General features: G+C 39.7%; 3 protein-coding genes and 1 non-coding gene across 4 annotated transcripts; 2 read left to right on the top strand and 2 right to left on the bottom strand.

Annotated features, from left to right (window-relative positions):
* Nucleotides 1-14,850: 14,850 nt before the first annotated feature.
* Nucleotides 14,851-22,830, top strand: LOC139720605 (putative aldolase class 2 protein PA3430). The gene is made up of 6 exons (XM_071631964.1): nt 14,851-14,945; nt 15,788-15,865; nt 19,683-19,875; nt 20,859-21,033; nt 21,837-22,087; nt 22,587-22,830. The coding sequence occupies exons 1-6, from the start codon at nt 14,881-14,883 to the stop codon at nt 22,740-22,742; spliced, it is 918 nt and encodes a 305-aa protein (XP_071488065.1). The 5' UTR covers nt 14,851-14,880; the 3' UTR covers nt 22,743-22,830.
* Nucleotides 22,831-39,349: 16,519 nt separating this feature from the next.
* Nucleotides 39,350-120,876, top strand: LOC139720722 (uncharacterized). The gene is made up of 13 exons (XM_071632081.1): nt 39,350-39,893; nt 80,840-80,981; nt 90,890-91,114; nt 100,705-100,915; nt 101,941-102,130; nt 108,463-108,576; nt 109,166-109,340; nt 110,919-111,267; nt 111,935-112,113; nt 112,676-112,797; nt 114,966-115,074; nt 116,491-117,320; nt 117,943-120,876. Exons 2-13 carry the CDS (start codon nt 80,883-80,885, stop codon nt 118,112-118,114), a joined length of 2,775 nt encoding a protein of 924 aa, XP_071488182.1. The 5' UTR covers nt 39,350-39,893; nt 80,840-80,882; the 3' UTR covers nt 118,115-120,876.
* A 9,608-nt stretch (nt 120,877-130,484) lies between these two features.
* Nucleotides 130,485-138,659, bottom strand: LOC139720616 (solute carrier family 25 member 3-like). Its single transcript, XM_071631976.1, has 8 exons — nt 138,631-138,659; nt 138,326-138,507; nt 135,779-135,900; nt 135,006-135,185; nt 134,293-134,474; nt 133,647-133,819; nt 132,346-132,456; nt 130,485-130,708 (listed from the first exon to the last, which is right to left on the bottom strand). Exons 2-8 carry the CDS (start codon nt 138,498-138,500, stop codon nt 130,545-130,547), a joined length of 1,107 nt encoding a protein of 368 aa, XP_071488077.1. The 5' UTR covers nt 138,501-138,507; nt 138,631-138,659; the 3' UTR covers nt 130,485-130,544.
* On the bottom strand, nt 131,864-132,198 carry LOC139720733 (small nucleolar RNA SNORA53). Its single transcript, XR_011710175.1, has one exon. It is a non-coding gene; the product is annotated as a small nucleolar RNA SNORA53 (small nucleolar RNA).
* Nucleotides 138,660-144,179: the final 5,520 nt, after the last annotated feature.

Raw genomic sequence — 144,179 nt, forward strand, 5'->3', positions numbered from 1 at the left:
GCCATTACGAGATGAGAAAGCTACATCTTTGACGTCAACCATGGAAAATTATATAAAGAAATGTAAAGAAAATAGGCATAGTTTCACGTTTCTAGCATTACAAAAGGAGCACTTGATTTACTTCTTCCAGAAGGGGGTGGGGGTAATATTACCCTTAACATTATGGCAACGACAAATAAGTGGAGGCAATTTGTACTTTTCATTTAGAATCAGATTTTATGGAATTCCCTTGATATTTTCGTCATTATACGTTTCCATACATGAAAGTGACACTGAAACTTTAAAAAATGCATAACTTCCACTGGATCATACGATTTTCCATGTTCACTTATGTGTTCATATGATATTGCTCCAACCCACGGGTACATTTGGGTTTCATTCCCCTTTAAGTACTGTTTGAGGTATCCAAATGAAACTTTGCATATATGTATGTATGATTGGATGAAGTTACTTCTACCACCTTGTGGGTGCCAGCGTTCAAGGTCAAATATTGTAGGTCATTGTCAAATTCTACAATGTCATTTCGTGCTCTTTCTTTGTATCTCACCTTGTAAGCACTGTCGACATAGTATTGTGGTGTTCTTTTAATAACTTTCCACACTTTTGAGCTATATGACCACCAAATTCACTCCCCAGAACATCTAAAGATGGCTGTCAAGTGTTGATATTGGTGAACTCCGACTCCGTCAACAGTCAAAAAGTCAATGAGCTTACATTTGAAAATCAGTGTAATCACAAATTCGATAAGTGGGCAAGACATCACTTCGCTTTTACCTTGTTAGATGGTGAATATTTGTGAAGCTTCCGTTTCTAATTCATACAGCATCAGCATACCTTATGTCTGAGAATAGTGGTAAAGAAGATTAGATACTTTGGCAACAGCGTGTAAAATTCGCAAAATTTCATTTTGTGCCTTATTTGCTGAACAAACGTCGTAGGAGGACTACAACCTGCCAGGCAGTATGGCGGAACAATTACTCTATTATTAGCGTCATAGAATAAATGACAATGATGTATTCTGAAGCATGCTATTCATTAGATACGTTAGCAATGACTCCATGTATACTTTTAATCGAACTAGGTATATAATCATCAATGTCTTGTACTTGAATAACGACAGAATGATATCGGTGAGGAAAGTTTTCTGTCACGTCATTTAGGAATAAGGGAACGTGTCAATATTATGCTATTTGTTCCATAGTTATTTCTGAAGTGGTTAAATGTATTTTCCTTAAAAAAAATCATTTTATATATACCTACGTTGCATCCAGATGCTTATTCGTTGAAAAATATGGGCAATGTATTCACAGGACAAAGATCATACACTAATGGGCCTAGGGTATACAACATTTCACTCGTTGTTGTTGTTTTGCTTTGTTTTGTTTTGTGTTTTTTTTGGGGGGGGAGGGGGGGGGGACACGGTTCAAAGTGTCCTGAAACCTTGTATAATACATGCATTTAGTCATGTATGATGCCAAACTGTTCCCGCTTATACAAATGCAGCCGTTTCAAGGAAATAACATAAGATTATTCTTATACTCCATGATTTGGTAATGCTTAAGTGGTTCATAAGAGTCCAGTGAAACTGTGTACAGAACAAAAAGTGGATTTGACAATGGTATACGATATCCGCAATTTACTCTTTGACGGGGTCTATCATCCGACATGGGCGTCACCAGGGGGGGTGCGTTGGGTGCGAACGCACCCCCCTTCAGATCCTTAAAAAAAAAAAAAAAAAATCAGTCTGCGAGCGACCTCAACGCCGGACGCTGAATAATTATTCTTTTCTATTTTTTTTTTTAATATTTGGCACCAGGGACACACAACACACACACACACACACACACACACAAAAAAAAAATCGTCGGCAAAAACAATTCGCACCCCTGGTTCTGCCAGCACTGATTTTGTACATATCTATTAGTATTCTACAGTGTTTACTATTTATCGACCGTACTGTACATCCGTGCGATACGGAGCACTTATACACGTTTGCACGTACGTGTGCTACTTACAAGTAGGCCTATGTAGGGTCTATGTTCGTTACTTCTGACCAATCCATATTGCCAGCCCAAGAGCGAGCCTTAGCCTCATTAAAAAGAAATGAAAACAAAATGGAGGGGCAAGCATATCATTTTGCCCATCCCCCCTCCCCCTCCATAATTCCAGAGACAAGAAGATTTTTTTTTTTTTGACAGAAAAACAAAATCTTACCCCCATAAAAATATTGGAGGGGCAAGCATATTTTGATTTTGCCCCCCCCCCCCCCCCCCATAATCAATAATTCCCGTCATGAGAAGATTTTCTTGCTTTTGAAAGAAAACAAAAATGTTGCCCCCATAAAAACATTGGAAGGCAAGCGCACCATTTGCCCCACCCCACATAATCATAATTCCCGCGATGAAAAGATTTTCTTGCTTTTTTGTTAGAATTTAAGAAATCTGTCCAATTATTTCACCCAAAAGCAGTGGCGTAACTACGGGGGGGGGGGGTGCGCCCCTCCCAATCCGCTGGTAAAAAAAACAACAAACTTACCGAAATAGTAGTTCAAGTGTTAGTAAACTGCTTTTTGAATGAAAGGGTGATCAAGAAATAAGATATTTTTTCTATGATTTCTTTTAACCATAATTAAATAGGTATATAGTGTGAAACATTGTTCAAAAAACCCGAACCCGACAAAAGATTGTGATTCAGCGTGATTCCTGGTTGGCATTCTGCATATTATAAGCAGGATGTGCGCAGTGTACTCAGTACATCCGAACGAAGAGTCGCTACAATGTTGCGCAATGTGATGTAGAATGTACACCTTTGTACAATGTACCTCACGCTTCGTTATATCAAAGCTAGATCATCGATTTTGCAGTGTTGCTTTACATACTAAATGTCTTGCATTGCCAATAAAAAGACTTGACCTGGGCTAATTCCTAACTTTTCCATGTATATAATACACAAACACAAACAAACACGCACAATTAGTTTAGGAAATGCTCTAAAGTGCAGATTTTGGACATCCTTTCCACGGCGCCACCTCGCTGGTCATAGCTCCCCCAGTCATGAACACAAACCCACACCCTTGACTACAGTGGCGGATCCAGGGGGAGGGGCGCACCGGGCGTCCCCCCACCCCCTTTAACCCGTTCCATACGGGAACCTGGTGGCCTGTGTACTAAGTCTATGGGGATTACAGAATTCAGCATTGAACGGGTTAATTTCCAAAGCGAAAAAAAAAAATAATATAGCTTCAAACGACAGTTTTTGGACAGCAAAATGTCAAAAAATTTTCAAGCTCGCTCGCTCCTCTCGCTCGCATTTAGTCGTAATGCCATTCTCCTGAAGTTGCTGCCAGTAATTGCCGGCAGTTGCGCCTCGTGCCCCCCCCCCCCCACCCCCGCTTTGATTTCCAAAGCGAAAAAGTATTGCTACAAACGGCAGTTTGGGGACTGTAAAATGTCAAAGTTTTCAAGCTTGCTCGCTCCGTTCGCTCGCATTTAATGTTTATGCCATTCTTCTGATGTTGCTGCCAGTAATTGCCTGCAGTTGCGCCCGGTGCGCCCCCCCCCCCCCCCTTAATTTCCAAAGCGAAAAAATATGGCTAAGAACGGCAGTTTTTGGACTGTAAAATGTAGAATTTTCAAGCTCGCTCTCTTCGCTCGCTCGCATTTAATCGTTATGTAATTCACCTGATGTTGCTGCCAGTAATTGCCAGCAGTTCCGCCCGGTGCCCCTCCCCCCTTAATTTCCAAGACGAAAAGATATGGCTAAGAACGGCAGTTTTTGGACTGTAAAATGTAAAATTTTCAAGCTCGATCGTTCCGCTCGCTCGAATGTAATCATTATGCTCTCCTGATATTGCTGCCATTATTTGCCAGCAGTTGCGCCCGATGCGCCCCCTTAAATTCTAAAGCGAAGAAATATAGTTACTTACTGTAAAATGTCAAAATTTTCAAGCTCGCTCGCTCTCTCGCATTTAATTGTTACGCAATTCTCCTGATGTTGCTGCCAGTAATTGCCAGCAGTTGGGCCCGGTGCGCCCCCCCCCCCCCCCTCCTTTATTTCCAAAGCGAAAAAATATGGCTCCAAATGGCAGTTTGGGGACTGTAAAATGTCAAAATTTTCAAGCTCGCTCTCTTCGCTCGCTCGCATTTAATTGTTATGCCATTCATCTGATGTTGCTGCAAGTAATTGCCAGCAGTTGCGCCCGATGCGCCCTCCTTGATTTCCAAAGCAAAAAAATATTGCTACAAACGGCAGTTTTTGGACTGTAAAATGTCACAATTTTCAAGCTCGCTCGCTCGCTCGCTCGCATTTAATTGTTATGCAATTCTCCTGATGTTGCTGCCAGTAATTACCGGCAGTTGCGCCCGTTGCGCCCCCACCCCTCCTTTATTTCCAAAGCGAAAAAATATGGCTCTAAATGGCAGTTTTGGGACTGTAAAATGTCAAAATTTTCAAGCTCGCATTTAATTGTTATGCAGTAATTACCGGCAGTTGCGCCTTTTGCGCCCCCCACCCCTCCTTTATTTCCAAAGCGAACAAAATATGGCTCCAAATGGCAGTTTTTGGACTGTAAAATGTCAAAATTTCCAAGCTCGCTCTTTTTGCTCGCTCGCATTTAATTATTATGCCATTCTGATGTTGCTGCCAGTAATTGCCAGCAGTTGCGCCCGTAACGCCCCCCCCCCCCTTAATTTACAAAGCAAAAAAATATGGCTACAAACGGCAGTTTTGGGACTGTAAAATGTCAAAATTTTCAAGCTCGCTCGCTCCGCTCGCTCGCATGTAGTCGTTATGCCATTCTCCTGATATCGTTGCCAGTAATTTGTTGTTTCACACCGTCATTCCATAATCCATTTATAGGGGGTACAACCCCCTCCGGCACTTCCTCACCCTCCCCAACCCTTGCTCGCTCCCTCGCATACCACCCCCCCCCCCCCCCCCAAGATGAAATCCTAGCTACGCCGGTGCCCTTTCCCCGCTTGGTTTCCCCAAAAAACAGTAAAAGTCTGGGGATTGAGAGCTTCCTATATTCCAAATGTCTGTCCAAAAAATCTCGTAAACATTTTAGTGTCAAAACGCACCCCCCTTGAAAAAATGCTGGTGACGCCCCTGTCCGATTAATATGTATAAGCTCGGTAGTCCCCTATTCGGAAACTACAAGTTAGATAAGCTGCAATCATTTTGCACGCGACCATGGCATTATAGCCAAAGGTGATCTGCAAATCCCTGTGTGCCTACAGAGGATTAGAAAACGTAACAACTTTCTATGTATAGAACAACGAAACAGACACTGGTGCATGTATTATTCTCAGTCACTTTGTTAGTCATTATGATGATTTGCTCATTGCAGTTCCGGAATCTCAGCTCGAGGGACTCGAATTGATCACCCAAAACAAAATCTGAATACATAACCATGATAACTGCGATTCTGCCTAGTCTCCATTGGTAGCCCATAAGGGCTGGTATCAAGTTCGATTTTCATATTATAATTATACCTTGTATTTAGATGTTTTCATCGAAATGCCCGTATACCTGAATATGGTATGCGTATGTCAGTTAAGTATCTAAACCATAATAAATTGTAGTCGTAATCTAAGTGCCAAGAATCTCATGATTTGAATAAGTGTGAACACCAAGACATGTCGTGATAAGGACTTTAAGACAATTCGCATCGTCATTATAAAACAAACTCCTAATTGTAAGACATTTTTTAAATTTTAGATAAATTCATGTCTATGCTGGAAACATATCTTTTTGATGATTCATGATGACGTCACTGTTACATGAATATTGTACGCATGGAAATATGTAGGCCTATTCGTTTAAATGCATACAAACAACTTGTTAAATCCTCTTACATTTTCTTTTTTTTTAAATATGGTGCATACTTTAGAAATGTACGTAGCATGCTTTTGTTTTTTGAGGCTTTGTGTACTGGCAAAAAGCATATCTTATTCTTATAGATTATGTGAATAAGTACGTATTCAAGTACGTTTTGAATAAAACGTATCCAGACAAATGTATATCATATTTTTACCTCTTCCTTCATGCAGATGTATACTCTTGCCTAGAGGGTTTGTTTGATAGATAGTGATAGTGCTCACCTCATTGGAAAGGTAATTGGGTAAATATTTGGTTTTAGTATGTCATTCAAACACAACTATAAGTTAACTTCTACATTAACATTTCAAAACTCACAAATTCCACGCACACATTTCATGATTCACAGGATCCAAATTACACCAATCTTATTTACTTTGCAGAGTGCAACAACAGTATAAGTTTGATATACTGAGCAAACAGGCTTGCATTAGTTCGCACTATTCAAGGTTTAAAGTAGTTAAGTAACCAAATTGTACCTTGTTATGTGATGCTAAGTATATTTACCTTATAGGTATAATGTTGCAAATATGTGGTGCTTCTTTCATCCATAACTGCTGCAAAATTGCTTCTTTAAAGGAGCCAATCAGTGTCACTGCCTGTTCCTCTAGAGACGCAATATTGCCCAGTAATCTCAAGGTTCACTTGAGGTTATACTGGGCAACATTGCGCCTCTAAAGGCGTAGACAGTGACACTGACTGGCTCCTTTAAAGAAGCAATTTTGCTGCAGTCATGGATCAAATAAGCACCACATAGGTGCAACATTATACCTATATATATGGCACAAAATCGCACCCTCAAAAGAGGCTACAATCTTGGAACTTAGGGTGCTTCTTTGCACCCTCACGAAAGGTGTAAAGTTGCACCAAAAGTAGAGGCAAGAGAGGGTGCAAAGTTGCGCCGAAAATTAAAGGGAGAAAGATCGCACCCTCAAGAAAGGTGCATCTCAGCACCAATCAGTGTGGGTGGAAAGATGCACCCTCAAGAAAAGGGTGCAACTTAGCACCACTTAGTGTGGGTGGAAATATGCACCCAAGGGAACCACTTCGCACCCTCAATAAAGGGTGCAATGTTGCACCTTCTTTGGCGGTGCAAAGGTGCACCCACAGGTTGCAAGGTTATACCCTTGCGCAAGGTACCACTTTTGCACCCATTTCTCGAGGGTGCAAGATAACACCCATAGGGAGCCACCAGTGTGACATCACTTTGCACCCTTAAAAGGTGCAAGAATGAATCATTTTTTCTTAGTGTGTATGGAAACCGACTTCGGGTAAAATCGAATGCTCTATATGGGTAACCAACGCTACCAACTTATTAATGTTTCAGGCATATGATTATTATTAAGGTTTTATAGGCTCTTCCTGGGTGGTTTGATCACGTCATATTGATTTTCTTGCAGGCTCCCCGTTTCCTAACCCAACAGGGAAAAATTAATTTAATTCATTTCGATCATGTTCAATCCTCAGATAGATGACTTTAAATTGATAAAGAGAGAGATAGAAAGAGATGTGTATTTATCTTGTGGCAGAAGAGGAATCTTTTCGTAGGATGTTCAGATGTATAGCGAAGAGTTGATACTCCTTGCTAACTTACAATTAGTTCTGAGAAGCGGAACGAAGGTATGATAGTCTATCCGTAAGTTTTTTTTTTCCCTCCCTGCTATTCTTGCTGGCCATTTTCATCTAAATAATAAACTTGATTTCGATGTTAATTGTAAACTGACTCATGATGTGTGCTAATTTTGTGCTATAAAGCAACCTCAGTAAGGTACCTTGCCAAATTAAGGCCACTGCTCGGGAAGGATGTAAACATTTTGCATTTTATTTTTTTTTTATTCTAATTTTACAAATCTTTGAGAGCGCGTTAACAGAAATTGCAAAAACAACGACAATGATAACAACAACAACTACTACAACAACGGCAGATAATGTCTGATGATTATCTAAAAGAAATAAATATTTACGTCGAAAGTTTTTCATCGTTTGCTGACGTTGTAACAACGAAAACGTATTAGCTGGAATAGATAAAGCATATATAGCACAATGTATGACAATTAATATCAGCATAGCGAGTATTCCAAATTAAGATTCAATTCAATTCAATTCAATTTATTCGGCACAAAATAAGTCAAAAGTACATTATGTACACAATAAAAACAAACGCAATGTGTATAAACATACATGCACATGTTATGGAAATTAATGCCGGGACCCCTTTGAAGCATCTGGTGCTTCTTGTTGGGGCCCAAAACTAGATTATACAAAATACAGTTATTAAATGGCATAATTGTGCAAAAATGAAAAGAAAGAAAAAAAGTACACAAAAAAAAAACAAACTTATCGGCCCTACACTACACACACACACACACACACCACGTTCTTATCACACACACAGCGCACACCCAACACACTCATTCAGTAGCAATGTCAGGATCGGAGAAGTGAAGAGAAGAAGAAAGATCATTTATTTGACAAAAGATGTATCCACGTTGAATCACAGTAAAATGGATTTGTCCACTGGTATGATACCACCTTCTCTACCGGTCCTTTTCACAGTATCATAGATGAGGGTGTGGCCTTCTGGTTCGTTAGCTTGATGCCCGTTTCCAGGACACAGTAAAAAAAAAATAATAAACTGTCGATTCGAAAGACAGTCAAGAAATGCACGGTGACCTGACAAAGTGTACTTTTTGTTATATCCCCCTCCCCCCCCCCCCCCCCCCGGGTTTATTTTGCTGACATTACACGGATACAAACGACATGCGGGTATGAAATTTAGGAAGAGATAGCACTGACCTAATCATCGGGGTTGTGTTTGGAAAAGCTATTCGTGCCAAAGCCAAAACTTCCCGTGTGTGATACAATCGTTTTATTGAAAGGACTCACATTATCTGCACTTAATCAAACAGTGCACTCACCCGAAATCAGAGCAAAAATGCATACCATTGGCCTGTAAGTGAGAAAGTTTGATTAAAGGGAATAATAAAGAGCCTCAAACTTGATTTCTTCTGTGCATTAACGTTTGTATTTGTATACATGTAAATGATTACATAATTTCATTCTTTTGAAATAGAAAAAGTCGACTTTGGAAGCAGTTATTAAATTCAGTTACTTTATTTCCATCAAATAAAGGGCTATACATAATGCAAAGTACACAAGCAAAAAGTACAGAAGTCCAAGCTTTGAAGTAGGCCTACAGGATAAAATGTTATATGCGAATGAATGTATAATGGTATAAAACAAGCAATGATTACTTTGCAGAAATGAAATGACATAGGGCCTAAATGATTATTGTGGTAATAATTAATGTATTTATAAGCTCTGTTGAGACATTCATTATGAGCTCCCTCGTAGACACATTACATTAGCATAACACTATACATTTGATTATAATGTTTGATTTGTCTTCAATTCATCATGTTCTAACTTCAAGTCAGTATTGTCTGGGGCAAATTGTTTGTAATATAGGGTCCCTTTTTTAACACAACAACTTACAACAGCAGTACAAGATCGTTCAAGGCTCTAATTTCAGTTTCTTTGCCAGCAGACTCTTGTGGTATGATGCAAATTTTGATGAATATTACTGTTTTCGAAACGTTAGAAATAAATCATCCGCTGTTGATTAATTGAAATACAGTATTCAGAGATACTTTTTAATAGTCTCTCGTAGGTGATGATTTAGATTCCATAATATCGTGTCTGCCGGCTCATACTATGCATTTTCAGTATAAATGCTACTCATCAATTTGCTCACGGTGATTGTGTGATGTGAAAATTTCATATTGTTACATCTCTCATCCACCCTGACCACTTATAGTAACGGATCATTCCTTCAACTTCTCCCCCCCCCCCCCTCTCCAATGTTTATGAAGTGGTGTCATGTCTACCTATTTCCTAAGCAAAAATAAACAAAAATCAGTAAAAAAGTCCTAGTGATACGCACCAGCGAGGGCACCTAGTTCCTTCTGGGGTTTTTTTTTTCTGGAAAAGAAAAGTTAATTCCATTTGCACTTTTCACGAGAATAATCTTCCTGTCATTTATCTCTCTCTCTCTTTCTCCCTTTCTCTCTTACACAGCGATTTGTTGTTAGCACAAAACTTCCCAAACAAGACCATGTAAAGCGGGTCGCTGCTTCATCATCACGACCTTGCAGGTTACAGGCGATGAGGGCGCCTGACCACAACGTAGACCGGACTTTCATTTTTAAAAGCACGTAATATGTCATGTTCCTGATCCCATACACACGTACATACATACATACATACATACTGTGCTTGATATCAACGAATCGAATCATGTGAACACAAATAAACATTTCTTAACAAATGAAAGTTTGCTTTGCTTTTGCTTTTGCTACATTGATAAACACAAATTCGATGTTAATTGTAAACATACTCATGATGTGTGCTAATTTTGTGCTATAAAGCAACCTCAGTAAGGTACAAAGCCACGCTTATGCTGTAGCCCCTCTGTATTATTCATTGACATATCGCTGATACGTTTTACTGTACATTGTGTATTCAATTCAATTCAAAGGCAAGGCAATTAATGAAAAAATATTTTGTTTACAACTTACGTTTACGGATATGTTAATATAATGTATGGCACCAACAATACATGTGCACATCATGTATATGCATGTTTAATGATAATGCAGGAACGAATTAATCAAATCAAATTAAGGTCACTGTTCGGGAAAGATGGAAAACATTTTGCCTTTATTCTTTATTCTAATTTTACGAATCTTTCAGAGCACGTTAACAGAAATTGCAAAAACAACAACAATAACAACATCAACTTCTACTACAACAACGACAGACAATGTCTGATGATTATCTAAAAGAAATAAATATTTATGTCTAAAGTTTTTCATCGTTTGCAGACGTTGTAACAACGAAAACGTATTAGCTAGAATAGATGAAGAATAGTACAATGTGAAATAATATCAACACAACGAGTACTCCAGATTAAGATTTTTTATTACACAAAAGATCTACACAAAAGACGTTGAATAATCTGACAGCGGGTTTGTCCAAAATGATACCACCTTCTCCACTTGTTCTTTTCACAGCATCAAAGATGAGGGTGTGGTCTTCTGGTTCGTTAGCTTGATGCCCGTTTCCAGGACATAGTAAAAAAAGAAGAAGAAGAAGAAGATAAACACTGTCAATTCGAAAGACAGGCAAAAAAAAAAATGTACGGTGACCTGAAAAAGTGTACTTTTTGTTATATCTCCCCACCCGGGTTTATTTAAGGTATAAAAGTGCTAGTGACACGCACCAGCGAGGGCACCTAGTTCCTCCTGGGTTTTTTTTTTCTGGAAAAGAAAAGTTAATTCCATTTGCACTTTTCACGAGAATAATCTTCCTGTCATTTATCTCTCTCTCTCTCTCTCTCTCTTTCTCCCTTTCTCTCTTACACAGCGATTTGTTGTTAGCACAAAAACTTCCCAAACAAGTAAAGCGGTCGCTGCTTCATCATCCCGACCTTGCAGGTTACAGGCGATGAGGGCGCCTGACCACAACATAGACCGGACTTTCATTTTTAAAAGCACGTAATATATCATGTTCCTGATCCCATACACACGTACATACATACATACTGTGCTTGATATCAACGAATCATGTGAACACAAATAAATATAACAATTAATGAAAGTTTACTTTTCTTTTGCTGTTGTTCGCTTTTTTGTTTTGTTTTGTTTTGTTTTGTTTTCACGGAAACTGCCGGATACATCCCAATGCGATGTCACTTACGCGGATTCGGCTGTGGAACACAAGGTATGAAGGACAACCGTATTAATAAAGGTACTACCGTGATCCAGATATGTGATTGCCTCTATCTTAGCAGTCTTGCACAAATGTCATCTTTCATTTATCTAAACTGGGAAAATTAGATAATCTAGCGCGTATCTCACCCGTAGTTATCCAGAGGTGCGCTCGTAAGTCCTATTCACCCGTAGCCAAGTTTAGGTCCTAGCTGTCACACCTTTCCGGGCAAGTTAGGCGGGCTGAGTTGCGTGTGGGGATTTTCCAGCACGCTGGACAATTTTTGCAGGTGGACAAAGGCTTGGGCGATTATCGCATGCGTCTTACCTGCTAGACCCTTGCTACTTACTTTCTACTTACGCGCATTCCGTGTGACCTGCGTGTCAGGCGCATGAGGGGGGTATGAGTGAGGGCTGAAAACTCTGTGAAGGAATATCCGCAGGAAGGCAGTAACTCACCATTAGCATGCACGTAATTTTTTCGTAGCTCGCTCCGCGCGCGCAGAACCGATCAGTTACACTGATATTGGCAGTTTCGACATCGTTCCTTGATAGCAAAATACCAGTATTGTACTCGTAGAATGCCCGCAGATGACACGTGCTTCCGGCCAATAAGCATAGATCCACAGGCAACTTACGTACTTCAAGTGGGTAAACTGTCTGTGATTTGCGGCAGCTACGGGTCTCCTACTTGCGTTCTGCGTGGACATCTACGGGCAATCCAAGCGACTCACCCGGAAAAGTTTTGGCCATGCTCAAAACTTGGCTGCGGGTAAATCGGACTTGCGTGCGCACTTCCGGGCAACTACGGGCGAGATTCGCGCTAGGTATAATGTTAGGTGCGGACCAACTGCTGGGAGGTCAGACACGATGTGACAAGGCCATGAGCATGCTCAAAACTCGTTCCGAGTGAGTCGCGGGGTTTGCCCGCAGATGTAGCGCAGAACACCGACACCAATAGGAGGCCTGTAACGCAGCTGTAACGCAGGTACTTCGCAGTCCCCGTATGTCGCTCGTAGCTGAAAATCAGTTGAAGATCGGTTTCAAAGCTATCACGCAGGTTACACGGAATATACGCAAGTAGCAGGTAAACGCGTCTAGCAGTAAGACGCAAGTGCGGAACTCGCCAACATTCTTTTCTCCTGCATGCTGGAAATTCCCTACTCGCAACAAGCACGAGTACCTAACCCGGAAAGGTGTGACAGGGCCTTTACTCGAGACACAGTAAACAGTTAATTTCAGCACGTTTATTTTCATATTTCACTTCACATCTCTACATGTACTTAACAAACAAAAAAAGAAGAAAAAATACAAACAAGCAATTAGCAAGATACAAAATGCGCTATAAAGTTGGTCATGACAAGAAAGTGTGTCAGAATATATTACATACAAAGACAATTCTCTATAACACGTGACCGCGAGTTATTAAAAATAGAATACAATTGTGTTTTCTTTATTTGTTACTCATTTCACATGTGCTTTTCTTAATGCACGGTTGTTGGGGGTGCAATTTTTACAAATCTGTTCTGCTTATACATTGCATATAATTTCTCTGTTTATTTTGATGGACATGAAATAGATTTAAATCTTGAATCTACCCTTCACTATGAATTCAGACTAGCAGTTCCAAGGGCAATCCATTATGAATTATCAATAGAGCATTGAATTAGTGTGCCTTAGAGCAAGAGACCAGAACAGAGCTCTGAAAAGGTGGTATTCGTGGTACACATATATTGTTTACAGGTTTAAGGGCATTGTAAGCACACACTCACATGTACGTCACTGGTTCCTGTGTAATGTTCAATTTTGTACACAGGGTTCAAATTGGATCAAAATCTGTAACTTAACTTTAAAATTAATCATGGATTTAATGAAAATGATTTATGCTTTCAAATGCAAATCACCTCCAGCTAAACTGTACACTACTCAGCTATAATTCATGTCAATGACATAGTAATATAGTTTTTGAACTATGAAGGATCAAAAGTGGGATTTTTTAAACACCTCTAGCATATACAATGTGAAGATGTCACTGCAGACACCCACTGACGAGCTATGGTCTAATGTCTTAAAGGGAGCTCTGCTCAAAATCCGCTCAGATTTCCTTATATTACTAAAGGAAGACTGATTTCACTTCTCGAAAAATTGCACGTGTGTTCTTGAGCTACGTTGGAACAAAATACAATCCAGCCTCCAAATGAGGCGCATTTTGAAGAGAGATTCACCCTAATTATCACAGCTAATTAGTTTTTACAAAGCTGGTATGACTTACTTTATACCGTGCATTTTCTTCATTTGTTTCAGTTTCTTTGTAACGACAAAGTGACGGGACTTGAGCTGGCACATTTACGCGTGTGAGACCTAAATTCAACGGAATGCGAGAATGTATTTCGTGTGGAAACGGGATACAATCAGTGTAAGATATCTGTGATTGACCCTCATATCGCACTTTTTCTTTGCTCTTCATGCATGCACACATAATTTTGCAACATCAAAATGAGCGGTTTTTCGGATGCGTAATAACAGTATATAGTTTCACTTCATGTTACGTTTGGTAGAAATAAACGGAGTAAAAGCAAACTAAATATACTAGTAATGGTAGAGGTTTCAGAAACGCCGGAAGTATAGGAAATAAAGTTTTGGGTCGTCAAAATTTCACCTGTGTCTAAAAATCATAATCGGAATCACATATTCATCATGCAAAGTAAAGGAAGGGTGATGGCGCCATTAACTTCCCATTAGCTGTTCACATGACAGACATGCACACACACACACACACACACACACACACACACATACACATAACACAAACACAAACATGACAAGGGGACACACTTTTAAATCAATTCCACAGCCAGGTTTGTGACTATACACGCCCCCTTGAACTTTGGACACCATTGTGTTGAGATATTGAGACAGGGAGGAGGGAAGTTCAATCAGGCAATGCTTTGGTTTTACCCCTGCATGCTAACTTTTCAGCCCCATTTGAACAAGCTGTCTGAAGTATTTGCAGTTCCATCCACTTATTTTCTTGCATATGACGTCGTCCAAGATGATTAATCCTATCTTCGATACAGAATTTGTTTCAAAGATAGACATTCCGGAAAGACGGGCAAATGAACTATTGTAGTTTCAAGTCTCAAAATCAAAGCGCTGGAAACGAGACTATGCAAGCTATGTAGGCACTGTATGTTGTCACCACAGCCAGCCTAGCCGACGCACAGCTGATAACAAAATGGCAGCCAGCACTGTCAAAAGCATAGCCTCTCTTCTCTTCAGAGGATCAGCCTGTTCCAAGAGGTATGTCGGTAACCATATTTCAAAGATTGACCAGTCAATATGTTATGGAATATACGTTGTACTATAAGAGTGGGGTTGCAATCTTAAGAGCGTGCAAACAAAGTCATGGGTCATCGGTATTGGGGCTCTTCTTAGTGTGAAGGCCACTTTTTGGTATACATTATATTGTCAACATTGTTTCCGTGCATCCATATCACCCGATGTATACATCTCGAGGTCCTGTCGAATATAATGGTACCTGCGCGGACCTAAAGATCAGAACGTGTTACTGGAATACACGTGTATTGAAACTTATGGATATTTCTACTCTGTATGGACCTAGATTACTCAGTTGCTGATATTCCATCCTCCTGTATACATTCAATAATTTCAATATTTGGAATTCACTTTGCCTGTATTAGTTGTCATGTCGGGCAAGCCTCGGGAGAACTCCTAGCTTGGCCGGAAGATCAGTCTATATATCTTTAGGGATTATTAGGAACATGTTCCTGGGAGACTATACGGCGAGCTTTACGCAATCGTTCTCAAAGTGTTTTTTTTAATAATAAAACTCGTCCAAATTGACAGATTTTTTCTGTCTAGAGAGCTACATGCTTGTCAGGTAGAGTCTTTGTTTTAAAAGGTTCTAGGCCATGTCAGCAAACAGGTATATATTCCTGAAATACAATGTAATAATTCGGTGCTTTTTAAACTCATATCCAGTTAGATATTGGCGTCCTTATTGTTTGAGTCTTTGCTCAACACACATAAAGTATAGCATAATTCCGTGTTTTATCACTGAACGAATTGGTGTACTTTGAATTGTTTGTCTGTGACGTATGTTTCTTTAAAACCTACTAAAGCTTATATGGCCCTGGCAGAGCAGCTCCTGCTTTGATACAAAGATGGCAATCAACCGCTACATCTACAAAACAGAACAGGTAAGGTGTGCTTCATAATTATCGTCATTAGTGGTGGCCTGGTGGCCCGGTGGCCCGGTGGCCCGGTGGCCCGGTGGCCCGGGACCATAAAACTTTATGTCGGGCCAATTTCAAAGCGTTTTCTTTCGATCGGACGAATAAGATTCAAAATCATCAAAAATTCATTTCTTTTCTTTATATTGTTTCTTGACACCAAAATCTTAGATTTAAAGATATCAGTGGCAAGAGCGGGCTACCAGATAAAATGTTAGTGTCTCCTTTATATTGGGTTCCATATGAAGTTTTGTAAGAAATGTTCACTTTGCTGACAAGATCGAGGGCTGCACAAATACATCAAGGAAATGTTTGTATTTTGCTTGGGCATCATGGGTAAAAGTGATTTATTTCTAAATCAGGGAGGCTATTATTTTCTCTAGCCAGGATATGAAGATCTTATTTTTTCTTGTCAGGATATGAAGATTTTAGGGATCTTCCCTCAGAATCATTGATACTTGTCCACTCTGAATGTGGAATATGAATATCCGTATCATCGCAGCTGATATGGACACTGAACTCAGCGTCTTTGAATAAAAAGCAGAAGACGTATTTAATATTTTTATCCACGATTTCATTATCAAACATCATGCATGCTAATTCTGTCGGGTGTTCGAATTAATCGATACAATCAAGTATCTTTTCTTAAGCCCCTTTCACAGTCTGTCTGCGACCGTTTGCGACTATTGTTATTGTTTGGTCTTCCGGACATGCTGCAGCAGGCTTCAAGCGCCATCGACCTCATCAGGTCGCTTATACCCCAATCTCACTAGACGGCGATTCCGCTACGATCATCAAAAATCGACAAAGTGCGGCGAATCGTGGCTTCATCGCTTTAAATCTTCTCCATCGCATCTTGAGCAGTTCAGAAGCGCGTAGGGTCGTTACCATCGCCATTGTCGGCGACCTCGCTACGGAAGTTTTGAACATGTCCAAAACTTCCGTAGCGAGGTCGGCATGGTTTTAGAGCGTATCACAATCGCCATACGAGCGCATTAAAAGCGCCATATTCGTAACTCTGACGGGGTAGCAACGGCGCAAAGGCCCCCTCGCACCTGAGCGAATTGCCTGAAATATGACTTGCTATGGCTTGCGAAAGGCATTTTTTTTCAATCATTTTCAATGGTAATTGATAGTAAATCATATTTACCCTTCGTGTTTGGGTTCGTACACCTTCTGAACTAACAGTTGCGATTATTCAAATTCGCACGGGATTTTTGAACATGTTTAAAATTTCCCGACGAATTGAAAAATCGTCTGTCATTTGCTTGAATTTGCATCTCTTATTTAGTCTGCGGTAATCGTTCGTTTATCGTTCGTGTGCTATTGTCACGCATAGTCCCTCATCGCGCTTTTACCAAGGTGGACCGATCTCGAAAGAACCCTAAACGAAGCAACACGATGACTGAATATGACTTGCGCATAGAAACGAAGATACTATGACAAACGTATTTTCGCTTGCCATCTTCTATGCGAAGGGAAACCAAGATAGACTTTTACTAAATTTGAATAGCGATGCATAATATTATACGAAGGCAAGTCTAAGAGATACTATGACAAACTATGGATTGCGAAGTGATACGAATACGAGCGAATGACCTGACGAAAAAAATGGCGAATGCTGAGCTGCTCTCTGTGACCAGCCACTCACCACCCTACTCATATAGAAACATTCCACCTGAAAGTTTCGAAGTTTCTTCAGAAAAATAGAAGATGTAGCTCGCCTCAGAGTCCAGTATTTACTGGCAACGGCTCAGAATTAAGTTATACATCAGCATCTGAACCTACACCAGTTCATCAGAGGCCGCTTCAGATGGAGACGAGGCTTCAGACGACGTCGTATCTGGAGAAGGACGTGGCTGAACCCTGCCAGGGGGGCTTTTGGAATCTACGACCAGCTGTTGGTTGAGCTCCGAAGAGAAGACCCTTCGACTTTCAAGTAATTTCTCTGCATGCCCCCTGAACTCTACGATGAAATCCTGGAGAGGGTCAGAGGAAGAATCAGGAGGCAGTACACCTGGTACAGGGAGCTGCTGGAAGAAGGTCTCAAGTTGGCAGCTACTTTTCGTCATCTTGTGTCTGACACCAAGTACTCGGACATGCAGTATGGGTGGAAGGTGCCTGAAAACACCCTATCTGTAGTGGTCAGGGAAGTGTATCAGGCCATATTTGACGAGTATGCAGATGAAGTCATGACAGCCCCTTCAACCCCTGTTGGATGGAGACAACTTGCTGGTGGATTCTACAAACGGTGGAATTTTCCCACTGTGTGGCAGCTATTGATGGCAAGCATGTGGCCATCAGAAAGCCTCCTCTGTCTGGCTCGCTATACTACAACTACAAGGGCTTTTTTTAGTATAATCCTGTTGGCTATAGTGGACAGTAACTACAAATTGGTCTGGTGCGATGTTGCTCGTAGGTATGATACAATAGGGGAAAGGGGGTAGGTCAAGTCAATTTAGGGGTACGTCAGATTTGTTATCACCTCACCTCCATTGTTAGGCCTACTGTTTCAATATTTCTCTGTTTTGCTAAAATGATAGCAATTGGGGCAATTCATCTCCAGCTTTTGCTTGATACCATTTTTCTACTTCAAAACGTGCTGTAAGAATAATTAATATATTGGATATATTTATTTCACACAAATGAACTTTTGTGTAGAAGCAAAGATCTGAAATTGATTGATTTGTTTCATTATAATGCCTTTAGCCTCTTCCTTTCATGTTGCGTGGATGATTTCTCTGGCCGCACTGAAATCTGGACGGACCTGGTCGTTTTTATACTCCCCGAGGAGCGCACACACACGTACGAGAACGCCTGATCTATTATTTCATCTTCGTTTCCAATCGCACACCAAACCATTGCTCATTGTTCGTTCGTTTCATCGGGTCATATCAACCCTTCGCTCGCCTTCGATCGCAATTTACTCAAAGAAGTGAACCAAAAAATCGTTATCCTTCGCGTGTCATATTTATCCTTCACTTACCGTTCGTTAATCATATTTGACTTTAGTTTATAATAGGATGATTCGAAGGCAATTCTATTTGAAATCGTTGATTTCGCGCGCATTTCGTGCTTTTTTCCCATTCGTCCCCCTTCGTCCCCCTACATTCGCTCAGGTGTGAGGGGGCTTTTAGGCGTAACTCAAGCGCATCGAAAGCGGCCCCATCGCCCATGAAAATTACCACTTTTGCAGCAGGAACCAACCATGAACGAACTAAGCGATGAACAGACCAGGAAGGTGGACATGGAGAAAATTGTATAAAATTAATTTTCCACGTACACTTAGTACGAATCTGCTCTGTATATTTAATTGTTTGTTTGTCATATGCCATTGCAAGTCAATGAAAGTGAACTAATTTGTAATTTTTTTTCAAATATATCCTCATAAAATTGTCTCGTTGTAGGATACGATTTGTAGTTTGCTCGTAAGCCGGTTCTTTAATATTATATACACATACTAAGTATTACTCTTTTAACTGAATGGAGAACTTAACTAATAGTGCAATTTCACATCAGGTTCTAACTGGTGTGTTCTAAAATGCTAAGATGTAAGAGTAAAACTATATTCTGTGCTTGTAAGACACCGAGCATTCGATAGTACCACAACCCGGGAAAACAAACAAACAAACAAAAGCAAAGAAATAAAAATGTTGCATGCTGTCGCAAACTGGTCACAGACCAATTGTGAGAGGGGCATTGAAATCATAACCAATTATCAAGTACCATTGCACTCGTGACCATTTACTATTTGTATATTACCACACGTTCCCCTTCTCATCAGCTCGCCCCTGGATCAAGCTAGTCGACAGAAAGCAAACTACGAGGCACGGGTCGAGTTGGCCGCAGCCTATCGCGCAGTCGATCTGCATGGACTTGGTGAGGGCGTGTGCAACCACTTGACGATGAGGGCTCCAGCCAGGGACCGTGAGGGGGACGTGATGCTGGTAGTCCCATATGGCTTACAGTGGGGACAGGTTGGAACCGAGAAAAGACACTTCTCATGCCATATTATGTATATTGACCTATCTACATTAACTGATTGTCGGTTTGTTGCATAGTTGTTGTTGTTGTTTTTTTTTTTTTTTTTTTTTTGGGGGGGGGGGTTGCTTCTTTTTTGTTCCTCGAGTCCGATTCATTTTTTCTTTCTTTTATTCTTTTCGCGCGTATGTCTGCAAAGGTGACAACCATGCAGATGAAATGCAAGAGAGATCTATTTTGTGCTCAATTTGTTTGTTTTTAATAAAAAACATTTTCGAGATAAAAAAAGTTTTCAAGTCAAACCTTTTTCTGGCAATTTTTCTTACATTGAGACAGGTAGATACTAGTAAGGTGACAAAATCTCGATTTATGTCATTCTTATTCATTTGTTCCCTTTTGCCTTTGATGATGGTTATATATTTTCAAACTCTAGGGACTGTACGTTCTGCTTAGTTTTTTTTATGTCTCCGATTTTTAAGGAGTTTTTCCTCTTTACCTAACCACAGACTGCACTAATACCGATCATTTTATAGCAATTCAGTGGCTCCACTATGAAAACATATACCTTATTACCATCCCTCTTCTCTAACTGTATTGTTACTGAAGACACCAGTTGCACTGCATACAGTAATACAAAATTTAAAAAAAAAAACCTTTTGAATAAGCAAGATATTTACCTCAAATAGCGTCGTTATAATGTGGGCAGGGGTGTATGGCGAAATAAAACATGATAATTTACCACTTGAAAATATTTCTTTCTTCACATCGTTCTTTTGTTTTCATTTTGTGGGTGTACACGTTTGCTTGTTTGGTTGGTTCTTGTTTTTCTTTGACAAGTAACGATTTTCCTCAGTTCGCAGCAATCGAAGAGGCCCAGCGACTCACATTTCACCGCTAAATGCATAATGTACACATGTCTTACGTTGCCATGGTAAACAACGCTGAAGTTATATTTCCTTTGGGCCACTTTGTATTTCAGGTGACGGCATCGTCTCTAGTCGGTGTCGACTTTGAAACTGGCGAGAAAGTGGAGGGCGAGGGAGTGGCCCTGCAGACCGCTGTGTGTATCCACGTTCCCATACACAGGATGAGGTATGAGATGGATGGAACCACTGCTGTCATGCACACACATCAACCATACGTGCTCGCCCTAGGTGAGACGACGTTGCGTCACAATGCATAATGAAGATGATATCAAACCACATAACTGATACTACATAAGGAAACAGACAACATACAGTGACCTCCAAGTTCATAACAGAGCAGGTGACTATATAGCAATACTTAGAAAATGATACCAAATATTTTAATTTATCATCCGATTCGAGAAATGATGATAAAGTTCAGACTGTCCTGAAACTTCGATTTCGATCATTAAATTTTGCGAGGTCTTTTTTGATTTGAAAGTTGTGTTGGCTTAAAATTTGGTGAGATTTATCAATAAACATAATCACTGTGATGACAGGAATACAGGTATTTCGTAGAGAAAGTACAGTGTATACCGGAATTATTCAAGTCACTGTACATTGATATTATTGATCTCACAAACGAAACTGTTCACGATGTGAAAGGCTAATTTTGCTATGACAAATGCGACGTAGGGACCTTATCTGCCTTTTCACCGCGATGCATATGGCCCGAGTGATATTGGTTTAGAACAGCAATAGATTCAATTCAGTCAATGTGAAACAGTCTGTTATTGTCTAGTATAGGACTCCTATATGTTTTCAGAGAAGATCTATTTTCAGACGTTGACAGATGACACATAGGCATCAGGAAACACATTATGTACAACTGTATGATGATGAAATGACTCAAAGAAATGGTACTTTACTATGGAGCCGTGATGTATGTTACTACTGCTTCTTAAAAGCAGAACGTTAAATCTCAATTACTTGTCGATGGAATCCGCAGTCTCTGGCAATTTGTTCACATGGATTATCATGAATATTTACAGCTTGCCTGGACGAACCGGCTCCGTTTGACGAAACGATGTGTCAGAACAGTATGAGGTTTGCCGGAAAGATCGCCTACGACTGGGTGTATGAGACGCTTGCCTACGCCATGGACGAGGGAGAAAGACTGGGGAAGGCACTGGGGGATAAAGAGGTTCTGATCATGGGTCAGCATGGAGTGTTGACCGTAGGGCGTAGAGTCTGTGATGCGTTCGACGCGCTATACTATCTTGAAAGAGCGGCGAAAGTTCAGGTTAGTTAAGAATGTTGAGGCGATATTAAAGATAACTATATGGAAAATTTGTTTCCTGGAAATCTAGTTCACATTTTTTTTACACCCTATCGTACGTAACATATACAGAAAAGAAATCACACGCCAGAAAGTTACTGAATGTTCCATGGAGTAACCCTCATAGGCTAAGAATCGTGAGAATCTCGGATAGCATAGGAGGGCGTCTTGTTGACGTCTAACGTGAAATACATTATTCAGTTTTTGTCAAGGTTGTGCTGAGGCTGTTGTTACTCGGTGGACAAGAAGACAGTCTCTCAATTATATTTCTAATCTTCAGGTCTCCGCTTTGAGCATCTTGGAAATAGCGGTAGTGCCCTTGTGAACATCTCGATATTTGCATCGCAATCAACATCACGCTATTTTTAATTATTTTCAACAATAATTGAAAACTTACAATAACGATACATTGTGATGGGTGCTGAGGTAACGAAAGTGAAATATTTCTCTGTGTGTTATGCAGGTTCTGGCTCGTTCCATGGGAGCCAAGACTCGCTCAGCGCCCCCATCGGTCGTCAAGTATGTCTCGGAACACGACTGCTATCCTTACAACGCCATCAACCACCTGGAGAGTATCAAGAAGCTCATAGCCAGTCAGGAGCCGAATTTTCGCGAGTGAGGCGTGCATCATGGTAGCCATGACAACGTTATGGGGCTGGCAATAATTTTTTTTCTATTGTGTATACAGTGGAAGCGCGAAGCAACAGCGCGAGATATGATATATCCCAGAGTTGAGTAATAATATATTTGAGTAACACTGGCCCTAAACGAGTGAAAGCTGAGTTGTTTTCTGGTTTTCCACTCTGGCCCAATGATTTTAACCAAGAAAATGAATTGAATGTTATTGTTTTATGTTAGCTGAATATTCTCTTTAATGTTTTTGACCTCTCATTCTTCCGTTCAAGTTCAAATTGTTTTATTTCATCTCCAACAAACTGAGGATACAATGGAATGTTTGGGTCTATAAATAATGTCACGAAATCAGTACAACAATGCGTTGAACGTAAAGACAGATTAAGACAGTAGGTTCATCAAACCTACTTCTCTTTCATCACATCATCTTCCGTTCTTTTTTCATTTAATATCTGTTTGGTAAACTATGGCATACTTCGTATAATAGTAGAGGTTTTTTTTATTATTTTTAAAGATATTGTTATTGTTGCAATAGGGGACACTTAAAGGGATTGTACAGTTTTGGTTGAGACCTAATTTCAGGTTTCTAACATTTGTTGGTAAGATAATGAGAAACCTCTTATGAAATAAGAAAGAGCATGTAATTCTGTGAGGAATTCAACGTTCATTTGATGAAAATTGGTTTGGAAATGACTGAGATATCCAAAATAGAGCGATTCTAATAAAGTGTGGGACCCACACTTTATTACGATCGCTTTGTTTTACTTTGTCTTTGGATGTTTCAGTCATTCCACACCCGATTTTCATCAAATAAACTTTGAATTACTCTTATAATGGTATGCTCTGTACTATATCATAAGTGTTTTCTTGGTATCTTGCAAAAAGATAAAAGCCCAATTCTCATCTCCACCAATACTGTACCCTCCCTTTAAGTGAGCCGAACAGGTGCTTTTACAATGAAAAAAAAAAAATCCTCATGCTGCATAATTGGTTGGAGTTGATCGAGATGTTTGGTGCAATACTAATTTTTTACTGCTTCATTATTAAATGGTTCACACAAGAACTAGTAAATTGCCTGAGTGTGCTTCCTCAGTATGTCAAATTAAAGCATATTGGTCGAAAGAGGGAGCTGTGTACAAGAAATGGTTTCTGCTTCTCGTATCTGTTAGCAGTCAATATGAATACAAGAATAATATTGCTTCTTTTGTTTGTACGTTTTGTTAGTTGTACTAAATTTGTTTTAACAACAACAGTGAAGGATCTTTTATCTAAATGATATGTTTGACCTGTCATTTCAAGAATATGATTGATTACCAAATATTTAAAGCAAGTAATTACGAGACTACTATACAATTACTGGTCAAATATAGACTCAAATTACGTTGGACTGGTCCGGAAATTGAAAGATTATGTGGTTTGTCAGGCTTTCGGGAACAATACTGAGTATCAAAAGTATCAACACTGGAGTTCGGGAGCGAGAAATGCAAGCCTGAAACAAGGAAATGGCTGAACCGAAATAATACAAGGCGACACAGAAATAAGAGAAAGGACAGCACCAAGACGAAGCTACTGATCCCGACATTCTGTTGATGGTAGGATACCACTGTGCGAAATGGACTGGTGTGAATCGTCGCCACGCAGTGTATTTCTTTCTTCAAAGTAATTAAATTCTTGCGTCGGGTTGTTTTTTTTTTTTATTGTGTTTGATTGACTTTAATTTGATTTGATATTTTGGTTACTGAATTAAATTGTATGTATAGTTTATTAAACTTCCTGATACTTTGATTACGCATTTTCTAGAAAATGGAAAAAAAAAGGTGATAATTGCATAATGTATAGTTTGTATTTGTTTTTGTTTTTGTTTTTGTTTTTTTTTGTTTTTTTGTTTGTTTTTTTTGGGGGGGATAAACGAATGGAAATAAAATATCAATTGAACCGAACTGAACTAAGACATTACCCTACATAGCCTTAACCCTAAAAAGACTGGGGGGCCTAAAAGGCCCCCCCCCCCCCCTCGACATTTCGCGCGATTACTCTGCAACACGCAATGCTCTCGCCGCGATGCTCTATGACATTTTTCTTTCGAGTTTCGCGCACATTTTGACGTCAAATTTGTGACGCCCGGGGGTACGGTTCTGAAGTTACATAACTTTTTGTACATGCACGTGAGGCCGAAAATGGCTCCAAAATGTGATTTTGTGTACAAAGTCAATGCAAATTGCGTTTTTTCACATGGTTCATATAAATATGCTTATTTTTCCTCTCAATGGCTAAAATTAATTTGTTCTAGGAGTATTATGCTTCAAAAAGTGTCTGCCACAAATTTTGTTTAAAAAACAACAAAAACAAAAGGTCGAAAAAATAGAGAAATACATAAGAAATTCATAAAACAATAAAATAAATAAGGAATTAATTTTGATACCAAATTTTTTTTTCAAGTGCATTTGCCAAGAATGCCACAAAGAATAATTAGACCAAAAATGAGCACTTTTGGAGCTTTATTTACTGATTTAGATCAAAGAGTCTGATTTCTCGCATAAATTAGCATAATTAATCAAAATAAAATAAAAGTAGACTATTTTGGAAAATTTAAATATGCGATCTTGTAGATTACATCGCACACTACCATTGTGCAAATTTCCGCGGCGATCGCGCGATCCGCGGCCGAGATCTTAAGGGGGGGCCCTTTAGCCCCCCCCCCCCCCCCCCAGTCTTTTTAGGGTTAAGCACCAAATTCATTGATGGTTAGTAGTAGTCATGATTAAACAGAACAAAACAAAACAAAAAATCATGGGCATAAATTCTCCGGCTGGATTTCTTTCTGTTCAGTTAGCCCTGTCTTTGAAGAAACAATGTGTATCAAAAATGTTTTTCAAGAGTGTGAACTGCAACTTAATATGTGCACTTTCAATCAAATGCGATCATTGTGGTCACCTTGGCTGCAACCAGTCAATAACCTATTAGTGGAAAGATTTGGAGACTTCCAAATAGCATGAATGATATACAATGAGAGTTACAAGTTACAGTACTATAGTATTTCGCAGAGCGGGCTTCAGGTGTTTTCATTTGCCATTAGATTAGAGTACAACCTTCTGCTGGAATAAAAATCAAACCATTTCCATGTTTTGTTAGCAACACATGAAATTAACTCCCGTTATTCCCCGTTATCTTTTTCTCTTTTTTTTAAACGTTTTCCTGTTGGATAAGTTATTTCCTTGTAACCATACGACAATGATACATTATGATGTTTATCGAGGTGAAATGAACCAGTACAAACACGATAAGTAGACTTATGTTGTAACAGATGCGTCACCAGCCCATGCCATAACACAAGTGCTAAAAACAACAACGCGCGGAAAATTATATTATACTAAAATAGCAACCATTTCTTTTCTTGCTGTTTTCTTCGCGCGGGTATTTTGTGACAGATTCATTGTTGTATGAAATGATGGGTTGTGATATTCCCGAAAGGTAACAGGTTACAGGCGTGCTATTATAGTGTCACTTATATAGCTAAGGCAATCAAGCAATAACGAACTCTGACTTGAATTGTGCATTTGAGAGTGGAGGACTTAATGATAATGAAAATAAATCCTGTTATCAGTTTGAATATCTCTCTCAGTCTCGACGATGACATGTTACTATTTTCAATTCAATTCAAACTTTATTTCACTTATTCATCCTTTTTTTCAACAACACAACGTCAGGGGGATTTTTCGCTTGATTGTCCTGACTGGGTCAATGTGAATACTTGTGAATTTTGTTCTTGTAATGTTGTCGTGTTAATGTTTTTAGAAACAACAGGCTTCTTTCACTAATGTTATTATGTAGTAGGATCTTGAAATTTCCCCTGATTCGCCACAAACCAAGGAAGGGCGATAGCAGCAGAGAGGACAGAAGCATGGAATCGAATAGAGTGATAATCAATGACATCACTGTATAATACACACACACACACACACACACACACACACACACACACATATATATATATATATATATATATATATATATATATATATATATATATATATATATATATATATAATTATATATATGTCATAAATACATCCATGATCTCCGAGGTACAGATTCCGTAAGTTGTATGGTGCTTGATAATAGCACAATATCACACATTAATGGATATAGAGAATGAGACAATAGTGAGCGGGATGTTTGTGAGAAAAGTATAACGCATAATTATGATAGAGCTACTTATGTTGAGAAGCATGAAAACAATCATGATCATCAACAGAAAGTGTTACATCATCAAACGAATACTGAAGAGTGTCAAAAGAAGTCATTTATACAAATGAAACCTGTAGCCTTCTGCTTTCTGATTTTCTGTTTTCTGCTTTCTGTCATTCTGCTTCCGGTGTGTTTTAAAATCAATCTTTATTCCTCATGGTCAATTTCCGCACCGATCTTGGCGTGTTGGTGGCATTATAATAAATTGCATGACCCATGACAACAAGACTTAGTGTCATTTGTTGCAAAAAGTATCAGTTTCAGTTTGTATTACTATTGACAGAGGTCAGCCGAAAGAACATGCATAATTATGAACGTCTGTTGTTTCGAGACGCAATGTACAGCACTGGTCCTCAGTGATCGCAGTAATTAGAGGAAGAGCGTAATTCACAAATTTTTTTCGTTTTTAATGTAGGTCGTGAATCACATAAACAAGTTAAGCGCGTTAATCAGCGGTACATGTATGTGTGTGTGTGTGCAGTGGCGGATCCAGAGGGGGGCGCAACCGGCGCACGCCCCCCCCCCCTTATTTTTCGTTAAAAACAAAAGAAATAAAACGAAAAAAATGAAATGAAACCCGGAAGTGGCACCAGAAATAATTAGTCACGCCCCCCCCCCCTTTACAGAATTCCTGGATCCGCCCCTGGTGTGTGTGTGTGTGTGTGTGTGTATGTGTGTGTTTGTATGTGTATGCATTGTGGGATCTGTGTTTGTATGTTTATCTGCATTAATATGTATGATTTTGTTGTCATCTGAAACTGACCACAATTAATCTTCAATACACAGAGTCTGTAAGTCAACGATACATTTCACTGTCTAGGTTATACATTGTATTATACTCTTCTCCTTCAAAGTCCCATATTTTTGTCTTTTTTTTCGATCACAATTCCCTTCGTTAGCAGCTATCCAAAGAATTCATTATGCGAAATATAAATCATCATACATTTGTCTTAGTACTCCACTATTACAGAAATGATTTCTTGAGACTGCCCAGGTGCAAGATAAGATTCAGTCCCACGTCAGCTATATATTGCTAATTGTGTATAGACCAATTCGATTGCATCTATGCATGATTATGTTTTAAAGTTTGTTATGTTTTAAAGGATGCACACACACAAACACACGCAAAAAAAAATCACACGCACGCACACATACACACACACACTCATAGAAAGTCTAGTACTCACTAATATTAATGTAATGAACATGTATGTGTTTGCAAGTGTGTGGAAGTGTTTGTGAATGAGAGCTGCTGCGTTTTCCCGCTCACTTGTAGAACAAAACAGCAGACAAAAACATTTGGATTCCAACTTAGCTGTTCCAACTATTAGCGTACTACCCTCTTCCTATACATTCGCCTCATCTCTGGAAATTCATTTCATTTTAGTGGGTATGTGTGCTGTCTTCTAGATCTCAATGTTTTCCATTTTTGCAGCTGGAATGAATTTTGTATTCAGTTGTCCATCGTCATCCATGCAACAGTGGATTGTATTGCAGATGGCCGTAGGTGGCGTCATTCATATACCAATTCGGTGGATGCGCCCGACGCGTGTACCAAGTTTCGTGGCCTAGCGGGTCTTCGTAACACTCAACTCATTTGACAATGTCCGCTATTGAGCGTGCAGACGACTCAAAATTTCCTCCAAAGATGATATAGGGATGAAAGCTCTTTGAAATATACATATATGCGACAAATGACATACGGTAGAGATATCTCTATGTGTCATACCAAACTGCTGTATAGTTCCCTGTTTAGCAAGTGGGGGAGGGGGGGGGGGGTCATTACGTCAGTCTCATCTAAAAGCTGGTGCTATATTGATATTTTTGGGAGAAGTTATACCGAAATTACCATGAAGATAATAGACAAAGAAAAAATAAAAAAGCTTGTATAACTGGATTTCATTTTGATGTGTTACGTTCTTAATCTTACATCAAGTTCTTATTTAACATGCACTGACTTAACGACGATCCAATTAACGTTCTTGAAACGTTTCATATTCATAAGATTTAAAATGCCCGTATCAAACATCGACGAAAGTGTCACTTTATCAGGTCGAAATATCAAGTTCTTCTCGGCAGGATTTTGCAACATTTCCTCTTAGCATTGCTGTTCATTTGCCTGTTGTGGGTTTTTTTTCCCGAGTCATTTCCCACCAATCCTCGAGTTTAGTTTTTTGTTTTGTTTTGTTTTGTTTTGTCGGTTTTTTTTTTTTTTTTTTGGTTTTTTTTTGGGGGGGTGCAATCCCAGCAGTACCAGCCATGACAACAACTAACATTGCAGCGAGTCATTCAAAGTCAATAAGAATATTCGTGTTGGAATCTAACAATATGCTTCATGCAATTTCAAACAACACTGGCCGCCGCCAGACAAAATTATATTATACAACAGCAATCATGATTACTTATTGAAAAATGCTGTACAATTCACAGGATGTTCATAATTTTTTTTTAAACTAAACCGAAATCTACCACATGAATCTTGCGTATTAATTCTGTCAAACGCTTATACGATGTCTTTGAGCAAATTATGTATACCGCTTGATTATAATTATGTGTATTATGTGGGTATAACAGTCTAACAACGAAAGACTTTTACCGGATGACATTGTTTTCATGTCAAAAAGCTTGACTATGATTATGTGTATTAAATATGTGGGTATAACAGCCTAACAATAAAAGACTTTTACCGGATGACATTGTTTTCATGTCAATGTAAATAAATTTCTGGATTTGTTCCGTTCTAGACGTGGTTATAGATGAATACAGTTCATAATGTGAGTTCAAAGTGACCCTATATCATTAGCGCTCTCATTTTCAACAAAGTTCCACGCGTACATACGACCAGTGGTTTGTGTTAGAATCTCGTGCATCAGAAATAACATAAAATTTAGACCACGAAAATAGAAGTATAGGATGCGTTTGCCGTGAATACGACAGTACACGCATTGAACGTGCTCTAGCTGGCTCTGTGACGAGAGTATGAATCCTTGGAATAGAGTTTCAGATAGATCTCTAACGTGTTAGTGTCTATTTTACCAAGTAATAATTGAAGATGAAAGTTTGAAGCCAAGGTAGCAGGATGAACATTTTTAATCTAGGCTTCTGCCAATTCCCAAGAATCTGTAAGAGGTTAGTCTTCATTGAAAGCTTGCATTTTGTAATTTTAACGTTAGTTGGCTAGACCTTTCCTTTGATAATTTGCAATTAATTTTAATTTGCAAATAATCTTACACAATGTGCTTATAAATGTTTTGAAGTAAAATAGTTACACTTTCATGTTATCAAGGAAGGAATTACTTTGTGTGTGGGAGCACATGATAGGCCTACAGAGACACAATGGGGGGGGGGGGTTGAGACAGAATCTTCAAAATCAGGCATCTTTTTGAAACTTCTCATGGATTTTAAGTGATAAGCTACGTAATTGCTATAATGAGCAGGTAGATTGGTGATTTTGATTTCAAGTTTGCTCATGGCAGATCCAGCTCATGGTTGCTTTTTATTTTTTTATTTTTTTATTTTTTTTTTTTTTGGGGGGGGGGAGAGCTTGGTACAACAGGGCCTATTGGGGTATAATTTCCCCATCCCATTGGAACATCAGAACCTCCACATTACATAATCTAGAGAGAGAGGGAGAGAGAGCTTACAGAAAAAAAAAAGAAAAAACAGGTAGACAGCTCATGTAAAAATTGCAGAAATTAATCGTTTCAATGCTGAAATAAGATTTTTTTTTCTCTCCTTACAAAATTTAGGTATTGCATTCACTTGATTAGACTGGGTATTATACATTACAGCACAATGATTTCATTCGTCTGCGTGGAAAGAAGCAAAGCTTATAATCACAAGAAAACTGTGATTTCATTGTATCTTTAATTTCTACGAAGTTATGGAGTATCTAAAATAAGTGAGTGAATGAATTAATGAATGTGAATGACGAAGGGTTAGTAAATGTATTTTGTGTGAAAATGAAGTTTTATTCCCTGTACAATTCTTCATATAACTCAACAGGTGGTGAAAAATTGAATTTAAAGCCCATTAGGATTGTCTTGGAAAGCGATGACACCAAAGTGGATGACAATGATGTCCTGACGACTGTGAAATCCAGAGTAAGACATTGCCTCTGCTGGCAGAGACCGAGGCATGATGCAGTCAGCAGAGCAAATCAACTGGTGATACACCACTGTCTACTACCCATGTGGAAAATTGGAAGTCAAGTTAGTACTCAAAATTGCAGGGCCAAATCAATAAAAATTATGTACTTAAAGAGGATGTAAATGATTTTCTATAAAATGTAGATTTTAGATGCTCTGTTTTGAATTCTTTTTTTTTTGGGGGGGGGGGAGGACCTACTCCCAACTTTTTTCCTAAAATATATAATCCAATCCATTACAACAACAACAACAACAACAGAAAATGGAAAATTGATTTATTGCAAATATTGTTGAAAGTGTAAATTACAGATGTGAATAGCTACTCTCAAGAGACAAAGGATACAGTAATGGTCGTAACTCTGCTTGATAACGATGATGAATAAGAAAGAAGCAGCAAAAAGATCTGCATTATTTCCAAAAAAGTCTTGTAGACCTGCTAGGAAATACAGCATTCGGTAGTTATTTTTTCTGAGACATTCTTGAAATCGGTCACATGGAAAGAGGTATAGAAATGTAATACAACACATAATACGGAAAATAGGGAGGAGTCTTGCGACTGACCGACAAAATGACATATTGACAAGGGAGGAGTCTTGCTGATCACATCGCGTATTCATGACAGTCTTGCATATACCCTCCCGCCTAAGTTGCAATGAATGATTTTCTCAGGTTTGAGTTTCTTCAGTTTGTCTCCCTCTACAATGAAAATTTGTTAAGATCGCAACTGCTGATCTGTAAATTAACAAACATGTCGGAAAAGAGGAACCAGAGGGACTCGAACCTGTCATCTACTGCTTTCCAGGCAGCGACACTACCACCAGGCTGTCCCTGGTTGCCGGCAGTGACACGATGAACATGGAACAAAATACCCAAGCTCCGAAATTCCGACATTGTTATGTTAAGTAGTCCAAGGCGGACAAGGCATAGGATAAATGAAAGAAAGATATTATATAATAATATCTTTCTTTCATAATGATTTTCTCTTTGTTCACGTCCTCTTGTCTTTACCAAAAATCTAGCTGTGTCGAGACTGAAATTAGCCCTCCATACCATGATTAAGTGGAGTATGATGAGACTGATTAGACTCTAATAGACTATTCATGTATACCCATTGGCCCGAATTCACGAAGGTGGTACAAATGAAACCATGGTTTAAACCATGGACAAAAACCATGAAGCGCAATATGTCGCATGGAATATTTTGTTACGAAATTGGTCATTTCGTGGACGAAATGTTCATTTAGTTACAAAAATGTTGTCATTTCGTTACAAAATAATCATTTCATCGACGAAATGACTGATTTCGTAACGAAATATTCCATGCGACACTTGGCGCTGCATGGTTTTTGTCCATGGTTTAAACCATGGTTTCATTTGTACCACCTTCGTGAATTCGGGCCATTAATGAGTTTGACTTCCTTCTCCCAGGTTCAAGCAAGGTAGAAGTTTTTTCTCACTCATCCCCTTGAAATCCACTAACATTCTTATTTTTCTCAAAATAGCAAAAGTGAAAAAAGTTCATACAGTACTGTTAGCCTATTATACATGTACTTCCAGTGATCGTCGCAGTTAAAAGAACAATCCGCGAATATCAAGTTCCATTATTGGTACTGATAAGGGATCGTAGATGTTCACCACAGGCTGTACAGTGCTGTGAAAACATTTTTTTTTTCTTCTTTTTTTTTGTGATGGAGTGCATCATCTACACTCCCTGTACCAATACGCCCATATATTGTGCATTGTATAATTTGCGGTGAGCCTAATCTGGTTCGGATATCCCAAAGCACTTTACCAATAATTGATGCAATCTGCAAGGTTGGCGTGGATTTGTTCAAAGATTGCAGTTATGTTCCTGGAGGTGTTACATACATTGTGCCACGCTTCTGAAGCATTGAGTTACAATTCACAATCAACAAGTTTGTTTGTTTGTTTGTTTTACAATACTAAGAATGAGTTCTGAATACAGTAGAAAGAAGGCGATTCTTGAAAGCAGGCCAAGAATTACATGTGACTGAAAAGTAGCTTTTAAATGCAATATTTTTTTTTTCCAAAGTGAGTTGTGTGCGATTTCCTGCAAATACAAATTTCACTGTGTGTGTATCGGAGTGAATTCAATTTACAATATGTCTTCGTGTACACGCCTGTGACTCCCAGGTCTCTTGCATTTAACTCAGTATGATGTCATACAGCAAAACATGGTAATATCTAAAGGATTTTAAGTTATTATTTATCAGATGTTGCCCAAGCTTTGACCGATGTTTTGATAACTTGCATTCAGGGAATTGCCTCTGACTCTTGCAGCCAAAATGTTTGTGAAAGCTAACCCAGGTCTTCCTTGGTGTTATGCAATGTAAGTGTGCTGCTGATTTTGGTACATACTGGGTAAATTCTATAAAATGCCATGCGTTTAACTCATTCCATGCAGAAGTGGAAAAAATCCACTTTACATTATTAAACACAAGGGAATCAACGTTTGATGAGTAACATGTCTCATGTAAACACTTAGAAATTGGCATGTATGAATGTATGTGTAAACATGTCTCATATAAACACTTATAGCATAAGGTGTAAAAATGTCTCATATAAACACTTAGCATGTATGATGTGTGAACATGTCTCATATAAACACTGAGAAATTACCATGTATGATAATGTAAACATGTCACATGTTTAGTGTATATGCATTTTTGTGATCGATCTAAAAATCAGACACGTTTTCTAAGAATAAACACTAAAATGGCAAATAAACATGTCGCAGTGTTTTTAATCTGTCACAGCCAATAAACATGTCTCAGTGTTTACATCTTAAACAGTGCGTCATGTTTATTTTTTGGTTCAGTGTTTAGATCTTAAACATTGTGGGTGATTATGTGACTTTGCGGTGTTAAGTATTTCAACACTGTGTGATTATGGTGTAAACGTTTGGTGTTTAGCCTATAAATAGAGCAGGTGTTAATATATTTTTAAACATCAGAACCGTTTAAAACATAAACATGTGTGTGTGATAAATACCTACGGCGTGATGAAAATAAGCACAGCATATAATGTTTAGCTCCTAAACATGTTCAATATATAAACGCGTCGCAGTGTTTTAAAACTGTCACAGAAAAGTGTTTATTTGGTGTTTAGAAACTAAACATTTTTTTTTACAGTGAAGGAACGCACGAACGAGGCAAACATTAAAAACTGAAAAAGTACAACCCACCATATCGTCCTTGAAGAAAGACTAGTTTTGGAGAAATACGAAAATGATTCACGTGAATACACATAAACACAATAGTCATAATAGTATGGATACAACGATAGAAAAGCATACATATTGCACGTATATCTTACGATGATTGTGATTAATGACCGGGGATAATGATTAGACATGCATGGTTGTCTGTACCACCAGTATAGTCCATCATTAGTAAACGTATAGGTTTTGTGCTTCCGTGAATTCTATACATGATTATTCGCTCTTGTTTCCTTCCAAGTAAACGAGTGGATAGCTTATTATATTCCATTATCAGAAACGCTGCTACAGTGAATGTTAAGCAAAATATTTAACAGCGGACAGAAATTGCGTATCATTCGTAATGGGGACAGGTATATAGGACAAGTCGTAGTGAGTGAAATCATTACAGGGTTTGACACGAAAAAAGCATGTTTGTTATCATTAAACTTTAATCATTACAGAGAATTTTCTCTGAAACCAGGATCTTCTTAAGCATGCGTTTATGTAATGCATGCTGTCTCCCATCGTACAGGAGACAAGTGTTACCAAAATAAACTATTTTGTGGTGTTGTCTTCGCAAACGATGCGCACGGAATACTTTAATATGACGAAAGTATACCCTAACCCCCATCCCAGCACCCCCCCCCCCCCAAAAAAAAAAATGGCTCACCAATAACTTTGATATACACTAAAGGCAAAAGTGAGGCAATGGAATCGTTCACTTTTCACTCATCACGAAATGAAAAGGATCTATCACTGCAAGATGACGTCTGGACGGTGTCTTTATAATTTAACACCATCAAGCTCTTAAAACGATAAAAATTTGAATTATCAGCTTTCATAGGCATGTGTTATTGATAGGGGTCTTTAGTTGTGACTTTTTAGTAGATTGATATTCCTTATAACTTGACCGAAAGATCGGTCTGTATACTGGTCGTCGGGAATATGTTTCGCGGAGACTACGTCTGGCTTCACGGAAACTCCTGGAGAGCCATAAATGTCAAAAAATGATTAAAAACAAAAATCCTCCGGACAGACGATTTTTTGGTCTAATTCCTACCATGCCTACCATAGTTCCACTATTTGAGCACGCCCTCTGTAACCGATATAGAGCAACATTTTGATCCCACTCCACTGTGGCACTTGGTATCCCGAACGCGAGGATTATCATGTACTTGTATAACATTATTGTGACGCCCGCTACCATCTTATTACTGATCGAGTATGTAGGCCTACATTTTTTTATGATAACAATCCGATATCCCTCTGCTGTGTAATTTTGTCTGTAATCTGAGCAATACGCGATGCATGCAGACTTGCATCTAAAGTGTATAATAAGGGGGTCAATTTATAGATTGATTTAAAGACTCTGTGTGATGGATCTTCCTTATCAAGATTATATCCATGTGTAACGTGTGCATATGAACCCCGGGTGTGAACGAATGCCAAATTACACTTTTTTTCCATAATATTATGCATATATCAATGCATAATCAATAAGATAGTGTGCTACATAAAGAGAAATGAACCACTAAGCAGAAATACAATCCATCAGTCCATGCAGAAGAAACTGGGAAAGGCACGCTTCATACAGCGCCATGACAGCAGCGCAGCAAGAGAGGGAACGTCATTGAACTTTCAGCCAATCAAATCCACGCTTTGATAAAAAGAAAATGCAATAGATTCTTCATGTTGTTGTTGTTTTTCTATCTATTCTATTGACGTTTCATTCATGGATGAACATTTTGACATGCATAGATATACGTAAACAAGATCGAGGTGCACTTATTCGATACTATTGGTATACTGCTGGGTTTTGGTTGTTTAGAAAGTTACGAATTTTTTAAGCTTCGGTGCCGCCACGTTATAGATGAGAAGACTACAATGCAGCATTTTGTGACGTCACGTGTAAAGACAATAGATTATATAAGAAAAGAAAATTTACGTAATTATTTTAACTTTTCTAGTATTACAAAGGGGAAATTGACTTACCTCTAAAAGGGGATTGATATTACCCTTGATATTATGCCACTAAAGAAGTTCAGGGAATGTGTATACGTTTCAGTTTTCAAGAAATGACATTTTGTGGAGTTTTCTTTGTATGGTTTTCCATACGTGAGGTTACTAAATGCTGTATGGTCTTCTCATCGCTCAATGGCAGCACCAATTAAATTTTATAAAGTCAACTTTTCAATGGATTGTCCCATTCAGTCCTCAAAGTTTCACTGATGTGTTGTAGTGATTACTGCATTTATTGAATTGAATCAAATTGAATTGAATTGAATCAATGTGAATTGAATTGAACTCCATTCACATGTATGATTAGATTTGGGTTTCATTCCCTGTTATCCCTGATGGTCGAGCCAACGAACGCGATCACCCGATGGAACGAAATAAGCCCTTGAACAGGTCTTAAAGATATAGATTTACAATGTGTAATGCAGCCAGTCTTTCGTTGTTACTTGAAAGAAAAAAAAAAGCTGTGTAATCATGAGATGCGACATGCTCATTATACCACTCGACAAAGTTACGGGTGCACTTGAATTAAAGTCGTTTTATTGGGTTTGTAGAGATGCGATTTTCCTATGTTATTATCGATGATATTATTATCAATATCGATCCATTGCAGAAAACACTAATTAAACTATACTCAGTAATTGTACGCCAAAGACGCCTAAAGTGCAGTATACAGCGGCAGTTGAAAACAGGACATGTTATAGAGACACAACTCACAGAGTGTGCAGAAGTTGCTTTTGTTGGGGTTTATCCCAGTACATGATAATTATATCGGGTTGATGTTATAAGAGATTGGTGGGGAGCTTACCTTAGTCTACAAATCTGTATTTGATTCTGTTTTCTTTCAAAAGTGGCACCCGGCCGTTATCTCAAATTATTGTGAATGCTTTTCCCTGTTATTGTGTGATTTCAACACATAATTCGTAATTATCATTTTATAGAACGTAATTTATTTCCATGGCTCTTGTTATGTTGGGACTCCACTGCATATGCAGGTAGACATTTTCGTTGTGTTGTGTTGTGTTGTATTGTATCGTATTGTATTGTGTATTGTATTGTATTGTATTGTATTGTATTGTATTGTATTGTATTGTATTGTATTGTATTGTATTGTATTGGTTGTGTGTTCATTTATGCTCCATTGAGCATTATACTTTCACAGGTATGACTTGTTTCATGGCAAATGTTACAGTTTTCAATAAAAACAGAAATACAAAATAAAATCGGGTTCGACTTTACTGCATAATCCCCCTCTAATAGGTCTGTATCACAATACCGTCAGATACCATTCACGTTTGTTACCAGACAGATGTCTTGAACACCATTTGCCCTCCATTAGCCGTTCAAGTGTGTCAATGTCATGAGTCATAGTTCAACGTCACCACATACATATGGCAAGGATGGTACAATGTACTATACATAATTATAACAGACCTATTAGGCATTATTTACATCATTATGCAAGGACCGAATTCGAAGGGAGCGGGAAGTCAATAAAGTTGGAAACTTAGCAGGGAAGTCGGCTTATGTAATGCGTATAGTATTCGGATACAAATCCAGGGTCGCGTACTTGCCTGTACTGTCTGAATAGTCTTGAAATTCCTGCATTGATCCTGCATTGATTGGATGCGTGTTGTATAGAAGAAATTCACGTATGGAGTCTGTATAAAGACTAAGGAAGACATACTGTCATCGGACGCATGCGCAGTCAAGGCGTAAAGATTCAGAGGCGGTAAAATAAACAGTGGGAAGATTACCTTCTTCTCTGGCGGGTCTCTAGACCTATAACACTGTCTCATCGTTTTTATCATTCGCAGGGTTTGTGTGTTCTTCTTCTTCTTCTTCGTGTTGTTTTTGTTGTTGCATTTTTTACTTTGTGTATACCAATCAGAATCTAACGTGAAGAGTGTTAATTTCGCAAAGCAGAAACGAAGAAAAAGAGAGGATAAAATAAAGGTAATGATAACACGCAATTAAGGACATTAATCTTGTGATTACCCGATGGTGAATATTTTTCGTATGATAGCGATTCATCAACTAACACTAACAGACAAAAGAAAAATCAGTTGATTTGGATTGATGACGCGCATAGGTCTTACAGTGATGGCGTATAACCACATAGGCCCTACAATGATGGGAGATTAGGTTGGCTATGAATAGACGTTTTCTTCAGGACAGGTTGGCAATTCGGTTAGATTGGGAGCTACAAGTTTAATTGGGGCATTTGTATTATCGATTATTAGAACGCTAGAGAAAGACAAATATACGACCTCAGAGTAATTACAGCTATTTTGATGCTAAACAGGGAAGATGTAATAATTACAACACGCTCGCGTGTTTCGATGCTTAAAATAATTGTGAGATTTCAAGAAACTGCATCCCCGCAGTACACCCCCGTGTACACTTCAAGGCATATACCTCAATTGAAAGACATGTAATGACCAAGAAAAATAAGGGTAGTTACATGTGGGAAGTGATCGCTATCATAGATCACCATTAACATCAATAATTGAACTCGGATGAACGACGCGGCAGGGAACACGAATTAATTCTAGATAGGCCCTAATATTATATGCTCAGTCAAAAAAAAAAGAAAAAGAACATGACGACAGACAGAAAGAAAGAGAGGAAAGAAAGAACGAATGAATAAAAGAAGAAAGAAAATGAGGGAACCTCTGAATAAAAAGAGCAAATAAAAGGATAAGATATGATGCATAATCAATGATGCGTGAGACATTCACATTGTTTCTACAGATTAAAATTATCGCTTGCTAACCCAATCGCGATCTGGCTCGCCTGTATGTTGCTGACTGCTGAAACGCGGGCGAAACCCCACGCCAGCACCACGGGCCAATCTGGGCGTGCTGGCTGCTCTATACATGCCTACCCGTGCGCGTCCCTGGGAAACTTTCTGCATAATTAAAAGTGTCCCCGCGATGAAGCCCATGTCGCTATGTCGGATGTTGCGCGATACGGGATGAATTGGAAAAATCTGGAGAAGGGGCAACATGATGCAGGCACTGTCCCTCGAAACCGCATCAACTCATCCCTCCCAGACATCAACATAAAAATAACACGCAGCGCACCGCATTGAGGTAATTTACACGTTGCATTATGGTTTGTTTACACAGCAGGTGACACTGTTGACGTCATGAATATAGGAGACGGAGCACGACTAAGAACAACAACATGCCTCCACCGCCATGTAGCCCAGAAATGCAGACATATCTGTTTGTTTCGGGATTTCCACTGCAATGTACGTATTAGAGAAACAGAGTATACATATTTCAGTGCATGTACCTAATTTTGTTCTGTTTCGTGGAAAATAAGCGCATCAAATCACAGTGCATATTCTCAATTCCAGCGCACTGATATTTCCATTGTTTATCGTTGTCAGGTTCAGCAAGAAGCTGTACACAGGCTCAATGTCTTTTGCATTCAAGAAACTAGCTGATTTAGGTTTCTTTTACGCCTTGATGAATTGCCGGAGTACATCTCCTAGACGGTGAGTGTTTGCCTTATGTATCTTGTATATCCTAAAATTGTCATAAACTCACATTACAATGAATTTTCGCTTTATATTATGTATTTTTGTTGTTATTTGTGCTTTCAATGGCTTTCTATTCCGATAAATAATTTGCATAGGAAATGCACGCTCATCGCGCGGAGCCGCGCAATTTGTATGGCCCTCGTGGGTATGGATGGGTAGGGTAACATGTGACAGTTGCCGAGCTCGAATTAAACACAGTCGTTTCTCAACTTTTGTCGATGAAAAATTCTGTTTTCGATGAAAAGAATGAATATCAGTAAAGAAATATGTACGGAGTTAGATCACCCTGTACTCTTCCACTGTCATGTTTCTGCAAAGGAAGGAGAGCGATCGTAACTTCTGTCTGGGGGTACGGTAGTTGCTCGTTATCTCGGCCGAACTGTCAGGCGTGGTGTCTTATGTCGCACCGCTTCGCCCTGCGTGCTACGTGCCGTACATTCCACTCGCGAACGTGCAAACGACACCGGTTTACGAAGGGCGACTTCTCGAGCGAGTACAACGCACATATTTATCTCGGCTAGAGCTCTGTCGACTGTAAGACTGTGACCCGTTCCTTAGACGCAGCCATAATTTTGCTATCTAGCTCTCTGAGTTTACCTGGGATTCACTGAGTAGATTTCTTTCACACTAACAATTTCTTGTGGTGGTGCAGTTTGTTGAACTTTAACGTTACAGCCAAAGTTCTACAGGAATAATGTTAGGAATATTTTAACCTTCTTTTTTTTTGTCTTGAGACTTGAGAATGCATGTTCTTGATTTTTAGGACACAGTGCAGTATTCAGTTGATTGCTCAAAATGCAGCGAATGTGAGGTTGAGCTTGAGATGTAGAGAGTTACTACTAGCAATAGCACCTGTCACTTTATGTCCATTTTGTCGGAATGGACATCAATTTACTCGGGTTACCCCGTTGCATACTACACAGTAAAATACAGGGCAGTGCAACAAAGCTGAAACTGTGAGACAACACCACTACTAGACAGGGTGTTTTGAGACTTATTTCTTGTAATTGCCCGAATGGGCATTTTTTAATATTCATGTATACAGGTCTAACAGGAAGCCATTTTAATTAGAACTGATTAATTTCGATGACGTTGAGACTGATACTCCCGATAGCTTCTTGGCAGCTCTTTGTACGTTGGTTGTATCGGCAGGGTGTCCTGCAGTCTCTGACCGGCATCTCTCACCAAATCAATGGCCATGAACATCACAGTTGCTCTTACTGGTGTATAGAAACTGAATAGATTTCAAAGCTTTAAAATTGTTCTTTACCCATTGAGGACGGATTGATTTTGCTACAACACGCATTTCCCACAGACACCTGCCCGAGTATACTCGGGATTCATCCTCAATGAGTTAACAGAGGCTTTCTGTGATGTAACAAAATTTTGACTGTAATAGATTTCTCTACTGGTTAAAGGATTGTAAGCAGCAAATGTGACAAGGTCAGATAGGATGAATATTACTTTGGATGAGATACCTTTAATTCTAAGCAAGCATAACACTACCATTTATCTTGATGAGGCAGGTGTTGGGGTGGGGGAGACACTTACCTACGGAATTTGTTTGTGTACGAATGTACCGCAGACAACTGGAGTAGCACAAATCGACAACAACTGGATGAGGTTGATACAGTTGTATGTAATGGTATTCTTTCAAGTATTTGTGGAAATTCTGTCATTTGTTACTGGTCTGAATTAGATAACCTTGACTTTTAGCAGGACCCTGGGACTGGACAATGTGAAGTCTCTTATAAAAATCTAAGTATATTCTTAATGGTTTTAAAGCATAGTAGTACTGATATGAGTGTTCATTTGTAGACACATTTTTATTGTAATGTAGCAGGCATTAGAATCTCCTGGAGCGTATTTTTCTTTCTTCCTTTGCCATACCAGTAGAGACTCGCCAAGTAGCCAGAAAGACGCAAGCGTGGACGTCACCATTAGCAGTGGCGTCTAATCACCTATGTAACAGCTTCAGTACTCCACATGGAGTATGAGGAAAACATGTAACCATATCATTAGTGGCAGAGTGATTGTATAAAGAAAAGTTATCTATTTTTGTTGTAGATTGGAGCACTCCAGCTGCCTGTCCCATTGACACAGTATGTATGTTATCATTGACTGTGCTGAACAGGAGAAAGCACAGCTAATGGTACATTGAACACGTCTTTGTGCTCCCTAGTCAGTTTTTCATAAATTTGTCAAAATATCAGAGAGCTTCTTTATCATGGACTTAAACGGATTTTGTTGTTGTTGTTGTTGTTGTTGTTGTTGTTGTTGTTGTTGTTGTTGTTGTTGAACTTACAAGCTTTAGTGTAAATATTTGCACAAGATTTGTCCCATGTCTTGAGTTTTTAAGTACCAGTTTTTCAAGTAGGTATAAAGTATTTGTTGCTGGTTTTTTTTTTTTTTTTTGGGGGGGGGGATTATCAAAAGTATTAAGAGAAAATATTGCCTTATAGGAATGAAGAGAAGTTGTACACAAAGACATTCGATCAGAATACAATTTGGAGCTCTTCAAAAGACATAATCAATAAAGGTTAAATGAACAATTGGAGGATAATTCTTTTTTAACTTTTTTTTTTTTGTGCTTAGGCCTACTCATTTTATAATGATGTCATTGCTCAGACACACAAAGAATCTTTTCCACCCTTTTCATCCATCCATTCAAAATGCAATTCTTAGCCACATATATCAAAAAGGAAATGAATTAATGAAATTGTCTTTAAAAAAAAAAAGAACGAATGGCCATGATGTAGGCCCTGTACAAGAATACACGTATACACACACAAATTACAATTTTAAAAAAAAAATCAAAATATGCCTAATACATACTGATTGCAGTTCCTTTGTATGGTGCTGCTAGTACAGGCCATAAATTCCCAGTCAGAAAAGCATTATAATCTGATACTCCATTGGAAAATTATGGAAGCGGTATAACTTCCAAATGCACTGACCTTTTGACCTGATTAATGGGGGTGAATGAAATGGGGGAAGAAAGGAAACTTTTAGAAAAGGAAACCTTGTCTTACATGTATCTCTCTTGAATTGTCTGAATGATGCTCTCTCTTTCCTAACCCTCTCTTTTCTCCCCCTTCCCCCATCCTCTCTTTCTCTCGCTGCTCCCCTCCCTCCCCCTCCCTATCCTGCCCCTCCCCCCCCCCCCCCAACCCCCCTCCCTCCCATGGTCTTTGAGGACAAAGAGAGTACCGGCAGTAATTACCTGTAGCACAGAATATTCCTTATCTTAAGAGTTTTCCAATAAATGTGTACATGTGCAGGTATGGAAAGATTATAAATGAAATTTATTCATAACCGATATTATACCTGTTTAGAACATTTCTGGAGTGTCTTCATTGCAACAGGATTCCATAATGACATCAGCAGTAGGGTTTGTTTGCCATATTTAGTTTTACTTCTTTACTTTGATGTGTGTTTTTGTTTTGTTTTTTTAAGTTGAAATTGTGTACTTCAGATGGGTAAGATTCTGTAGAATTCACTGAGTGTTTGTAGTTGCTCCCCCCCCCCCCCCCACACTATCCACCTAGTATCCTCTCCTCTGAATCTTTGATTAGGAAAAAAACCCTATTTGTATTGTGAATTGGTTGTCCAAGTAGTGATAGGGCAGTATAACAGTCTCCCTTCTTCCCCCCCCCCCCCCTCCCCAAAGAGACACAAGAGTTGAAGAGGAAACAAAAGATCCTTTGTGGTACAGTACACACCTTTCAGCATGGTTGATCAGTTGATTGTGCCATATAAAATGCAATCTCCCCATCACTTTAAAAATCAAATTTGCTTTTGATTACTTGGTTTTTTAAGTCAGGTTTTTTGTCGTCAGCACTGAGAATAGTTACAAAATTGCTCCAAATTGCACCAGAGTAGGGTACAATAGGTCCATGTGCTTATCAACACGCTGAATATAAGCAAGAACAGACAGACAATGGCCAACTACTAATTTTCATGTGTCAATCTCTTTGGCTAGTGGCTATATTGATATTGGTATAAGAAGAAGCAGAGACTAAAATGAAGGGGGGGGGGATGTGTCCCCATTTGATTTAGTGCATTTTGTCACACAGGAAATTGAATCCACTTTCAATATGAAAATTTGTGAGCAAGCGGGTGTGTTTGTTTACCCAAGGGTTGTTTTTTTGTTCGTGCTGTTTACCTAGCCAAATGGCTGCAAGAGCCTGTTCATGGGCAGAGAGGCTAGGACAACAAAGAGGCCTGAATGCTCAGCTGTCAAGCTGCGCATATTGCTGTTTGTCCACAAGAGTTGTCGACTGCTGTTGCTATTTACTCTGCCCGATTCGTCATTAGAATATCCAATTTTTGTTCTTGTTCTGTCTTTGATGTTTTTTTTTCTTTATGTGTGTGTGTGTGTGTGTGTCTTGCTCGCTCCCTCACTCTCTTTCGTTTCTTTTTTCTGTGAACCTCCCATCTCTCTCTCTCTCTCCAGCACACCCCCCCCCCCACCCTCCTCATTTTGTATGGTTTTAAACTGTCCTAGTTAATCAAATTCAGTACCTAAAACGGAATGAACATTTTGTACAAGTGACAGAAATATATAGAAAGAGACACGAAAGAGACTATGCATCAATCTTATGTTTGTCTCTGTTTAACTTTTAATTTGTCTCGTTGGAGTTGCTTGATCTCTATATGAAGAGATGATTATTTCTTCGTGAAAAAAAAAAATACAGCTAACATGGCATTAGTGCATGGTCATTGAGCATTCTTTGTAGGGACTGTCATAAGATCACTCTTTTATTGTTGGTGCTTTTCATTTCTAAGTCCAGATGTACAATCAAGGTACTGGTAGGCCTACATAGTACTTTATTATAGTTTAGATTACCATGTCCTTCTCTCCAACGATCAGAAACTTGTCTTGTCAGAAATTTGATGAGTTGCACACTTGGCCCACTGTTTTTCTCCTCCAAGTCGCAGGAATAGAGTACTAGTACCTGGAGAGTCTCGGCTAAACCAAATTCAATTTTGTCAAAATATAGCTTTTGTGCTGTATTTTTGGTAATCATTCCATTCTTTATGCTGTAATATCTTCCTTTTGTTAATGAGAATTGACTCATAATTAATATAATGAGATATATCATACACTGCAACAATGTTAGAGAAAAATCGTTCCCTGCTGTTGCTGTTTTTCTTGAGTTTATGTTGTGCGATATTCATGGTTTGATGAGAGTGCAATATAGCACTGAGAATATTGCAGATAACCCATCCTCATATACATCACCAATCATTTTCTCTGTATGATGTGTCCTTGAGTGCCCTGTTTTGGGAACATGAGTGGTTTGTCAAGGTTTATAGAGACAACACCCATTCTTTGCCAACAAGCATGCTGTGTATCATGGAGACTTATACCAGATTTTAAAATCAACATAACTTTCACACAATCATTGTACTTTCCCCACTATGGGGAGAAATATAGTCTCAGGATTTGAAGGGTTTATATTTCTTTGGATGATTATTATTTCAGGCATCATGGCTAAATATTTACTTGCACGTATGTGTGTATACAATACAGATATCAGAAAATATCGAGGATGTGTCAGAAGCAGACAGAATAGTCAACTGAAGGCAGCTGTGGCCAATATTATGTTCATCTTGGAAATGGATTCCACGTATCAAGACAGAGTGTTGTCAAAATAGAGTGGCTGCAAAAGAGAGTTTAATTTGTAGGCTGCATTTCTGCATTGGTGTCATTGTATATTACTGCATGAGACATAGCCACTAGCATTAGGCCCACAGGTGCACGGCAGTGGGGGCAAGTCATTATTGTAAATGCACCTTGCATTTACTCCTTGTCGTGGCATTAGCTTTTGTGTTTTGGGTGAGATTCAATGCGACTGAGAGACTGGGCCTTGCGTGGTGTTCGCGGTTTTGCAAAAAGAAGAAGATCAACAACAACAATGAAAATGCAAACTTTAGACAGAAATATCATAGAAGGCTGATTTCTTTGATGAATAGTAAGCAGTTCACTGAAGCAATTCCTTTTCAGTCAGCGTCCATGCTTCGCCACCCTTGGTGCACTTTCCCACAGTCCGCGCTGTAGTGTGTACCTCACCTAGCCTTGCGTCTGAGATAGTAGACAGACAAAAATAAAATGACGACTTTTCACCTCCCATTCCTCTTTATCTAGAGTGCTAGCTGTTCATGCGGTAAATGATACCTAATGAGTCATCTTTCCCATGGACGCTCATGCAAGACACCTTGAATGGAGACTAGGCGCTCATTCAGCGCAGTCAATAGTCAGTATTTGTGATTGGTGAAGCGCACCTTTTACCTGGTCTCTGTACACATGCACTTCATACTCCCCTGGTTCTGAATCAGAAAGAACCTCCGCCAAACTTGTAGCCGTTTTGTTTAGAGACACAATTGGCTTTGCACTCTCAATTGCATTGTTAAGTCGTGTGTTTGAGTGACTATTTCAGGTGCTTAGACATGCATTGTGCCATTTATTTATTTTTCTGCTGCAATGATAGACCAAGTACAAAGATGAAGAGATGCTGGCCTGGTGGTGGTGGTTGGGGGGGGGGGGGGGCCTTAGGACGGGGAGCGTTTATTGTAATTACTGGAGTGAGCTTGCTGCCATGGTTTACATCACATGGCTTGATAAGCGGGTCGTGGTTTTGATTTGTCACCCTATGACTGGTTATTTCCCCTAGCAGCCAGATGATATGTACTAAGGGGTTGTAGCTTACTAAATGAGAAATAGATTAAACAGTGTGTGTGTGTGTGTGTGTGTGTGTGTGTGTGTGTGTGTGTATGTGTTCGTGTGTGTCGCAATGTATAAAATGTACATGAAAAAGCATGGGAAGAATTTTTTATGGGAGGGATTTATATGCATTAAAAAAAAGGGAGACAAAAGAGAAAAAGGAACAGAAGTATATGAGTAATATAACAATGCTTTGTATACCATGTTAGCAGCCATGCTGGCATTGAAGAAAACTTAAGCATCCCTCGAGTGCCTGTATTCTGCGGCTTTTTTTTTTCTGATCAAGCATCCATGCACGATGATTTCCCATATTATTGCTGGTATTGTGATTTCAATGACTTAATGCTATTATTACCAGATCTGTCATTGCTTCCTGTCTTCTGACAAGTTATTTATTGCTTCTTTCTTCTTCTCCTTTTTTTTTTTTGGCTCTCTTTCCTACCCCCCTCTTTTTTTAAGGGGGTGGGGGATTCACCTCAAATAATCATTTCTATTCTAGACATACATCCATATGTGAAGAGTTTCAAATTACCGGAGTGTCTATTAGATGAACAGTTCATGTTCTCTGTGTTGTCAGTTTAGAGACAGATACATTTGAATTCTTGGATTTGTGTGGAATTCAACACGTACTTTGATCAGGTTTATGACAGGCATTCGCAAGATCCAAAATGCAGGCAGTTGTGTGAATTTCTGAGTTTCTGGAAAGAGCTTGAGGCGGCCGTGCAGCCAACTACAGATTAAGTTTTCATCTTAGATCTTTGATGTCAGCACAGAAGCAGGAACAAGGTATGTCTTTCCTTCCTTCCGAAAAGAAATTTCGTAACAATGCACTCATACCGTAACATCGGATTTACATTGTCATAGACGGGTTCTGTTGAACAGTTTGTTGGTCGTCAGGGATGAAGGTCAAAGTTGAGGCATTTTCCCTGCACTGGCAATGAATCTTTGTGAAAACAAAACAAAAAAAGGAAAAGGAAACAAAGTTTCTTCGCAATACAACAGTTGTTAGCAATTTGATGTCACATGTTTTGCAGCAGTGCAGGAGCACTTCATACGTCTCAGAACAAAGTGATTTGTTCTAAACAAATGTAAGGGCTTCATCTTCTGAGTTGGGTTTTTAATAATATGTAGTTAAATATGCTATCTATATCAATTGCAGTTATTTAAATGATTGTGAAAGACATTTCACTTATTGGTAAGTAAAACACAGTTATGTCCCCTGAGAAGTTTGCAACTCCAGCCTGTTTGTATGAAGCACTATATATAGAGGTCTAAGATAATGGACAGTAACCATACAGTATTGGTGGAGATGAGAATTGGGCTTTTAACTTTTTGCGAGATATCAAGAAAACACTTGGTACAGAGCATACCATTTTAAGAGGAATTCAAAGTTTATTTGATGAAAATCGGGTTTGGAATGACTTAAACATCCAAAAACAAAGTAAAACAAAGCAAATGTAATAAAGTGTGGGTCCCACACTTTATCAGAATTGCTCTTTTTTTTATATCTCTAGCCATTTCAAAACCAATTTTCATCAAATAAATGTTGAATTTCTCAAAGAATTACACGCTCTTTCATATTTCATAAGAGGTTTCTCATTATCTCACCCAAAAATGTTAGAAACCTTAAATTAGATCTCAACCAAAACTATACGGTCCCTTTAAGCATTTGCCTAAATGAGGAAATTGAGTCAGTGCCATGACAAATTTGAAAAACAATAACAAATAAAAGATATATATATATCAACACTTGAGAAAGGGCGGCGAGACGCTCGAAAATTTGTGTGAAGAAATAAACCGTTGGTGAATACAGCATGAACTTTGTTGCAGCTTTGTTACTTATATATAAAAGTTATATATACTTGTAGATCTAGCCAAAAGAAAAAAATATATATCTTCGATTTGTTTCTAGGGAAAGGTGTGCTTATACATAGCTTGAACATTATATTCTCTTGTTCAGTGTGAAAGTTTATTACATTTGCCCCTCATCAAGCATGCTCTTGAGTTTCATCACTAGGCTTCGTGGGGCTTTTTCCCCCGTAGCGACACAGCAACATTAGGGATTTTCCCCATTGCAAAGCGTTATCTATCAACATAATACGTGTATGATGGTTTTGCGTGACACCCCACAGACAATGAAAAACAATATGTAACAAGAGCAGGAGATATCTTTGAGAAAATATCACATAAAACGTAGTGAGAAGATGCCTGCAGGTAAGTACAGCAATGTCGCTTATACCTCCTACAGGGCTGATGCATTTCCAGCAAGGAGGATGTATGTAGGACCTACTTGTTTTGAGAGAGTTTTCATAGCATAGTGTGTGAGGCAAAGAGCACCAAGTCGTAGGGCAAACTTTGGGTGAAAAGTACCTCACCAGATAACTCAAAAACATTTGAGTGGTCGCAACTGGGTTAAAGCACATTTCTGGACTCTTTATCTTTCATTTATAAGCCACTCTTTTTCTTTTTCTTTTTCTTTTCTTTTTTTTACTTTCAGAACATCTCTAAGGTACAGGTGTATATCCTCCCATAAATTTTCATGATTCAGGCCTAAGAAGTTAATTTTTCATCTTTGTGTGGTATATTTCATTGTGTGTCATTGTGTTTTCATGTGAATTTCTCAAGTCCACTGATATTTATTAGTGTGATTCACAACTCATGAAAATATTGCCAGGCCCATATCCCAGTTGCCCTGTATATCACCTTCAAGGGGAAATCAATAAATTTTCTCCCAAAGAGGGATTATCTTCATTCCATTACTGTGGTGCTCAATGGCAAGGTTTTAACCTCTCGAAATACTGTATACACCACATATTTAGTGAGTCTAATTTTTCACGAATCTGGACTTCCCGACGATATCGCGAGTGGTTAAATTTGCGATTTTGGAGTACAGTACTGAAAGGAGATATGTATGCCTGCACGTCACATTTATGTTGGAATCAGAGTTAATATTTTCGTGTCTTTAAATTTGTGAATAGCACCTAATTTGCAAAATTCTTGAAAAATAAAAACCATGCTAAATAATTGGCATAGACAGTACTCGCCAGTTCCAAATTGCAAAATATCATACTTCATAGTCCCAAAATATATGACGTACAGACTGTACATGGTGCGCGGAGTGTAAGCTAGATCACCAATTGTTATGTTTCTCCTTAAGTTTGGGATATTTACTTATTAGACATTTGTTAAGTTTCAAACAGAGTTATTGCAGCAACCCAGATCCTCCTCCTCATGCAGGTTTCATCATTGTCTGGTTAGAAATCTAGGTCGGGTCGTCTGTTCCATATCAGCATGTTTAACATTAGTCATCTTGCATTTAGTGGTACTTCGCACAATACATTGCATGTCATAGACTGGTACATATGTACATGTACAAGTGTATGAATGACAACCAAACATATATACAATGTATCTAAACTGAATGGTGAAGTGCTTCACTAAATATGCAAATAAAGTAGGCGAAAGCAACAACCAAAGGGGCACACTGCTATAGTGAGTGAACTCATTCGTAAGTTTCAGGTATATGCATCGAAGTGTTTGTTATCGAACGTGCAATGTATAAATAGCACCGTTGCTTCCAAGTGGCAATGCATCATTGGTTTGATACATAGTTACTGAAGTAATGATGACTGACAAAACAAAATGAAATGTATTAGCTTGCAATGTGTACATTTAATTATAGCACCGGTGAGATAAGGCTCAGACAGTGCACAGCCTCGTGATCAGATGGAAAATGACTAGATGTCCATTGATCGGATAGTAACAAAATCATCTCCATCCTTCCATGTTAAGAGCATTAAAAGGGAATAATATGCTGAAAGAAACGACACTTAACCCATTGAAGATTAGTCCCCAGTTTATACTCGGGAAGGTACAAAGTACAACGTATCTATGGGAAATGTGTGTTAATAGCAAAAAAACAAGGAAAAAATGATAAGTTAGCTTTTTTTCCTTTTTTTAAATTTGTATTCCATATTCCACATTTCATACAATTTTGTATTCCATTTGATTTTGAAAAAAGAAATGATTTCGAAAAAAGAAATGTTTTTAACACAATGGTCAGTAACAAAATTGCGCAAATGTATAAGGATGTATAATTGACGTGTAATATGAGAAACCCACTAAAAAGCAAAGCTTGTACGATGTGGGTTCCAAAAATATAATATAGGCTTTAGTACAGTATAGCAATGTCAAAAATGACGTAACATGCAAAAATACAAGATGTCGAGAATATTATGAAATTTACGGAATGTACAAAGTATTATTAGCTTTTAGCAAATCAGTAAATTCATATCTGTTGATATGGTAAAACTTTTACTGGTTTTGCATACTGTAACCCAATTTTGAGATCAAAATTTTTCCATTGGTCTGTCATGGATTTGCACGTTTGAATTTGATTGCATTGATTGTGTGTTCTTTTTCACTTGCTTCTCCGTGAATTGTAGTTCTGTTTAGTCGGGATTGCGTACAATGAACTGTAAGTTTTGGAAACCATCTGAAAATACAGTGTGCAGTTTGTAGGCCAATTACCTGACATTTGAGATCAGAACCAAGGTGTATGATGACAGAGTCTACTCAAATTTTCTTTACAACCAGAACATTTGGGGCTAAGACAGTGTAATAAACGATGGACAGTCCCGTATGTGTAAAATACTTAAAGATGTATTTTTGAAAGTAACTTTGGCAGAGTGTGCAGTCTATTGTATGGTTTAGCCAGTCATGGCAGGTCTACTAAAAAATTCACAGTCAGGAAATTTTTACTTTTGTCAATAACAACCTATGAAAGTGTACAGTTTTTTGTTTTTGTTTTTGTTTTTCCAGAAAGCAAGTTCTGTTCTTTTACAAATGCAGACGTGTTGCTTGACATAATATCACTGTTGTTTGTCTGTAGATATTTGATGCATTATTATCGCATGTCTGCTATCAATAGGTAAAAGTGACACAGCCAAACTTGCTGTGTGTACAAGGAAACCAAGAAAAAAAAAATGTATACAGCTTGCACATAGGGAAAGGCAATGCTCTGCTTGGCAACACTTGGATTGTTTTGTTTTTTCTTCCGCTGATTATTTGAGTGAACTTGATGCCTGATTCCTGTGGCCCTAATTTGGCCATTGTGTTTGGAGGAAACAAAAACATCCCTCGGCTGTACAGGAAACCACTTTATACATGTACTCTGAAAAAATATACTTAAGGCCCCCCTCGCAAAAAGAAAGCAAGAAAGACCTTTAAAAAAAAGAGGAAAAAGACGAAAAGGAAAGGAAAAAGGAAAGATGTTAGGGGGTATCAGGGTATTGTGGATCTGACAACTGTTGGTTTCTGACATTGATGCAAGCTAAAGACTGTACTGTGTTTCTCACCATGTGAATAAGAATTACATAATCATATTGATATGTTCAGATTTTATAATAAAGGAAGACTATGACAGAGGTCTTTGAACTGTGGTCTGATGACTTGAGTCTTGGTGTGCAAAATTCCATCTTTTGATGGTATTTGACAGAGGTTATATGGTATTTGACAGAGAATAAAAACAGGGCATGGCAGCTAGAAAAGAAAAATGACCCAACATGATTATGAATGTCCTTTAACCGAAGTACTGAAATAGTGATACCGCTTGACAAGGGCTTGAAACTTCAAGGATGGTGTTGGCTTGTTTTCAGTATTATTGGTCCTTTGCAGAAATTCACACATATGCCAGTTTGCATGGTATTAACCTGCAGCTAACAGAAGGAAGATGTGTGTCTGTTCGTGTGTTGTCTGATTTCAAGCAAAAACTACCACTGAATGTACAAATGTGATACAAATATTATAGTTTCTTGCTGCCATAACTGATAAAATGAAGAATTTTGTTGAGGATAGAGAGAAATTCAGGTCAAGAGCAATGATATCGAAAAGCGATTGAAGACTTTAAGGGGTACATTTTTTGTAGGAGGAAGTTTTTGACAAGAAATCAAGTTGATGTGAGGATGCTCTTAAAGTTTAGGTAATGGGATGCCCAGCAGTGTGGTAGGACAGTGTGCATATCATTCTAAAAGGGGGGGGGGGGGGGGGGGAGGGTAAGGATGAGCAAGAGAAAAAGTTGTTTGTGTTAAGAAGTATAGGTCTTAAAATTAACAAGGGTGCAGGCGGATCACATGGTTCCCTCAAAACAGTTGAGAAAATGGAATACAAACCTCAGAGGGCAAATAATAAGCCAACAACACCACCAGAGCACCCCCCTAATGAGACTCAGCCTTGGCGAGGGAGGAAAAAACTAGTTCTGAACATCCTGCTGCCAGCCCTGCACCCGCATGTCGAAGTAATTACCCGGTTTGTTGGCTAATAACGTCTTGTTGTTCTGACAGCGTTTGCAGCATGTTCCGTAATTAATGCTCGCTGCAATATTCTCATCCCATAATCAAATATGGAATAATTACATTATGGGATGTTGATGTTTTCTGCTCCGGGGAAAGAGAGGGGGAAAGTGATTGAGTCTCGAGAGGTGTGCTGATTTACTACGCAGCAAGTTCAAGTTCATTTGCTGCAATTCTCTGGGACCTAATTCGAGTAATTGCTTATGAAAATACCAAGTGTGCTCAATCCCTTTTGTTGTATGAGGGGCGCTGCTTTCCTTCTGACTGTGGTGATAAACCGTGTCGATCAGACCTCCGTGCTTGAAACAGCGGAAAGATGGAGATTCAACGACTTGTGTTTGATCGTCTCGTTCATTTCTTTATGCAGTGTGGAAAACCAGGCTGAGGTATCCATCATAATCATATATGGCATAATGATGCTATATCTGCATGTACATTGTAGTATTATGGAATCTCATCGAGACTTTTGATTCAGTGATGAAAGTTACAAGTACACGAAACAGCGTAGTACCCTTTTCTGATCTTCATATATCAATGAACATGATGATTCATAGAGCAAGCTCAGAAAAGGTTTTCAGGAATCAAATTAATCCTTATTCTTTTATTCTAAAATGTTACTTTCAGCGGTTCATCTAAACTGCCCCAGGTGCTGCTCTCCCAGTTGTAGTACTGGGAGATCAGTTAGAATGCATGGAACTTTCTGCACCTCACTTGCCTATGTTGTCGAGAAAGGAAATCATGATCAAGGTTGATGCTGCATATGTGCAACAAAAACAAAAACAAACAAGAAAATGAGAATGGGAGTGCTGTATGTAGCCATGGTTGGCATTCACCCATTGTTAACGCTTGTTTGTAGCTCGACATCATCGGAAATTCGAAGTTTACTTCCTGGAACATTTTGACATGATCCGTTCGTGACACTGCCACTATAAAAACCCATTGTTTTGCCCATCTAAGAAATACATATTATAGAAGCACATGATGAGTCCTGTATAGTTACCATGGTAACACACTTACAAATACACACACACACACACACACACACACACACACACACACACACACACACACACACTCAGACCCTCAATGATGTCCTGCTGGCTCCTGACTCTGCTGTAGACTCATGGCTGAAGCAGAACTGGTCCTGGGACATATGTTCCATATTGGTTGTGCGGTCAGCGATTGGAAGAGAGTGTTTACTTAATGTACTGTATACCAGTGATTCTGAACATACAAGTGTATGTGCACTCACAAAACACAAACACATACATCAGTTCACAAACCCACACACACACACTCACACGCACACACACACACACACTTGCACGTACACACAAATAAACGTGCATGCACCTGATACTGATGTGCTCATGCGACACATCCAAAATTTTGATTACCTTGTTTGTTGCCTATTTGAAAAGGAGCCAAAACCACTCTAGAGTGTGAACAATGTGTGTTCCTGGAGATGAGATGCACTCCTTAGTGAACAGTGCTCAGGCAAGATTTACTCAGATTATAGTAATGACTACAACAGGCATCTTTTTCATATTCTAATGGCTTCAAATAGCCTGGAATTGCTAAGTTATTTTCATACAGGTACAAAAACATATGTTGAAATCGCAAGAGGAGTGTACACTCCTGCTTATGCACTTTATGAGAGTGTGGCTTGCAATATTGTACTAAAAAAAAAAGTTAAAACAAAAATAGTGTTTGCTTCTATGGTCATTTACATGTGTGACAGTTTTTAGACCTTGTTTCGTGATCATTGCTCTAATGTCATCTACATGTCCATCATATTAATTAAGATATCTTCCTGTCATGAATCATTTGGAAGAAATGTCTCAACCTAATCAGAAACCTCTTGAGTCTGACCGTGACATTGTTAGAACGAGTAATGATTTTGAAACAAGACTAAACTCAGCAACTATTGAGAGAGGAAAATCAATTAAAGGACAAGTTCACCTTCATAAACATAAGGATTGAGAGAATGCAACAATATTAGTAAAACACATCAGTAAAAGTTTGAGGAAAATTGGACAATCGATGCAAAAGTTATGAATTTTTAAAATTTTTGTGTTGGAACCGCTGGATGAGGAGACTACTACAGCTTGTTAGTCATATGCGTACAACAGTATAAAGAAAATGTAAAGAAAATTCAACATATTTTCACTTTTTTCGCATAATAAAAGAGCACTTGACTTGCCTCTTTCTAAAGGCAGGGGGAATAATATTACCCATAACATTTGTCGATAACGAGTCGGGGGAATGTGTACTTTTTTCAAAAGATGAAATTTTGTGAAATTCTCTTTATATTTTCCTTATATTGTTGTACGCATGTGACATCTAAGTTATTCACACATTGCAGTAGTCTTCTCATCCAGCGGTTACTGCACAAAAACTTCAAAAATTCATAACTTTTGAACGGATTGTCCGATTTTCCTCAAACTTTCAATGATGTGTTCTACTAATATTGCTACATTCTCTCAATTTTTATGTTTATGAAGGTGAACTTGTCCTTTAAGTATACACTTACACTACAAATCCATCTGCCTACATGGCAAGGGCAACTAGATCAGTACACCTGGCTGTTAAAGTGAATGATATGAAAGAGGACACTTGTCCTTCAGATTATATATCTCTATTAATACAATAGCTCTCTTGCCTGTTCTGCTGAGTGTTATAATTTTGTAAGACTATGTGCAGTGTACAAGCAAAATGCCAAATGCTGAAGAGCATGAAATAATAGCTGTGTATTGCAAGTCGTTACCACCTACACAAGCGTTTTGTTCCTTGTGTACAGTGGCGTATGACACTTGATATTGATAAGATGGGAATATCATCAGACATACATTGTCCATTTGCCGAACAATTAGTCATGCGTCATTCTAGTTAATGTGCAGTTGTGACCAGTCTTTACAGTGCGCCATAGCCTTTTCCTTTCGTGGCTGAGCCCACGTACCCTACGATGGCGTAGACTCCAGCGACTCTCCCTGGCGAGTCCCAGGGGGAAAGCTACGTCACTGGCAGCTCGAGCTCCCTGGCATGTGTCCTGAAATTAATGATCACCGGCGCACTCTTTAAGGGGCTGTAAACAAGATTTGTTTGTGTCTGGGCCAGCCCATTGGAAGCATCTGCTCGTTAACCCTTTCGAGTTCATTAGCCATCCCCTTACTTCTCAACGTTTCCCCGTTTTCTTTCCACGCTTTGAAGTTGGAACGATTCAGATGTGAGATTTCCTCTGCATGAACAAGAACCTTGTTCACTTTGACTGATACCATCAAGTACTCAAGTTTGCCCACTTTTGAACGCTGTTTTGATTCCACTTGACAGTGCATACATGTTATGGTATATTGAATGTCAAGCATGTCATTTGGCAAGATTTCTCACACAGTCCGTCATGGCTGATATTGATAAAATCTCTGGATATTTTCTTTTCATAAGTTGATGATGGTCAAATTATGGCAAAAAGATGCCATTGAAAGCCAAATTGGGAATTTTTTTCCCAATCTTACAAAGGTAAGACATTTTGGGCAGTAAAATTTAGCTTCATGTTGCTTCAGTGTGGGTTTTACTTTTCTTCCTTTCTTTTCTTTCTAGTTTCTACTATGAGTCCAGTCAAGTAATTATGTATAATTCAAGTATTAAAAAAAAAAAAAAAATTGGCTTGACAGATATTGTACTTCTTATCCACATGAATCTGTAAACATCCCTTGCTTTTTCTAACAAAGTTTAAGAAATTAAAAGTCATAAGTCATAACCAGTCTTCTCAGTATAGACATATTTAGAATTCATCATTGTTCCAGCGCATGCGTTACAACATATGTACGTACCGGCACTCAGTCACTCATGTACAAAAAGTTGTATTTCTCCCCCACTCCCCACCCTTATTCACAGCAACTTTTTGTTTGGGAGAAAAGTTTCAGAGTATTCTAAGGCAAATGGACACACACATCAGTCACTTCTCTTTAAGACCGACCCTGATGCGAACTCCAATTCTGATGTTGATTTTTAGAACCCACCCCAGTTGGTGTTAATAGCGAAGGCTGGATATCTACCGGTACAATGCCCCTTGAGAGCCGGTTGTGCGGGTTAGAGGAACGCATCCCATTTTCCCAGAATTGTGACGGGCTGTGACAGAGTGAATGAGTTAGGACTTTGGGTTTGTCTGCCCTGCGGCCATATCATAGGAAGTCCAGTTTCCTCTCTCTTGTCATATGTCCTGAAATCTTTGATTCACAGAATGGATCATTCTGTTGATGTTTCTGGGATCCATTCATTGGAAGCATACATGTACAATGTATGCACACCAGCAGGCTGTTGGACGTACAATGTGTATTGTAGAGAATGCTATTGTTTGTGTCAATAGCTTGCTGCTTGAAACTTGTGTTAGCTGTCAGTGTCACAGCACTTTGCTCTCCTCTTTCCAAAATTCTTTTGTTGAATGTAGACCTCAATGCAAAATGTTGCACTTGATGAACGATTAGGATACAGCTGTGAGATAAGATTCCATGTCATTGATTACATACAGTGAGTGTTTACCCTAGTCCTTTTAATTTAAAACATGTGACTGACCCATATACTGTATACGCTATATATTTCGCGGGGGTTTTATTTTCGCGAATTTCGCGAGTCGGGAGCTAATCGCGAAATTAACAACACGCGAAAATATTACCTTCCAAAATGAATCCCTTGCCTTGATGATACGAACATTTCAGCACTAATACCATGTCACGGCTTACCGAACAGACCATACTGGCTAAGCTTGTTTACGCACGTCCACGTCTCCTTATGAATACAGTACTGTAGAGAGCCAATCCATTATTGCAAGGGGACCACTCGTCAGAAATCTAGCGCGATGGACTTAACCACTTCAAAATGTTGAATTCTAACTTACTAGTTCGCAGAGTTTGGCAAGTCTTTTTCATGCAGTGTATAACTAGTATCATTCTTATTTGCTAGTAAGTTGAAAATTCACACTTTCTTTCCCACTTTATATTTTCTCTGGTCCCCCAATCGCGAATTTAACCACTCGCGAAAATGTGTGACAGCGGCAATTCGCGAAAATTTATGTACGCGAAAATTATAGCGTATACAGTACTTCGAAAGGAGTAGGCCTGCTGTAATTAACCAGATATGTTTGCGTGCACTTAAATTTTGCGAATTTCGTGAGAGTCAAGATTTGCGAAATTGAAATGCTCGCAAATGTTCTCATCTACAACATGAATGCCAGTGGCAATAAGCGACAATTTCATGCTGCGAAAAAGGCCATCAGCTCCAATTTGTGAAAATTTAGAGCTTTACATATAATGTACAGTCAAACCTGTCTTTTAACCCACTGAAGACAGTCCAGAGACTACTCGGGCAAGAGTCTAATGTATGCATGTTGTAGCAAAATCAGTTTGTCCTCAGCGGGTTAATAGTGACCACCTATCCAAAGCAGCCACCTGCCGTATACGACCACTAAAATCAATTCCCTTTGAGAGAAAAAGCATGTTGAAGAACCTGTCTATAGCGGCCACCTGTCTATAGCGGCTACCTGTCATTTTTTGGTGGCCACTATAGACAGGTTTGACTGTATCATTATTGATATAGTCAAAGCTGTTTGGCATTCATGTCGAAAAACGTAGAAATTGTTTTTAATATAGATGCAAGTAATCAGGATGCAGATTTATCCTACAACAGATTCACTTCTCTTTCTTCTCTTGTTTTGTGGGGGGGGGGGTGGTTGAAGACAATATGTGACCTTGAAAATGTTGGGTGCCTTCATTGTGCTTAAGTTTAAGAATTAATTAGAAATGTCCATGTCAACTCCTACAATGTATAGTCTTAACAAGTGACTCTCATGGTTCCATAATCAAAGTATTGTGGAACTTTTCAGAATGGAATGTCGCCTTGCATTGTACATTGTTGATTATACGCAAAGACAGTGCTACCACTCAATATGGAATGATTTCCACAAAAGAGATTACTGTAAAACAAGGAATTTTCACATGCATTTTAATTTCGCGAATTTCACGAGTGCCAAAATTCGCGAAATTAAAATGCACATGAAAGTTTTTGTCTACACTACATGCATTGAACGTCAGTGGCAATTCGCGAAAATTTCTTGCCACGAAAAAGGCTGTCGGCTCCAATTCGCGAAAATTTCATGCCGTGAATATATCATGTTTTACAGTAATCTGCATTCTTTCACAAGCATCACAGTGGACCTAGAGAGCCATTTGAGCCATGTCTGGTATTCATTGTCAAAATGGAATCCTATGGTCATGACAAAATGATGGTTCAAATTTGATTTCAAAAAATAAAGTAATGTTGTAAATGGCACACCCTCGGCATCTGATTGTGTGTAAATGAATATTAAAGCTCATTACATTCAGTAGCGGTACATGTAGTAACTGTTCACTGCTTTAAATTATAACACATTTTTACACATTTATACATTGCACATACAATCTATCATGATTGCAGAGGAATGTTTTCATAATGCCATAGGATAGTTTGAGAATTTTAAAGGTCTGGAGTATTCAAGACTAGCACTCCAACAGGTTGAATGGATTAGTGTTACTGCCACCTATAGAGTGCATTGACCCCAAGGAGAAGTCTGTCTGACCTCAAATTAGAAAGGTTACTCTGAGCTGCCCCTCAAGAGAGCTTTTGCCCCCAATACTATGTTACTATTTATAGCTCATGGCTATACAGGCTGGATTTCTGGTTTGAAATTTTGACTGATTTTATAGTAGCCTACCAAACTACATGTAGGAATAGAGACTCCTTTACTACAATGCATGCTGGGATGCTTTACATTTTGACTGTAGGATGAGTTGCAAAACTCCGCAAATTATTATTTGGGAATGATACTGCTCAAGAATTTGTGAGATATTTCAAAGTGTATATGATTCTTATAAAATGTTTGTTTTTTTCCATTTTCATCCCTCTCCCTTAAAGCGCATAGAGACAATACGGTAGTGATATGTGCTATATAAGCACCGTACATATTATATAGGCCTATGTATTATAAAAGGCATCTTAAGTTGCGCATCCATCAACAATTTTTTGCCTGTTGTTTATGAATCACAAACTTTCATTATCAAGGGGGCCCTGGTTCACAACATTTCAGTTTCACTGTGAAATAGTTTGAAACTCAACCCGATTCAATACTTGTACTGCGGAAGGTTATCGTAAGTGGGGGGGGGGGGGGGGGGGGGGGGGGGTGGTCCAATAAGTTCTACAATTTTGAATCTGTTGTACGGAAGATGAAAACTTTTCATTGCAGAAATAGGTACAGGTGCAAGACACCTGCGAAAACAAAGAGACACAGGAAAAATATACGAGGCTGCAAGTTAATCACAAAGCCATCACTAATTTTTGCTGCCCCTGTCTCTGCCTCTCTCCACTCATAGCATGAATAGTGTGTTCATGAACACCGTTATTTATTTCTATTGTCATGTCTCCTTCTTAATGTTTGCTCCATCATTCGAATATTACAAGGAGTATATAACCTTGGCTCTGTCCGTGATCTCATATTTTCAAGTTTTTGTCTCTCCACCCCCTCCAATATTCCTATTTTCCTGCTTGTCTGAATGCACCGTATGTTATTGTGTCGCCTTGCTGATGTCATCGCAGCTGTCCAGCGATGACCCCATGTTTTTATTTTTGCCAGTCGGTAAACAGGAAAAGCATTAAGACGTTTATGCCGCAGCCACCCTTGAAAATAGCTGTTCGGCTGCGCAATCCGACAGCGACATGTATGAACTGTGGAGTCTGTGCATATTTGTGGCAACATGACTGTATTTTCCAACAAGTCTTCGAGGGAGCAGGAAAGGACCGCTCCAGTCAATCAAAGCAAAACCTTGGAGGTGTGTCGAGAGGACTTGATCGCAATTACCTCAAATTCTCTTTTGTGCAGCTACTTTGCTGTCATGAAATGTCTATCGAGATAATCTAATTTGGGAGATCTTCCACCCCCCTCCCCCCCCCCCCCCCCCCCCGTCATTATTTTGTACTGCAAATTTCATGCTTTTCCCTGTAGGTACCATAGACAAAAAGAATTCCGCACAGATCTCTTGGTAATCTGTGCAGCCTTGAGATATCATACAATTTCACCTTGTCGCGATGATTTTAATTGACAGAGTCGTGTGAAAGTCATCCAATTGGTATTATTTCTGAATGCTTTGTTCTTTAATAGCACAGATGAGCTCAGGGTTTTGTTCGGTTAAAGACTCTCAAAGACAAATCTCCATGCTTTTACATTTTTTATGCCTCCGCAACGAAGTGGCCGGAGGCATTATGTTTTCGGGTCGTCCGTCCGTCCGTCCGTCCGTCCGTACGTCCGTACGTCCGTCCGTACGTCCGTCCGTACGTCCGTCCGTACGTCCGTCCGTCCCGTTTTGTTTTTGTCGATATCTCAAGAACCGTGTGGTGGTTTTACATCAAACTTGGTATGAGGGTATATCCTTGGGGGATAATACTTTGTGTGGATTTTAGGGTCACAGGGTCAAAGGTCAAAGGTCACAGGTTATTTTGTGGAAAAAAAATGAAATTTCATGTTTTTCTCCATATCTCGCAAATGGTTCAAGGTATCTTCATGGAACTTAGTATATATGCTTGTACCGATGGGCAGTGATTATCTAGGGAAGTTGGGGGTCATGGGTCAAAGGTCAGGGGGGTCAAAGGTCAAGATCAGCTCCTCAAAATATCACTACTTTCCTTAAAATGCAATATGCCTGAAGTTTTTTTTTTTTTTTAACTTGATGTATGGCATGTATTACCCAATATATATTTTTGGGGAAGTTTCTTGCCAAAAGGTCAAAGGTCAAAAGGTAAAGGTCAAGTGAAAGTGCTAAATTGCACTTTTTCCTCCATATCTCGAAAGTAACTCAAGGTATCATCATGAAACTTACATATTTATGCATGTTCAACCTAACAGTGATTCTCTTTGGAACTGTGAGGTCAAAGGTCAAAGGCCAGGTTTAGATAATGCTATTTTCGCATTCAATACTGAAATTATACTTTTTCTCAATACCTTGAAAATTACTCAATGCATAAACTTATAAAAGGGTCAAAAGTCAAGTAATTTTAATCATTCATCCAATTGAACCTAGTTCTAGGAAAGTGAACATTCAGCTTATTTGTGTCAAACCTGTCATTTTAATATTTTGCCAATTGTGTGAAACTGTCATCACACATTGTCAAGACATTGTACTATAGACCTGTTAGGAGAACCATGCATTATGGCGGAGGCATATCAGTAGCCGTAGCAATATATCTAGTTTTTTTTTTAAAGCAGGAAAGTAGGCCAATGTATTGCTCTTTTGTAAATAGAATAACCATAGTTTTCAAACAGAATAAAGGTTAGGCCTATCGTATGGCAGTCCAGCAGCGATAGTCTTCGGCAAAGCTGGTAGATCGAGGCCTTAAACTCATCATATGGCGCTGAAAGGAAAGAATGTTGTAAACAATGAGAGCAAAGGAGGAGGAAATAGATAACATTTCATGAACTCGACCAAAGCATAATCTGCCTGTTGTCTGCTTGCTGTGTTCTACACACTGTTGGCACAAACAGCCAGGTACCATTAGATACGCTCGGTTCTCCTGGGCTGTGAGGTGCATGCCTGAAACTGACTGAGGTAATTGGACCAAATTATGTTATTTGTTTGTGCATCCCGTAGCGAATAATCAGCGGATGCCAAACGAAGGAAAACCACAAGACTTGCTCAGACATGGGCAATTACTGTCTCATTACATTTGTTCCATACTGCAACATTGGTTCCTAGGCATCATATGCCTGCGTTATTTACTTGAAAACAAATTGTGTGGTGTCTTTACTGAGTATGTTGCAAACACAAACTCTCTTCTGTGGGCTTCATGCCGAAAGTCTTTTATTTGGAGTGAGAGTAGAAGTGGGGTGTAATATTTCATTTTCAAGAAGCAGTGTTTCTTTGTAAGTAGTGTGTATGAACTCATTAAAGTGTCTTGTTAAAAGTTGAGATTGGTTTCATGTAGCCCTGTGACCTGCATCATGGTTTCTTTTGCTTTGCTTTAGTTTTTGTTTTCTTTTAGGTGTTTGCTTTACAGTATGCATATCGTTGATATATGAGACGAGTATTTAGATCCTCTTTTAGCAATTGCATTTCATCCAGAATTTTGTTTGCTTTTAATGAAAGGTACAAGATTATGAGACAGAGGACTGGGAATTTTCCCTTCTTCTGTAGCATGCAGGTTTAGCGGGAAACTGATATTTCCTTTGTAATACATTGAAGGCATCTTTTACTCTTTACCACCTGAAAGTGTAATCAAGTTGATCTGAATACTGCTTTATGTTTCTTTCTGTTTCTGACCATATGGATGTCTCAGTACAATGCATTAATAATTTCATTAGTTTAAACTTTATAATACTGTAGACGGTGTAAGTTTTGCTGTCTGGACATTTTGCACCCATATCCTGCAAAATTTGTGAAATGAGGTGCCTGTGCCAAAATTTGTTCACTGCATTTTGTCCATAAAATAAACTTTGACAGTCAGGGAAATAATAAAAACAACAACAATACAAGACATTTATCTTTCTTCAAGAATTGCATCGTATAAAATCCACCTTTACCATAGATAGCACATACCAGTATGTACATGACCTATAGAAACTCTTACATTGTAATTTGGTTCTCAATTTTTGAGTGTGGTTATGATTACTTTTTGGGACCATGATCAGCATTTTGGAACATGACTAGTGCAAAATAGATTACATCCCAACTCACCTTGATATAAACAGCGTTTCAAAATGCTGATTAAAACGCACACACAAAAAATGTGCATTTTATAAGATTGTGATTCTTTCCATTGCCAGAACGTTTACAGGGGAAGCATAAATGCGAAAGACATTTATAATGACGTCATTTCAACATCTTTCCAGTTCACATGAAAATGCCTGCGCCCAGCCAGCTGCCCGTTCAAATGCTTCTATATTACACATTATGCTAAAAACATAGCTACTAGTGGAAACATATAGGAAGAGTGCACCTCAATTTTACCTGCCTGCGTAGGTCAAGGTAGTAAGCACGATATGTACAGTGCATGTTCATGAAATCGGCTCTTTCTCCACCAAAAAAAAAGTTGTCAGTACCTCCATGAACAGCGTTCTGGACAAGCGTTTTAATTCTGCCTAGATGTAAATTGAGCATAAATGCACCCAAAGTTATACATTGTAATCATCATCTTGTCAAAATGGTGGTCTACTCCCATCTGACTTTGATTTTCAAAGACAACCAGAAGTGGCATGCTTGAACTTGGTTCTTGTCCGTGCACCACTTAATGGAGCTCAGATCTTGCTTCACTTTCAGTACAGTTCTGCTCAGTTTGGTCTGTGTTTTGTGGGAAGAAGTTGAAGGTTACGGTGGGATAGAATATTTAGTAGTAAGATGGGCCCTGGCCCATCTTGCAGAAATGTCTGCCAGAAGGCATATTCTGTTAAATACCATACCCTAGACTCTTTTAGTTTCACACAATTGTGTTACCTTCCGGTAGGCTGTGGTACAAGCAAGAGTGTAGTTTAGTGCAACTTATGATTTTTTTTCCTCTTGTGAGCGACCACACTGCCACAAGCAAATATTCTTACCCCGCTCATATACCTCCTTTCTCTTCATCTCCCCTTTCAATCTTTTTCGCTTCTCTTTCGCTCTCATTGCAACAACAAGCAAGGTCACGAGGTAAACAAAGGTAAACATATGGCTAAGTGCTTTTTCTTGTTTACATTAGATTTGAATCCTGGGCAGAACCGCAGCCAAGAATGGCAAACAAAAGAAATGCACTCTGCCGGGGCCAGGGTAAACAAGCGGTAAACAATTTAATGGACATTTCTGGGTGAAGTAAGCAACTCTAATTCCCGCCAGGAAAAGGCAGTAACCTGTTATGAGCCCATTGTACTGAGGGTGGTGACTGTCCCCTTGGGGTCGGGCAAGACCAATATATGTGCAGATGTCACGAGAGAATCTCCGAGACAAAACTCAATAACGGCGTCTTTCTGTCATGAAGGAAGAGCTCGAACAGAAGAAGACAAATCATTGGAATGAGTGTGTGATAATGTTAGCTGGTCCATAAAAACAGGATTCTGTAGCCTTTTTATGTATAGCCAGTGATACACAATCATCTTCCGAAAACTTGCCATAGGCGTCCCAAGAACTGTCGATCTGTAGGCCTACACTTTTCAAGGAAGACAGAAAGTCACATTAACAGGTCTCTTTTGAATAGCTTAACCTGCTTATCCTTAATATTGTACTGTCATGTAAATCTGATTTCATGTAGCTTTTTGTTTTAAGCTTTTCTGGTTTGCAAATACCAGCTTGAATATATCAGAATAATGGCTTTCTTTCCTGTCTAGCGAGTGTATCATTGTAAGCACACTGTACTTGGTAATGATGATGAGGATGTAGACCGTTTACAATAGTTGCCACTCTCATAAGTATAAACTCACATTTGCATTTTTACAGCGCAAAGTCGTGGAACAGAAACCGTCTGTGGCTTCCAAATTATGACTGAGGAACCTGTGAAACCATACACCTGTCATATCATGGCATTCATAGATGTAGTTACAGTGCAACATTTATCCCTTGAAAATGTTGGCAGTCATGTCTTAACAGTGTATGCTTGGAAACTACCTCCTAGCATTCGCATAAAGACCAATGGCAATTTAGGTGGAATGGGATCTGCTAAACCTGTGGCGAATTTGAGTTTTTGAAGCGCCGATTCTGATGCCAAATGGTAAGTTCGAGATAAACTATGGCATACCCTGTAAGTCTACACCTCGGAGGCACTCAAAGAACTTTAAAAAAGGATGACAAGTGTTCAGAATACCCTGATATTTTACTCACTACCAACTGCTGTTTGTGGTGGTGTATTTTCACTGTTTTATCAGCCAGGAAGCCAGAGAGACAGAACAGGCTGTCTCAAAGAAGATTATCACTTCTGCAGTGTTTAGTCTTCATTTACAGACCCGTTGAATACTTTCCCTTGATGAAATACACTTTCTGTAACCTGCTATATTCCCCTGTATTCATTTGAGAATTTGAGCACTAGTCTAGTTACGTAGACTGGCGACCATGTATAGGCCAGTGGTATAAAGAATGGATTCATGTGATGCATATAGATAAGTAGGTTAACACTGAATGCTTCTTCATTTTCAGGTAAGATTGGAATATGGTGCAAGGATTTTTCCTAATGCCTCTTCATCATTTTGAAACAAAGTTTGTTTGTTGGGGGGGGGGTTTCTTCAAAAGCTCAGGTCACCCAAGTGAACTAAAGTGCTATTTTAGAACTTCACATGCTTCTTGTGGCTCTCAGCATTATTCTATGTATTGATTATTCATCATAATACCTTCTTTCTGATGGTTTTATACTGCCTGGGTCTCGGAGTAATGCAAAGAACCAAGACGGCCTTTGTTTTCAAGGAGCATTATCTGTTGATTTGCTTTCACTCGAGGCAGATGCCTCTTAGTTTAGAATACTGTGTTAAGAGTATTTCCAAAAATATGCATGACAGCATAGGATGGTCTGCCAATAGACTTCCTGTGTACTCAATGATTTGACAGTGAGGTGTGTTTTGCACTTTGATTTTGCTTTTTACCACTTCACTTACTGCAGGATACAAACAGCTGTCTCTGAAAATTGTTGCTCTTTGGAGAAGGAGAAAATAAAAGGCACTGGTGTAGAAGTAATTCATACTCAACCCCTCACAACTTAATATCTATCATCAGAACATCCACAGTTTACTTCATGTATCATGTGTATAATATATTTGAGTGTCTGTGCGTGAGAGCATGTGTGTGTTTGTGTGTGAGCTTGTGCCTGCGTACTGTATGTCCATCGACAATACTTTTATGACGCAAGTGTCAACAGTAAACAGCATCAATAAGCCTGTGGAGTTGTTAAGCTGCATCCAGCCTAATAAGATTCATGGCCTTTGTGTGAGCAAAGTGCAACCTGAGTAAACAGGGAACCTCCATTTCAGTACGGATCTTATCATAAACAAGCAGTAAACAACTCCCTCATTAACATACAGAAAATAGCCGTGTCATCTTTGTGATTGATCGCTGACAAGAGCACTTTGGCCAGGTAAGCAATTTTTGGAGGACTTTAATATGAAATTGTTGACATCATTTACACTCTGACAAACTGTGATGTAGCATTTGTTTATTCAAAGGTAGCAGTTTGGTGTTTGAAGTTGAAGTTGACATTTCTTTTAAATAGGAAAACTCCCAAAAATATCAGTTTGAAAGTCATTTCTCGTGCATTCTGCAGAGTACTAGAGTATTTTGATTTAAAATGGTTTATTCAGGAATATTAATACTTTATCATGATAAGAACTGCTGAACTTGATTTCATTGTTGTTGTTGATAATTGCTGATTTATTATAGTCTGAATGGTAATGTTATAAAACTTGTTTAAAAAAAAAAAAAGTGGTCTCAATATCTGAAATCAGGAAATCCTGAATTTAAAACATAGTATGGGAGAATGTTGTATCCACCATAGTATGAATAGAGACAAAACTGATACATTTGAATGTCTTGAAAAGCAAAAGAAAAAGTGCTTTCTTCTCTGAGATGCAATTGATGAATGATATTAAATCTGCATGTAAGCTTGTGTGAAAAACTGAATTAAAAAAAAAAGAGAGAGCACCTAATATCCCGATTGTCTAGTTTTGTGGTATTTATAGGCATTATTTGCTGTTCAAAGTCAGCGTTATTTGCTTTGATTTTGTTCATGGAATAGACATGATGATGATTCATGTGTTATGTAAAGATGGTTTAGATCAGGGGGAAAAAAAGAGCATGTTGACAAGGGCAGTATGGTGAGCATGAGTACTTAATGATTTCCTGACGAGGAAGATAGCAATGCTACCCAAATTAACCACCAGGATGTTTGATATGTTGTCAAAATTTTATGAACTTAGAAAAATTAGATAATGCTGTGTTCAGGTTGACACTTAAATGAATTCTAAGTAAAATGAAAAGAAGAAAAAAAGTATAGCATAGTAAAGTTTCATGTAAAAAGAATTGAACATAGAAAAAAGTTCTAATGTTGCATATATCTCTCTGAGGAACAGAGATCTTTATATTGGTTGCAACTGCACATATGCAAATTAGATGAAGCGATGATGTCATCATTTCCCAACTCTCCCATTGGTTTATACTTTGCATTTTTTTTTTTTTGGGGGGGGGGCAATAATTTTGCCACTCCAACCCCGCCCCCTCACAGTTTGTATTTCTTCTTGATTAACAACACAGGAATAATTTGAATATAGGTCTAAAGGATGCAAGTGTGTTTGCTGCTTCTTTTCGGGGGAAAAAAAAATATGGATGAAGACTTTTGTGGTGATAAGTAAGAGACTTCTGAGGTGGTGACATCATCTATTCTTTTTGCATGCATTCCAATCTTTTTATGTCTGATTGTAATGAAACACCAACCATTCTGTTCATCTACTTCATCTCTTATGAAGTGAGGTGAGAAATTATGTTCTAACTGCATGAAAGGCAATAGATTAGCACCTTTGTGCCTTTCTGCCTGGTTAATGGGACAGTGGCCTATAAATGTGATGTTCCCATTATCACTGACAGTTGGGATTTGTCTTTTCATTTTTCTTGATTTCTTTTTGTAGAATCAACTGGGGTATGACTGTACAAGTAGTTTGAACACATAAAAATACACAATACATAAACATTTGCCACACCAGTTTAATTGTAATGTATGGTCTGTATTGTTGCAGGTGCTATGACTTGTGCAGGATGGATGTTGTTCTAGGCATGAAATTTTTATGGAAATTGGGAGGGAGTATACAAAGAGGAGTTCTACTACCTTAGGAAAGCAACATTAGTGCTGTCACACCGGGAGCGGGCGACCGCACTGAATGCCGTCTGCAGGTTCTACCAATTCAGCGGCAGTGACCTTTTGACATCCCTCCATTCATGGCAAGAGAACTTGGTTGTGTCTGCCCCCACCTCTCCTCTTACCTCCCCCCCCCCCCCCCCAATCCACTTAGCCCCCTCTTACAGGTAGATGAAAGGGACTGGGGCAGAGTGGAGCTGGGAGAGGAAGGGGGAAAGAAACCACCCATGGAAGTCAACTATCGATGCCCCTTCTCCTAAAAAACTAAAGCCATTTTCGCACTGGTCGATAAACGTAATTGCGATGCCGAATTACAACTATGATTACAATTACGATTAGAATTATCATCCGTACACATGACCGAGGAAGGCTTCACGAATTCTGTGGCTTTGAATTTCAGAGCAAGGAGGGGAGGTGTGGCTTCTTTCCGAGTTCTCATCTATCACTCTTGAGCAGTAAGTAACGTGCATTTTGACTGCAGTGCGAGCATTTTAGGAGCGCAGTTTTTCTGTGGAAGTGGTTGAAAGGTCACCGTAAGCTCCTCCCCTCCCCCCACCCCCCTTGAAACACAATTTGGAAGCCAATTCGTACCCGTGACCGTTTCGTTCCTTAATTGTGGAGAATCGTGATTGGAAGACACTCTAAGACCGTCATTTGAATTACGATTTGAATTACGATTCAAATCACCCTCCCTGATTCCAATTTGCGTGCATGCACACGGTAAATGCGTCATTTGAACTATGATTCTACTAGTGATACATAACTAGAATCATGATTTAAATTATGCACTCTCGCTACATGTGAAAAAGACCTTGGACACACAGATTGCTGAAGACATACAAGTAGGCCTATTTAATTTGAAACAAAAAAAAAATCAAATATATGGTGCTATGGAAGCTCCCTCTCTGATATCATGAAGCGTTAAAGTGTCTGCCAGAGGAAATCGCAGAAGACAAAAGCAGTTTACAGATTTGTAGGTAGTTGCATGGCCGGAAATGGTGAAGGTGATAACCAGCAGAAGTTTCCACAGTGCTATAGTATTGTTCTACATCCAGTTTGAATGTGGGTCTGTAATCCCTCATCCTGGTAGAGTGATGGAGTGATGTCATATGAGTTTATTACTGTTACTTCCGTAGTAAAACCATCAATTTTCTTTCTCAGTGATGGTCTCGGCTGTTAGACAGGTGAAATAGATTGGACCAATGAGCTACGCTGCATCCTGTATTGAAGTACATTGTGGCATTGTGGCCTTACAGAAGAAGTGAAGTTGACTATAGAGTCACCATTTAAAGTTTTGTTGTGTCATTGGACGTACAAGAAAATCAAAATCAAAATATTTAAAGGGCAATTTAAAAAAAGGCCTACGTCACATGTGTATCACTAAGGTCACAGTATGAAGAGTCTCTGTACCTTCAATACTAGGGACTTTTCGATTGTGTGGACGCGGACGCCTTTGTCATGCAAGAGCGGTTCCAAATTTGTGCAGTCCACTCGTTGTGTCCGCGGTGCTATCACCCATTTCGATTTTACGCCGTTCACGACGGACTGCTATGATGTCATGGCCCCATTCCCTCCCATGGGCTGGCTATTGGTGCGCCAAGCGATAACATCACTCATGTCCTGAATCTAGGGGGACGTGAAATCCTTGGAAGACATGTTCGCGATTCTGGTGTTAGATGTGCCGGAGAACCAGGAGCATGCGTAGTTCCTTTTAAATGACGCTATTACCGCGACGTCCACGTCCAGGAGATGAAATCAAAATGTCCCAAGTGGAAATGAAAGCAGCCCTTCCTACTTCCCACCCTCCCCAAACAGAAGCGAGAACACACTCTCCACTCCCTAAAATAATGTCATTATACCAACGCAATACCACTCTGGTTCCATTGACACCAGCTTTAGACATGTTAGATGGTGCTGTCATTGACCATCCTGCACATACATTGTACCAGGTACAAACATGCATTCTGAAGCTGTTTGTTGAATTTTTTTTAGCTTCATGACTGGTATGTGTTGTACACTAATGTTTACAGCAAATTGAAAGTACAGATAGCAAGTAGTAGGCCTATTTGTTATAATAGTCCTAACACGGACTCAGGATATTACCTCATTTATGGTATCAGTGGCGCTGAATTTTGATTGGCATATCTGGATTGCACTTACATCTCTTCCCTCCCACCTCCCTGGTACAACATTGTTTACTGCCCCACAAAAGCAGCCCATTTCCCTGTAAAGGACAAGCCACCCTCAAACTTCGTATTTCCTTTCCTCCTGTTTCATACAATCTCTTCGTACATAGGTGCAATAGTGGCTACAATTGATTATAGTAACAAAACCTTCATTCCAATCGAGGTATATAGGGCTGTCCTTAAATATTTCAACGTTGGATGTTACTTGATAAGGCAATTTGAAGTTGAGAGACGAACTTCGTACAAGCCCAGCCAAGATGGGGAGTAAAGTTGTGTAAACAATCACAATTTCTTTCACTTTAGTATCTAGTAAACTCCTGTTCAGAGTCTTCCCTCCCAGAACTTGTGGGGATGCAGCTGCCTTGCCATTGTACACCCATGTTTGCTTTCTTCCCATCCCAGAGAACCAATTGGTATACCTGCTCTCTCCCTCTCTTCTTTCCCTCTCTCTCCCTTATTATCCATTGATCTCTGTATCTACCTTCCTATCTATCTATCTATCTAATCTATCTATCTACCTATCTATCTATCTATCCATTTGTCTATCGATCTTTTTATTATGTCTTTAATCTATATACAAAGAGAAATAAATTGGTACCTGATCTATTCATATGTCTGTATCTGTCTCAGTTTTATCTATTTTTTTCCTTTCATCTCTCTATGTAAGACACATATTTTCTTTTTCTTTTCTCTCTCTCTCTCTTCTCTTTTCTCAGCATATTTCTTTCAAACTCTCTTCACCCGTGTTTTCCCTCCTCTACTCTATTCCCTTTTACACTGAATTATCTTTCTTTTTAACTTTTTTCTTTTGCCAATAGCGTGATCACCCTCCTTGATAAATATAACATAGCATGATTATGCCATTATCGCTTCCTCCCCAATTCATGTATTATTTGTTAACCTTTTCTTCTTCATTTCTCTGTCATTCTTGTGCCCTCTCTTCTCAAATTGCATTCTGCACGTCCTTATCACTTGTGTTTGTTTTCTTTTTTTGCTTTGAACAACCAATTAAATCATAGTTGTGTCAATAAGAGTGAATGTCATGGTATTCAATTAGTCCCAATAAATCTGGGAGGTGTATATGACTTATCCGGTCTTTAACCCTCCACATCTTTTGTCCTTCTTTGATGTTGCTTTATCTCTCTGCATCTATCTATTTATCTATCCATATATATATATATATCGCCCACGCAAACAACTCACAAATACCCCACCTGTCCTCAGATGGGTGCATGTATTCCATTTCCAAACAAATTTTCTTTGTTGTGGCATTGGATGCAGTCTTTGTTTATACCACAATCTAAACAGTCCTACCACTGTGATTGTTTGTCCCCAAGAGGTACTTCTCTCCTGTAGGTCCGCTCTCCCCTCCTTCCCCCCCCCCCCCCCCTGAGGACATTCTGAAATAAATAAGAACAGATTATCGTGGAGGCTATAAAGGAAAATTTGAAAATTATATCGGTTGTAGTGTACTCTGCCCCCATCACATCTTTAAAGGCTTGCTTGCGCATTCTTGCTTTGAAATTTCTTCAATTTTTGCAAATGATCTCCGCAGGTATTGGTCAGTGCTCACTGATGGTTTGCCAGAAATGGCCTGACATGATTATTGCGCCGTTACCGGGATGGGTATCTGAAGTTTGCAATATTGTGTCATGCAACATTGTTACCTATAGTGTTGTGAATCACATAGGAAGGTTTAAAAAAAAAACAACAACAACACACCAACAAACAAAAATGGTACACAGAAACAGAATAGGAGGTCAAAGTTGATCTGATTACCTTAATAACATGTCAAATCTCCCAGCAAAGTTGGCTTAGAAGAATCCATTATTCAATTTCTGCAACACTAAAAATGTGGAACAGGGGTAAAGGTATAGGCCTACAGTTTGGGAGGGAAGGGGGGTGTCTTTTCTGAAAATAGTAATGCCTGATGGGAGGGGCATCGTTTTCAGGGCGTGGCATTAAATGTGCCATTATACCAAATCCCCGGCAACTATACTGCAGAAGATGTCAGTAACACTTATAAACAGTGGTACACTGAGTCGGCATAATCAGATGATGAATGGCAGTATTCACAATCAAGGCTATGAATTTGTGGTCTTAAGATGTTGGGCCGAGGGGTGGGGGTGGGGATAAGGGATGGACTTAAGTGAGGTATGCAATGAATATCATTACAGAAATATGTAATTAGAGCACTTATGATACAACAGTTGTATCTGAGACTTCCCCTCTCTCGCTCTCCTTTAACCTGAAAACAATATCACAAATGTCATATCTTTGGTATTTAGGCCGGAACAGATGCTATGGGGAAAATATCAACAAAATGCTCCCCTGGGGTGACATTATTTATAAACAAGCGAGTATATCTGAAGTTATGATGTAAACATCTGTGCCTTAGCTTCCCCTGAACCGTTGGCCTGGTATAACCCACAGGGCTGTGTGCTCCTCTCTCTCTGAGCAATCCAAGAGTCACAAATATCATTGGTAATTAGACAGCCTCACTGAGAGATTTACCAATAGTCTTCCAGTTCAGCCTTTGTCTTGCTATTCAAGCTGTGTGGAGAAGAGACAGAGCGGGAGAAAAAAAAAAATTGCTTCCTTTCTTTTAATCTGTTCATCCTTTCTTCCTTCCAGATGTAGTTTCTCGGGGAATATTTTGCCCAGCGCAGCGCCATTAGCGAACATCCACTGTTAGTGTTCCTGTGTGCAACATTCGGTAAATCTGGTCATAATGATGAACACCTTTTGACAGGGGAAACGGAAATCAGATAGCCTGGCAGGGTAATATGAGAGCTAGACAATCTCCTATCCCAGTAGATCCCAGTACATGATTAGTAGCCTTTATGTAGCATTGATAACTGCAAGGTATACAATTCATTCATTTCATGTACTATATAAAGCTTACAGATAGACACAGCCACCAAAGATTTGCATACCAATGTACATACTTTGATTATTGATCAATGCTCAATTAACAAGGGCAGTAATTTGTACTTTATGGTCTAAAGCATACAGTAGATGCAAACCTCCACATTTTGGACCATTGAAGCGGGTTAGGATTTGATAAGATTTAGGGCCTACTATTAATTTGCTTCCAGTTTTGTGTAGAGTAAGAGTGCTGCAAATTATTTTCTATGTGGCACGACAATGTAAAGATGTCATTGTTTCTGTTGTTGTTGTTTTTGCCACAATTTTCGTGCCCTTTTTAGTAGGCCTAATCATTGGTTATCATTTTCTTGTTTTCACCCTACTTTCCCATATATATGTCATTTGATTTTTTTTTTCTTTGAATCTGAAACAAGAACAAAAGCAAAACTTTCTCATTCTTTTTCTTTTTAAGATGTCATTTGAATTCCGGGCTGAATACATGGCTGGATCAGGGCTCTATAAATGTCTCAACTCTTATCTTCTGTGCTTCACAGCGTAGAGTAGGCCTAAACCTTTCCTGGGTACATTGAACCATGTAGGTTACATTCAATTTTTACTCAAGGGTTCATCGTAGCTATTAGTTATCCAGACTGCCAAGACAACAGAAAGCAGACGCATTCCAAATTGATCCCTGGTCGCACATGCTGTTCAACTTCAGCATTTATCAAAGATGTCACAATTTCCCTTTCCTTTTACTCTGCTATCACACAAAGTTTTAATAGCAGGTTGCACCACTTGCAAAAGCCAAGCATGATCACTAATGGTGTAGATATCAGGGGTGTGTTTGCTTGTGGGTTGGTTGCCCCCCCCCCCCCCAAAAAAAAAAAAAAAGAGCAGGTAATGGATTATTGCTCTATACCTGTGTTGTCTGTGCATGCCTGCAAGCACTTTTGAAGTAGATTGTTGCTCTGGCTGCTAGCAAGAGCCCTATATGTGAAACTTTCTTCTTTGAAGCAAGCACTTATGTCTCATGTCCCATGTTTCTTTCCAGGAAGTTCTTTGTCAACATCAACCACTCATTGAAAACAACTTGTATTCATTATATTGTGCACAAATTCAGGGTTTTTTTTTAGAATTTGCAAGCATCTGTAGTCAGTTATGATTCCTTACTGTAGATTTGTAGGATTTAAGATGTATCAGTTTATATAGAATCCCATCATAGACGATCTTGAGACATGAAGTGTGTGAATGCATCTGCGTGATAAACACAGAATCATATTCAATTCCCACTATTATCAAAGGTCGTGTAAACTTCTAAAGACTTAAAGTATAGCAGTTTGTTCGAGCGACAAGAAAGGAAACAATGCTTGGAATTTCATCCTGTTCTCTTTTAATCCATTAGGCCATGCTCAACATAAGCAGTGGCCCGGGGCCTGGGGCCACTAAAAATTAATGTCAAGCCACCAAATATCCAAAATGACTCTCTTTTGTTGGCCCCATTGGGCACATTATGATTTAAAATGAATTGTTGGGTATTACGTCTATTTCGGGCCACTCCAGTTCTCTTACGGACCACCAATGTTTCAGATGTAAAAGATTTTATTTGCCTGAACGGGCCACCAGAGAAAAAAGTTACTGTAAAACAAGGAATGTTCGCATGCATTTCAATTTTGCAAATTTCGTGAGCGGCAAGATTCTCGAAATTAAAATGCACGCGAAAGTTCTTGTCTACACTATATGCATTAAACGCCAGTAGCAATTTGTGAAAATTTCATGCCACGAAAAAGGCTGTTAGCTCAAATTCGCGAAAATTTCATGCCCCGAATATATCATGTTTTTACAGTAGTGTACTGCATTAGGGAAAGCTGTCTCTCTGATAGAGACTGACTTTGAAGGAAAGGAAAATTGAATCCCCTTCCCCCCCCCCCCCCCAAAAAAAAAAAAAAAATGAAAACAAACAAACATACTTCCAATTAGGAAATTTGAAGCAAAATTAGGCACACTCAGAGACAAGGATCATCGTGAAAGGAATGCTTGTAAAACAAAAAAATTGTATAGTCCTATCGATGGGCAACTCAATATATGAGCCTATTCAGTTTTGCGATTGTTCAGCTCCCTGCATTGTAGCCGTTATGTGTGTCATATTTGCTAGTTCATGAAATGTCACCTATGTAGTAACCTTTTCCGCAAAAGAAGGAAAAAAAAAATCCCCGACAGCTCTGTTCGAGTTTTATCTTCCTTGTTATGTTCTGACACATTTTCCAAGGTGATGCAGTCAGGGGCTTGAAAGCAAATTCAAGTGAATCTCTTCGTCCTTACTATTGTTTTCAGTCGGAGATGATTTGCTCGTAGATTTAACTTCCAGAAACATGAAGTCCACTGGAAAGGGTCTTTTTGAGACGTTAACATTGATGTTGTGTGACTGTGAATGGAATTGTTGTCATGTTGAAAAATGTGGAACTGTACACTTGTGCCTTGAACTTTGTGGAATTTGGGATGAGAAATAGGAAGAATCTGCACTTTCTATCCCAAAGATGGGACATTTTGTGTACATTCTGGAGAAGGGTGACAATAAGAAGCTTTTGACTCACATAATGGACATATGTACTTGTAGTCTGATATTGAAGACCTGGTTTGTCACTTTAAAAGCAAGTTGTATTTCCAGTTTTTACTTGTCAACCAGCTCACCAGCTGTGTAGCTGCGAGAAGACTTAACAGACTACAAGTCTGCAAGTCAGAAGTTGCCATTTTAGTATTTTGGTGCTGCAGATTGGAATCTTTTGTGAAGATAGCATCAATTCAGCAGGATTCCTCATGAAACCCCTCTGCATTCAGACAATGTGTGAAATATCATGGGGAAAGGACCATCCCCCACATCTCAACATATCTCCAGGTCTGAGTAGATGTAGACTAGCCTGCCTCCACCAGACCCAACTCCCCGCTGGTTTGACCTCAGCACTGCCAAACAAAAACAGGAAGGAGGACAACAAACTTGGTCACGACCTTGTTTTGTCTCATCCTCCCCTGTTTCAAACCCAGCCTGGGTCAGGAGCGGGTAATGGATAATTAACCCCTTTCCCATAAATCACATCGGGGAGGGGGCAGGACCTGGGTGTCTGGTGTGTTTACACTCTCTCTTCAAAAGCGTCCTGGAAACGTTCTGCAGTTCTGGTGTCATTCCTCTCTTTAATATGAGATGTGAGAAATTATATATGCAGTCAATGTCTGTGAAATACATAGGTTAAACTTGAAGGTGTGATGAATGTCATGTAGAGTCGTCATGTAGTGACATGACTGTGATTGTGGGTGTATGTTAGACTAGGAGACTGACTAAGGTTGTTATTAGGACTAAATCCGAACATTTTCTGGGGCACAATCACGACCCTAAATGCGTTTGAGGCATTTTCCGGCAATAGATGAAAGCAATTGTGTTTTCAGATTATGCGTTCAGAAATGCTGATTTGAAATGACATTTAAAGGGCGTTTTGAAATACATTTGAACCACGATTGCATTTTCTGAGAGTAGATAAACACATGGCCAAGGTCACCTTCCATGCAGTACGCAACCCACAGGTTACAACACGGGCCTCAGTTGACCTCTGTTTCTCGGGTCAAACTGCGCAAAGCAGCTGCGCAGTGACAACACTCGAATCGCGATTCGATGATGGGTAGATAAACGCAGCATCCTCGAGAATCGCGTTTCAAACCACGTTCGCACACACCATTCCATACGCGTTTTGAAACATAATGCTCTTTCTCAAATTAGAAAAACGCAGCCCCGCAAAAATACAATGTACCTTTTCAGTTCCTTCAGAAAAGTACCAGTATTATATGTGGGCAGCTGATACATTTTATGGAAAATTTTTAGTATTGTGTTGCTCATTCTCTCTCATCATTCTCATGATATTGTAATATTTCAACATCATTTCTATGTTTGTATACAACATCATTTCTTTGTTAATTTTGATGTCCTATACAGAGTAAAAGGTAAAGAGAGTATTCTAAAAAGATGATGCTTTTAGAAACCCCTATTGTCATCACAAAGTTCTGTGCCATTTCACACTTCAACAGAGATAATCTGTGAAAGACCACAGTCTTAGTGATCAAAGTTGCTATATATATGATCAACACCAGACAGCACATAGGACCAAGGTATATACCAGAATGATCTTCTGGAATTATTCTCTATATTAAGAGTAGACCATCCCATCTTCAGCAAAGTTGTCCATTTTGGGTAGTATAAGTAGCCCCTCCTTTTGAATGAAAGTTCAATCTTGTGAAGGAAATCGCAACCATCATGATGAAGGAAAGTGGCTTCTACATATAAGGGAGTTTTCTTTGAGACTTCAGATCCTGGTCTGTGTTTTTCCTGTGTACAAGTATACTGACTAAGACACTTTACAAAGCTGTAGTATATTAAGAGTGCCATTGACGTGATTCGCAACAACACTTTTCAAAGCTTTCATAAATTTCTTTGAGGATTGTCTCCACAGATTTTGATGAAAATGCCAAGTGCTTGCTGCACTCGATCATGCATCTGCCAATTATCACAGCATTTGTTTGGGGTAAGAGAGTGCCTGGTAATCCTACAGAGGTAAATACATTTTTAATGAGCATAAAAAGTACTGCGATTCCTTCTTTTTTTTCATTAATATGTTATATCCACCATGAATTGAGGATATCTGTGTAATTGCAAATGCAAATCCTTAGAAAGGAACAAAGGGAATTCTAAGGAAGAATGAATTATGGGATTCTCGATATTGTGTCCCTTGGGTTGAAGAGAAATTTACTGTCTCCTTCAGAAAGATGATGATTGTCCAACTAATTACATTTCTGGATCTTCAGATTTGAGGTGTATACTGGCATGGACCTGATGGCTTGCCGGCATGCATGGAATAATTGCTTACTTTGCCCTAGGCTGAGGACTTTACATGGGGAATGCGCGATGACTGGAGAGCCCGATGTCTCCCAACTTACATATATCCAGAAGAAATAATTACCACACAGCTTGCAATATTTGTGATGGGATTTATCAGGTGGGCTTATGCCGCAGAAGAGTTATTTGCAGCAAATTAGGCATGGAGTCCTACCTACAGCAAACAACATTTAAAGGGCACCATGCAAAAATAGAAAAAAGAAAAGAAAAAGGAAACTGGTTTAAGAAAGGATTGGCTCACCATACCTCAAGGCTAGAAACAAAAGTGACCAACCACAGGAGATATGCTCAGACACTTTGTAAACAGCTACAGCTGTACCTCTGAAATAAAAAATATTAATGAAAATAGGCTCCCCATATGATATGTCCAGAAACATAGTGGGCAGAGATCTTATATCATATTGTTGAAACCACACAAAGGAAAGGAGACCCTTGCCAGTTCTCACCTCTCTGTGCATAAGTTGGTAGGGAGTAAATGGTTGCTTTCATTGCCAAAAAGAAAAGTTCAGCTAATGTGAAGATATGTCTTTAATCTTAAAAAAAAAAAGATAATTGTCAGAGTAACAGACTTGATTATTTCATGATGTTCAAAAAAAAAAATGCTTTCAGTTCCAGAGGCACTTGAACAGAAACTGTTTGTGATTATTTTTGGCAAAATTAGCCTTGGCTGTCTTGAGTGGAAATACTCATTAATTTGTTTTTGTTATGCCACTCTTGTTTTCTCTCGTCTGGATCATCGTCAACTGTCACAAAAGAAGTAACATTTTAATCCCATCTTGTCTGCAGTTCACGTATCACATCCTAATCTGATTAAGATTTTTTAGCAACAAACAACGGTCTTCAGTGCAGAAAGTGGGCAAAAACACAAGACACACGGGGCAAGTTGCGAGCTGCCTCATAAGACGGATTTTTATGTGCATCTTGGCAGGCGGTAACACTGCGTGCAGCCTCACAAACACACGCACACATCGACTCTGACAAACACAAACAATGATTTCATTTCTCGCATTACCGGCTCGCTGCTATATCTGTCATTGCGTGATTTATCATCTGAACAAACAACCAGAGATAATTGCCATATACAAGCCCTGGCCCAAAAACAAATTCCCTTCCTAAACCACCGCGTGCCTAGGAAACAGCGCCTGCAGCAAAAATATCAATTTAGTTGTGGAGGCTTACACCTGTACAACCCGCACCTCTCCCATCCCCTTCTCTCCGGCTGCATCCCCAAGTTGCGTTGTTTATTTTTCATCGGATTTACCTCTCGCATTAAACCCAGGCTTCCCTTCATCAGCACCTAGCGATATTTGTCTTGAGCTGGAGCGTAGTTTGTGCAGCGACTAGCGCAAACAAACCTGGCACGTCAACAATGTGGCTGACACTTCCCAGGTTTTTCTCATTAATTTTTCTTTCTCTCTCTCTTTCTCCTGCGAGACATACAGAAATGATGAAATTGTTTACAAGACTCCTTTCAATCTGCCATTTTCTTTGTGTCCACAGCTTGTGACCTTCGGCCTGAAATATTGTGTTATCTTTCAGCTGTTGTGTCACATTTACAGTGAATACAGTTTTGAAAGCGTATTCTTCAATATTTTTTTTAAAAATTCGTTCATTTGATTTTGCTGATTAACATACACCCTGTGCATGTCTCGATCATGATGCAAGCACAAATGAGCATGATTTTTGTATGTTATGTAACATGCACTTACCCAGCGGACAAACGAGAACAGAGGAGGCGCCATTCCAATGTACACCCGAACTTTGTTCAGTCGTTGCCGTGGTAACTACCGTGAAATGTGTCTTGCCACATGAGGTAACATATTTTGTACCCGTGGCAATCAAAAAGGGGAAAAAAATTATTGTGAAGCGTTAAACAAGGTAAATTATGTGTAGCTAATGCTGATGAAACAAGATGTTCGGCTTTCTTAATGATGCATTGTTCTCCCATTTTCTTCCTCGTGCAGTACCTTGTGGTGATCATCGGCTCTCAGCTGTAAACCGGACTCCATGAGTGAGATTCTAGCGAATAGTGCTGGCGCTTCACACGACTCCAAACAGCGCAGCGATTCCGAAAACGATGTTAGAGCAAGCACAGACGCACCAAAGGTGAGGCGCTAAATTCTTGACTGTGTCATCTCTATCAAAGTAGTTTGCTATCAAGTTTAATGATCAATCGTTAGAAATTCAAGCATGCTGTTGACTGCACAACTTTTCTCTACCCTCTTTAATGGCAGTCATGGAATAGTGATAGAAATAGACAGAGATACTGTGTCACCAATGAAACCACAAGCACCAAGTCTTGGACTTATTGTGGCAGCTGATTTGGAGGCAGCCAAGTTCAATGCGATCATTGCTATTCTCGGCAAAATTAGGATTTGTCTTGCGACACTTTTGAAAAAAAAAATTGTGCAGAGCTTGGCACATGAGCCAGTTGCTTCTTTTTTGCACTGGGGAAAAATAAAACTTGACAACAACACATTCATATCATTCAGCCTCAATCACATATTTGCACATCTAGTGCTATATGAAATTTTATTTTGTACACTGTATAATCACAGACTTTCATGGTTTTCCATAATTATCCTAGGGCATTAAAAGGTAAGGGTGGGCACATCAGGCAGTTGCTGTATCAAAGTGAATGCCCTTTCCAGTCTGAATATGTTTACTTGCAGATGTTGTATTTAATGCTCCTGATGTCAATATGTTGTGTGTCTGCTGTTTGTTATGCACAAGAACAAAGAAAAAACAGTAGAATTAAACACACACCCAAATCTCCATTTTAAGCATACTTGAAAGCTAAAGTCAATGCTCTCACACAAACAGACTTAGTGTCATCAGGATAAATGCCTGGTAATGTTCGTGACTGTCTGCAAATATGTTTGATGGTAGTGGGGGGGGGGGGGGGAAATGGAAAATAAAAAAGCAAAGAAAAAATGCAATCTGTAGTAGGGTCAAACCAGGGTCAAGTGCTTGACTAGCATGGAGTCAGTCACTTTGACTAACTCTAGAGATGTGTTTGTGTCACCTCTTGCTTCCAGTAGATAGCAGGGATTAGGCAGTTACTGAAGTGTGTTAGAAGATTATAAACTTATCAAGCCAACATAATGGCCTTCATTCACTTTTAATACCAATACAGTAAGTGTGCCACCTCTGACTGTGTTTGTTTTGTTCTTGTTTCTCATGAAGATTGCACAAAACCTGTGAATATCTTCTTATGGTGATTATTGTGCCCCAAAATAAAATATTACCGGTTCTCATGGACTCTCTCTAGTGTATAATACAGAAAGGCATTTTTTTTTTTTATGTTATTATAATGCACTACTGCTTCAGCTGTGTGCGGAAGTTATGATGTGGCCAAATCATGGTTTTGTGTGTATGAGGAGCGCAATAGAAAATAGACGGAAATTACTTTTTAATGCCAAGGCGATCTGATTCCCCTTTTGTCTGTGTCATAGCAAATTTTCCGACAGACTCCCGTGCACATGGCGCATGAATGATGTGCACATTTACAGCAGGTGCCACAGCCATGCGCAGCATAATCCTAAAAGGTCTTTTGAAAATTCATGATAGATGTTTCAGTCGCATAGGAATGTCAGATAGTCTGTGTGATGATGGAGGATTAGAATAAACCTTTGTGATTGTCTTGGGAGACCAAGGTAATTCTTTTTCTTTTTTCTTCTTCTTTTTTTAAGAGGGGGGGGGGGGGAGGAGTATTTAAAAGGAATCCACATGAATAGCTGATTAGAACCACTGCACCCTTGAAACAAACAAGAAAGAACAGTAAAAAGTACTGTAATAATTGCCTTTAAGTGCCTGTATTTATTCATTTTTTTTAAAGAGAGGGAGAGAAAAAAAGGGTATCTTAAAAGTAGCAAAACTGACAATTCTGTGTTCAAAGAATGGCCAATTATCAATCCTAGACTGTGCTGGTATGAATGCACATGTGTACCCTGTTGCCAGTAGCAACATGTTTCTTCCCTTGTATTACCTAATTGGCTGTATTGCCGTACAGGTTTGCGTAAACCCTTGTGTGTTTTTATCATTCAGTTTTCCCAGTAAATGCACACTATATGCAATTTATTTCGCGAGTGCTTTTTTGTTTTTTGTTTTTTCCTGTCAATTTCACAAGCAGTTATATTCGCAGTCGTAGGGTACAGACATGTAGGAACTCTTTGCAGGATACAGAACTGCCAATTTATATACACATTGTAGAAGTGCTGAAATATTGGTAACGGAAGGAATTGATAAATTACCCCCCCCCCCCCAATGGTGTATCTATGTTATACTTGTCATGTTGTACCAGTATGTTCTTCCCTGCAGAGCCATGTCAAGTACTTTAGTACAATGCTGTTGAATGTGAAGACAAAGCAAGCAAGTAGCAGGTGTTGTTTGCTACAGTACACAGGTAGATGGCAGGTTTAGCACCTGCAGTGTGCTGGCGAGATGAATTTTCCAACGCTTAAAGTGAAAACTAAGTTTCGGTAGTGCTTGAGAACCCGTCTAGCACCATTCCATTTTTTCTTGCAATATATCGAAAGAGTCCACAAAGAAACTTACCTGGCTGACGCGGTTTGCCGGAATGATGAGTCGGTTTGGAGTATTTTGAGAAAAATAATAATAGTAGGAAAACCGACTTTTATTCCAGAAGGCTCCAGACTAACTCGGTCTCGGGAAAAATTCGACCCTACTTCAGACAATTCACACGCAGTTCGTGATCGCCACATTCCACTGGCCACTGCATACTACCAATGAGGCCTATTGGACAGGAAAGTGCGTGCTAACGTAATCCTGTACAAACAAAACAAAAATGACAGCGCGCGGTCCTCAGTTGCTGAGACGCGCGGTCTTTAGAGTTTTTGATTGATATGTCGGCGCACACTAATTTTGCATGCGCGCAAAAGGGGTTTTTGATGCGCGTGTTGTAACAACTCGGACCATGACTGCGAGTAGCCAGAACACGAAGCGCTAGTTTATACAGGCCGCTCCCATAGGACAATACTGTACAATCAGAGGGACAACCATTACAACTCATCCTGCCGTCAAAGCGAAGCCGAGTTATCCCCGAATCCGAGTTTGGCCTGACCCCGTTCGGGTAAGTACTGAGACTGAACCTTTTTGATTGATATTTCGCATTTTCGTCGTTACCCATTGAATATCTTGTCATAACATCGTTATCCTGCACATTTCCTAAGCATACGTTCACATTTGGGAGCGAAATTTGACAACTTTTGCAGGCGTACCAGAACTTTGTTTGGGCTTTAACCCGATTACCGAAATTGCTGATGATATTTTTCTCTGTATATGTATGCTTCGAAGGGTGTGGGAGGCAGTATGTAGTCAGGCTATCTGTCCGTCCCATGTCTCATCATTACAATAGAAGAAATGAAAGACCCATAGGTTTCTTGATACCTATCCCAGGTATGCTACGAGGTATAGATTGGCTGACTATGTTTTTGGCAAAACCCTTCCAGGTCATAGGTGACAGGTCACTGAACTTTGGTTGTTATTTGCCATTTACAGCTGTAAGTTCATCTGTGAACGTCAGTGATAAATATAATTTGGAATGTTAGTCCTGACTACTTTTACAGTTCTTTGGATAAAGTACAGTGGCCAAAAATCAGGGCCAAATTTAAATACCTTGGCAAAAAAAAAAGTATTCATTCTGCCATTTCTTTTTTTTTTTCTCAGATAGGAATACCCAGTGATGATGTTAAACAAATGTTAAGTTGGTTGACAGAGAAGGAATAAATTCAGAATTATTTCCATGAACATGGTAGTGGTCACATGTCAAAGGTCAAGGTCAAATGTCAATCTATTCTGGTTGAAATTGATTCTCCAGCCATAACTTCAGGTAATTGTGGCCATGGGTAGTATTGTCTGTTAAAAAGGATTTTTTTTTTTTAAATAATAAATTATTTACCTGAAATGATAGTGGGCAAAGGGTAAAGGGGGAAGGTCCCCGAACTTTAGCTGAAATATCATTTCAGACCAGAGATACAGTTGTATCACAAGGTAAAGTGCAGTGGTTTGATGAAGTAGATAGAAATAGACTGGAATTTCATTGTGCAGAGAGGGTAAAAGACCAATCCATGGTCAGTGGTCAAGATCAATGAGCTTCATGAAAATGTACATGTAAATGAAGGGCCACATCCCTGTGGCAGACACACTATATTGACTGCATGAGCTGGGGGATCCCAATCATGTGGGCGCAACAGTAAAAAATGCTCTGTTTTTCCTTTTTCTTTTCTTTTTTTTCTTTTTTGCATGACCAAAAAAAAAAAGAAAGAAAGAAAGGGAGAGAGAACAAAAGCATGCATTGGCCAGACTCTCAAATTAAGCCTGGTAGTGAGCAAAATACAGTTGAACCTCTCTTATCCGGCCTCCCTTTATCCGGATCTCTCTATTATACGGACGCAATCTCGCCGTGATTTTTTTTTTTTTTTATAATTACAGGAGGAAAGGGGGATTCCCAACTCCTTGAGAACTCCTACACAAATACATATGAATTACATATTACTTCCAACATGATTAACATACATTACATCAAATTTCCTTCCAAATTGCTTACCCTCAGACATTTTAACATCCCCAAACATCCCCAAATGTAACAATGAAAAGATTGCAGTATACACATTACTACATGTGGCACTACAATGGGCTACATCAGTACTTGTGTATGTATATATATGTACATGTATAAAGCATTGAGTCTGCCGTATCCGGCCAAATCCCTTATCAGGATGAGCCCCGGTCCCGACTTGTCCGGATACGAGAGGTTCAACTGTACACACATCGTGTTGAAATGTGTACTTTATGAGGTAGAGAACCAAGACCAAGTTCTTCAGTCAACACAATAAGGCGGTGTCACACCTGTCCGGGCAAACTACGCGGGCTTGTGGCGAGGAGGTAGTTAAAAGCACGTAGAAGATTTTCCGCGGGCGGACAAGAATGTTTGCAATTTTCGCACTTGTTTCTTACTTACTAGACGCGTGCTACTTATCTTCTGCTTGCGTGCGTTCCGTGTGACTCGCGTGAGAGCTTTGAAACCGATCCATTTTCTGTTACGAGCGACTTACGGGGATTGCGAAGTACCTGCTTTGGAGTTGCCTGTGAGGTGCTACCGGTAAGGGTTTCCTACTTGTGTTCTGCGCGTACCTCTACGGGCAACTCCCGTGACTCTTCCGGAACAAGTTTTGAGCATGCTCAAGGCCTTGTCATACCGTATCTGGGGAAGTTTTGCGGCTTGACTTGCGGGGAAATAAATTTTGCTACCCGGAGATCTCCGCAGTTGGCCCGAACTTGACAGTACCTAGCACTTATCTCGTCCTTAGTTGCCCGAAGGTGCGCACACTAGTCCAATTTTTCCGCAGCGAAGTTTTGAGCATGACCAAAACTATTTCCGGATGAGTCGCGAGGATTGCCCGAAGAGTTCCACGCAGAACACCCGTAGGAGGGCCGTAGCCGCCGCAATTCACAGGCATTTGACCCACTTGAAGTAGGTACGTTGCCCGCTGATCTATGCCTATGTGAAGGGAAGTGCGTGCCATTTGTGGGCTCATTCTCTTCTTTGTCCTCTGTCCTCTGTGGCGTCGAGGACTACCTGGTCCCTTTCGGACAGGACTTCATCCGCCGAATGGACTTCAGCAGCAATTTGATGCATTTGCTGTTAATCTTCCCTGCTTTGTGGCTGTCAATCCACTGGACGTTCTCTGCCCTTGTGAACTTTCCGTCTACGGGGCATCTTCACTTCTTGAAAGCTAGTTGACAAATGATTGTTTGCCCATCCACTCGAACCAGCCTATTGTTCAGGCTAGCACTCACCTCGCAGGCGACTAGTACGCAGATAACACGCAGTTGTGGCACAGGTACTTCGCAGAGCCCGTATGTCGCCCGTAACTGACATAAAAGAAGCTATCACGAAGCTATCACGTGACACCCACGCGCCTAACATGCAGTTCAATGGAATACACGAAGGACTTAGGTATCACGCGTTTATCATGTAATACCCACGCCAAACTCGCCCTAAACCTTGTCCGGCCGCAGAAATTATTCTGCGTGCTGAAAAATCCCCATACGCAATAAGCCCGCTTAGCTGGTGTGACAGGGCCTTTTTTGGCAGCGGGTAAATAGAGCCAGCATGCGCACCTCCAGGTAACTACTTTTGAGATACATGCTAGGTACTGTCATGTGCGGGTCATCTGCGGGGACCTCCGGATAGCAAAAATGTTCTTCGGAAGTCGCACGCAAGGCTGGTGTGACACGGCCTATAAGTTTTGAAGTACAATGAATATGATGTTGATACCTCATCTAAAGGGGATAGAATCATACTGATTTCATGCAGGTGGTGCAAAACCTGGCAGGAGTGGGGATTAAAGTTCATTCAAATTTTTAGGATTTCAGTTTTCAGTTACTACAACTCAAGGATTATTATAGTTAATTTTCAATGATTTTGACTTGACTTGTCTTTTTTGTTTCAAATTTGAACTTGTCTACTTTTTTAATCTCATAAAACAGTTGTAATCAGAGTTGGTGCAAGGTATAATAAAACTTGCTGATTTAAATTTGGGCAAAATCTGGCGACATCAGCGGTCAAGATCAATTGTAAAACTTGCACTGTGTATCCAATAACTTAATACTTTTCTACCTACAATGTACTTTGTGCATTAGTCATGATTTTGACAACCTAAGTCCCCATTTCTCAAAGTTTTTGAGTTTTATACTTATATACTTCTTTTTACTACATCTATCCACCTCATGATGTACTTGGTTATTTGGACTTTGTTTACCTTCAGTCTATAAAAGTGTTTCTTCTAGGTTAGCCCACTTTTATAGAATTGACAGTCGAGGAACTTCTATAGTATGCCTGATCAGAATAGCACAACAGAGGACTAAAATATGAAAGAGCTCTCTCTTTGCATAGATTTGTTCATGCATGACATTTCTGCCCAGATTTCTCACACCCACAGATTTTAATTTCTTTCTTTTTTTTTTCCTTTTTGTTTGTGCATGAAGAGGTGTCCTGTGAAAATAATATAAATAGACAAAAACTTCCTAGCAGTTAACAGATACTTTAGGCCCTGTATACCGGGTATATTTGCTTTTTTTGTTCTCTTGGAAATAAGCATTTAATAGTGATTCCAATGAACATGCCTGATGAAGCATGTCCTTGATGGTACTGCTAAAATTAATTGATGCTAGGGGCCAAGGCTTTCTCATGGTAGGCTGTTCCCGTGATTAGGAAGAGAAATTGACAGCTCTCCGTGGGCAGTACATAGAATCCTGGCCATGACATAAGTGAGAATGCACATGTGCGGCATTGAGAGGTCAGGTAAAAATAACATTTTGGCAGACTTGCCAGTTGGACTCATGTTTGGGCTGAGGTTGTCAGATCATCTGGCTCCTTCTGGACAGCTACCGTTGTACCCGTTTCCGACAGACTGTAAAACTTGTGTGTATTTGCAAGGCCCTAACATTAGCGCTGGCCTGGTGGCCTGGGACCACCAGAAATAGATTTCGGACCACCATCACTTAAGAATAACTTTTTTTTTTCCAATTGGGCCACCAAATTTATGAGTGTGTACGTTGTTTTCTGCGTTTTTGTTGTCCAGAAAAAAAAAAAACTCTTGGCTCAGTAACTGCAAAATGAAAAAACAGTGTATACTAACGAACCTTCAGAATTCTGAACCTTATTTCATTTTTGGATGAACGAACCCTCGGAATAACGAACCTTATTTCATTTTTACTTTAATGAAAGTCCCTGCCTTCGTAGTATTACATGTTAAGTATACTGTATGGTTTATGCAAATTAGGTGCCAATGTTTCCATTTGATTGTATTTGAATGTTGCAGGTGTATGGTACTGGAGATTGTTGGATTGGTGACAGAAAGAAGCAGCTTGCTTCCAAACAATGTAAACAGCAAAAAGCTCATTAACCCATAGGCTGCGCATATCCAACTTCAAAGATAGAGCGTTTCCAGACATGTTTCGAAAGACATACAGATTGTATGAACGTGGTTTAAAGTGTGTTTCTCGGGAGGCTGCAAAATTAATTTGATCGTGATTTAGGAGTTGTCACTATGTAGCTGATTTGCGCTATTCTACCCGAGACGCAGTTCCCTTGTCCACATAGGAGGACCTCTAATACCCCTTTCAGTTACTCTCTTGGCTCGGGCCAGGCCCAAGCTAAGTCATAAGATTTTGAGTTTATGAGTTGGTCATGCCAAAGTGGCCCGCACCAGGCTCGGGCTATTTTGGCACTGCTGTAACTAGCACCAGGATCGGGCCAGGCGCGGGCCTGGTGCCGATCAAAGAGTTTATGAACGATAGCAGTGCCAGGCTTGGGCTAAAATTCCTTGCATGGTCAAAGGTAATTACCTGGCCGTGCCTCTGCCGGAGTGCCCGTTCAGTCACCATGGTAGTTATCCCTACGTGGCTGAGTTCGTGAATGGGTCATCGTGAAAGCGGGGTAGCTCTGCTATAGTTATTGAACACAATTTTTACTGCTTGGTGTGGGCCAATTTAGCTTGGGCCAGGAACTGGCCATAAATGCATGAGTTACTGAAAGGGGTAGAAAAGACCCCCAGAGGACATGACAGACAAAAGCGAGCACTTTTGTTTAACTCGGCGGGGATGATAGAGACCCATGTTAAAAGTTCCTTGGTTGTCTAGCCTAGTTTTGCATACGTTTCTATGGAAACCAGTGGTTGTGCGTTTCTCCTCAAGAGAGTTTCTCCTGTGCACATAATGCACACTCCGCCACAAACAGCGCAGGTCACTGGAAGTGTGTGCCATGTTCATGACGAGACAGTTTAGAGTCCCCCCATGTAGCACAAGTTTAGCACGACCTCCGGAGGTAGTACTAGACTTGCACTGGCTGTCTAGCGCGATCTTTACCTCAACACTCGTCCTTTGTGCTTTGTGCCCTGAACATTTAGAATCACCACCGTCTGAGGTAAACTTGTAATGACCTGCCGTGTTTCAAGGAACTCTAAACGGGGAATTAGGCACGCGCTTTTTTGTTTTCGCTTAATCCAGATGCGTATACCGTACTGGCCATGCATATCACATTCTCTTTTGACACGGCCATTACGCAGCCTGCTACGTGTAAAACATATTTCGTTGTATTATTAAGCCGTGGGAAAGAAAAATCAAGAATCCAGACTAGCTGCGCGACGACAATGACCATGTCTCAAGTTGAGAATGCCTTGCATGTTTATGTAATGCCTCGATCATATGTGTATTGGTATGTGTATAGTGCTTGCAATGGTTTACGGTTTTCTCTTTGCAGCTGTGCCGGAGAAGCAGCATGTTTTCAAAACTATCTTTGGCATGGGATCGTCAAATTTTGTGCGCATGGTAGCAAGTGCCCCCTAAACCACAGTCACTGGGCAACTTGCGATATTGTACGTGTGGTGTAGATCAGTCGGGGAATGTCGTTCAAGTATGCCAAAGACACCTATTTGAGCAAAGAAGCGAAAAAGCGGTACACAAACACATCTAGAAATCACTTGTTTCTGCACTGATCTTCTCAATATGATAGTTCATGCAAATATCTTTACCTGTAAGCAATTTCGCTTGAATATATTATATCTATATATCTACAGAATACATCACAGAGTCATCAATTAGTCACTTTCAGAGTCGGCACTGGTGCTAATAAGCTCATCCAGCTGTCTGATTCCTTTGTCAAAGAGAGTGAAATGCTGAATGAAATTAAGCTGCACCATGGCGAAGCTTTACTCCAATCTCTTGTATTTGGTAATGCAATTAGTCTGCACTTCTCTCTCCTAACAGAGCAGAGCGTCAATCAGTTTTAATGGGATTTGAAACCCTGTGTACTTTTTTTTCCCCATCTCTCCATCTCCATCTCCCTCTATCTTTCTCTCTTGTCCGTCTCTCTATGCGTGTCTGTCTGTCTGTTTGTCTTTTTCTGTGGATGCTCTTCTCTCTCTCTCTCTTTCCTTCCCTGCCCTGTCTGTCTGTCTGTCGTTCTGTCTTTCCTTCTTTCCTCGCAGAAATCAGATTCCCTGTCCATGTTGAGTGGAAGCGAGAAGGGCCTGCTCTCCGCCGCAGGCAACGCAGGGGTGCAGCCGAGCCCCCTCCCACACATCCTCATGCCTCCAGGAGCCCAGACGCTCTCAGCCCAGCAGATGCAGAGTCTCCTCCAGGGCCAGGTCCTCAGCCAGCAACAGTTGCAGCAAATTGTGCTGCAACAACAGTCCTACCTTCAGCAGCAGCAGGTACAACAGCACCCACCACAAGAGTATAGAAACTGGGAGCAGTGAGGGCTAATAAATGCTGTCGTTTATCTGACAGCACAATTCCATCATGATACATTGTATGCACATGAATATGTACGTACCTCATGCAAACATTCATTTAGGCGTACATTGTACTTGCATCCATACTTATTGGCACACATATGAAATTCACACAATGTGCATGCATACATGACGTGCATATCATATAATATATACTGGTACTATTGTTCTTATAGTGCAGTGCTGCAATATGTTTAATATTCCTGCAGCACATACACTATTCCGGGAAATGAGGGAGAAAAAATGAGGAGGGGGGGATAGCAAAGCTGTGAAAATTACAAACTAGATATAAAGTTTGAGGAATTCGTAGCTATGGTTATGCTCATAGAATAAAGTAAACGTCATGAAAGCTGCTCAGTTCTTTGATCATTCCATTCTACCGGTAACTTGATGAAATTCTTTGAAAAGAGGTTTCAGTGTGTGTTTTGATGCACATTATCAGAGCCAGAAAGCAAATAGAACTTATACTAATTTAGATTACTCTTGGGCACCCTTAGAGCATTATCGTGATAAAAAAAGTGTCAATTTCTTTTAGAAACCAGGTTTTTTTTTTTCTTGCCTATTTTTTCTGGTATGTACATGGCAGAAGAGATTTTTTTTTGGGGGGGGGGGGTGGAGGAGGAGGAAGAAGGGTTGAGATGGTGATTTTGCCAGGTGGTGTGTCCGATCAAGGAGGTACTAGGCACACTAGCCTAGTACAGTTGTACCTCCTTGGTTAGAAATAGATTTGTATACTTGCAGAGCAAATTAATTTTTGGTGAAGTGCAAGTATAGTTCAAATGATAATTGCTGGGCAGACTGCAGACAGTTGCCACAGGGACAATGATAACTGAAGGACTCAAGACAATAATATGAAATATCGAATTATTGGCACCTTTGCACTCCTTTGGTGTCTTGTCTCATATCACACCCAGTTGATGACCATGTCTGACTGTATTTTGTGCAGCACTTATGCCTTTCATAAACACAAGCAAGCAAACAAACACGCAAGTATGGATCAGCTTTTTTGGGATACACACGGACAACTCCTTTTCATTCTTCTGTTTATGTAAAACTGAAAGAGGTTTAATGGGGGTTGGGGGACTGGGACAGTGGTTCAACCCCTCCAAAAGGATGTAAGCATTTGTGAATATCATGGTATGTGTCATTCCATTCTGGTATGTGTGTATGTTTGTGTGTGTGTATGAGTGTGTATGTGTGTAAATTTCTAAATGAATGAACCATGTTCCATATTCTTCAAAGGTCTTGGAGTTAGAAAAAAAATGTATAAACCGAGGGCCAAGTAGATTTATTCATTGTTGCAAGACTTTTGGAAGGTTGAGGCTGTAATAGGCGGTATTTAGGAATCGCAGATTGAAATAGTCAGGGCATTGATTCAAAACGTAAGATTTACGCTGTGAATAGTGCCATTCACTTTTCATTCTTGTAGCATTTCTACAGCAAGCCATTGACGGAGGGAGAAACCCCACCGCTGAGACCGAAATTTAGTCACCAGAGTCTTCTTTTTTTTTTTATTCGTTTCCCAAATTTTTAGTCTCTCTTTGTGCCCACAATATAAAAGCCAAAGAACCGTAGCACTTGAGCAAGCACTGATGTTCATTCATCGTTATCATGGAGTATAGAACACAATGGGGTAACCCAAACAGTTGCGACACTGATTTGTGGTCTGGATTTAAATCCAACAATACGTTCTTTTATATTTGGGGCTCAGCTCTTTTTTTTTTCTGTTTGTCCATCATTTTGGGGAGAAACTCACTCATGGAAATCATCTCCAAGGATGAGGTTGGGCTATTCTTATCAGACAAGGAGGTCCCTCTGACTCACTACTCCACGAATGTTTCCTCAAATCTATGGCGGACCGCTAACAATACATTCGTTTTCTGGGCCGTCCCAGCATTTCTCTAAAAGGAGGGGGGGGGGGCATTCGTACTGATACTGAAATACAGAAAGCTTTAAATCCCCCAAAAAGTTATGTTCTGATACTGGCCAATGTGGACTCAAACTCAAGGGTGGAAATTCACGCATCTGGGGAAAACTGGGGAGCTGTCTTATGACTTTCACACTGATATTGAAATGCAGAAAGTTTTGAAATCTTAAAGAAGTTTTGACCCGCTTCTGGCCAATGTGGACTCAGACCCAAAGGGTTACAACTCAGGCAAGGGGAAAAAACTGATGAGCTGTCACTCTATTTTTCAAACCTTTTGATTTTTGTAAGTTTGTCTCCGCGTAGCGCGTCTTCTCACAAGTTCTGATGGAATGTGACATCGAACACTTCCTGCCAACAACATCATTTGCATTTTGAGGTGCGCAGAAGTCACTTCAGATAAGTTAACCTGTCCTGCTCAGGAGTCCCCACAGGTTGTAAATCTGCGCGGCAAGCTAGGCATCAGCCAATAAAGTCATTTGTGCAAGTGCAGTACATGCCCAAAATACAAGGAGGTTTTGAAGTTTCTCCCATAAAAAGTAGACCAAATGAATTTTTCTACAGAATTTAAGAGAGCATTACAGCTCTTAGCTTGAAACTGATATACAACATTTTAAGATTAGCCCATCTTAACCTGTTCAAACAATTATTGAAATAAGAGAGTTCGGAGGTGCAGTTTCATAGAAAGGGGAGAAAAAAAATATTTAACCCATTGAGGACGAGTCCCGAGTATACTCAGGCAGGTGTCTATGGGAAATGCGTGTTGTAGCAACATCAAACCTTCTTCAACGGGTTAAAGATTTGGCTCACTCTGGCGTGCTTTGGAAAAGTATCAATTGAAAAAAAAAAGAAGGAAGGTCCTGAAAAAAAAAACCTATTCCTGAAAAAAAAAGCTATATCTTGATTTCCGCTTTGTTTTCAACTTCCAAATTTTGACAGTAGATAGAGAAAAGATTACTATTCTCAGGTAAGGTAAACTTTTAGAATTTGAGTTGGTCAACCCATGTGACAATTGTTGGTCCATTTAATACAGAGTATCATAATCTGCGACTTTTTGTGGGTTTTACTTTTGAACTGGGCAGTCACAAATGTGAACAGGGAAGAAAAAAAAATCTCACATAAGTTTAATCTTCATGGTGTAAACAGGTGAGAATGGCCATATTCTAGTGGAGAGATATTTCCTAGTGTATTAATTGACACACTATACACACATTTATTGCACACACACACACACATACACACACACACACACACACACACACAGAGGAAAAAAATAAAGTTTAGTTGTTGGTTTTTTTGGCATGTTTTTTCCTTTTCAGGCTTTAGGGAGCACATATCATTTTTTTTTATACTTCAATGTAGCGCATATTTGGTTTCGTTGTGCCAAAGCTTTAATTCCAGTTTAGAGTGAAAGATAATTGATTGCAACATCAAGGTCAGCGTAAATCAAATGTGTATTGATCTACATCTCCTAATTAGTGATTTTTAAAGTTGTATAGTGCAGCCCAAACACTTTGTCCTTGTGTGTTTTATATCTCAGTATGTGATTAAGCAGTGTCTAGCACTGTCCTATTACATACCAGAGGTAGACAGACAACATTTCCTGATTTGAATAATGAGATTACGATTGTAATTTCAGTACGAAGTTTCTTTCGGGTTTTTTGGAATTTTTTTTTCCCTTGAAATCTCATGAATATAGAATGTTATAAAACCAATTCTAATTAATCCATGTCAAGGGTTGAGCAACGTTTACGTAGCAACCATGAAGGTGGAACGCTGTGTAGCTAAGGAAGTAGTAGTTCAGGTTAATGTTTTGATTTATGTTTCCTTCTAATCCTGGAGATGTCGTTCTGTGACATGGCCAGTGTCTGCTCACAATACTCATGAAAGCAAAACATAAGAAGAGAAAGGATGAGTCCCTTGTACCACATGATGATGATTGTCACGTATTGCATCCCAAACTAGCCCCTGTCCTGCCTGCTCCCCCCTTTAAATCCAATTATGGTGGGGGCCCAGTGTTTATCTTGCATATTGCAATCACCATGTGAAAGGCGCATGCATAACTGCTGATGCCAGCCCCAGCCTTTTTGTTTATCGCAAACATTTCTTGCCCCCGCCCTCTCCTCCCTTCTCTCCATCTCGTGCCCTCACTCCTTATTTCTACCTTCGTCTCCTCTCCTCTTTACCCTTCTCTCATCCTCTCCCGGCCTCCCCCTTGTTCCTCAAGGAATCCCATCCAGCGCACTCAATCATGGTCCCCTGTGTTTACATCACAAACAAAACTGCGCTCCAGGAAGGGAAATAAAGAAAACAACCATCACCTAATGTAAACAAGATGCTAGCTGAATGTAAACACAGCGCTCTGGCCTTGGTAGTTTTCCAAAATAATCAGGCGATTGTTGGTGGCTTTTTTCGTCCCCTGTACAAAGAAGGGCTCGGGCATGAGAGTGGCGCAGTGTTTGTGTGGTGAGGTGTGCTTGTATGAGAAATGAAACCAAGAATTCCATGTGTTTGTTCAGCTAAACAAAGGAGTTTTTCAAGAAATTCGTAAATGACTTGTTCCGTTCTCCATTTTCACTCTTGTGTGGGCTACAACTTCAACCTTAACATCAAATCTGAATCATCTTCCTGCACATATTTATGAATCCCAAGTTATAATTATGGCCATGTTGTTTTACAGCGAACTTCCAAGATAGACTGAGTGATAACTTTTATCACTTGAGTAGTCATTTTGGCACCAAATGTCACGTGGTTCATATCATGCATACAGGAGGGATGAATAAATTTCCTCTTCAGAAGAAGCTCTCCTCTTTCTTTTTTACCAAAAAAAGAAAAAGAAAAAAGAAGAGAAAAAAAGAAAAGGAGAGATTACATATGCATGCATGAGAGTATCTTATGTGAGATGAACATATCGGTAATCTTTGTTGAAGTCTTTGCCGACCTCTTAAAAAACAAACCATATAACAGTATGAAGAAGTTCGATCCATAAATAGGAAAGCTTTAACTCGTTAGACACACAGGTATGTAAAGGTTTCCTTGCTGTGCCAGCATCTCCCAACTGGAGGAAGCAGTGAAGTTCACACTTGAGTTTGGAAAACATAAATCGTTGTTCATTCATTCAGATTACATGGCAGAGTGCAGTGAAACAGGAGTTACAGTACATACAATTTGTCTATGAACTCCATTTTGAAACACACACACTCTCACTGCACACCATATATACTGTAAAAGTGGAAATTTTCGTGGTGTTGAAATTTTTCGCGCATTTCGTGCAACCAGAAACTAGCGCAAAAATAAAGCATGCGAATATTTTTGCTTGCCATATGTTCCCATGCTTGCTATCTTGATTCCGCGGATTTAAAAACACGCGAAAATCTTCTTACCAGGCCAAGTGCGAAAAATTAGTCGCACGAAAATGTCCACTTTTACAGTATACGCAAGGGACACACATGCATGCACACTCACACATGGACAGACAAGCATAGGCAATATACCACAGAACCAGAAATATTCAGTCATAAGATTTTCGCGAATTGGAGCCACCGGCAGTTTTCATGGCGTGCAACTCTCGCAGTTGCCACTAGCATTCAATGAATTGTGTAGACATCATATTTGTACAAATTCTGGCTCCTCACACAAAATTGCAAAAGTTATTACGGGAGTGATTTTCAAGCAGGCAGTTGCAGGCTGTTCAGGGGCTAACAGGTAAGAGACCAAATCGCTGTAATACTAGAAATATTTGCATGCTTGAAACTTTCACATATTTTGTGAGGAGCCAAAAGATTAGCAAAAGTAAAATGCATGTGAAAGTGTTTGTCTGCGCAATGCATTAAATGCCAGTGGCAATCACAAAAGTTTATGCCACGATGAAGGCTGTCGGTTCCGATTTACGATAGTTTCATGCCGTGAATGCTCCATGTTTTACAGTAGGCCTACCAAGTTGTCAAGCAAAGGAAATAGTATATTGCAGTGAAAGAAAGTAATGTAACTCATGCAACACTTCCTCCCACATACCTGCATTTATGTGACTTTATAGTGCATTTATAGTATATTCAGTTTTAGTGAAGCTGAAGGGTTTAGTTTAATGTAGACTATATTACAGTTGTTATTCATTTTAAGTGTGTAACTAGAGATTTAATACAGAATACATATACTTATTCCCCGCTTTATCCGAAAGCACTGAGATGACAAATGATTATGATTATGTGAAGTGTTTATTCAGTTGTGAAAGGTAATATCTTTGAGTCGAAGGTCAGTCAGTGAAATGACTGAACTACAATCGTAAGATGATACAATGTAGTTACATGTACTGCAGACATGCACCTTCTATGGATGAGTTTCTCACCAAAGAAAAAATTATCCAAGATATTAATGAGAAAGGAAATGTAACTTTACTAGCAAGTTTTATGCAATGATCAATACAAGGGATAGATAACATGGAAGACAGTGACAGATTACTGGAAAGATGCGTGTGGAGTCAAACATGTTTCATGTCGGATGAATTTTTCAAAATACTGTATACGCCAATATTTTCGCGTACAGATATTTTCGCGAATCACGGTATCAGTGGCATTTTCGCGTGTTGTTAAATTCGCGATTTGCAGTCGGGTCTACTGCCGCGCCAAGCCCGAGAAACACGTTCAAACACTTGCCAACGTACATTGTACTTGTAACGTTTTTCCATTTGCATGCGAATTGTGACTTCCCAAACATGACAATAGAAAAGACACAGTAGAAGATTTATAAAATGAAATAATAATTACGGGAACTTACAGTGAGACAATCACATACGGCATTCACAAGTACCTACCATGTTGCAACAAATAGGTGCAGACTATACAAAGTTTCAGAGCTGCGCTAGCGCCAGCGAAAGTTTTACATGCATCCCTAGGCCTCACGCACCCGTACCCAACCACGTCGAGCAGGTGTTCGTTCACGTACTAGTATTAGAGTAACAAGCAGCACGAAGATTGCACATTTTAATGCATGTTTATCATCGTACTGCACCGTAGCGTACTATGTAGTACTGATACGATGCAAGCAGTTGCAGTACTCAGTACTAGTGTTTGTACACTGGCCGGTGTGCTGTGACAGCCGCGCGCGCTGGTGGTCCAGCGCCAGCTTTTGTCATCAATTTGTACAGAAGGTATGACGGGGTAATATTTTCGCGTGTCTTTAATTTCGCGATCAGCCCAAAGCTCGCGAAATTCGCGAAAATAACGGCATATACAGTATAGCAATCTGAAGCCACCCATGGTATTGGGAGATTTCTTTCGTTGTTTGACGACTCTGATAGTGTAGGAGACGTTTTGCAAAGAAATATCACGTTCATGATTAGTTTAGATTTATGTTAAACAGTTGATTTGGATGTGGCACTGCGCAGTTTGCTGGGTCGAAATTAGCCCCCAAAATCTGTATGGGATCTTCAAGGGGACACATCGAAAAAAGTGTCCATATCACGGGATGAAAACCTATAGAGGGATGCGAAGAGAAATTAAAGGAGGATGAAAGGTAACATAGTAGAATTGGAAGGGCAGATAATAGGATAGCATAAAGAAAACCAGTGACAGAGAGAGAGGACAGAAGGGGAAGAAAGATAGAAGAGGAGATGAAAGGAAACAAGGAATAAACTAAAGAAAGGAAAGATGGGAAATATGGCACAATAAAACAAAAAAATAAAGAGAGACAGAGAGACATAATTGAAAGAAGGATAAAGATACACTATTAATTGATATAATTTTGACCCAGCAAGTTGTGCTGCACCTGCGACCCTATTATTTAGCCTAAGCCAAAGTTTACATGTTTGTAGCAATTGCTGAGCTTCTCTATGATGGATTGGAAAGAAGAGGGATCATCCTTATACCCACATGTACGTCTTTGTTTCTCATAAAATGGGGGGGGGGGGGAGGAGGAGTCGAGAGAGATCAGGAGATTTAATGCTGATGATGTCATGGAGAAAAATATTCTTACCAGAGATAAATTATGTAACATGTCTTTTTGGATGATAGTGATGCACATAGGTAGCTTAATGAATGTTCATTTAAAGAAGAATCTGCCCATTAGGGATATTCAAAAACTTTTAAATGATATGGAAACTTGTTGGTTGTTACTCTAGAGTTGTCAAATGGGTTTGTTAGGTTGTCGTTATGCCATGAACTTCTGAGATGGGAATAATTTTAGTATGAAAGAAACCACCGAATGCTCATATTTCTTTATTGTTTTCCCCTTCAGTACAATACACTGTTTCCGTTACTGTGTATTGCCCTGGTAGATTTTGGTAACATGAGAGGATATGTATGCCCATATGTACAGTATGCCTGAAAATGAATGTACCCTCCATGCTTAGTTTCGGCCTATTCAAGTTACGTGTGGTCATTAATCACTATTGTCATGTCGTACAAGGCCTGAAGAGTGCCTATTATCCTGTGGGAAACTCTACTCCCTTCTACATCAGTTGAGTTCCTCAAAGACAATGCCTGGTGGGAGTGAACACTAATGTTCGCTACAGCTTACCAACCCTACATTCCCATGATTCAAAAAAAGGTTTTGCACTGTATGCAAATGATATGAGGGAATGTCTTTTTATTGCATCGTAACAAGCGATGTAGTAAAAATTTATTAAAGAAGCTTTTGCAGTATGCAGATTTTGTGTCGGTTGCCTACTCTGCTGGGTCAGCCATCCATACATGTAGGTAAACCTGTATGCAGTGTACACTGTACTTTGAGGTTGTCAAAACATATGGGGGGGAAAAATAAAGAAGTTTGGAATGCAACATGGCAACTGTTTGATGTCAGAGTGTACAAACACAATTTGATATTTGATCTTTGAAGGTAACATCAAGAACATGGAATCTAGTTTTATCTCTAACCAAACTGCCCAGAAAACATTCTGTTTTTCTGTTTGTTTTTTTTGTTAGTACTGCAAGTAGGAAGAGACTAAATGTTAAAGAAAACTAAATCTCCTCATCTGTAATTGATGCAATACATTCCATAACAAAAGTGAAACAAACTTTCAGCTTTTGGTGTATGCTATTGCTACTTACCCCAATCAGGAGGAGACTGGAAAGCACTTTAATAGCTTTGATACTGGGTTAACCACTATAAGATTTTCATTCGATTGAATACCTGATCATTGGCAGTTATATCAACAGTTTAATGTTTATCACCATACAGTGTATGTTGCTTGTTAGGAAGTTAAGGAAATTGATGATGTATGAAGAAGACCAAAATTCTGTTATTTTGTCAAGAGATATGTGCAGATTTTCTCACATGATTGTTTTAGTTTTTGGGGGTTTTTTGAAGATGAATTTCATTTATGTAAAAATTGGTATATAAGTTATGTGTTGGTACTTTTTATCACAGGCAGGTCAAACACTGTGTAAAGAATGTCTCTGGAGTTATCAGTTAATAAGAAGTATCGATGCTGTCTTGTGGAAATGTCGAAATACCCTTTTTGTTTAAAATGTACAGAAATGTGTGAAGTAACAGTATTTTCAGACATTAGAAAATTGCATATCTTGCTGCTATCTGCTGATCAGTCAGACATTTCAAACTTTGCCACCTCTCCGCTTTCGCATTTGGACAGCTCCAAGAGCAGACAACGCTGCTGCAACAAATGCAAGCGGCCGCCATCGCAGCGGCCAGCGGTGATGGCAGCAAGGTGCATTCCAAGCTGACGCCACACCAGCAACAACTCCACAACCTGGCCCTGCAGCAGGCTCACATGATCCAGCTCCAAGCCCAGCAACAGGCTGTCGCCACGGGCCAAATGTTGCTGCCACCCAGGTTACAACAAGGTGGGATATATGTTTTATAAAAAAAAATTTAAAAAGATGCATATACATGTAGCTGAAAACTAGCCCCGGTCTGATTCTACCTGTCCTGACAACTGACTTGCAAGCACATCACAGTTAATCAATTGTGACAAGAGGTTCATATCCATGGCATGCAACCCCGAGAGACTCACTTTAGGGGCTGCAGAGGTAATCTGGCAATTCCCCGCCACTGGAGGGACTTGTAATTAAGAGCGCCCTGGCATGGTGTTATGCGCTCCCAGAATTTTAATTTCTACAAATATTTACATTTGGGGGAATATGGGGGAAAGGGCTTCAGTCAGTTATTTACCAATAGCGGGGGACTGCGCTGTTTGGGATCGAAATGCTCCCGCTGAAGAAAGAGGGGGAAATGGCTTCCATTTAGCGCTCGTGTCTGTCGAGCTCATTGCTGTATGAGCCATTTTGCGGAACATGTATTGCTGATTGCACAATATGACAACTTCAATCTTGCTGGGCTATCAGTGCTTGTGTCATCTCCTATTCAAGGATTAGTTGAAATCCTCTTGTAACCTTTTCTATGAAATACACGTACATGTCTGTAATATCTTTGTTAAATTTAGTCCACAGGAAACGTTACAGTTTGATATCTTAGTTGTAGTCTTTCTCATGCATGATTTTTAAATTACAAAAGGTTAATGAAGAGTTATCTACAATGTGTTGAAGAGGAAAATGAGTTGAAGATTAGGTTGGCTTTTCTGAGAGACTGACCTGATTTTTTTCTCTCTTTTTTATCTCTTATGTTGTTCATGTCAGTGGGTGACTTTGCATTATCTTAAATTTTCAAATTGTTCAATGATGAGGAATTGATGTGTGTAATTATTTTAGCAGTGACAAAGATTGCCCAAATGTGGGTAATGAAAATCATCTCTCAGTTTTTTACTAATTGTGGAATAGGTGTCCCGAAATCTTCATCAAAGCCATTGTAGTTATTATGCATCATTTCGAACTTGTACTGAAATTTATAATCATTCTACCGTTTAAACCAGTTATGACAGCGTCCGAGCTGCAGTCACTATGGAAAGAAGTAGCCTCCTCCTCCGAGGACAGCAAGGGCGCCCCCACAAGTTCGTCGTCGCCCATGCCACCAGGCCTGAGCGGCCATCGCCACATGATGAACGGTCTCCTGGAGGCAGCCCCAGTCCACCCGGGGTTCCTGCTGACGCCGCATGGCATCATGTAAGGACTCTACCACACCAGATAGATATGATCGCATCCTCTACTCTCTTTTTTGTCCCTCCTCCAAACATGAGCAAAGCGTCTCTGCCTCTAATTAAACAAATATTCCAATGATCTCGGGTCAGGTGCTACGTGAGCAGCCACCAAATCATCCTGGGCAAATGAAGATCAGGCCCACCACATTCCACATTGCCACTGCCATGGCAACAGCGAATGAAGTTTCAGGTCTATTCCCTGTCATCATTTTAGAAGTGATCTGAAATGCTTAAAGGGCTAATGTAGTTTTGGTTGAGATGGGGATTCAACTTTTAACTCTCTGTGAGATAATTAGAAACCACTTATGAAATATCAAAGAGCATACACTCCCAAGAGGAATTCAAAGTTTATTTGATGAAAATCGGTTTTGAAGTGGCTTAGAATTTTAAAGACAATGAGGTCCTAATAAAAGTCGGGACCCACCTTTTATTAGGACCACTTTGTTTTGCTTTTTTTTTAATATCTCAGACATTTATAAAACCAATTTTCGTCAAATAAAGTTTCAATTGCTTTAAGAATCATAATTATGTTCTTTAACGTTTCATATAAGAGGTTTCTAATTATCTCACAGTGAGTTAAAAGCTGAATCCCCATCTCAATCAAAACTATATAATCCCTTTACATGTAATAAAGCACTCGAACTATTGGTCAAAATTCAATAAAAGAGTCAAGTTAAGATTGTACATTTAATTTTGCAGTAAATATTCAGCTACCTGCAACTGGGAGATGTAGGCCAAATGTATTTATAATGTACAATACACACGTTATATAATATGCATATGACATGCATACTAAAAACATGGACTGATTTGTTGAATATTGTGTGGGATAATTAAATATTGATTATTTTGCACGGTATGACTAGGCTTATTTTCTGTTATCTCTAAAAACTGAAACAAAAAGAGACAGGTCTCCGAAGAGGCAGGTGTTCAGAGAAATTATGCTGAGATCATGTCTAAACAAACTCTTGGTAATGTCAGTTCTTCATCTCATACGCTTGGCTGTCACCCAGCGGGAATTTCTACAAACATCAAAATGGATGTATTCCAAGGCTGCAGCGAAAGAAGAAATTGTAACCACATACATGTGAAGTGAAAGTGTTGGCATGTACTTACCCGTCTATATTTACACACTTTAGACAAAGAAGGAATTTGTTTGCGATTCGCTCTCGACATTGCTCTCGCTGAATGTATCACTACAACTGATGGAAAGTTTCCCATTCCCGGAACTTGTTATACTATCCATCGATAACTCGGAATGTTTGGAAGGGGTTCATGAAGAGAAACATGCATGACCCTTTTGGGACCAACAAGAAAGGGAATGACTCAAAGCAAAGGACTCACGGCAAAATCCAAAATAAGCATGTTTATTGAAGGATTTTCCCCAAAGAGGAAGTAATTGGGACGAAAGCAATGAAGTAAATACAGCTTAGTTCATATTTGGGGACAATTGGAGTAAACAATGGCTCAGGGCCACCAATACGTGTGAGACGGGACAAATTTTCTCAAAGTTGTGAACGTTTTTTGTCAGTAGACCATCAGCATCACAAAGTTGATCTATCCTTGTGTCTGACTGTGGTATCATTTCCTGACTTAGTCTGATTCATTATGAATTAAAGGCACTAATTGCACATTTGTTTCGGACGGACAAAAAAATGAAGTTCTTTGTATATACTGTGCCTTTTATTTGTCAAGGACATTGTATTCTTTTTGGTGAGATGTAATCCAACCCTCGGAACAAAATCAACAATCAGTAACGAGGTATCTGCACAATCCATGTTTGTTCAAGCGGGATGTGGAGTGTGATGCCGTATATATAACACAGCCAGGGAAGCGGGAGAGCTATTTGTAGGTGTTTGTGGGATGTGATGTTGTGGGATTTTACTGACAAAATAGTGGAGGCAATCTTATCAGTTGTATGATATCGCTTATAGTGGTGTTGATCTGCTGTCATTTTTGTCAAACAAACATCAAACTAGCTGTTCTTTGTGGTTGTATTTTATTTTTACAAAGCCTGTGTGAAAACATGTTAAAAATAGTCAAAAACTGGTCAGACATGTCATTACTGTATTCCTTGCTTCATACACATGGACACCAGATGTTGGGGGGGGGGGGGGGGGAGGAAGTAAGTTTGTACATGGCAGAAGAAAATAATAATGGCAGGGAAATCGCCATGAGGAGAGTACAATACGACAATTTTGAAAATACTATGACAGGGAAATCACATTGTCATTGGGAGATTGAAATTCTACATGTTTGAAAACTAGGGTATGCTACACCGTATAGGAGGAAGGGAAGAGACGTCTAATGAATATAATTGATTTGTCAGATATTTACAGTACAATCAAAACCAGAGGTGTGACATTGATATATGAGTGTAGACTCGGGAGAAGAAATATGAGCGCCAAGTTATATGTCTTCGCTCAGATCTGGCTGCGAGCTGTTGAAGGGGGGCTGATTGATACATTGCCCATGTAGGCACTTTATAAGAAGTCTCGATTTTTTTTGTTGCTGTTGTTGTGCAGGTGGGGGTTTTTTGTGCTTTTTGCTTGCGTTGCGTAGCAGGGCTTTTTTCAGATGGGTAAGAATGGAGGTGGGTTTGGTTTGTCCAGTGAAGGCAGCAAGGCGCATGCATCGTGATACTTGTGTCGCTCTATTGTCACTATCCAGACCAAAACGTCCAGGTGTCACTATTCAACAGCATCTGGTGCAGTCCCCTTGCAAAATGGCAACAGATAAGAACCGAACATGATCCGTGAATGGGCACCACGGACTCATAAATGTGGTTTGAGCCATAGATATAGATTCTCTCCAAAGTGCAGTGAGGCTTTCATTTACTGACTCTGTATGACGATACAACCTCCATGCTACTGTAATAAATCAAATGATCTTCAGAGGCCAGTCTCAAAGAAAGTTTTGCAATTTTTCGTTCTTTTTTTATCCTCTTGGATGATCAGAATGATTAGGGATTCTAGAATTCAACAGGTTTTGTAGTCACATTTTGGCAATGGAAAATTTGAGTATATTGCCACCACAAGTATTGTAATCGGATCAAGCTCTCATCAGGTTTTGAAACGAAACAACATCTTCTCATAGTAGATCAATACAAACAAAAGAGTCTTTCATCTTGGCTGCGCAAGATGTCGGTGGCAGTCAATTTGATTTGCCAAAATTAGGCACTGTTGGTACAGCTTTGGAACTGTGCTTCGGGCATGAGTAAGTCGGGACGTTTGAGCGAAAGCTTTTTGCTTCTCACGAGAGTGAAGCACCTTTTTGGATGTGAGGGCATGGTGACGCAAACTTTCTCCTCGTGAGAGAGTCATATGTCAAACATGGCGACAAGGATGACATGTATTGCTGTTTACTCTTTCTGGTTGTGAAAAGAAATTTGATGATGCAACTTAATCGGATGAAGTAAGTAGTGTTTTCTATCATAACACAAACTGAAAGGAGTGCTACAGTTCAAAGTAATGGACTAGAGCTCTTCAATTCTCACTTTCTTGAGAATTGGCATTATTGTTTTGTTCGACGTAGGTGGTGTGTTTAGATTGATATTATTAGACCAAAATTACCCAGCGGTAGTATTCACGCTTAAGATTGTTTATTGTTTTAATTGTGTTCCGTGCCAGTGATGAGAGGCTGATACTACAGTGTTTAATCCTGTGAGAAAGAAAAGTTCAGCTCTTAAGAAGCTGGAGTGTTTGTGAAAATATTTGTGGAGAGGGGGAGAGGAATTCCGCGGCTGTGGATGGATTACATGTAGTGTTGTTTCTACTTCTACATGTTCTTTTATATTTTCCACAATACTCAATGCATCGAGCAATGGCGATGAATGACAATTTCAATTTTTCCAATAAGTGATCTCAGAAATGTAGTTAGATATGATGACAAATCACTGTTACACATGACAGTTATGTAGCAGAACTGGGAAATATTTTGTAGTTTGTTCACATGCAGACTTGAAAGCGCTTAGCAGTAAAGATAGGAAAATTCAAGATTGTCTGACAATTGGTCATTTATGTTTCCTTCATTTCCCTTTTTGTAAAGTTGAGACTGCGCTGTTCGTGTGAAACCTTGAACAAAAGTTTAATCAGGTCAGTTGGGGATAAACATGACGTGGAATGTGCTCTGCGTCTCTGAAGTTGTTGGGATCCAGGCATTTTTGTAGTGTCGACACTGGTGTGAGAGTTTGTGCGTGGTGTAATTTAGGATTGTCTGCCCCTTGTACATTGTATGTATTCATTCAAAATATCAACAGACCTCGTTAGTGTTCAAGGATCCGATTCTATCCTCCGTACATCCCTTATTTAGCAGCATGTTTGTCTCCGAAGACATATCCATTCGTTTTGGTTTGTGACACTGCTAGACTTCTTTTTTAGGTCTGTTGTGGCACAGTGTTCCTGCCCTGGCTTGATAAATCATTTACTATGTTTACTAAGTGTGGACAAAGCTTGGTAACATTGTAGGTTTCTTCTTTTTGCACTGGCATTCCACACACACAAACATACACACACACAAATTAACTCGATTGAGGACTGTGCAGCAGTATGGAAGCTACATAGCAATTAGAATATTCAGTGAAACTTCTTGAAAACTTGACCAGCGACAGATATAGGAAGGTTAATTAGTTTTCTGCGACGTCAGCTGCATGTGACCTTTGCAGTGATATAGTGGGCTTACGCAAATGTCAAACCCAACCGGTGAAAAACAAGGCTTGCAGTATGGCTTATGTCGCTGGACGTCATGTTTGTGATGACCATCACAAGCAACATATGTGATCTGTCCACTGTTGTCATTGCATGACAAAACCTTTGACTGCACAAAATCGTCTAACTTAAGCCAGTTGAATAAGGACAGTTGATATTGAAAGACATATTGTGGAGATCAAGAGAACAGTGGATTCTCATTGCTCTTTAGGTCTAGTGAAAGATAAAAGAAGAGCAGCTTGCAGATCACATTTGATGCTAAAAGACAACAACAACAACCACCACCACCACCACCAACAACAACAACAACAAAACAGACAAAGAAATTGTCCTGGGCTATTGGTTAATATTCCAGTCTCAAATTCATCATAACTGGATTTTTTAAAAAAATGGGATCGAAAATTCCGTGAAAGCTCTCCTCGAAATTGATTAGACCTTCACAAACAATGAGATATGCTGAGTGTGTTATACCTGTACGATTAACATGAAAGCTTTACTCGTCATACTGACACCCACGTAACAGCCATGTGTGCATTTGATAACTCTTCAAGACCCATTTAATTTCACTGAGAGTGTTTCTGTCAGTTTAACACCATCCCCCTCATTTTACTTCGGGTGTCAAGCATAAAGTGGTTTTATGTACGTTTTAAGATAATAATCCCAGGTAATTTGAGAGCACAAGATTCCAACCCACACCATAAAGTGGCTTTGAAGGGAGAAGTGAGTGCTTGCCTTCTCATAGGTATTTGAAGATGCCAGAATCATGTGCGAAAAATTAAAGCAGCCTCAAATGAAACTTTCTTTTTTAACCTTGGTCTGAGGGTTGTTTTGAAGAGAGATATTGAAAACTGAAGCAGTTTAGCAACAATACATTGCCTTGATATACAGTTTCCTTTCATCATGTTGAAGAGTTGAATGCACTTCAGTTCATGAATTGTTGTCACATTCAATGATGAGATGGTGTCTGGACTGTCCAATGAGAGGGCTCAGTTTTTAACAGGGAATATTTTTTTATATTAGATGGTCTATATAGATACTGTTCGGTAATTGGCCATAATACGATCACTTGACTAATAATGCAGCAAGGATTGAAATTGTTATAGCGCCTGCAGGGAGTCATATTTCCAGAATTTGGCTGGGGCCAACGGGTCTAGAATGAAATAGTGTGTATTCATGAAGACCATGCAAATATAACAAATGTTGCCTTGTCTATCATTGCAATGTAACACTAGACGGTCCCTTCAGAGTTATAAGACATACAAGTAATCTCATAAATGGTAAAGTATAACACCCACGGGGATGGCAAGTACTGTATATGCCAAATATTTCGTGACGTTTTCATTTGCGTGAATTTCACGAGTCGGGTGCTATTCGCGAAAATATTGACTCTGATCCCGATATGAATCTGATGTGCAAGTATACATTTTTCCATTCAGTACTGTATTCCACGAATGAGGTTTAACCACTCGCGAAATCATCGGGAAGTCCCGATTCACGAAAAAATTTAGACTTGCTGAATATATGGCGTATATTTAAAGTAGTATATTACACTTCTAAACAGGTAGTATCTGTATGATGATCTCCCATGCAGGATTCCTCATGAAGATGGACTTATCAATGCCACCAACCACCCCCTCTACACTCATGGCATGTGCAAGTGGCCAGGATGCGAGACGGTCTGTGAAGACTTCCCCGCTTTCCTCAAGTAAGTAACAGTAATTTGTTTGAGTGTGGGTTGTTTGTGTTTTGTGTGTGTCTGTGTGTGTGTGTGTGTTTTATTGTGATCTTTACCAATCCCAATAATGCTGGGTACTAGCAGTCATAAGTTCTCACATGTACATTGTATATAGTGTTTTACTTACAGGATACTTCAGCTGAAATGGTTTGCATGCATTTGTGTATGTGTGTGTGTGTGTGTGTACAACTGTATGTGTGTGTGTAAAGGGGGGGAGGGTTGCCCAGTTGTGAAGCATTTGAGATGATACAATTTTATGCATTAACCACAGTATAGTAAGAGGTTTTTAATGGCATGCCTGCAAAGGTGTAGTGAGCAGTCTTTTTTTTTTCAACTTCAGAGCAGATTAGCAGCAGCAAATTACTTGTATGATAGATGGTGAATGCAGTTAGTAGGCAGCATTGCCTGCATTTTAATCAGTGTAGATGCATGAGTATGATATATATCGTATGTCTCCTTGAGGTGCATATGTATGTCAATTAGCGTGTTTTCATTTGCACAGTCAATCCATCGAAGAGTTCTACTTTGCTCTTTCTGCCAACTGTCCCATACATGACAGGCATCTCAGCACGGAGCATGCCCTCGACGATCGCAGCACGGCACAGGCCCGAGTCCAGATGCAGGTGGTCAACCAGTTGGAGATTCAGCTGACCAAGGAGAGGGAGCGGCTAGCCGCCATGATGGCCCACCTCCACATGAAGCCCCCAGTGGAACCCAAGCAGGAGGCAGCCAAGGTACCCCATCCAGTTCAACCCCTCCCCACTCCATTCCCCCCCCCCCCCACCCACCCCTGCAAGCCGTAAAATTTAAGATCAATTGTACCATTGCGAGGTTGAATGAATGGTGCTCATGATTGCGTAACGCTTGAATAACTTGAATAATGAACGAGCATCTTTGTCACTGCCAAACCTTTTCTTTTCCCAGAGGTAGTTATAGGAGAATCTCTTTGTAAGATTTTATTGATGACTTGCATGAGTTCATGTGCCTGTATGACTGAAACCCATCGACAAAAGTGCATTATTATACCTTGAGAGAAGAAAGGAGGATGTGCTGTCATTAAAATGATATCCAAATAAATTTGAGCAGATGTACTGTTATTCTGTTGTGGATGCTTTAGACTATTCACATTGATTTCATGGGCACGGCAAACACGAGGTTATTCCAGCGCATTCCAGACGAGAGATTTGGATCGCTGCCCAACTCTGTGCCGGAGACTTCAAGGCCGGTCTTCAGACGGACATCTTGTCCGTCGACCTTGGCAGCTAAACGCATCAATATTTACGTCGGCTCGCGTTTCAGCGATTAATTTGCGAAATGCACACCCAACATCTCCCCTCTCCGTTTCTAAACAAATTGAGCTTGCATCATTTGCACTTGACGTGCTTATCACCCCCTGTCAGGGATAGACTCTGCCAAGGTAATTGTACACGCTTGTCTGACGGCAGATCCTGTTTCGACGCTTGTGTTGTCCCACCAAATAAGGAGCTCCCTCCATTATCATCCTGGTTACAGTAGTGTTGATGCTTGTGAGCTGGCATAAACTACCATATTTATCTTCCTTTGTCTTGCACTTGAAACAAAAATATTGTGCGTTCCCAAGGAAATAACAAGCAGGAAACCTACATCATCTGGTCGTGCCTGGCCAAACACATCTCGGCTTGCTGTGTAAACACGCGAGTCAGCGACAGGGAACAAAGGGGGAAATGCGCTGTTATTGTTTCGAGTCGCAGCAAAATGTTGTGAATGCAAGATGTGGGACTTTCTGGACCAACTCCACTGCTGACTGCATTCAAGTTCATGTGAAAATTGTGAAGAAGAAGAAGTGGGGGACTGCAAGGCTGGTGGTGCAGTAATGCATGCAGGCCATTGTCATCTGAATGAATCACAACTGAGCTTGAATTGTTACAGCTGTGAACAGCACCGCCTTGACAAGTACACCTGCCAGTTTTAGTGCTTTGTTTGCCTGGAATAGGACAGCATTGCACCAGGATGTATTATTGTCCATGTTCTTTCACATACATGTATATAAGAACAAGACAGGAACAAAAAATGTAAAAAAAAAAGAAATAAACAGGATTTAATTGAGAATGCTGAACACTTCATTAATCAAGCAATCTCACTAAAGAAAACTTAGCACACCTGTCAGATGTCCAGTAAATCAAACAAAGATTTTTATGAAACAAAGGCATGACAAATAGAGACTGATATTTGAAGTAAATACTGCTACACTCAGTGAAGAAACATATTTTAACAGAGCAGAGACTGACATTATTCTTTGGTCTTCCTACTGTTATTCTTTCTCCTTTCAACAGTCGTCTCCCTCCCTCTCTAAGGCTGTTTCAGTGGTCCAACATGCAGTTCCGTCATTACCAATGGTGCCCAGCACCCCTCCTGTTCCCATCACCTCCATTGCCTCCGCCCCTTACCCCGTACCCCTCCCGGGCCCCGGGCCGGGCCACCCGCCCAAGATCCCGCCCCTGATCCCGGTCTCCACCCAGGCCTCGGTCCAGGCCCTCATGGGCCAGGCCCTGCGGAGTCCGGTCATGTGCAAGCCCTCCCACAGCCCCAACCAGGCCCACAAGCTGACCTCGCAGCATGTGACCCCCGGTGGGCCAATCAGGAGGCGGAACAGCGAGAAGTATGGCCTGTCACTTAGCACAGGTACAAGCCAACATTCCAGTCTTAACGTCAGCTCTAGTTTGAATTACCCACCTATTACTCTTATACACACCGGATTAACTACTCAGAACGAGCCTCTCAAGATTATTATTAGGGTACATGCTCACATTGAGTGTTTAACTGAAAATTTCAGAACAGCTGCTGTAAAGTCCACTTATGCACAGTACACTATGTAGTTAATGGAATAATTAAGAATGCAGGTGACCACGGTCATCATAATTCGAAATCAAAATTTTAAAAAAAGTGTTGAAAAATCGAAATCATAAACTTTCTTTTGTGTCTCCAGGAAGTTTTGTTCTCTCAAAACCTTGTATCGTTATTGCTAGACACAATATATTATCAGTGATTTGGAGGTACAGAGTTTAATAGACTCATATGTTCAGCCCAATTCATTGCAAATAGCAGTGTCTTCTGTTGACCCCTTGCATTTAGTCTCAACCACCCTGATAACTTACTAACTTGCTATTGTGCATAGTATGAATGAATGGATCGTAGGCTATCCTATTGGTTCATAAGCAGTAACATTTGATTCACTTTGTCAATGCATCAATCATGTATACATTGTATCTGTCCTAGATTAACATGTCTTTGCTTAATGTTCTTTTTCTGTGATGTAACTGTGACTTGTGTTCCATTTTGTTCATAGCAGAAATCCATCACAATTCGGATTTCTACAAGAATACTGATGTGCGGCCGCCGTTCACGTATGCTGCCCTCATACGGCAAGCCATCATCGATGCCCCCGACCGACAGCTCACGCTGAATGAAATCTACAACTGGTTCACGAGGACGTTTGCCTATTTCAGGAGAAATGCTGCCACATGGAAGGTCAGTGGAAAATATTTAGCTCTTTGACATCGTTTGTGGCTGTAGACAGTCAGGATTATCTGGTGTTACAGTATATATCACATTCTGTCCGAAGCTGTGGCTACAGATCTCAGTGGAAAGCTTATTGCTGCAGTGGTCAATGTTTATTTTCTTTCAGGGGGCGGGGGGGGGGGGGGGGGGGGGGGGTTGAGATATCTCTGGATTGTAGCATGTTGGGGAATTAGTAACCCCAATATACCCCCGAGAAGGATGAAAGAGAAATTTTGAGGGGTAGTTTGGTTGACTACTTTGTGTGATCTGCTGAAGAATATTGAAAACTAAACTCTAAGAATGGCATTGCAACTGTCAGGGTTTATCCACCCTCGACGGAAACCAATGTTCATGTGGTATTTCTAGATTTGAACTCACTTCATGCTGTAACATTTGTAAGATGCAGAAGCAGCGAATTTATATAAAAGATATGAATACATTGCAAAGAATTGTTTTTGCATCACTGTTGGGAAAGTAACATGTCTGATTTCTTTCTGTGTGCCCCCTCCCCTTCATTTTTTTTTTTCCCCAGAATGCTGTAAGACATAATCTGAGTCTTCACAAATGCTTTGTACGAGTTGAGAATGTGAAGGGAGCCGTGTGGACAGTGGATGAGATAGAATTCATGAAGCGGAGGCCGCAGAGGATGGGCAGGTGAGTCTCTGAGTAGGATGGAGTTCTCACATCTTCTCAGCTCCTACTCCTCCTCCTATATTTTTTCTCGTTTTCTTCTTCTTCATCTTCTTCTCCATTTTCTTCTTCTTCGTCGCCTTTTTTTTCTTTTTCTTTTTGTCATCTTTCTCTTCAAAAGTTTCCGTCTATTATGTCTGCATCTGTCTCATGTTCTGGAAGCAGCCTTGCTGTTTTCTCAATTATTATTCGATTCCAGTTTCTCTCTGCTGTCTTCCAATGGCAAATTTCTATCTCTGCTTTCCTCGTGCCATCTTTCTTCTGACCTCACCCGTCGGCCAGGAAATCTTTTGCCTCTTCAGTTTGTCATCGCTTTTATCAACAATCCTTCTCCCCTTCACACTACATCCCTTGCCTTTGCCCAGTTTCCTCTTCTCACTCATGGTTCCGTATCTTCAGCTTTCACAAAGATAGGTAGGTAGGTACTGTAATCGACTGGGCAACACGTGTAGGTGGAGAAGGTAGTCGTGACCTAAGTTCAACACGTCTTTCCAGGCGGGAAGGGAAGATGACTCCTTTCTGTATCTCATAGCACTGTCCTCGTTAAGACTGAACACCATACTTTGTCGAATAGGAGATTTTATCTTTTGCATCTTAAGTAAATCTTGTCATGGCATTGATCAAGAATGTGAGCAAATATGTTAGAGGAGAGCACGGTGCCCTCTTTTTTTACCATTGGATGATTGGTGGATGAGTCATTCTGTAGGCAAATGTTCCTTTGATGTCATATTACCTTTTACGGCTAAACAGTCAGTTTTAATGTGTTTCACTTGTTTGCATGTGCATGGAGATGGAAAAACTTGTGTGTAGATCATCACCTCTCGGCAAAGCTACCTTAAAGACCATGCATGACTGCGTAGATGCATAAGAAATGTTACACTTTTGGCTGTTGCCAACGTCACATCTTTCACACAGTCTCTGTGATAATGGAGTCGGCGTCAGTCATGTATGTCCCTCTGTCTGCAGTGCATGTCTCCTCACATTTGGCTCCCCCCATTCCCCGTTTGTCTGCCTGGTAGTGTATGTGTACACATGTTAGCCTTTGTCCTGACACCGCACGATTCACCTGCCACGGTTCTAACTCACTGGGCGTGTCTTAAGGTCGATGGTGATTGATACCGGTACCGGTAGTCGTAGCTTTGATGCATGCACTGGACCTAGCCATTTCTGACAAGAGGAATAGCATTGGTCTCCAGTAGGATAATTAGACACAATGGGTCGTCCTATCTTTTCAAGAGATGTTGCTCTCTCTTTCTCACTTCCTTTTTCTCCCTTCCTCTTCCACTCCCTCTCCCCTCCCCCTCCCCCTCCCCCCCCCCCCCCCTCTGTCACACAACCCTCACAATGTCTGCAACAGTTATTGCAACGGACAATTGGAATCAGAAGAGCATATTATATAAAGTGTTGCATGATAACGATAATAATACCATGATTGGACATTGAGAGTTTGGATTGTTTTGTAAGGATTAAAGGCATCATTAAGAGTCCCTTAAATTCTTTTGGGACCACCATGTAGAAATTTGAAAATGACTCCAGATGCCAGTACATAGGCAGTTGTAATGTAATTGTTCCAGTGAATTGTCAGTGCTAACGTGATTCTGTCGCTGTGGCTATAAATCACGTTGACATTCACACAGACATTTACATCTTGACAACGAAACACTCATTTTGAGGTGTTGACAATAGAAGTCATTGTTCTATTACATTTCATGATTGAGCTACATACAATAATGGACATATATTGGCTAGGTCTACATGCTATTTGTATCAAGATTTGTAGTTTTAATTACTTCATACTTCGTGTGGGTTTTTTTTCCAAACTTTTGCTGAGCTACATGTATTGCTTTAATTTGGGGGGGGGGGGGGGATTACATTCAAAACATGTTTTATTTTGGTAGATTCTTCCTGAATGGAGCAGTCTGTTGCTACCAGTAATGTGAGAGCTTCATATGTGCCTGCAACCACACAATGCATGAAAATTGTATTGTCTGCTCCACTTTGTTTTCTTCCATTGATATGTTGCATGCCCCAACTTTTGTTGCTTTGTGCTTGCTTCACGCTTGCCCCCCCCCAAATATTTTGCATGAGCTTTTCCAATAACCTGCTGACAGACCGTCGTTATCTTCTTACAGCCTTAACACCCCGCCCAGTACGCCCAACACTCCAACCACGCCCATCAGCAAATCTGTTGGGATGCTGCCGACGGAGGATATGCCCCTTAACCTTGAGACACACATCCATGTAAGTACCGGCAGTGGCAGTGGTAGCAGTAGGTGCAACGTTGGTAGGGGAAGATGCAGTGCTGGTGGTGGTGGTGGCGGTAAATGGTGGTTACAGGGATAGAAGTGGTAGCCATAGTGATGGTGGTGGTAGGTGCAGTGGCTGTGATAGTGGGTCACGGATGGTAATTGTGGCTACACTTAATATGATGGTTGTAGGTACATTAGAAGGTATGGTGGTGGTGGTGATAGTAAATTGCTGATAATGGGATAATAGTGGTGGTAGGTACATTGAGGTAGTGGTAGGTGCAGTGGCTGTACTAGTGGCTCACTGGTGGTAATTGTAGCTACAGTTATGATGATAGTAGATGCATCGGAAGGTACAGTGGTGGTGGTGGTGGTGGTGGTAGTGGTAAATGGCTGGCAATGGGATAATAGTGGTGGCTGTGGTGATTGTGATGGTAGGTACATTGACGTAGTGATAGGTGCAATGGCTATGATTGTGGCTCACTGGTGGTAATTGTTGCTACAGTTATGATGGTTGTAGGTACATGCACATTGGAAGGTACAGTGGTGGTGGTTTTGGTGGTGGTAAATGGATGGTAATGGGGTAATAGTGGTGGCCTTAGCGATAGTGGTGGTAGGTAGTACATTGAGGTAGTGATAGGTGCAATGGCTATGATTGTGGGTCACTGGTGGTAATTGTTGCTACAGTTATGATGGTTGTAGGTACATGCACATTGGAAGGTACAGTGGTGGTGGTTTTGGTGGTGGTAAATGGATGGTAATGGGGTAATAGTGGTGGCCTTAGCGATAGTGGTGGTAGGTACATTAAGGTAGTGGTAGGTGCAGTGGCTATGATTGTGTGTAACTAGTGGTAAAGGTAGCTACAGCTATGATGGTAGAATCATTGGCAGTAGTGGTAGGTACAGTTGTAGTTGTGGTGACAATACTGGTGGAAGTGGTAAGTACAGTGATGGTGTTAGTTGGTACAAAAGAAGAGGTACATACATTGGTTGTAATCGTGGGTTCAGTGATGATATGGGAAGGAATATTTCTGGTAATGGTAAGAAAGTGTCAGCACTAGAAGTAGGCCCAGTAATTGCAAGAAAGGACATTTTTTTAAATGTTTGACAAAATTATATATAAGATTCTCTTTAAGGAAATGATGTGAGACCATTCCAGAAAAAAAAAATCTGGTGGTCATAAAATCTGTCATTGTCATGTAGGTTAACATACAAAATGTATCTGCAGCAGAGAGAAGCAATCTCATTCTTTTGCAGTTGCGTATTTCAGTTCTCAACAATTTTCTCAAATGAGCTCAAAAGATATATGAATGATTCCACTATAGTTCGTCATTTCCCCATGTAATACCAAACACGAAGGTTTTTTTTTTCTTTCACTCCCTCAGCCTCTTGTGTTTCTTTCACTCCCTCAGCCTCTTGGTGGCAGTTTACCACTGCTGAGTGATGCAGCAGCTGCAGCAGCAGCTGACAACGAAATTGAAGTCCTCGACAACGACGGAGACTTGGAACAAGAGGACTTCTCTGGGGAGGGCAGGGGACGGTTCCCGGGTGAGGAGAGAGACGGATACCCCTCAGAAGAGAGGGAGCGGTATGTGTTGGGTGGGGAGGATGGCGAGGGGTACCAAGACGGTGAAGGGGGCGACCCATTTCCCGATGAGGACAGAGAGACTTACCCAAAGGGTGACAGACAATCCCACCCTGGTGGCGACAGAGAGACTTACTCTGGCAACCGGGAGCACTCGCCCAGGATGGACGAGGCCCGCTATCGCATGGAGGATCGCGAGCACTTCGCAGAGGAGCAGCGGCAACGCTACGCTCAGGAGGCGGAGGAGCGATTTGCCAGGCAAGAGGCAGAGGAGCGGTTCGCGAGGCAAGTGGCAGAGGAGCGCTTAGCACGGCAAGAGGCCGAGGTGCGCTTCGCCAGACAAGAGGCCGAGGAACACTTCGCGAGGCAGGAGGCTGCGGAACACTTCGCAAGACAGGAGGCAGAGGAGAACTTTCGGCGCCAGGATAACGAGCAAGATGAGGAGGAGGAGGAGGAGGAGGAGGATGTGGGCTATGGCAGGGAAGAAGTCTTCGAGAGGAGCGAGAGGGATAACTACCAGGGGTCTATGCAGGAGGAGGAGGAGGAGATTGGAGAAGTGGAGGAGAGAGTGAGAAACACTGCCATCGGGGATGAGATGGCAGACGATGGGATGGAGGAGGATAGAGACGAAGCAGTCAACCATGGCATGGCAGAACTGTGAGTAATTCGTCTCAGTACTGTACCGTAAGTCTTCTGAACTGACTTGTCCCTATTAGAAGTGATCTTTCTTTTCTTCTGTGTTAATGCTGGGTTATTTCATAGGAGTGCTCACCGTTTTAGGTGGATTTTCTTTTTATCTTTCATTTCCCAAATTGAAACTCTGCATCTACCGAAATTCTAGATTTTAGTTAACTGAAAAGTATTTGCCCCTTTGCGCAAAACATCAATGTTTCTTTGGATTATTTTTAGTGTGTTGCATCATAAGTTAGACTTGATATTCAATCAATTTCATGAATGCTGTTAATCATCTGAAATCAGATCAATTTCATTATATGGGCACTTTATGTTAAAAGTAGTATTCATCAGAGCATCAAGACCACGTCCAAATACTTCAGAATGCTTTAGTGCATGTATGTGTGGTATGTGATGTTAAAAAAGCATCAACTGTGATACTTGGTTTAGTATGGTAACCTAATTCAGATAGTGATACCATATACAAATAACATACAAAGAGGTGTAAAGTCGACACTGTTGATAAGTTCTTGATGTTCTGTCCATGAAATACATATCAATATCATACAGTTGAACCAGTCCATGCTTTTCCTCATGTTTGTCACAGGCGAGACCCATCTGGTCAGGCCATCAAGCGGGGGAAACCATGCCATCTGACAGCCGAGCAGGTCAAGTGTTTGATGCAGCAGCCAGCACAGATGATGATGGTGATTCCTACCCCAACCAACGGCCAGTCAGATCATCACCATGACAACTCATCCATGGAGCACTCCAACTAGGAGGCATCAGGCTGCTCCTGGTCCAGATCCAAGTCCCCTTACCCCAACCTCAAACCTTCCTTATCCCCCCCCCCCCCCCCCCCCCGAGAAATGAGAAGTTGATAATGAAATTACTTGAAAAGCAGAATCCCTCCTTAATAACAAAATGGCTCTCATTCTCATGTTGTGTAAAATTGCCAAATATTTTCAGATGTTACCAGTATTTTGAGGATCTTGAAACAGTTTATCCGAGTCATGATGACTTAAAGATTTTTAGCTGTTATGCTACAAAGACCAGAGCATTTGTCAGAGTACATCCAGCTTTGCATTTGCAAGCTTAAGTGAGGGTGTTCTTATGAATTCTGTGGATCTTCTTGCCATGTTTTAATTGATGTAAAGTATAATGATGTCATCAATGTTACTCTTTATTTTAAGTTTTGGGTGTTTTTTTTTTAAATTGCAAGCCATTTATTATGAGCTATGATGTTACTTGACAATGTTTACATGATGTCCCTCTTATAAGGCACAACAAGATATGATATTAACTGCAGGGCAGTATTCAGTAATAACAGGGGAAAAATAAAATGGGAATTTTAGCCTTGTTTTACAGAACAGCACCTTGAGTGCACATGTAAATGCAGATGATGCATAGTCTCGCTTGTATGCTTTGGAATTTGGATCCCTACATGCCAGGAAAGGGGATTGGTAGTGGAAAAAAATGAAACAGTATGTTGTGACATTAATACTTAAAAAATAGACCTAGCAAGGATTGTACACTTTGACCTGTACATGCATTAAATGCCTTCAAAGTGACTTAATGCATGATTACATGTATATCTGAAACCACACACTCGTTAGTGTTGTCAAGTTGCAAGGTCTTTCACTTACAGTGTACCTAACACAATGTGGTTATGTCACTTCGATTCTGCTCTCTGAATATCTGCAACACCCCCGTTTAACACTGCTACACATGAGAAAGTACTACACCAACCCCATATAATCCAGCTAGAGCATTAATGTGTGACACAGCTCACTACACCATAACACAGCCCACCACTACAATCTCTGGTGTCATGTTACAATGTAGCGTGCATCACATCTCTCTTGCAAAAATCCAAGGACACTTGTAGTTATGTGATTCAACTACATTGCACCAAGGCATTACATACCATGGTTCTCATTCTATACGCCATTATCCTATGCAGTATGATTTACAGGCTAATAATCGTGACACTTAACACCAAGAACGTTTTTCATGAAGCCATTGTAGTGTGCTCTGTGTTTCCTGGTGTAACACAAGGACACTGCCTTCATTAATCTCTGGCTGTTGACAGTAATCCCCCATAAAGGCATGTTCTGTGTTTCTCACCCAATACAATGTATGTTCGTCAATACTTCTACACAGCATGCACCCCACAGTTCTCTTACATTACACCTTCAGTACCCTACACCACACAGTGACATCTTAATGCTGTGTTATCTATTCCCTTTATGTATGTGGGGCATACAACACCAAGTTCACAGAGACTTCTACTAACAGTGATGTACACTGTGTAGATTGGCCTAAAGTCTGTAGTAATTTGTTAACACCCGTTGTGTCCGAGGGATCTCATGTAAACAGTATTTTCCTCTAAATGTATCACCCAGCGTGAGAAGTGAAGTACTACTTTAGACATGTGGTAAAAGTCGTGGAGCAATAAATGTTACAATCCTATCCAAATTGTCTAAAAGTTTTTAAGGGACCAAACAAAGATAGGCTTTAGCGTCCAGTAAGGAGTACTACTCCAAAACCTTGTATAATAAACCGTCATGATCCCCCTCCCCCACTAAAAAAAAAGAAGAAAGAAGATAGTACTTACTTTGGCACTCCATTGTTGGTCTCGAAGACATCATTCATTATGCAATACAAAAAGTAGTTAGGAAGGGAAGGTGTGTATCCTAAAAGCATTCTGCTGGATAAGTTTAGCCAAAACATGCCTGCTGTCAGAAGGCATGCATTTCTCTGAAGTGTTTTTATCACAGACTCAAAGGACTGTGAAATGACTAGTGCTCGTGATGCACTGTTCTCGCACACTGCCAGCTGATGAGGAAAGGGTATCCTTTGCCGCCTGTCTCAATATTCTCGCTCCTGTCACCGACTTAAAGGGGGAAGTCATGCATGGATGCATCAGTCTACTTAAAGCTGGAGTCTCTCTTTGAGTCTCTGGAGGGGATACCGCTATACTTTCTGTATCAAAAATATATATGAGGCTGTTTTTGATTCATTTCAATCTCTGTGTAAATACGCTCACATCTCTTGAGCATCAATCTTCTGTTTGATTCTACTAATCTCGATGTTAGGGTCCATGCTCCTGGACTAGGTTGTTTGAGGCAAAAGGGAGAAATTCTGAAGATTTAGTCGAATGTTCAACGTGTTATGTAAAGACAAGTTCTCGTAACTTGAAGCCAACCGTGGCATCTCAGACCATGTTATGAGGTCGCTCTTGATGCAAACATGTTTTGCTCAGTAGTTTTTGAGTGATGAAAAGTAGACATCGTCTAGAATACTTGTAGAGTAACTGTGAGTCTTTCGTACCCAAGCTATCCAACCACTGCACCAGCCCGGTATGCTCCTTATTCTGATATTTCTACTCTTTTTATAGCAACTCATATTGTGTCACATCTTGCCCTATGTAGGCTGATTCCTGCCCACTATTGGATGACAATCATGTTCCATACCAACAGGTCTCGTTTAGAACTTTCTGTCTTCCACATTTATCTGACTTTTGTAGCTCAAGTCAATCTCAGCAACTTTTATCAATCTATTTATCTAATCATTTTTTTTTGGGGGGGGGGGGTGGGGGGGAGAGGGTTGTTATTTTTTTTTGTTTGAAATTTTAGTCAGGATTGAATTCAAAATTTTCAACCATCTCCTGAAAAAAAAAAAAAGATTAAATGATGATCACTGACCATGGCATTTTCCCCCCTCTCTCTCTCTCGTTTTTTGGCAGAACATGAAACACCAAAGCTTCTCTGTTATAAAATGTTCAAATGAACAAGAAAAGAATTTGCTATTTGTTTGGATTTTTCAAGTATATGTGCGAGGTAGATGATACATGCATTGAGAACAAATCAAACTCAAGTGAGTTATTTTTTTTTAGTTTCCACATGATGCTGTATCTCAAGACATGCAGTAATAAAAGAAAAAAAATAGGATTTTTTTTTTCATTGTCCATTGTTTGGTATCCACTGATTTGTTGTATCTGTTTTACAACATCTTTTCATTCAAATTTAAAAATGTTCCTCAGCAGAGATGCCATTGTACACATACATCATGTAGGGGGTCTAGGTACCCGATTTGCAATGGGTATCGGTCTTACATTTTAGCTTCATTACAGGGAGCGTACGGTTCAACTGTCCCAAAAACTCCGAGAGATGGCTGCTGCCTTGTGTTAATCTGCAGCTTGAAATATACAATGCGCTGTGATGTGCTCTGATTGACCGGAATTCTGTTAAGAGTTTCAAATATCTCAAAGCTACTAATCACCGAAGCACATCAGAGAATGTGGCAATTTGTGTCATCTCATTAGTCCCGCAGTGGAACATACCACTGGTTATAAAGCATGTTGTAATTATCAACATGTTGGAACATGTGATTGCATAAGAAACGTGTGATAATTATCAACACATTTTAGGCTAGTAAGACTTTCAACTACCTTGCAATGCCAAAGGCCGTAGAAGTACATTTTATGTCATGAACATATTGTATCAGCAAAGCACAATTTGTGTGGACTATCATGCAAGATTGCTCAGCTGTAGTAGAAACCACATGGAATATGTTGTCAAAATGAAATTAGAGTAATCAGTAATTTTTTTAATTGTCCTGCAGCAGTTGAATTTCTTGAAAATCTATGATGAATCAGTGAGTCCACAGCTTTCATTGAGCATATACAGGTGTACATAGTTGCACAGTAACGTTTACTGATATACACTTGTAGGCATCCTATATGTTTAAATGGAATTACACAAGATAATAGCAGCAAATTGTAACAAGTCAGATAGAGAGAGAGAGAAGATGTGATGCTTTCATCGCACATTACACTCTAAACTAAAAAACTCTTTATATTTTACAGTTGAAAAGCCACATCAGTAGATACCTGAACAATCAGAAGACAGCCCTGCTGTTGCTAAAAAAATTGATGTTTTATGGGATTTGTTTGTCCAAGAAGCTCTTTGGGGTACTACACATTGTATTTCACTCATAAAGGCTGATCTTATGATGAATGATTTTGTTTTTAATGTCCTTTGCTGCATTGAAAAAAGCTTTGTTTTTAGCTGTACATCTTTGTTTTCTAAAAGAGTTCGTCACAAATTATACATACACAAGGACATTAGTATATATCTAAGCTGTCCTAGTAAGGTTGTCGGCATGATGTGGAAATTTGACTCTTTATTTCAGTGCATGGAAAGTTTTGCATAAGCAAGGCTTTCACCATTCTTTGTAAGCAAACAAAAAAGTTATCTGTCCTGATTTTGTCTGTGGTAAAACTGTCAGAAATCACAATGTTTTGTTTTCCCAGGTCTAGTAGTATAATGGTATCAGTGTTTTGGTATTTGTTTGTTTGTTTGTTTCATTTTCATTGTTATTATTTCCAAAGAAAATAATGGCACACCAATCAGCACTAGCCATGAAGATTATTCTATTTGTACTTGTGATGATGTGACTGGACATTCTCTCGTTGTGACACTTTAGAATGCCTTTCAATTCTTATATCAAAGACGGTGTGATAGCACGGAATTTGCTGCAGGACAATACACATTTAGATAGATAGACAATGAAATAGAGGGTGCCAGAGAAAAGATTTGCTTCCTTGTGTACATAGATTGTGGTTTGTTTGTTTGAGATGCCCACAAAGAAAGAGTTCACTGTGTTCAGTCTGGTGGAGAGATTAAGCTTTACCATTTGACGTAGTTGGTGAACGGAGTTTTATACAATGCGGTGCGTCAGTAGAAGAACCTACAACAAATTTAGACTTTGCTAAATTTGAGGGCTGTAGTCGCAAATACTGATTTTATTGTAATTATGTGTGATTGATTACCTGAAACAATAAGAATATGCAGAAATGGAAATAACAAATAAGGAAAGAGTTATATTTTTGTAATCACAGCATCTGGTATTGGGAGAGCTGATGTGTATTGTACAGACCATCTGTGAACTTTTTTTTGTTGTTGTTTTGTTTTTAATTCTCTAGATACAATCAACTGATGTTAATAAGTCGAGTAATTTGTACATTTTTGTTTTTTGCTGATGCTAAAATTGTCTGCTGCCTAATGCTGCACAAAGCTGTCATGAGCCCAGCTAATTTTTAAGATCATTTGAGTGGTTCTCTTTTGTAGGATTTCATGTTGGTCTTGCCAGGGTCACATACTAGCTTTGTTCACATTTTGATGATGAAAAGGAGTAATCACCCATGCACTGGAGAACATCCTTTATTCTTAATTTAAAACTTTGCATGCACTTGATATGTGTTTCATGGTAAAAGGCATTATGTCATAGATTGGCAAAATAAGAACACGTTCTCAAATGTCGAGAATTGTAATTTCCCTTCATGTCGGTATAATGGAACGTAACATCAGAAATGCTTCGCAGCTTTGCACTTGAAGGAAAAGAGGTGAAGGTGATGTAAGATTTTGTGAAACACAACATGTAACATCGTTACTGTATGTTGCTCACATGCACGTCTGTATGCATACATACATGTGTTCATTTGTCGTGACTCAAAACTGGCTGGCACATCTTGTAGGCTCGTTAGTAGGAGATGCAGGAAATCACTTCATCTCATCGTTGCTGCATGATCTGAGCCGGGTGTACCATGTGTCGGTTGCACTTCTGATGCCTCGTCATCTACAAACACAATCCAAATTTCACCTCTTGTTCTACCCCGCCCTTCTAGTCTCATTTCTGTCTGGCTATCAGTCTGTACATCTATCCATGTATAAAGCTACCACACTCTTCGTTAACACCTGTATCTATCCTATCTATCGTCTTGTCTGTGTTCATATTTGTCTATCAGTTTGTCAGTCTCTCTGTCCGTTCCCAAACCCCGTCACCAACCAGTCATTTGCTTTATAGGCAAGTGAAGACGTTTGACAAGTTGTAAGCTCAGATCAATGATGTACATGTAGCACGAAGGAGGGATTATGCCTAGCCTAAGCCTAGCTTCTCTCTGCATTTTTTTTTTAAATTGCTTGCATGTCTCTGCGTGAACCGTTGAGCTCGCCTTGCGTCCATTCCAGCATTGTGCAATTGTTCTTTGACTATGTGTTTTCTCCCATTTTTTTAAGGTAGAAATGCTCTCTTATAAGTATTTGTTTCTCGTTGAGAAACCCTATGCATATCTACCCATAAACAATCCCTGTATCGTGTCCCAAAGTGGTTGTATCATTCCAGTTCTATTTATAGTAAACGTACTCCTCGCAATGTACATGATAAGTGAATATTTGTTTAATATTGTAGTAATTATTAAATTATTTGTTATTTGTGTGAAAAAAAAGTTTTGTTTTGTACAATCTTGAAGATACCAAAGAAAGTCCTCTATGTAAAATGAGCTCATGTGTAATTTTGTTTTTCATGAAATTTTTTGATGAAAAACAAGTGAGAACATGATAATTGGCCTTGCAAGACTTTAAAAGTTACTTCCAAATGCCTTGTGGTGATTTTTTTGCACAAAATACTCCAATTCTAATTCTGATATAAGATACTTCTGACTTAAATGTCTTGTTCTCGTGTCTCCAGTAATGATGAGGGTGCTACGCCAACATCATTGATAGTTAGAGCTGTAAATATGCTATTTCAATATAGGTGCCCATATTTGTGTGGTAAAAGTGAATACATGATTAATGTAACATTGCACCCCTAATGTGTTCGGTTGTGAAAACTGTTCAAGTGTCTGCATAGTTGTGTACAAATTCCTTTTCAAGCAAGGCCAGGTCATAGTACAGAAGCCAGTCGTGAGCTTGACTCTTGTTATTGAGACAGTCGGGTCACACAGTGTTGACTTTTCATACCGGCCCGGCATCTCAGTATAAAGCAGTTAATGCAGACTATTACTGCTAGTTAGAAGCTGTAGTCTAGACCCTGCGGCAGGGCACTACGATGTAGAATTACTTTTCGAGATCGTATGGAAGGCAAGCGGTGGTAATATCACCATTCTGAACAAGTGCACGAATTGACCTCTTGCTTGATATAGGATTAATAGCAACATGGATTGAGGTGGAAGTACTACCCTACCAATGCACAATAAATTCTTTGTCTCACGTACCAGCACATTCTTTATTATAAAGATATGTCAAATTATCTACAAATTTAAAAAAAAAAATCAATCCATGCAAGACTGTAAATGAAGTAGTGCAAGTAGGTTGTGTAGCAAAAAAAAAAAGCAAAAACAAATCATGATGCAATTTTTTGTTGTGGTTTCTTCAGACGAAAGAAAAAAAAAAAAATGAAGATCGGTAAATGAAATGAAGAGTATAGAGCTTATTTTATATTTCCTGCATAGTGTAAAGATAGAAGCCTTCCAGAAGTGTAGCGGTAGTGAAGAGAGAGTACATTAATTTATGATGATAACGGTGATAGCTGATGAGACTGCAAAGAGAGGGGGAAGGGCAAGTTTGGCGAGGTTTGAAATGTGTGTGGATCACATGGTTGCATTTGTGTCCCAACACTGAGCCTGCCCCTCCCATCTCACTCGTGTCAAGTTGGTTACACTTGATTTCTTATTAAAAAAAATAAAAAGTGATTGAATCATGAAAGAAAAAAAAATGTGTGTTACGTTTTATTTTTTGATTGTGTCAGCTTAGGTGATGAATGTTGCAATTTGTTGAATTGCTTAAATGTATAGTATCTAAAGCTGCGTTTACACCATGGTCCCGGCGACTGTGGCAACCCTGTTTGACCGCAACGTGATGCGCCATGTGTAGATGAGACATTCTCCTGTTTTCCCCTCTTCGTACTATATTCTAGTCTTGCTTGTTCCAGTCCTGGCTCCAATAAACATAGAGCTATCAGACGCTGTTCTCTCGGCATCTGGTGTGGCTAGACTATCAATATATTTCCTCGCGGCCCGCTACGGACTGCGTCCAAGTTTTGTTACAGCCTATTAGGTGCCGTCACGTTTTGTCGCATTTACCCTGTTCTAGTGCGGCACCAGGACTGCCTTTGGCAATATTTTTGACAGTTTAAAAATCTGACACGGCATGCACGGCAATCATGGCCTGTCCCGTCTGCCTATCCGTTCCCACCGCGTCCATCCCGTTTTGTCCACAGTGGCCTGAAACGTGACTGCCATGGCTGCCAGGAACATGGTATAAACGCAGCATAAGAGAAGTACCAAAGAAGTAAAAAAAAAAAAAAAAAAAAAAAAAATATATACAGGCGTATATATATTATTTTAAGAGCAGTTTCTCTCACAACGGATTGCCTTATGGTAGGCATGTAGTCATCAAATGGTTATCATTATGCGAGTTGCAATAATGGCAGTTCCCATGACAGCAGTGTAACTTCTCACAGCAAGTGGGTTCAAACACATGTGTATGTAATTATGGCAACTTGCAGTAGCAAATGAAATGTCTTCATAAAGTGGGTCCCTAGGTTTTCAGCCACTTTTTGTTCTACATCCCAGGTTTCCTTTCATAAGAGGTGTTAGAATAGCAGTTCTTGGTAGGGAGCAGGATTCTTGTCATTACAATGATACTTGCCATTGCAGCAGGAGTTGCTATCATATCATCAACTTTGTATGAAATGGAGTCCAGGGCCCCATTTCATAAAAAGTTTATTTGATACCAACTCTTGCTGGAATGGCATTTGTCATAGTAATGACAAGAATCCAGCTTCCTGATTGGCTGTTGCTATGGGAAGTTGCCATTCCAGCAAGAGTTGCTATTATATCAACTTTAATGAAATGGGACCCAGATGTCCCAAGTACAGCAATGTAGAGATATTACATTGAATCACAGTAGAGGCACTTAAATTAATGTACTATTGAGTGAGTCAATGTTGATGCTTGAAGTTGGTCTATGTCAGACATATTTTGTTGTGGCAGAATTGATAAGAGATATGGAAAAGGAAGCTGAGTCAAAACACACGCTGTTCTCTCTAGATTTGAGCAGCAAAGCATACATGAATGAATAATGACTGTCGGAAGACAACTCTTGATCTCACACAGCCACAGGCAAATATGTGGAATGGTAACCACAATTTCCACATGTACTACAGTCAAGGAGAAAGAGGTGGAGGCCAAAATACTGCACAGTAGCAGACAGTGCCAAAAATATGAATCAATCACTAAGCTGTTATTTTCACATACAGATACAGTATTTTTGTGAATGACAAAGTCACAGACATTTTTGTGAGATGTTATTTTTTGCGAATCGACACCGATGCTATTATAAATGCACTATTAATCTAGCACATGGTGACATTTTCGCGTGTTGTTAAATTCGCGATCCAACTGTGATTTGCAAAAATTAAACCCTCACGAAAATAACAGCTTGAGAGTAAATGACAAGTGGCAACGAATGAGACCAAAATAATGTAAGCAGGTACATAATCAGCTAGAGCTTTTCTTTTCTTTTCTTTTTCTTTTTTTTTTGGGGGGGAGGGGGTTGAAATATTGAAGACGTTGAACATTCCTGGCATTTTCAAAGTTTGTTACTTTGAAGCAATTCTCAAGCAAAATATAAAAAAACAAAATGATAGCATAAAGCTATACATGTACAAGTAGAATGTATAAAAACTCAACTGCAGTCTTATTGATTCTACATAATTACAAACATTGCAATTTACACATATTATCACCATGGGAGTTCAGGATTTTATGACTGCTATGTGAACAGAAGAGGATTGCACAGCAAGTTATGTTAATTGTACTACACCTGCAGAATGTTGAGCCACACAGGAACTTCATTCTACGGAAAGAAAAACACCTTGTAAAATGCTGAGAAATGATATATGAGGGTATCTGAGAATGTGTGAATAGAGCTTCCAAAAGCAAGCTGGGATTACAGTATTCTTGGTCAGTGGAGGGGGTTTTACACACTGTGAACATTCCCATTGTTGAGCACCCACACAGGTTAAGTGAATTCCCAGTCTACGGAGCTTAGTTCAGCGGACACTAGCAAATGAATGAATCAGTAAGGACTTCCTCTACTAGTCTACAGACCACAGCAGCTATGAATCAGAGTTCAACAGAAAGGTCAATCCATGAATAGCTTCAAATGATGTTGATGTTGTTAAATCGGAATTACCAGTACTTTTTTCATCAAATTAATCTATTCATCTGTGTCTCACCTTTCATTTATACTTGTATCTATATATCCAATGAGTTATTCATTCCTGTAATTTATACAGGATGGCCTATTCACCAGAGTAGAAATTGCCTTCCATGGGGCCATGGCATAACAGTACAAGTGGAAAGACGTAAATCTGTGTATTTAATGATTAGACACATTCACAAGCAAGAATATCGTCTACCTATTCATCCACAAATCCTTACTTGATATACTTACAGCAAATGAATGAATGAATGGAAAAAGCAAAAACAAAATGGGAAAAAAAACAACTTGCTTTGATTCACCATGACATGCACACAAATCTAAGCATTAATCCCACGCTAATCTTATTTCCCCCTATTTCTTTTCAACAGAACATTAGTTTACACTAGGCTACTACAGTGTAGATAGAAAGGTATTCTACTTTTGTTTCAAGCTCTCAGGGGAAAAAAAAAATAGAAAGTTGGAACTCTTATTGTGTACATCACTAATACATGCATTCAGCTCTTTATAACAAAGTAACTTTGCTTGCCCCATACATATAAATTTCTCTCTTTTCAAACTGTGTCATTCTTTTTCTTTCTTTTTTAATAGCTTAATGTTGTATGAAATGTGTCTAGGAATTCAGTTTTGTGCATGTATTATGGAAAATACTATGTTTTATGTGTATTGCAGTTATGTATTATTGTGTTGTGTTCTTATGCATGTGATTTTGTAATTCACGGACTGGCCGAAAAACAGCCATCTGGCTCAGCCCAGTAACATGATGAAATAAAATGAAATGAAATGAAAAAAATAATAATAACACTGAATTATCAAAATCATAATACAGCAGAGATTACAAGGTACAATGAAAGTTTATCAAGAGTTCACTATGACATATATTCATCAATACACGCAACACACACACACACACACAGTCCCTGACGACAGCTCACATACACATGCACACAATGGTCAAAAGTACAGAAGCTTCCAAATAAATGGAGATGGCTAACAATAAATAAGATTCCACAAGAACCAATTGTTTCAAGTTGACTCTGGTTTATTCAATTTATGCATATTTTCAGACAGACTCACAACACTTCCATCATTTGATGGAGTGTGAAGTCGATACATATCAAGACAGAAACAGTTCAGAATTACTCAAGGGCATAAAGTAAACATCAACACAACTGGAGGGCCTACAATTTTTTGTTTGTGTCACTTTTGCATGAAACTGACCAAAATGTGTAAACACAGCAAACTCAAACTCGGTTGCTTTACATTCAGACAACAATCAAGTTATAATTGAAAGCTTCTACATGTCCTACAAAAATATACATGTACACTCTTTGGGAAGTGCCTCTAGCATTTCTTAAATTTCACTTCTCCTGATGATCACCATACACATTTATGCATACTGGGAGCATTAAAAATCTGTGAAGTATTCTATAAATAGTGATATGTCAGACATATATCATAATCAATGCTTTGACCACATCATTTATGGTCCATAGATTTCCTTTCGATTTTTCGGCAACAAATCACGCACAAACTTCATTCACCTCTTTTTGTTTGTCAACACTAGACAGTTCTCATTTATTTAATAATCCATGCATTGTCATAGGCTTGGATTCCATGTTTCACTGATGAAAGAATGTCTCATAATATGCATAAATATACTGCGAGATTGCTTCATCTTTAAAATGAGTCAAAATACTCATCGTGTGAAGTAAGTGATAAATAGACTTACCGTTTATAATTCTTTACATGTCTACCACTGCCACAAATATATATATTATCCCGTTTCTGATGTAGAACTCAATATGATACATGTGTATCACACAAATACAAAGCACATGTACCAAGGTACATCCTTGTTAGGTACCAAGTTTGTTTCCATTACGATGCACTGACTTTAGGAATACAAAATATGTTTTTTGTTTTGTTTTCTTTCATCCATAATCATTATTTTCACATTCAAGTCTGTGTGGCCCACAGGGAAATATTAATCGCGAGTGTTTTCAGATGGGTGTATTGCGGGATGTGAAATTCCAAGATCATTTTCATTACATTTGAGAGTACACTGTATAGTGTCTTTCAAGTTTCCAAAACATTTGACTGGTCATGGCATCTGTGGGCCCTGGGAGTGGTGCTGGGTTTACTGATTCTTAGCCTCCAGCTTGGCCTTCAGGCTGGCTGGCATCTCGGGTGGGGGTGGGCGGGGCAGGCGGAAGAAGACCTTGACGGAGTCGTAGATGAACCACTGCAGGGCGGTCAGGGTACCGATCATGATGATACGTGGGCCGAGACCCTTCCACAGACCTGGAAAACAGGAATGAAAAATGCTGAGTCAATCATAACTGCAAATTACCATTTCAATCAAAATGGCATAATTTGCCATTTGAGCCATAAATGTCCAAACATCTCACTTCTCTTGAACTTATCATTATGTAAACTGCATGCATACAGCAGCATGAAAATGGCAAGAGGGGTAATATCTACAATTAGAAATTTGTCTCTTCTTTTCAGTACTTTCTTTTTTCTCATGGGCAAAAAGTCTTTCATCTCTCATTGTTGAGAGTTTTCCTTTTTCCTCCTGGTACCTATGGAAAAAGACAAAATTATCATCACTTTCTTAAACTCCACAACTTATCATATACAGTTAGCTCATGTAGGAAAAATGAATTAAAAGGGGGAAAAAAAAATCAAATTTGGCAAAATGATTGAGACTCTGGCATATCTCTCCTTTATAAGGGTTTGTAACATAATTAACAGAAGAACAAAATATGAATATTAAGCAGGAAAATTGTTACCAAGCCTCGGCACTCCACATGAATGGCTGACAGCATATTTCCTCTATTAGTGAACTGAAGTTGATATAGTGTGGGGATTTGAATGGTTCATTAACCAGTTGAAGACTATTGTACAAGTGGTTGATTTTGCGCTAGTAATTTTTCATGCTCAGCTGGGTAGCATGAATTTCATGTATTTATTTCTGCGGAATCAAGATATATATTAGTAGAACATATGACGAGCAACAAAAAAAAATAATGCTTTTATTTTCATGCTGGTTTCTGGGGGGCATTTCATGAAGCATTTTGCCTGACAAAGTTGTCAGACCAGTTTGCTCTCAGCCAATCAGATGCAAGGATTTCAGTAGCTTGCAACAGTTTGTCAGAAAAATATCCGACCAAAACACTTCATGAAATGCCCCTCTGGTTGCGCGAAATGGGCAAAAGTTTCCACACCACAAAAATGTCCACTTTTACAGCAGTCCCGAGTATACTCAGGCAGGTTTATGTGGGGAATGTGCGCTATAGCAAAATCACTTTGTCCTCAACAGGTTAACAAATGATAGCTTACACTGGAAATAAACAACACACTTTGAGGATGGAATATTAATTGGAGTCTAACAAATTCACTGAGCGTATGATCTCTACTGGTCACACACTGACAATGCAATGATGATGTCGGAATGTTGTCCCCAGTAAAAGCAGCAGTCTTGCAGGAATGAAGCAAGACTGCACAAGTGCCTTCACTGGAGGTATATTGATGTAACACACCAATGACTCAAGCACTTCCGACGACACAACGTGGCAGCGTTGCTGGGTGATAACGCACCTATTGTCACAGGACACCTTCACGGCTCCACCGACCCACAGGCAAGAAACCCTGGCGATCAGCCCACTGCTCCTAAACAGGAGTAAGTTGAACTGAAACACAAAGGCTTCTCTGCTGTGGGCGGGGAGTGGGAATGGGCGAGTGATAGGCGCGTCATTTCCACCCCGGAAGCGGATCTAAGGAAGTGTGTACAATTCTGCGTCACATGATCAAAGCAATACCCAGTGGTAAGCTAACCACAGCATTTAATATACAGGCACTTTACAATACCCGGTAATTATCAGGTGTTCTATACACATGTTCTCCTTGGGATATTCGTGAACGAGAATTATCCTTACCAGCCATGCCGAGTTTCTTGGCTGCTTCGATGGCTGTGCTTCCCTTGTCCTGGTTGAGCTTCGACACAACGGTGTCAGCAGGGTGAGACACCACAGCACAGAACACACCAGCTGCAAAAGTGAAACAAAAGTGTTGGGAATGTTAAGACAGTAACACACGCTTTACACTATCTGCAGCATTTGGCTCATAGACCGACTTAGGACTTTCTACTGATCAATATGTTGGTGTTGACGGTCATTCTATTGAATATGTCTGTTGTGCAACATCACTCACTGCATTACAAAGTTTAATTTTCAACACACAGAAAGGACAATAATATTTCTGGTATTAGCCATAGATTAAAATTGGCTATCAACCCACCTACAGTCACCACCTGCCTCAATCATACAATTTTGCTTGTTCCCTTGATTGGCCTACAGAGCCAAGTCTGACTATGCTGCTGGTACTGCAAGCAGCAAACTGTTTGCTAAAGAGTGTACTATAACCTAAATGATGTCTCACAAGAACCTGAGGACTTGTAATAAAAAAAAAGTCTTAGTTGGAAACCACTCTCTTAACCATCTCATCAACTGTATCAACACATCAATATTAACAACTTAATATCTGCAGGAGGTCACATCAATATCAACAACTTAATATCTGCAGGGGGTCACATCAATATCAACAACTTAAACTATAGGGGGTCATCTTCAGAAATCCTTACGTCCCGCTGCAAACAGAAGTACGAAGAAATGTGACAAAATCTTGGCAACAGGGGTATACAAGCTGTAGAAGATATCATAATGCCAAATTGACATGACAGACAAATTCTGTTCTGAATTTTGGAATTAAAGGCACATAGACAAGGTGGTTTAGTCGAATACGTACGCGGGCAGACGGCGCAAATTTCCTACAGAGACCTATGCTATCGACTCCTCTTTAGCGCTTACGCTTTAACCCATTTCCATGAGTCCGTAGAATCCGATCCACTGTAGTCAGTGGTCCAATTACAGTTCGGCTCATGATTCAGCTCATTGATGACAGCTTTAGCAAACTTCTTCTGTGACGTCATACTGAGAAGCACACACCCTGGCATCACTACAGACTGCGTGATGCGCAGAAGACAACGAAGGCAACATTACCTAGCAACACCTACGCGCTTTACTCTTGATGACAGCTCAACTTCGGCAATCTTCGTATCAATGCTAACGGTGATTGGCACTATCATCCAACAGCGCCCCCGCCAACTACCGGGTCTATGCACCTTTAAAGCCAGTTCTAGCACTGGGAGCAGTGGGGAGCAAGATAAGTCCAAACTCACCGATGTAACCTGCCATGAATGTGACAACGAGCTGCTCGCCCTTGGTGCAATCACTGCGGGGCTTGGGGACGACGTACTTGTAGAGCGCTTCCACGGTGCGCTCAAAGCAGGCGAACTTCATCATGGTGTACGGGATCTGTCGCATCCAGAGGGGCGGGAGACCCTTGTAGAAGCTGAAAAGGGTCACAATAAACCAACACCTAAACTTAGCATCATCACCACTTACTGAAGGATATGTAAGTAATATCCATGAAGCTCAACTTTGCTGAATCCCATTATTGCCACTGTTAAAACATTGGTGCAAGGCTCTTTTTATCACATTTGGCAATTGATACATGCAACTTGGTGCTTTGATTGGTCAAAATCTGCAAAGTAAGATATTAGAATATGATCCACGTGTTCCTAATTTTTCATCCAATACCACGATTTCATAGTGCAGAGAACATATAACAAATACTTCCTTCTTGCCAATTGCAATTTCATTATTTTACAGCTTGGCAAGGCTTAGGCTAATAGCATTAGACAACAAATTTCACCGACAAACAGAGCTACTAAAATGGTTGATAGTTAATCAAAGTCAAACACCAGGAAAAGATAGATGTAAAGGCTACTAACACTGGGAAAGGTAATGAGGAATTCCACCTACCCATTGAGGCCCTCATCCCTGTAAATCTTGGGCGCTGCTTCCCTGAGGGTGTTGGCAAAGCCAGGCTGCGTCTGAATTCTGACCTTGGCAGCTTCCATGGGAGACAGGGCGATGTCGGCAAAGAATTCGGCGCTGGCGCTGGCAGCTAGGTACAGGGAGGTTCTGTACGAGTAGGACATTTCCTATGCCAACAAAAACGGACATATTGAAATGTTTTCAATTCCTCCCAGGTCAATAAAAAAATTCTTGTACAATTCTCATCAGACCACGCCACAGTCAATATCATTCAAGGCATATATGAGTAAACAAAAATTCTGAACAAGTTGAACCAGGGCTCCTTAGTAGTCAAGAGCAAAATCTGAGCCAACAAAATGTTTTTAAATTTAGTTACAGAACAAATCATAACAGTACATATTTAATCATAAAGATGACTGTACTAAAATCCATACTGGATTTACAGTTTACATTATTACTAGCTTATCAAATGAAATCAGCATAGCTTTTGGACGTTTCTCTGGTTTTTTTTATTCAAACTTGTTTAGCAAAGCTTGTTCATCTGTTCATTCCTCATTCCACTGACCGCTACATGAATATGTCAAATATATCGGGTAAGCGAAAAGCTTTCGTAGTGGTCTCAGGTGTTGTAAATTTTTTAAAGGGGGCGGTGGGTGTGTGGCTTGTGTCGAGAGGTGGATATATCATTGTTTCTTTACCTCTCCAAGCATGTTGCTATACAGAATCTTGAAGACCTCATAGAAGCCAAACTTGCATAGACCCTGCATGGAGTAGCCGATGAAAGTGGGTGCCCATCCCTTGGCCAGGGCACGTACACCCTCCTCGCTCACTGTCACCTTGAAGCCCTTGAAAATACCCTGGTACTTGGCAGGGTCAACCTGTAAGAAACAAGGAGTAACTTTAGATGTTACAGCCAAACTGTTACATGGTGCCTGCAAACTGGCTCAACAAGAACACAAAAGGAGCCTTTGCAGGATGAATTATGAAGAATGACTTAAATCATTTCATAGGAAAGTTTTTAAGACGCTCGTTTTTGTTTTTGGTTTTTGTTTTTGGCTGTATTTTATATGTGGCACATGACAATATTTTCAACACTGCACTTCAAAAGTCAGGTATCAATGTCACATGGATACAAGATTGCATGTTCATCCAACTTCAGTAACAGTCTGCATCAATCCACAGTTGAAATCTGCTCGCAGCTCACAGCAGATTGACTTCTGTCTCCAAGCTCATCACAAACACGAGTAGGACATTACAAAATACATGCACATTTCTTCCACTTGCACAAATGGACATACATTGAGCACAAAAGTGCCAATTCATTCAACTTACTGGACGGTTCAGCTTTGCTTGCCCAAGGCAAGCCAGCAAGGAGTTGTATGTGGAACCAAGCATACATGTATAAAAGGTGGGCCAAATCTGCTACCAGGTGAAAAAACACACACCCTTGCATCATCTAGAAACCACCTACCTGAATTCTGCACTTGACCAGATCGAGGGGGACGACTGCTGTATGTGTGATGCCACAGCTGAGAATACCACCAAATCCACACAGGGCGTAGAATTTGGCAGAGCCATACTCGCAACTGGTCTCTGTGGAATGTAACCAGCAGAACTCAACCAATGACCACACTCAATAATGCTCAATTATTGAAACTCATTTATGATGTCAATTGGTGCTGATGTGACAACAACACACACAGTAGCACAAGTCCCACACCGCTTCCATCACAGTAATTCTTTTCTCCTATTCTGATACAATGTTCTCACTATCAAAATGATTGACTAGCTGCACTTGTATTTCACATTCTCCCACTCTACTCACTGTACGGACCACTAACAAAACAGATCCTTTTTCTTGAAAAAAAAAAAATATTAAAAGTATACCTGATAAATGCAACAGAAATATATGATTAAGCAAAAACAAAAACAAAAAGGCACACAGAAGAATGAGCTCAGCACATTCACTATTGCAACTGCATTGTCTATTGTAAATATACTAAGAAATAATTGCAACAATATGGTTTGGACTAAAATTATTTCACTATGTGCTTTTATAGCAGAGAACAATATGGCCTTTCAAGGGCATAACACAGCTCTTTAATAGATGAAAAATCATTTGCATCATGACCAACATCAAAAAAACAATCTAAATGATTTCAGATGCCACTTGCGTTTAAATCAGAGTTCTAAAGTTAGTGATCTTGCCACTTCAAATAACCATATGAAAAAGGAGACTACCTAAAATCAGATCCAAAAAAAAAAAGTTTGAATGCAGTTGATGTATAACTTAAAGAACATTTGACCAATATTCAACTTGCAAAATGGACATATATATGTGTTTTTCCAAAAAGTAATTTGATAACACCACATATCACTCCTATAAAAAAAAAAATGTAACTGCATGAAATAGGGTCAAAGGTACAGACTTCAGCTTCATGAGGCTGATTCGCACGCGGAGAGGTGAGAGTCACAGAAAAAAGCACCGAAAATATTTAGTCGGATCAGGCCGCTAGGTGCGGCAGTCTTGCATTGTGCGAACGCGCTGGCGCCCTTGTTTTGATGAGCGCTCTGCATCGGTTGAATAAAACTTGATTTTTGAAGAAAAAAAACAGACAGGATTTTTTCTTCTTTTCATCACGGATAGTGGACATGTGTGTGTAACAAAAAATCACTGTGCAAAGTTGCGACAATTTATACGTCAGATGTGAGATGAATAAGAAGTGAATAGGGGTCCTCTTGAGGTGTTCCCCTGGGGGCCTCATGAGGCGTGGGGGCGGTCCTCATGAGGTGGGGCAGTCCTCGTATGGGGGAGCGGTCCTCATGAGCGGGTTTCCCGGACTGATATGGATGCCACGCCACGAGCATTCAAGTGCTAAACTTGGAAGAAATGGACCCATGACCTAAGTCATTATACTTTACAATAAACCAAATTTCTGTGACCACTAAACCAAATTGAATGCAAGATAAAGGTAAGAAGTTATCGTCTAACATAGTTGAATAGTTCCATACCCTGAAACAGCAATTCAGAATGGCGATCATTATTTTCCATCATCATGGATCATGATGATCATTTCATTTGATGATAGTTCATACGTCATGTCATGTAAATCAGTTCGGGAAACCCACTCACAAGGGGGGCCCCTCCTTATAAGTAACCCGTCCCCCTTATAAGTATCCCCGTCCCCCTTATAAGTAACCCCGTCCCCCTTATAAGTAACCCCCGGGGCACCCCTTATAAGGAGTCTCCACGCTTTTTTGCAATGCAACGCGAAAATGAAAGGACTGCGGCAATTCGCTTGATTATGTCCATAAAGCTTCACAAGTTTCCTAGTTACTCACGAAATTTGAGCAAAATCGGTTTGAGGCATCATATCTAAAATCATGGATTTAAATGCGATGTCAAACGACCCATGCGAATGCTGAAATGCCAGCGATTACTGGCGTGAGTGTCGCCAGGCGCGGCGGCGCGGCAATGCTTGAGTGCAGACGTGGCGACTGAGTACGGAGACTTTCGTTCATTCAGGTGGCTCGTCTGCACTCAAGCATTGCCGCGCCGCCGCGCCTGGCGACACTCACGCCAGTAATCGCTCGCATTTCAGCATTCGCATGGGTCGTTTGACATCGCATTTAAATCCATGATTTTAGATATGATGCCTCAAACCGATTTTGCTCAAATTTCGTGAGTAACTAGGAAACTTGTGAAGCTTTATGGACATAATCAAGCGAATTGCCGCAGTCCTTTCATTTTCGTGTTGCATTGCAAAAAAAGCGTGGAGACTCCTTATAAGGGGTGCCCCGGGGGTTACTTATAAGGGGGACGGGGTTACTTATAAGGGGGACGGGTTACTTATAAGGAGGGGCCCCCCTTGTGAGTGGGTTTCCCGAACTGAAATTGACGTCACTGCAAGCAATGTCGTCACACACACTCACATAAAATACAAATCCTTGGCTAAGAAACCCAAATATTTCCATGTTACTCTCTGCATTGGTAGGTCATACATTAGCACATATTTACCTTCTATTTGTGCTGCTGATGCTGCTACTAAATTTCTCGTAGTTGGAAGGACATTTTGTGAAGCCGGTAACGTCACTTGTGTGCTGTTCTCATCAGCCGCCTCACAGCGTGCAGTTGAGAGAAAAGGACTGGAGAAATGGTTGCGCTTTGCGCTGTCTAGTAGTGATTGAAACATCTTGATTCTGAAATAAAAGCAAATGAAGATCACCTCATAATTAATACTACGTAAAATCGTGAAATAGGTAGTGGAATGTCGAATTCTTACGGTACAAATTAACAAATTTGTTGACGATCACAGTACTCACATGTTGGTCTTTCGGTCTGCTGAAGATGACGGACGTAGTGCATTGCGTGAACGTGATCAGCGCATGTTCAGTACGTAGAAAACGCCGGTTCCTGTGTGACGTCACCAATAGAACGGCACATGCGCGGTACTCTAGAGGGTTAGGCTAGTTCAGAGACTCACTTGTGAGGAAAGGAAGCGGAATGTATTGTATTAGTACATGTAGTAGGCTGTCATAGGCCCCCTAGATAACGGATGTTCCTCAGATCATGGACCCTACAGTAGGTAGGGTCCGTGATTGGATGCTCACTCTAGATGGGTTCTATCTTATCAGCACATGCACATCGATCATTTAGAACTATCTAAATCTCGAGACTACCATACAGTACGTGATTTTGCGTGAAATGGAAAAGGAGGAGACTAGTGAGATTGTTTTTTTTAGCTTTTAGGCCTTGCAGAAAACACTACCATCTAAACAAGTCACAGTCCTACCGGCAGCAATAAGAATCTCAAATTGTTAAAAAGTGTAATTCCATGGTATAATAATATTCTTTGTTTCATAACGTTGTGCAAGGGAGAGGATGTTACTGGGGTCAAGGATGATTGTAACTTTATCTAAAGTCTACAAATTAGTTTTGAAATAATTGTGAGTAGACTTTTCTATGCACGTGGACGCAGGCATGTCAGAGCACATTGAAGTTGGAGGATAATCAGGCAACGCTTTCAAAAGTTTGAAATCTTGGCCTGGATCTCTGTATAGAAGAAGACTGAACTGATTCGTGACAGTCATAGGATGACGTCACAGTAGGGTAACGATACAAAGATATACACTTCAACATAAGAATGAAGAGTGATATTTTTTTTCTAAAAATTCTGAAAGGTATAGTAATTATTTGTGTTCAGTGGGGGGTTGTTAACTAGAGAGTTCACCCGCTGGCGGAAAGGGGGGGGGGGGGGGGGGGGAGGGAGGGAGCTACCTATACGGAAGTTGCATGAGGCTGCCAACCAAAAGCCGGGTATGGGTGCAGAAAAACGCCATGATCATGTGTCCAAACCCACGCAGTATTGTTCCTCGCAGTCTGTGTCAGGCTCAAAGATCTGGGGGCTCAACCCAAATTTATCCAGACATTGAGTCTTTGAAGAATGACTACATAACACATACAATGTAGGCCTGTTTTTTCTAAAATATTTTAGACTGAAATAAAATAATTCCCTGGTAGGCGAAAGAGAGAGAGAGAGAGAGAGAAAGAAAGTGCGAGAGAGAGAGATGGAGAGAGAGAAAGATGATAGTTACAATCCTTCCATTTCTTCTACTTCTTCTTCTTCTTTCTCCTCTTCATCGTCATCATCTCCTCCTCAATATCCGTCTTCATCAATTTGTTCAATCTTTAATACTTATTCCTCTTTTCCCCGAGAGGGGATGAATGTTTACAATTCGTATAATTAAGAAGTTTGCCGGAACAACTGCTCCTGTTATATACGAGTCGTCATCTTTAAAGGGGCGCCGTTCACACTGGAGCTGTTTTGCTTTCTTGTTGGACGCGGAACGTATGTCACATTTAGATGGTATACTTGCCTAGGCTAGTGACCATGTCTTCTTTCGATTCGTGTAATCGTTCTTTTCAATGTGATGATTAAAATCTCCGCGCCTTTCACACGGCCCACGACCTGCCGAAAGATTTTCTGCCTTTGTTCAGGGACAGCGATTCTTCTGCGTGCGCGGTGATACCTATCCCACCTTCTCCACTGGACTGCTTTCACATAATTTATTGTGTACGGATTAAAGCCAGGTTTAAAGACGTTGCGTCACCGTTTTGCTCGTTCTTTTTCGGTATTCAATACCCAGCTATAGGTCATTGTTTCTTCATATCAACATGCCCCGATCAAGAGCAGTTCACGGCAGGCGCCACGTTTTCAAAAGTGTGTATGTGGGGGGGGGGGGGGGGAGTTAATGTTTATTTCAGGTGTCACTTCCGGATTTCATCAGCTCACAAGCAAATATTCTTCAGCTGACAAGAAAAAAAACAAACAAAGAAAAAAAGGGGGCTTACACGCGCTCCCCTTCAAGGGTTCGTCGGCTGATAACTTGCAATCCACATTCTATTTGGGGGGGTCCCGTTTCCGGGGTCAAAAAGGTGGGGGCCCAAAGTGGTTACATCCTAAATGTGTATTGTGCGGAAAAGAAAAGGTGGAGGCCCGAGCCACCTCGGCCCCCGGTTCCGCCGGCCGTGAGTTATGTTTTACTCGTGTCTGGTTTGTTCACCGAGTGACCATACACGACTATGCAATTTCCTCTTTTCACACCGAACGACGTCTAGAAATCCGTGGCCATTTTAAGTGATCGATGCGTACTATTTCTAAAGTCTGGAGAGCGCCACCTTAAAAATTATGTTGTGCTTGCACTCGGTCTTGCAACGTACTCGATCGCCAGTTTTTCACGGGTATAACATACCATTAACGAGTCATTCATTATAACATTACTAGTACATAAATAACGAGGCAAGGAGGTGTGTAACACAAAGTTCCTCCTTGATGGAGGTATTGATGTCATTCATTTATTGCTATCAATAGAGATTCAGCGGGCAATTTAATTATCGTCCGGGGTCGATCCAATAACGATCCAGCATTCGCCATTCATCCCAGAGTCCTGTATTGAGAAATGAAACAAAAAGATATAATGCTGGATAAAACATAATGCAAACGCTGTATAGATGCTATATGAACGCTGAAAGTGACATTAGGACCTAATTGTCAAATGTCACATGGTTTGGTATCTATTTGTTGGTATTTCACATTGTTCGAGGTAAATAACATTTAAGTCTTCGTAAGTACAGGAAATAGAGATATGCAAGAGGTATGACATGCAGCGTTTCGCACGCAACTCCACTGAGGACACACATTCCTACATCTTCATCAGATTTCCGATGGACCACAACAATGCCCAGGCAAAGGAGATGTTTCTTGGCCAGTTCATGAAGAGCTGCGAAAGGGATCCACTTTGACAGCCCAATATTCAAACGAGAATTCACCCCTACACGTGCATATCATGTTGATTCGCTGATTGCAGAAATATTATTGGAACACATTAACGACTTGGGAGGAAGTCGGACAACTCGTTCAAATTCGGTGATATGTAAAGAGTTTAAAGATTAATGCCAAAATCCTGTATATCCATTGTTTCGAACTTGAGATAGTTGAGAGTGGAGCTGCTGAAAAAGAAAGAAAATGATCACTATGTATCAGATAATCTAAATGATGTCTGCAAAATATTTTTGTGATGTAACTAGTGCAGTATCTTTGAAAACATTTAATTAATGACTTTATATACTTATAAAAACATTGAAAGTGGCCTTTAGCTGTTTTGCATTCACACTCTTCATAATAATGTATATATAAGGATTAGTTTGATCGCATGATGATCAGTTTACTCAAATTTTGTCATTTGGAGATGCTTACGATTAAACCTGCCAAAAATAAAACAAAGAAAATGATGAGAAAATATGGGATATTTTTAATCATAATAGTATATAATTTCAAGAATATTCCTTGTTATGCAGCCAGTGAGGTATCATTGGAATTGTTTATTTAGCTTTATTTAAGTTTACATCAGATGATTTACACAATTATTTAAAATGTTTTAAAATGGGTCTTATCCCTTTTTGTGATCAAACCCTGCATGAAAATGAATGATGTAGGCCTATATATATATATATATATATATATATATATATAAGAAAGAGTCTCAAGTACGCCATGGATCCAACGATTACAAAAAAAAAATGTAATCGTTGGATCCATGGCGAACATTCGAAGTCCAACACGTGGAAAATTCCAAGATATCATATATATATATATATATATATATATATATATATATATATATATATATACCTATACCTTTGGTTAAATCCATCGCTGGATAGAAAGTGTACACAGGTCTGTGATGTCGCAGAATAGTGCAAGACTAATGTACTGACAACATAAATAGAATTCCACATATTTTTACCTTATAGCTTACAAGTCCACCTTCTACATTAGGATTGAGAGAATGTAGCAATATTAGTAGAACACATCAGTGAAAGTTTGAGGAAAATCAGACAATCCGTTCAAAAGTTATGAATATTTTAAGTATCTGCACAGTCACTGCTGGATGAGAAGACTACTGCAGTGTATGATGTCACATGCGTACAACTTGTATAACGAAAATAAAAAGAGAATTTCACAAAACTTTACTTTTTGAATAAAGTGCACATTTCTTCGACTTGCTACTGACGTATGTTAAGGGTAATATCATTCCCCCTGCCTTCTGAAAGAGAGAAGTCGAGTGTTCTTTTGTCATGCGAGAAAAATGGAAATATGTTGAATTTTCTTTATTCTTTCTTTATATCGTTATTGTACTCATGTGATATCACAAGCTTACTTAATCTTTTCATCCAGCCGTGACTGAGCAGAAACTTCAAAAATTCATAACTTTTGAACCGATTGTCCGATTTTCCTCAAACTCTCACTAATGTGTTCCACTAATATTGCTGCATTCACTCAACCCACATTATGAAGGTGAACTTTTAATAAAAGAGGTCTTGGCTTAAGTAGGACGTGTTTTGTCCTTAAAGGAAACCAAAACCCAAAGAGTAATAAGGATTGAGTGAAAGTAGCAACATTAGTAGAACACATCAGTGAAAGTTTGAGGAAAATCCCACAATCGATGCAAAAGTAATGCATTTTAAAGTTTTGGTGTTGGAACCGCTGGATTAGGAAACTACTAGAGGTTATGACGTCATGTGTAGACAACAATATAAAGAAAAATGTAAAGGGAATTCCACAAAAATTCATTTTTCATGAAAATTACACATTCCATCAACTTAACTGACATATGTTAAGTGCAGCAATTACTCCCCCTGCTTTTTAAAAGCGGTTAGTCAATGCTCTCTCTTTATGCTAGAAAAGTGAATTTTTGTGGAATTCCCTTTATATTATAAGGTTTTATCGCACAATGAGCGAAGAGCCATTTTTAAACATTTCAAAGTAAGTCCATCATCAGATAGAGCAAAATTAAACCTTTCCTGTAATACCTCACTTGTAACATAGGCCTATAAGGAATATTCTAGAAGTTGTGATTAAAATATCCCGTATTTTCTTATTATTTTTTTTTGTTTTTAGCAGCTTTAATGACAAAATACATCTCAACGTAACAATAGGTTTAACTCGTTTTGCGATAAATCTCTTCAAATATTTTCAGAGGACCTAAAAAAATAATGTGAAATGAGAAACCTCAGAGCTTTTGATAATCTTTGACGTTTGAAAGAGTGAAACGTAATGATTATCAATTATCATGATTTATAATAAACTCAAAGTCAGTCACATTCGTTTAGATCCCATGACAACAAATCTATGCATTTCGCTTGCAGTTGTCATTTCTGAGGATGTTTTCAGTTTCGTATACTATTCATCCTTGAGCATGATCATGATAATTATTGTATACATGCAGTGAATCTGCTTTCATCAAACCTTAAATCATGAGTCATAATGGATGGTCCAGTCATTATCAGTATTGGTGCATTTATGGGACGT

The sequence above is a fragment of the Diadema antillarum genome, unplaced genomic scaffold, assembly GCF_040938485.1.
Source record: "Diadema antillarum isolate AM-2024a unplaced genomic scaffold, OU_Dant_1.0 scf00000011, whole genome shotgun sequence".
NCBI lineage: Eukaryota > Metazoa > Echinodermata > Echinoidea > Diadematoida > Diadematidae > Diadema > Diadema antillarum.

Coding starts and splice junctions, on each gene's coding strand:
- LOC139720605 (XM_071631964.1), top strand. CDS start 14,881: ATGGCAGCCAGCACTGTCAAAAGCATAGCCTCTCTTCTCTTCAGAGGA. Junction 14,946..15,787: donor GGATCAGCCTGTTCCAAGAG/GTATGTCGGTAA, acceptor AACCTACTAAAG/CTTATATGGCCCTGGCAGAG. Junction 21,034..21,836: donor ACCATACGTGCTCGCCCTAG/GTGAGACGACGT, acceptor GAATATTTACAG/CTTGCCTGGACGAACCGGCT.
- LOC139720722 (XM_071632081.1), top strand. CDS start 80,883: ATGAGTGAGATTCTAGCGAATAGTGCTGGCGCTTCACACGACTCCAAA. Junction 80,982..90,889: donor CAAGCACAGACGCACCAAAG/GTGAGGCGCTAA, acceptor CTTTCCTCGCAG/AAATCAGATTCCCTGTCCAT. Junction 115,075..116,490: donor ACCTTGAGACACACATCCAT/GTAAGTACCGGC, acceptor TCACTCCCTCAG/CCTCTTGGTGGCAGTTTACC.
- LOC139720616 (XM_071631976.1), bottom strand. CDS start 138,500: ATGTTTCAATCACTACTAGACAGCGCAAAGCGCAACCATTTCTCCAGT. Junction 135,901..138,325: donor ATCAGCAGCACAAATAGAAG/GTAAATATGTGC, acceptor TACATTCCACAG/AGACCAGTTGCGAGTATGGC. Junction 132,457..133,646: donor ATTCATGGCAGGTTACATCG/GTGAGTTTGGAC, acceptor TCACTTTTGCAG/CTGGTGTGTTCTGTGCTGTG.